General features: G+C 40.7%; 2 protein-coding genes across 2 annotated transcripts; one reads left to right on the top strand and one right to left on the bottom strand.

The window, feature by feature from the left end:
* The first annotated feature begins 25,043 nt into the window (after nt 1-25,043).
* Nucleotides 25,044-62,221, top strand: LOC135200255 (isocitrate dehydrogenase [NADP] cytoplasmic-like). Its single transcript, XM_064228727.1, has 8 exons — nt 25,044-25,296; nt 40,842-41,002; nt 48,249-48,400; nt 48,629-48,757; nt 48,874-49,031; nt 49,596-49,730; nt 50,019-50,181; nt 61,665-62,221. The coding sequence occupies exons 1-8, from the start codon at nt 25,095-25,097 to the stop codon at nt 61,744-61,746; spliced, it is 1,182 nt and encodes a 393-aa protein (XP_064084797.1). The 5' UTR covers nt 25,044-25,094; the 3' UTR covers nt 61,747-62,221.
* An 83-nt stretch (nt 62,222-62,304) lies between these two features.
* On the bottom strand, nt 62,305-105,964 carry LOC135200256 (uncharacterized). The gene is given in 12 exon segments (XM_064228728.1): nt 62,305-62,692; nt 71,175-71,365; nt 71,530-71,648; nt 79,830-79,959; nt 86,211-87,577; nt 94,286-94,468; nt 94,470-95,891; nt 96,153-96,354; nt 96,493-96,768; nt 102,879-103,090; nt 104,699-104,992; nt 105,799-105,964. Coding segments are annotated over 12 exon segments (4,605 nt in total). The 5' UTR covers nt 105,877-105,964; the 3' UTR covers nt 62,305-62,561.
* Between the last annotated feature and the right edge of the window lie 12,748 nt (nt 105,965-118,712).

The raw sequence follows: 118,712 nt of genomic DNA, 5'->3' as shown, positions 1-118,712 counted from the left end.
CTTGGGCCACTGGTACTGTCCCAGGTTGCTTGTCTAGCCAGGCTATTGGTACCTACCAAAGTCCCTCACTAGCACCTCTGCTCTTGCTGTTGCCAAGTGCATGGGTGTAACTGTTGCCTGGGGTACTGTGGTGGCCTGCCTGCCTGGGCCACTGGTACCAGCCATGGTAGTCTCCCTACTCAGGCCAGCAAGGGTCCCAGTGAGAGATTTTAACGTCCATTGTGGGATTCTTTCTGCAATGAAGCAGATTCATGTGGTAACAAAATTGAACATATGATTAATAATCGTAATCTTTACATTTTAAGTGATGGAGATGTTAGCACTTACTTTTAAAAATCCCATGGTTGTATTTCATCCAACGACTTAAGTGTTTGTTCATCTAACAAAGTTGACAGGTTCAATTGGAATATTTTAGACGATACTTATACCAGCGATCATTTCTAATTTTAATATCCTGTTTGGGACATATACACCAACACTAATTATCCCATAATATAATGTAAATAAGGCTGACTGGGACCAGCATAGAATTAAAAATAGCCAGATTCCTCCATTTATGCAATTGCAAAGTCATGATGAGAGACTAGACTTCTTCACAAACTTTAATTACTGATGCCGGCAAATCTATCCCTTAGTCTACTACTGCTCCTAAGAAACATTCAGTACTCTTGTGGTCTGACATACCATCCCACCTGGTACAAGAAAAGCATGGCATAGGAAGAAGTTTAAAAACCCTGCATAATAGATTTAATGATTAACCCTTAAACGCCGAAGCGGTAAAAAAAAAAATGTCTCCCGTGTGCCGGAGGTGTTTCAGAGTGAGCGCGGAAGCGGAAAAAATATTTTTTTCAAAAAATCACAGCGCGCTTAGTTTTCAAGATTAAGAGTTCATTTTTGCCTCCTTTTTTTTGTCATTGGCTGAAGTTTAATATGCAACCATCAAAAATGAAAAAAATTATCATTATCATATATAAATAATGCGATATATGATAGCGCAAAAACGAAATTTCATATATAATTGTATTCAAATCGCGCTGTGCGCAAAACGGTTAAAGGTAACAAGATACTTTTTTTTCGTTGTAATGTACACTAAATTGCGATCATTTTGGTATATAACACATTGTAAAACGATAAAAGCAACACAGAGAAAATATTATCACCAAATAATGCATGAATTCGTAACGCGCGGACGTAAACAAATATTTTTTTCAAAAATTCACCATAAATCTAAATATTGTCCTAGAGACTTCCAATTTCTTTCAAAATGAAGACAAATGATTGAATATTACTATACTGTAAGAGTATTAGCTTACAAATGCAGTTTTCGACCACATCTGACGAGTTAAAGTTGACCGAATGTCGATTTTTTTATATATATATTTTTTATATGCAATTATTTCGGAAATAAGATAAGCTACAACCTTCAAATATTTTTCGTTTTCTACATGAAATTGTGCACATTTTCATATATAAAACTCTATGAAATGCCTAATATGAAACGGAGCAAATGTTCCGAGAATGGGACGTACGCATTTCGGAGATTTGTGGCGGAGAATCTGCGCGCGGAGGGAAGGAAAGTTTTTTTTTTTAAATTCACCATAAATCTAAATATTGTGCTAGAGACTTCGAATTTGTTTCAAGATGAAGATAAATGACTGAATATTACTAGACTGTAAGAGTTTTAGCTTACAATTGCCTTTTTCGACCATTTCGGTAGAGTCAAAGTTGACCGAACGTGGTTTTTTTTCTATTTATCGTGATTTATATGCAAATATTTCATAAATGAGAAAAGCTACAACCTTCAATTATTTTTTGTTGTATTCTACATGAAATTGCGCACATTTTCATATATAAAACTTTATGTAACGGCTAATTTAAAATGGTGCAAACATTACCACAATCGCACGTATGATTTTTTTTCGGATTTTCGTTACCGCACGGAACCGCGGTACGTAAAGAAAATGTTATTTTTTTCATAAATTCACCATAAATCAAAATATTGTGCTAGAGACTTCCAATTTGTTGCAAAATGAAGGTAAATGCTCTAATATTACTAGAATATAAGCGTTTTAGCTTACAATTGCATTTTTCGACCATTTCGGTAGAGTCAAATTTGGCCGAAGGTTGAAAATTTGTCACTTATCATTTTTTATATGAAAATATTTCTAAATGGATAAAAGCTACAACCATGGCTTGTTTTTAGTTGTATTGTGCATGAAATTGCGCACATTTCCATATATAAAACTTTATGTAACGGCTAATTTTTAAATGGTGCCAAACATTACCACAATCGCATGTATGATTTTTTCGGAAGAGAGTTACCGTGCGGACGTAAGGAAAAAGTTTTTTTCATAAATTCACCATAAATCGAAATATTGTGCTAGAAACTTTCAATTAGTTGCAAAATTAAGGTAAATGATTGAATATTACTAAAATATAAGAGTTTTAGCTTACAATTGCGTTTTTTTACCATTTCGGTAGAGTCAAAGTTGACCGAAGGTTGAAATTTTGGCACTTATCGTTATTTATATAGAAATATCTCAAAACTGATAAAAGCTACAATTATGAGTATTTTTTTGTTGTATTCTACATAAAAATGCGCACATTTTCATATATAATACTCCATGTAACGGCTAATTTAAAATGGTACAAAAATTATGTCAATGTGACGAAATAATTTCCGAGATGTGTCACAGATACTTTTTAGTGCGGCAAGAAAGAAAATTCGCGCCTGCGTAATGATTGTAAACAAAACAAAACACCTTGATCCGTGAACTCCCAGCATCCCCCAAGGCGCTGATTCAAAAGTTTTTAGGCTGGTAGGCCTATAAGTATTTTTCCGCGAATTTGTAAAAAAAAAAAATTTCTGGGCTCAGCTCGTGTCGCTGCGCGAAATATCCTTTAATCTATTATTTCTAGGGTAAATGTACTAACACATACCAGAGAATAAATAAAATAGTAAAAAGAAAAAGGTCAGTATAACTGACTCGCTCACCCTCCAAGAGGGTGTCGGTATGAACACTAGGCGAGTGAGACCACTACCACGAGCCAAATACCAATAGAAATCTCCCACAACAAAAACCCTCCATGAGGAGAGCCGACCCACAGAGTGAGCAGCTCGTACTACTACTACTCCATCCCATGCTGCCGACTGCTGCGCCTCTGGTGGCCATCCTTTTAAGTTAGCGCACACGAGTCACTTGTGCTATTTTTCTCTCTGTGTTTTTTGTGCCCTTTCGTTGATTTTTACTATAATGGAGCGTGCAGCTATCGCAGCAGCTAAGTTAAGTACTCAGTATTTACGGTTAGTTGGTGTTTTCCGTCCCTGAGACAGTATTTGCCGTTTTTTTAGGTATAAATACGTTCTCGGGGTCGGAAGCATGGCAGCATGGTTCTGCCGCGTGATGGGTTTCGTTCTTGGTCCTCCCATACCTAGAACATCCCTTATTTATGTACGCTCTATTTGATTATCCGCTTTGTTTAGATTAAGGTCTACTCAGGTTGTCATGCATGCATGTATTTCACCTTATGTGCTTTTTCTATCCAGACCCTAGTCCAGGTTCTTAGTATCGGCCTCTGACTAGCTTTGAGTGTAGACTTGCCTTCGGGTTAGTCGTACACTCCTGGATTTTTTCTCCTGCTATATTACTTTCTCTCTTTCATTTTATTTTATTTATTATATGTATTTTGTCATCGTTAGGTTAGTTAGGCGTCTGGCTTAGCCTAGGTCCTGGCTCATAGAGCCTTATACTACCGCTGATCAGTTCGGTTGCTTCCCTATAGCATCTCTCTGATCAGTTGTTTTAGCCCTGTGGGCCTGTATGCTACCGCTTTTCAGTTCAAGTTGCTTCCCGATAGCTTCTCTCTGATCAGTTGGTTGGCCTAGGTTTGGTTATCGTATCTCAGTTTACGCCTCGTGGTCACTTCGTGATCACGGGACAGCCAGACGACCTGCCCAGTCACCCTTCCCCCCCTCCCGCTCTTCCATAGAGTCGGGCGGGGGTGGGTCGGTCTGCCCATGCTCGCTCCGCATACCCGAGCCTGCCTCCCTCTCTCCCCTCAGGCGGAGGGGCTAGGGAGTCGGGACAGACCCAGACTGGTCTCGACCTCTCCGGCTTCTCGGTCCGGCCGGGTGGTACGTTGTGGGGGCCCTGGCCTTCCCCCCCTCTGTACTACCTTGTCGCTCCGGGCTAGCTCGAGCATGTATGTCCTCTCGCCCTCCCTCCTTACTAGAGCTCCTCCCTGATCGGAGTCCTGGTATCCAGCGGAAGGGGCTAGTCCACCCAGCAGAGTGGACCGGAACATACAGTAGGTCACTACTAACCTTACCGTATTGCTGAGTTACTACACTCCGCTTCACACTGGACCTAGTCCGGTTCGCTTGTGTTTAGGTTTAAGTTATCTATAAGTTTATCTTAAGTACCTTAAACCATCCCCCCTCCCTTTGCATATCTTACCGGATCTCTCCGGGATTATAGCCTATTCAGGCAATGGCAGGGAGGGGTTATGCCCAAATTTTTTCCGAGCTCCGGCATGTAACGGAGTTCTTTTGTCCTTAGTCTGTAAGTGATACCTTTTAAGATACTCATGTGTCTTCCCACTTACAGGCCACCAACTGTGAGCATCCGGGATGTTCCGCTACACTTCAGGACCCCTGTGGACACGAAGTTTGCCGGTCCCATGCTCCATGCGCGACTCCGCACGGGGACATCCAGGTCTGGTACCATGAGACGTGTACCATATGTTACGATCTGGTGAGCCAGCTTTTGGAAGGGGTAAGTATTCCATCTCCAGTAGCTGCTCCGCTTCTTTTTTAGTGCTTAAGTTTTCATCATTTACTTTAACTTAAGGCATCTAGTTTAAGTTATACTCTAAGTTTTAGTTTTAAGTGATTCTTAAATCTAAAATACGCCCTCTCTTACAGGCTCCGGCAGTAAAGGGATACCGCACTGGCTACCCCTGCGGGCCTGGGGTCGGAGGTTTTGGCAAGAACGCCGCCAAGGGTCAGCCCTACATCCTCGAGAAGCGGTTAGCACTATTAATCTTCCCCGGAGGCAAGGCGACAGGTTTACGTCGACCCAGTAGAGGCGGACCCGACTATCGCCTTCATCCAACAACAGCTGGCGGCCTCCTTAACTGAACAAGACCAGGATATCTCCACGGATGTCGCAACCCGGATATTAATGTTGAACCGATGGTAGGTATAGACGACCTGTTGGTCGAGGTAAGTAAGGTGGGCACCCAAGGGTCGCCCTTGGGTGTGACTGTTTCTTCTACCCCTGCAACCTCTCCATCCTTCCAAGGCTTTACGGGTGATGAATTATATACTCCTCCTGAGGCTTCGGTTAGACCTAAGGTCAAGGCTAAAGTGATGACCTTGACTAAGACGTCATCGTCGTCTAAGAAGACGTCCTCGTCTTCTTCCTCACGTAAGTCTCCGGCTCACAATCCCGGCCCAGACAGGTCTAAAGCTTCTAGCTCCGGCTCTAAGTCTCAAAAAGTAAATCCAAGGAGAGATCTCGCACTCCGGCAGAATCACCAGTTCCGCTACCATTGGTTCCAATTCAGAGCCTCCCCTCCACCTCCGCAGCAGCTCCGGCTTTGGACTCCAATGCTGGCCTGTTGCAACAGGTGGGCGACCTAGTTGGGTCCCTAAAGAGTAGTATGGAACAAATGATCTCTCGCCTGTCGGATAGGATCACTTCCCAAGATAACTATTATAGCCGGGGCTAAGAGAAGCTACCTCTAGCCTCTCCCTCACTTTCCAACACAAGTGGAACTCAGCTTCCTCCGTATGACTCACTTCCTGCTTTCTCTATGAACAACCCATGGAGAGTAGCGTCATACGCCCCCTTCCATGGACGGTCTCATCTCCATAACCGGAGTTTGGAACTCGAAGAATAGAGGACTTCGAGTTCTAACCCGGAAGGCCTACAGCCTCCTTTCATAGGCTACGCAAGGCTCACGCCTTCGGCTATGGTTCGGGACGATAGGGTACCAAAGGAGACAGTCCTCTATTTCACGAGACCAGGCTCAGAGAGAATGGCTCAGATGTTTGAGGACATGGATTGTTCTAACACCAAGATACAACCATTTAAAGTCCTTTACCATTTTCACAATGGATGAGAGTACCCCGCTCCCGTTCCTAACCAAGATAGCAAGGTCGACCCATCTCAGCGGCCCAGAAGGGGGAACCCATGCCTCAGTTGAAAGAAGCAGATCCCACATCTCCGTTCTTTACTCCCTTCAATTGGAGAATTGTGGAAGACTTGCCGAATACATTCTCAGCTGGCAAACTCAAACCGGACTGTGCTATGGAGCAGTTTGGTGAAAAGCTACCCAGGCTCCCAGATAGTCTTATTCAGGCTGAATTTGACGCAAAATCACGACTAGCCAGATCAATCAACTCTATGGCTATGTCTGAGGTAGCAACCATGGCCTATGGATCAGAACCAATTTTTAAGCTTATGACCAAAGCCCTGACTCAAACGGTGCAGTCATATGTTTTCGAGTTTGCCACTGCTAGAACGAATTGTAGGAAGCATGTCATGCTAGAGGCAACCATTCGACATGAGCCGAATAGGTTACTCTCCTCTAACATCTGGGGCGCAGATCTCTTCCCAGAGGCTATGGTTAAGGAAGTCCAGGCAGAGGCTACGAGGTTGAACCAGAGCCTTAAGGACCGTTGGGGCCTTACGGCTAGGAGGAGGCAAGACCTGACACCTAAAGGTAAGGGGGACAGAGGAAACCCAGGCGTTTCCAACCTTACCAGAAGAAGCAACCACGCTTTCCTCAACAAGTTCCAGCAGTGCCGTTAGTGCAGACAGCCCAACCTTCCACTTCTAAGGGTCAATCACAGCCAATTTATGTGATATCCCCTCAGCCTCAACCCTCTACCTCATACGCCATCTCTCCAGCTTACAATCAAGCCTTCGAGAGTCAAGCTTCTCAGAAGTATGACCGCTCGGGTAGGGAGGCAGAGGTAAGCGGTCCCTTTCGTGGGAGAGGAGATCGGAGGCCCCTTTAATAGGGGAAAGAAAGCACTTCAGAGGAGGCCGAGGCGGTTACCAGAACCAATGAAGAACTTCAGGTAGGAGGGAGGCTGTTTCACTTTCGCCACGGTGGAACTTCAGCCAGTGGGCTCAGAGCATAGTGTCAAAAGGGTCTGGGGTTGGAGCTGGTTGACGAACCCACCTCCAGCCAGACCTTTCCGTCAACTTCCTTCCAAAGAATTGACAGAGTACGCAGAGGACCTCCTTCAGAAAGGAGCTATAGCGAGAGTCAGAGATTAAAATTTCAAGGTCGCTTGTTCAGCGTGCCAAAGAAAGGCTCACAAAAAAGAAGGGTAATCTTAGACTTGTCCCGCTTAAACTTAGCCATCCGCTGCGACAAGTTCAAGATGCTCACGATCTCACAGGTGCGGACCTTACTTCCCCGTGGGGCCGTCACCACCTCTATCGATCTTACAGACGCCTACTATCATATCCCTATTGCAAGACACTTCCGTCCGTATCTGGGATTCAAGATAGGAGACCAGACATTCTCCTTCAAGGTAGTTCCATTCGGACTCAACGTGGCACCCAGGGTGTTCACGAAGCTAGCGGAAGTGGTAGTGCAACAACTCAGATCGCAAGGGATTATGGTAGTGGCGTATCTCGACGATTGGTTGATCTGGGCCCCATCAGTCCGAGGAATGCAACAAGGCTTACACTGAAATGTGATTCCAAGTTCCTAGAATATCTAGGATTCAAGATAAACAAGTCCAAGTCAAGACTCACTCCAGAGTCAAACTTTCAGTGGCTAGGCATTCAATGGAATCTATCCTCCCACACTCTGTCGATTCCATCTACCAAAAGGAAAGAAATAGCGAAGTCAGTCAAGCAATTTCTAAGTCACAAACTAGCATCAAGGAGAGCTCAGGAAAGGATCCTCGGCTCTCTTCCAGTTTGCATCAGTAACGAACGTCTTAATGAAGCCAAACTGAAAGACCTAACCAGGATCTGGCGCTCGCGAGCAAATGTCAGGTCCAGGGACAAGCTATCCTCAGTGCCTCTGGATTCTAAAGAATCGGCTTCGGCCGTGGGCCAAAAGTCAAGAATCTATCAGTGTCAGTTACCCCTTCAGTTCCCTCCACCAGGGATCACCCATCCCACACAGACGCGTCCTTAAGCGGCTGGGGTGGGGAGGGTATTCCCAGGTCAAAAAAGTTTCAAGGGATTTGGTCACTCCAGTTCCGTCAGTTCCATATAAACGTACTGGAGGCAATGGCAGTGTTCTTGACTCTAAAAAGGTTACACCCACCAAAGTACTCCCACATAAAGCTAGTCCTGGACAGCGCAGTGGTAGTACATTGTATAAACAGAGGAGGCTCCAAGTCACGTCATCTAAATCACGTCATGGTAGCCATCTTCTCCCTGGCAGACAAGTTCAGTTGGCATCTTTCCTCCACTCACATAGCTGAGTGAGAAACGTCATAGCAGACGCCCTATCCCGATCAGTACCCCTAGATCGGAATGGTCACTAGACAACGTTCGTTCCAATGGATCCTTCAAAGAGTCCCCAGGGCTACAGGTGGATCTCTTCGCATCCCAAGCGAACCACAAACTACCGTGTTATGTAGCCCCCAACCTGGACCCTCTGGCTTACGCCACGGACGCCCTGGCTCTGGACTGGAACAACTGGGAGAAGATTTACGTCTTCCCTCCATTGAATCTCCTTATGAAAGTATTGAACAAACTCAGGACATTCAAGGGTCAAGTGGCTCTAGTAGCCCCAGACTGGCCGAAGAGCAATTGGTATCCCCTAATTCTGGAACTGGGCCTTCGTCCTCTTCGGATCCCCAGTCCCAAGCTCTCCCAGTCAGTACAAACGAAGACTGTGTTCGCTTCCTCAGGGATCTCAAAACCCTAACTTTATGGATTTCATGAAGTTTGCGGCAAAAAGAGATGCGAATTTATTGACCCTCAGAATATTCTCTTCTTGGAATCGATAATAAAAGGGATTCAACTTTGAGGCAGTATGATGCTGCTGTCAAAAAGTTAGCAACCTTCCTGAGAGAGTCAGATATCAGAATCATGACAGTTAATTCAGCTATATCCTTCTTCAGATCCTTATTTGAAAAAGGTTTAGCAGCTAGCACGATTACGACAAACAAGTCAGCCTTGAAAAAGATATTTCAATTTGGATTTAACATAGACTTGACGGATACCTACTTCTCGTCTATTCCTAAGGCATGTGCTAGACTTAGGCCTTCTGTGAGGCCTACGTCAGTTTCATGGTTCTTAAACGATGTTCTAAAACTGGCTTCCGAAACCGATAATGACACTGCTCGTTTATGATGCTCCTAAGGAAACCCTATTTTTATTAAGCCTGGCTTCAGGAGCAAGAATTTCAGAACTGTCGGCTTATCCAGAGATCCGGATCATATTCAATTCCTTCCCACAGGGGAAGTCCTACTTTCTCCGGAACGTAGCTTTTTGGCAAAGAATGAAGATCCTTTGATGAGGTGGGAACCTTGGAAAGTACTACCTCTTCCACAAGATGTATCCCTTTGTCCAGTTTCAACCTTACGAGCCTTTCTATCCAGGACCTCCTCATCCTCATCGGGGCCCTCTTTAAGAGGGAAAAAGGTGGAACTTTATCCATTAAAGGCATCACGGCAACAACAAATCCTGTACTTTATTAAACAAGCCAATCCTGACTTTCCCAAAAGCACATGATGTCAGAGCAGTAGCCACCTCAATTAATTATTTCCAACACATGAACTTCGATGAGTTGAAAAAGTATACCGGATGGAAATCGCCGACAGTGTTCAAACGTCATTACCTTAAGTCCTTGGAAGCTCTGAAATTTTCAGCAGTAGCAGCGGGAAACATAGTTTCCCCTGACTCTAGTTAATTTGTAGTAGACGATTCAGTCCTCCTTTCTACTGCTTCACCCAACAGTTCGTCTATTCCTACCGTGTTCATTTACATTCACCTTGTGCCTTAGCTGCTTTTATGATGATGTAGTGGGTGCCCTTATTTTTTTTTGATTTTTTTTTTTTTTTTGCTAGGGACACTCACAGATGATTATGGATATTGAATCTCATGGATGTTACCCCCTTATTTTTATGCTAGGGGATACATCTCATTTATAATGGTTACGGGTTTTGTATATTAAGTCATATACATTCCTTATATATTATCATTGTTGATTAATTTGTTCATTTGATTGTTTTAATTGCTATTATATTTTTGATACATGCCTTTACACAGATACCATTTTGTTACATGTAAGCCAATTTACCTCTGTACATATGTAAATTACCTTATGTAAGAAACCATGTTTAGAATTAAGGGTAATTTAAGCATATTTTTATTTTGTATCAACTGTGTATTTGTATCTTTTTAGCAATTATATTCTTTTTATATTTACTTTATTTTTTATTTGAGACCTATTCTGATTTATTTTATTACTTTTGTTTACAATCTTGTGCTATTTCTCTGGTACGATTTCGCGCAGCGACACGAGCTGAGCCCAGAAAAGGGATTTTGACGTAAGGAAAATCTATTTCTGGGCGATTGGCTCGTGTCGCCAGCGAAATCCCACCCTACCCATCCCTTCGCCCAAGATTGTCTGCTAACTTTCAGGATGGCCACCAGAGGCGCAGCAGTCGGCAGCATGGGATGGAGTAGTAGTAGTACGAGCTGCTCACTCTGTGGGTCGCTCTCCTCATGGAGGGTTTTTGTTGTGGGAGATTTCTATTGGTATTTGGGCTCGTGGTAGTGGTCTCACTCGCCTAGTGTTCATACCGACACCCTCTTGGAGGGTTGAGCGACCGAAGGTCAGTTATACTGACCTTTTTCTTTATTTTATTTATTCTCTGGATGTGTTAGTACATTTACCCTAGAAATAATAGATTAAAGGATATTTCGCGCAGCGACACGAGCTGAGCCCAGAAATAGATTTTTCCTTACGTCAAAACATCCCTTTTTTGAGTCGACGTATGGTACGTCCATTCGGCATACGGGAGACATTTTGACTCGACGTTTAATACGTCCATTCGGCATTTAAGGGTTAAGTAAAAGACCTCTAAGTTTTGAGATAAACTGCCAATCCACTTGACAACATACATTACAACCGAATCTTGGCAAGATTCAGAAGGGAAGCCATTAAAGGAAAAGCCATATCATGGAATAAGTTAAGTATGTATCTAGCATATCCGATACAACCTCAATAAGTAAAGTTTCGGAAACATTTAGGAAAGTTAATGGATCTCATATTAGATCTCTGAGACATGCACAGTTACATAATGGCCAACTGGTACATGATGCTCTGTACTGTAATTTGGAATTTGTTCCAACATAGTATACAAACCATCAGTCCTTTAAATTGGGAATTACCTTCAGCTGAGGGGGAAAATGGCTGTTGAACTTCCAGACAAAGCAGTTAACTATCATCCAGTAGACGGGAGGCCCACCTGCCCAGATATAAAAATTTCAATTTGCTTTTGGCTCTCATGTGATGGAGACGTGTGTTGTTGTGATCTCTGCCCGACTGTCGCTTGAGCTGTTTTACCTAGTGGGATCATTTTTTTTTTCTTTCTTTTTGTGATATATATGCTTGTATTTTCTCAAATAATGCAAATCCAAGAATCTACTGACCCTCGTAAGGCCGCCTTCCCCCAGTGTGTGTCCTGGGGTTGGAGGGAAGAAATGTGGTCATTTCTGGTCTTACATTGAAGTTGATCCTCAAGCTCTCTTTACACATTGCAGAGGGTGTGACTGCAATTGTGAATCTACTCATGCTGAGTGTTGATCCTTGTTGCCTGAGTAGTAGACGAAGTTTGATGGGAGGACACTATACAAGAGGAAGGTATCCAAGGTGTCGTCCAAGGGTAACACCCCCGACTACGCCCATGATTGCCGACCCTTCCTTGTTTCTTTCTCCCGCCAAGTTCCCCTTTTTGCTCTCTCTCCTTTGTTAGAGAGTTCTTCCATGCCACTTTCATCCGATTCGTCGGGCGAAGGAGAGGGTGATGGGGGAATTAAAAATGAACTATCCTTAGGGGCTTCTCTTCCTCTGAGGAGATTTATCCCCTCAAAGGGGGGGGGGGGGGGGGTGGGGGGGGGGGGTCTTCCACCACTAACCTGACTGTTGTTCAGGTGTGGTGGTAGAGTATCCTCAGACTTGGAAGCAGCTTGACACTCTTTGAACCTGGTTGGACTACATCTCTCTATGGCCTCTTAGCACATCTGGTGAGGCCTATGATAACACATGCTGCTACCGCTTCTACTATAATCATGGTGACAGCTCATAGATTCACTTGTGTCCCTACAATGGTTTCTTCCCATCACCCCACTAATGTGACTCCTGCTAATTCATGAGGTTTAATGCAGATAGACTGATAATTGAGTACAATAAGAAATTTAATGATGCAAACAAGAATCGGACGTACTGTAAAGGGTAATCACAAAGATTCGATCCGTCCGACTCGTTCAGTTATCAGCATAATTGAATAGTTTTATACATGCAACTTACCCAGCAGATATATACTTAGCTAATGTCTCTGACGTCCGACAGAATTCAAAACTCGCGGCACACGCTACAGTTAGGTCAGGTGATCGACCCCCTACCGCCGCTGGGTGGCGGTAATAGGAACCATTCCCGTTTTTCGACAGATTTTCTCTGTCACCGGTGCTAGTAACAACTTTGTTGGTAGCTCCTGCATGGAATTTCTTGCTTGCTTCGCTGAAGATATTTGGGAAGTATTTGATCTTTGGCTATTGGCATACGCTGTTTTTGGTTTGATTTGGAAGTGATTGTAACTTGTTTAGAATGTCTGATATAACACCTGGAACTCTGTTTAGAGTGTGTATAAATGAAGGATGTACGGTGAGGTTGCCGAAGGCTACTTTGGACCCTCACACTATTTGTGTAAAATGTAGGGGAAGGGAATGTTCAGTTGAGAATACGTGTGATGTATGTGAGAATCTAACTGAAATTCAATGGAAGGATTTATCTGCATATGTTAGAAAGTTAGAGAAAGATAGAATAAGGAAAGCCTCGGCTAGAAGTTCTAGTAGATCCTGCTGTGCGGAACAGGATAGTATCTCTAACCCTGTAGTACCTTTGCCATCTTCTTATGTGGTTTCAGCTCCTTCCCCCAGCAGCGAACTCATAGATGCGTCTTCCGAGAGAGCCGCTGTGGAAACGTCAATACGCAATTTGCAACAGCATTTGTGACTTGGATAAAGGTAAGAGTGAAGTGTGCAGTGTCCCCAGTGCAGTGGAGGGGGCGTCTGACCTCTTTCAGACCTCTTTCAGACTCCCATGCCCAAGGGAGGAGGAATGTCGAAAGCCGCAAGGGGGATGTAGAGTATCCCCAACAGTCAGGCGTCCCTTCAGCAGATCCTGTAGACCCATCCCAGGCTGCTTTGGATAGCTATAGGAAAAGCATCCTTAGGAAGTGCTTTTCCGATTCGGACTCTTCTTCACCTAAGCGTGGATGGAGCTCCACTTCCAGGTCGCGCCCTCTCAAGAGAGCCTGGAAGCCCTCGGAAGGAGGCGCTCTAGACTCCAGCCCGGAGCCTTTTCCGGAGTATTCTCCCGCACCAAAGAGAGCGATGAGGTCGCCGGAGTCTTCACCAGAAGGGATTCGCTCTTCTACCAAGAAGTTCTTGTTGGGCCTTCAAGCGAATCTTTCATCCTTGGTTGGCTCTCTTTCGACAAGCAGGCCCAAGGAGCCCTCTCGCAGGAAGGACACCTCCCTTCCAGTAAAGAGCTCTTTTAGGAGGCCATCTCCTAGTAAGAGGTTGGACTCTAGTAGGCGCCTTTTCTCCGAGAAGACCCCCTTCTCCTCCCAGAGTTTACGAAGGTGATTCGTGTTATGCTTCTTCTCAACATGGAAGATTATCTTCGCCTCACACAGAACCTATGATTCGAGAAAGTCACAACGTTTCTAGACGCCAAAAGACAGGCTCAGATCCTCTCCTTCTAGAGACGAACACTCTCCTAGGATAGAATCTCCTCGCCAAGCAGGGGAAAGGAGCGAGAACGCTCTTCCATAGAGAGAGAGGTGAGAAGTCCTCTCCTCCAGGAGTTATGATGGCTCTCCTAAAACGCGCCAGCTTACTTGTAAGACGCCAGGATGGAAGTCCCTTACCTTCTTCAAGACCTGGGGCTCGGGATAGGCTCTCCGCAAGGGAGTCAAGCGCCTCTCCTTACAGGTGCCAAGAACTTAGAAAGAGTTTGTCTAGGGATTCGTGCCCTAAGCCTGGAAGAGGCTCAAGAGTAGGCGCATACTCCTCTCCTACCAGGCGCCAAGAGCCTGAAAGGAGCCTAATCTTGGATTCGCGCCCTGCTCCTGGAAGCCGAGCAAGAGTAGACGCAAGTGCCTCTCCTTACAGGCAACAAGAGCCTAAGAAGAGCCTGAATATGGATCCACGCTCTACTCCTGGAGGAGGCTCAAGAGTAGGCGCAAACGCCTCTTCTCGCAGGCGCCAAGAGCCTGAAAGGAGCCTAATTTTAGATTCTCGCCCTACTCCTGAGAGAAGCTCAAGAGTAGGCGCAAGCGCCTCTCCTTATAGGAGCCTAAACCTGGAATCGCGCCCTACTCCTGGTAGACGCTCGAGAGTAGGCGCATACACCTCGCCGATCAGGTGCCAAGAGCCTGGTAAGGTAGGCTCTAGAGCCTCTCCGCTCAGGTATCAAGAACCGGTAGAGCGGCAGGAAGCAAAGGGTTCTTATATCCCGAGGACAGGGAGTAAGCTTATCCCGGATAATGAACCTGCTTCTTCCTTTGGCGTACGCTTGAAGGAAAAGAGTATCGTACCCTCTAGGAGTTCTTCTCCTAAGAAGTCTCCCTCTCCGAATGTAACCTTGGAGGAAGTCTCGGAAGAGGAGGAACCTAAAGAGGTGGGAGTCTCAGATTATAAGAGACTTTCTTCTCTTCTGCTTCAGGAGTTCGGGGACTCGCTTAGTTCGGCTGATCCTCCTTCTCCAGGCTCTCTTCTTTCGAGCACGAGACTGGCGAAGTCCACCTCTTTTGTTAAGATGAGACCTACGCTCTCAATGAGAAAGGCGATTAAGAGTCTTGAGAACTGGCTCCTGGTTAAGAAGGAGGCAGGTAAGACGGTCTTTATGTACCCGCCGTCTAGACTGGCAGGGAAGCCGGGTGTTTGGTACGACACTAAAGAGCCGATGGGGTTAGGCCTTCCTTCATCGGCAGACGCGGATTTCTCAGCTTTAGTGGACTTCTCGAGGAGGCGCTCTTTACTTTCGGCGAAAGCGTCGTGGGGAATGTGCAAGATGGATCATTTGCTCAAGGGTCTGTTTCGCACATTAGAAGTCTTCAACTTTATGGACTGGGCCATAGGAGCCCTAGCAAAAAGAGCGCAGGATCCGGAGTTCGTAACTATGGAGGTATTGACCAGTGTCCTTTCGTACCTAGACAAGGCGGTCATGGATGGATCCACGGAAGTGGCCTCTCTATTTGGATCAGGAGTACTCAAGAAAAGGTCCGTCTACAGCTCTTTTCTAGCCAAGTCAGTTTCTCCTTTGCAGAGATCCTCGTTACTATTTTCCCCTCTCTCAGGATACCTGTTTCCACAGGAAACAGTTAGGGATATTTCAAGATCCCTTTCGGAGAAGGCGACGCAAGATCTTCTTGCTCAGTCCGCCAAGAGGCTGAAACCAGCGGTGCCTATGGCTAGAAGAGAGGTGGGGATGCATAAGGCGTCATTCCAACAGCCCTTTCGAGGACGAGCAACCTCTAGACCCACTCTCAAGAGTAGGAGATCGTTCAAGAGAGGACGATCTTCTCAAAGACCTTTTTTGAAACCGCAGTGAGACAGGAGTCCTCCAGACTCCAGTAGGAGCCAGACTCTTGAAGTTTGCAAGAGTCTGGGCTCAGAGAGGGGCGGACAACTGGTCCCTCTCGATCCTCGAGATAGGATATCTTATCCACTTCAGGGAAAAACCTCCCTTAACCACGACGCCAAGGGAGTTGGCGGTGAGATACAGGGATCCTTTAAAAAACCAAGCCCTCCTGCATTTGGTGCAACAAATGTTCGAAAAGGAGGCAATAGAAAAGGTTCAAGACCTTCAGTCCCCAGGCTTTTACAATTGCCTCTTCCTGGTACCAAAAGCCTCAGGGGAGTGGTGACCAGTGCTGGACGTAAGCGCCCTAAATCACTTTGTGATCAAAACAAAGTTTACAATAGAGACGACTTCATCTGTTCTCGCAGCGCTAAGGCAGGAGGATTGGATGGTGTCCCTGGACCTTCAAGATGCCTACTTTCATGTACCCATTCATCTCTCGTCCAGAAAGTACCTAAGGTTTATGGTACAGGGCCAAGTGTATCAGTTCGTGCCCCTGTGTTTCGGTCTTGCCACAGCTCCCCAAGTTTTCATGGGGCTGATGAAAAATGTAGCTCATTGGCTACATTTGAAAGGAATAAGAATATCTCTGTATCTCAAGGATTGGTTGATTCGTTCTCAATCAAGGAATCAATGTCTGGAGGACCTAAAGTCGACTTTGGATCTAGCTCGTCCTTGGGACTGTTAATACACCCCGGGAAGTCCCAGATGGATCCAACAAACAAAGCATTGTCTATCTGGGGATTCTGATGGATTCTCGGGGTTTTCAAGTATATCCATCCTTGGAAAGACAGGATCGAGGTTTACAGAAAGTGAAGACCTTCCTAGAGAAAGAACGATGTTCCGCGAGGGAATGGATGAGTCTTCTGGGGACCCTTTCCTCGCTGGAACAGTTCGTTTCTTTAGGGAGGCTTCACATAAGACCCCTTCAATTCTTCTTGAAGGAGAATTGGGATCAGAGGAATCAGGATCTTTTGGATCCTCTCCTCTCTCCAGAACAATAAAGAAAGAGCTCAACTGGTGGTTAAAACCAGGAAGACTCAACGAGGGACTATCACTGCTGTTACCGAACCCCTCCCTAGTGTTGTTTACAGACGCTTCGGAAGTGGGATGGGGGGCGACTCTGGGCTCAAGAGAAGTGTCAGGCACCTGGAGTGGGGAACAGGTGTCCTGGCACATCAACGAGAAAGAGCTAGTGGCAGTGCATCTAGCTCTCATGCAGTTAGAATCCCAAGTCTCAAATTCAGTGTTGCAAGTGAACTCGGACAACATGACAGCTCTAGCCTACATAAGGAAGCGGGGGGGACTCACTCTCTCTCCCTTTACGAGAAGGCAAAGGAGCTTCTCCTGTGGGCAAAGGAACGGAACATCTCGCTATTAACGAGGTTTATACAAGGCGAAAAGAATGTGAGAGCAGACTTGCTAAGCAGGAGGGATCAAGTCATTCCCACAGAGTGGACTCTGCACTCGGAGGTCTGCAACCAACTTTGGAACCTCTGGGGGAGATCCAACATAGACCTCTTTGCAACGCATTGGAATGCGAGGCTGGAGAACTACTGCTCTCCGATTTCGGATCCGAGAGCAGTAGCAATAGACGGTCTCCTTCTAGATTGGAAGGGAATAGACGGTTACGCCTTTCCTCCTTTCAAGATCATAGGAGAAGTCATAAGAAAGTTTGTCTCAGCGAAGGGAGCAAAGCTGACCCTCATCGCCCCATTCTGGCCAGCCCAAGATTGGTTCACAGAGGTACTGGAATGGATGAATGATTTTCCAAGGTTCACGAGGTACTGGAATGGATGATAGATTTTCCAAGGTCCCTTCCCTTACGGAAAGATCTTCTCAGACAGCCCCACTTCAACAGATACCACAAAAACCTCCCCGCTCTCAGTCTGACTGCCTTCAGACTGTCGAAGGACTCGTCAGAGCGAGGGGGTTTTCACGCGCAGCTGCAAAGGCAATTGCAAGAGCCAGAAGACCCTCAACTATACGCGTGTACCAGTCGAAGTGGGAGGTCTTCCGAAGGTGGGCCAGGAATCAGAATGTATCCTCTTCCAGTACCTCTGTGACGGAGATAGCGGATTTTCTGCTGTATTTGAGGCAGAAATGTAAACTAGCAGTCTCTACCATAAAAGGTTATAAGAGCATGCTTTCATTAGTTTTTAGACATACAGGACTAAACATCACAGACAATAAAGATCTGCATGATTTAATTAGGTCCTTCGAGACTTCGAAGTCCAAAACATCTAGACCACCTAGCTGGAATTTGGATGTGGTGTTGAAATTCCTTATGTCAGAGAAGTTTGAACCTCCTAATAGTTCTTCATTTAGAGATCTAACTAGAAAATCTCTCTTCCTGTTTGCATTAGCCTCAGCTAAGAGAATAAGCAAAATTCAGGCTTTAGAGGGCACAGTGGGTTTTAAGAAGGACTCTGCAGTATGCTCCTTTAATCCCCTATTTTTAGCCAAAAATGAGAATCCTTCTAAGCCTTGGCCAGGGAGGTAGAGAGGACTTTTATGTCCAGTCAGGATCCTCAAGTTCTATCTAGAAAGGAAGAAGCGAATGGGAGGAAACTCGCAGAGCCTTTGGTGCTCAGTAAGGAATCTGAGTAGGACCATGTCAAAGAATGCCCAAGCCGCCTTTATTAGAGACATTATTAAAGAAGCCCATTCATCATGTGAAGAGGAACATTTCAGACAACTGAGAGTGAAAGCGCATGAGGTCAGAGCTGTGGCTACCTCCTTAGCTTTTCATAAAAATATGTCTTTACAAGCTTTAGTCGAATCCACATACTGGAGATGTAATTAAGTACTCGCATCTAACTATTTGAGAGATGTACGTGTCATTTATGAAAAGTGCTTCTCTCTCGGACCTTACGTATCTGCGGATTCGGTGCTGGGACAGGGGGCTGAAACCGATCTTAATTAGATTAGATAGATTAGAAAATTTTAATTTTGTGGTGTTGTTTTTATGGTTGATTGAAAGTGGTAGTGGAAATGTACCACTTTCAAATCGTAGTTTCTAACAATATTAGTGTGATCAGGTGGTCGAGATTGGTTTTCATGCTCCTTGTAATGGTTTGACCTAGGCTTTGTCTTGTAAGAGGGTTAGTCCCCGTTGATGTGACAAAGGTGAAGGCTCTACCATGTAAGTGGGATAGCCCCATTGGTACGATCCGAGACAAGGCTCTGTCGAGTAAGTGGGCTAGCCCCCATTGATAAGATCCAGAATAGTTCTCAGTGGCAGGTCTCATCCTCACTGAAACTCTTGAGGCAAGCAGACTCATAGACAGTATTCATGAAGTCTTCTGCCCAATAAGGTAGGAACCAAGGTTTTAAGAATATTTTATAGTACCTACAACAAGACGACGTTTCCTTGTTTTTTGAATTGCTATTTATATTGAGTAAGTATCTCTTACCCTCCACCAAGGGTGCCAATCAGCTAAGTATATATCTGCCGGGTAAGTTGCATGTATAAAAATGAAATTGTTAAGATACAATAAAGTTCTATACATACTTACCTGGCAGATATATACGTTTAACCCTCCTACGCCGACTGGACGTATTTTACGTCAAACATTTTTTGACTCCCGTGTGCGATCTGGTACGTATTTTACGTCGACTTACAAAAGTTTTTTTTTAAATTCGCGGAAAAATACTTATAGGCCTACCAGCCTAAAACTTTTGAATCACGCGCCTTGGGGGATGCTGGGAGTTCACGGATCAAGGTGTTGTTTTGTTTACAATCGTTACGCAGGCGCGCAAGCGCGAATTTCTTTCTTGCCGCACTAAAAAGTATCTGTGACACATCTCGGAAATTATTTCGTCACTGACATAATTTTTGTACCATTGTAAATTAGCCGTTACATGAAGTATTATATATGAAAATGTGTGCATTTTTATGTAGAATACAACAATAAAATACTCATGATTGTAGCTTTTATCAGTTTTGAGATATTTTCATATAAATAACGATAATTGCCAAAATTTCAACCTTCGGTCAACTTTGACTCTACCGAAATGGTCGAAAAACGCAATTGTAAGCTAAAACTCTTATATTTTAGTAATATTCAATCATTTACCTTAATTTTGCAACTAATTGGAAGTCTCTAGCACAATATTTCAATTTGTAGTGAATTTATGAAAAAACTTTTTCCTTACGTCCGTACGGTAACTCTTCCGAAAGTTTTATATATGGAAATGTGTGCAATTTCATGCACAATACAACTAAAAACAACCCATGGTTGTAGCTTTTATCAGTTTTGAGATATTTTCATATAAATAACAATATATTCTAGTAATATTCAAGCATTTACTTTCATTTTGCAACAAATTGGAAGTTTCTAGCACAATATTTTGATTTATGGTGAATTTATGAAAAAAATAACATTTTCTTTACGTCCGCAAGCGGTAACTCTTCCGAAAAAATCATACGTGCGATTGTGGTAATGTTTGCACCATTTTAAATTAGCCGTTACATAAAGTTTTATATATGAAAAAGTGTGAAATTTCATGTAGAATACAACAAAAAATAATTGAAGGTTGTAGCTTTTCTCATTTTTGAAATATTTGCATATAAATCACGATAAATAGAAAAAAACCACGTTCGGTCAACTTTGACTCTACCGAAATGGTTGAAAAAGGCAATTGTAAGCTAAAACTCTTACAGTCAGGTAATATTCAGTCATTTATCTTCATCTTGAAACAAATTCGAAGTCTTTAGCAAAATATTTATATTTATGGTGAATTTAAAAAAAATCTTTCCTTCTCTCCACGCGCGGATTCTCCGCCACAAATCTCCGAAATGCGTACGTCCCATTCTCGGAATATTTGCTCCATTTCATATTAGGCATTTCATAGAGTTTTATATGAAAATGTGCACAATTTTATGTAGAATAAAACGAAAAATATTTGAAGGTTGTAGTAGCTTTTCTTATTTCCGAAATAATTGCATATAAAAAATATATATATGAAAAAATTCGACATTCGGTCAACTTTAACTTGTCAGATATGGTCGAAAACTGCAATTGTAAGCTAATACTCTTACAGTATAGTAATATTCAATCATTTGTCTTCTTATTTTGAAAGAATTGGAAGTCTCTAGGACATATTTAGATTTATGGTGAATTTTTGAAAAAAATATTTGATTATGTCCGCGCGTTACGAATTCATGCATTATTTGGTGATAATATTTTCTCTGTGTTGCTTTTATCATTTTACAATGTGTTAAATACCAAAATGATTGCAATTTAGTGTACATTACAACGGAAAAAAAAAGTAACTTGTTACCTTTAACTGTTTTGCGCACAGCGCGATTTGAATACAATTATATATGAAATTTTGTTTTTGCGCTATCATATATCGCATTATTTATATATGATAATGATAATTTTTTTCATTTCTGATGGTTGCATACTAAACTTCAGCCAATGACAAAAAAAGGAGGCAAAAATGAACTCTTAATCTTGAAAACTAAGCGCGCTGTGATTTTTTGAATAAAATATTTTTCCGCTTCCGCGCTCACTCTGAAACACTTCCGGCACACGGGAGACAATTTTTTTTTACCGCTTCGGCGTTAGAGGGTTAATGGCCCACCCAGCCTCCCCTCAGGAGATAGTAGGAAGAGAAAATCTGTCGGAAAACGGGAATGGTTCCTATTACCGCCACCCAGCGGCGGTAGGGGGTCGATCACCTGACCTACCTGTAGCGTGTGCTGCGAGTTTTGAATTCTGTCGGACGTCAGAGACATTAGCTAAGTATAGTAATCTGCCCAGGTAAGTATGTATAAAATTTTATTGTATCTTAACAATTTCATTTTCAGGCTGTTGATGGCTATGTACGTATAACTAAATTGGAAGAGGTGGGGATGATAAAGAAATATATATATATATATATAATATATATATATATATATATATATATATATAATATCTATATATATATATATATATATATATATATATCTATATATATATAGTAGTATATATAATATACACATATATATATGTATATATTTGTCCTTATTTATGTATCTCTCCTCTCTCTTCTCTCTCTCTCTCTCTCTCTCTCTCTCTCTCTCTCTCCTCTCTCTCATATATATATATATATATATATATATATATATATATATATATATATATATATATATGTATATATGTATATATATATATATATATACAGTAACCTCCCCGTTAACACGAGTTCTGTTAACACGATTCGATCTTACACGAGTTCAAAATCATACAGAAAAATTCTGCTAAACACGTAATATTCGATGTTACACGATTTTAATTTTCCGCTGAGAGCAAGAGCGCGGGAGGTGGGGCGAGTCTGACTCACCCCACCTTTCCCGCGCTCTCTCTCTCTTGCCTGCTGGCTCAGTGTGAAGCCAGCCCTCGCAGTGAGAAGAGCCAATACATTCTAGCATTGGTTAACATAATAGAGCGTACTTTACTACAGGTAGTCGTCTACTTACGACGGCATTAGGTTCTGGCAGAGCTGTCGTAAATTATCTTTCAGCATATTGAGTAAATTGAATCATGTTTGTGCTGTCTTTTTATCCTTTTTACCATATTCAAACACATGCGTGTACATGTACATATTTGTTCGTTTGCATTTTCATTGACAACTTACTAGCCTACATATACATTTTATATCATCCCAAAAATGTGCATGTATAGTACCTATTATTACGATTAGCATATGAAATCTTATCATGCTCGAACTCCTTGATTAATACTTACTTTTATTACTGTATTTAACATTTTTATTGCAGGCATTCAGACCATCTGTCTGGTCTGTTTACATTTTCTTATCCGCCATTTGCATTGACAATCGGCTACACGTATTATATACATACTTTTATTTATTTATAGGTTTGAATTAAATGCATATTTTGTTATTATATTTGATTTATTTGCAAAACAGAAATACAAAATGAATTACTAAAATACGAATCTTACCATTTTCGAACAAAATTTTACTTCTGAAAATATAAAACAAAACATCGTCTGCTGTTTTCTCTAGCGACCGTTTGTACTGTTGCCAACACGTCTATGTACGTACGTAGTAATACACAAAGTTTTATTTAACAGTATGTAAATTATTTTTTCTTTATAAATTTAAAGGCAAACTACAGTAATGCATAGATAGAATTGATTTACAGTACAGAAAAAACATGAACATACAGAAAAAATAAAAATTACGAAACATTTGAAATTTGAAAAAAAAAAAAGAAATTATTTGTCTGCTGGTGGATGGCTGGGGATCGTCCGGGTCATCCGATTCCGTGGTAGTACTACTGGTAGTGGGGACGGGTAGACTGAGATGTTGGTTTAAACATAAACATGCTTAGTTTTGTTTGAATGGTCCGTTTTTTCTTCTCTTCATAAATTTCTCGGAGATGAGCGCGCTGACGGTAGCGGGAAAAACTATCGTACGCGCGCTCGACGTATTTTAGCCAAATATAAAATTAAATATTATTGTATATTATTATCTTGTAGCTGTCATAAGTCGGTCTGTCATAAGTTGCATAGTTCGTAAGTAGACGACTACCTGTATATAAAAATATATAAATAAAGTGTTTTTTTTTTTCTGGCAAAATCCCAAAATAGATTAAGTTTCCCATTGCCCTGGAACGTTAACCCCCTTATTTCCATTATTTCTTATGGAGAAATACTTCCCTGTTAACACGAATTCGGCTAACACGACATCTCCAGGAACGTAACCCTCGTGTTAACGGGGAGGTTACTGTATATATATATAATATATATATATATATATATATATATATATATATATATATATATGTATATATATATATATATATATATATATATATATAGATTATATATATATGTATATATATATAATTATATATATATATTATATATATGTATATATATATGTTATATATATGTTATATATATATATAGTTATATATATGTTTATATACTATATCTGTATATCTATCTTATATATATATACAATCTATATATTATATCTATCTATATATATATATATATATATATATAAATATATATATATATATATATATATATATATATATATATATAATATCCTATATATACACCACATACATACATACATACAACATACTACATACATACACACACACACACACACACACACATATATATATATATATATATATATATATATATATATATATATATATATATATATATATATATATATGTGTGTGTGTGTGTGTGTGTATGTAATGTATGTATGTGTGTATGTAGGTATGTATTGGGGTATATATTATATATAATATATAATATAATGCATATATATAATATAACATATCTCATCTCATAACCATCTATATACATATATATATATATTACCTATTATATACATATATATACATATAATATAAAACTATCTATTATATAGTATTATATATACTATATTATCTACATATTATATTATTCTATATCTATATATATATAGATATATAGATATATATATATATATATCTATATATAATAATATATATATATATATAACTATTTATATTATATATATATCTATATATACTATATCTCTAGATATATCATATATATATACATACATATATATATACATACCATCTAGTATATACATATATTACTTTATATATCTATATATATATATATATATTATAATATATGTGTGTGGTGTGTGTGTGTTGTGTGTGTGTGTGTGTGTGTGTGTGTGTGTGTGCCACTAGACAAGCCCCACCCATAAAATCGGATCTCCGAAAACTAACACTGCCGATAACTGGGGACTGCCTGTACTGTGAAAATAGTTAGTGATGTAAAGGTTTATTTTTATAAATCCTGGAATATAGTTAAACTTGAAAAAACCTTTGGTATTGTTTGGTGACATGTATTGAATAGTTCTGGATTGGCATCTGAATATTGTAGAAAGTATAAGCACGACATGAAAATGATTTTTGTTGTAAATACAGTAATTCTGCAATAGTGTAGTCTAATGATGAATGCAATTGTCATCCAGGCCTAACAGATAATAGCCTATCCAGTGCGTCAGTAAAGGCCATTTGTCTTTCTGCAGTGAGAGGTAATCATCAAATGATGTTACTGCCCTTTAGCCCTTAAAGTATAGGTACACTACTGTATACTGTCACTTTACTATGGTATTTGAAGTGGTTTTAATGCTGTTTTATTTTCTTGCTCTTAGGTGGTCCCGTTGTGGAGGTTCTTGGGGATGAGATGACCAGGATCATCTGGGATTTGATCAAGCAGAAACTTGTGCTCCCCTTCCTTCATATTGAACTTCACACCTTTGATCTTGGGATCGAGAACCGTGATGCCACAGATGACCAGGTCACCCTAGACTGTGCTCATGCCATCAAAAAGTACAATGTTGGCATCAAGTGTGCCACCATTACCCCAGATGAGAAAAGAGTGGAAGGTAAAACTTCATTGTTATATAACCATATAATAGTGCATGTTTTTGCATAAGTGACTTACCAAACAATTACAAAGCTGTAAGCTCTCTTACCTGGCAGTCAAAAATTCAAATTATTAGGCGGTGGCCGCGCTGCCATTGATAGTGTAGATGATAAGTGACCCGCCCACTTTCAGGAATACCCGGTACTGTTGAGCTGTTGTCAATTCATTTTCTGTTGGCCACGGAGTAACATCGGTGGTTCTTGCTGTCTACTTTTCATTGCCTTTGAGGTTTTTTCATCCTATTTGCTGGTGGTTTTTCTTGGTTAGTTTCTTTTTAGCTTTCAATTAGCTTTATAGAATTGAGCTTCAGCATGTCACACTAGTTTGTCATTAGTCGCCTGCAAAACGAGAATGGCTAAGCGTTTTTGTTCATGTTTCGCACTCTTAAGTGCGTGAAGCGTAGGGGCCAGGTATGTCCAAAGAGATAGTTAACTTGCATTAAGTGTCACGACTTGAATCAGCAAGGTTGGAAGAACGTTAGGTCTCATTTAGAGAACATGGAAAAGGATAGGAAGAGGAAGGCAGCCCTTTGGGCTGAGATGCGGCCCTTCGGGCTGAGAGTAAGACTAGTATTGAAGCAACTCCTTTGCCTCAAGAAGTCAACTTTTTCTTCCCCTCTGTTATTTAATCTCTCTCCTATCGATAGTCCTACTTCATTGCCACTTAACTCCAGTCCAGGTAGCCCATGCTTTCAATTCCAACACCATTGCCAGCTTGGAGTCCAAAATGGACAGGAAATTTGAGATCTTGGCCAAATCTGTTATGGATTTGGGTTTGTCTTTTCATGCCTTTGTTGAAAAATCAAATGCTAGTGAAAAGATTAGATGTGCCAAGTGTCAGTGTAGTGTCTGAGGTGGCTGTCCGTCCCGCTAGTTCTCATAGACAAAGGTCCCTGTCCTGCTCCCCCGCACCTGGGAGAAGACAAACCGGAGGTCAAAGGGAGACTGGGGTGGGTTTTCCCAAGGGTATTCACTGACTCCGTCGAGCCTGTTCACTCACAATTATCAACTAAGCGCCATTGAAACAGCACTGATGTTAGTAACATGCAGTGTTCTTCCGTTTCGGATGTGCCATCGCCTGAAAGGAAGTGACAAATGTGTCATGCTGTGGTTTTGTGTCCTGTGTAAAGGCATGCCTTGTTCATGGACTGTTCGACTCTGCCAGTGAGAAGTCGAAGGAGCACTGGAGTCCTCAGTCATCCTGCACTTTTGCACCGATTTAGGTCATTCAGGGTTCACGTCAGTTGTCTCCAGAGAGTCAAGTTCCATCTGACGACAGTCGCATTCCCGTGCCAAACAATCTGAACAGCATTCCGCGCTCTCAACGCTATCGACTCCCCTCGTCGTAGCTCGTCGAAAGAAGTTTCGTCTTGTTTTGTTTTCCTCCTGAGGCTCGTAGTACCTTGCCTGCAAGTCGCTCGTCTTCTAAGAAGAGCCGTTCAACTGCCACTGCTTCAACTTCCAAGACAAGTGCAATGTTAGACGAGTCATCTTTTGGTCCGTTTAAACAGCAACTTCAAGAGCTTGTGGCTTTCCCGAAGAAAGCAACGGCACCTAAAGGGGAGAACGATGGTTTGTCGCCCGTTTCATCGGAAGAGGAGGAAGAGGATCAGGAATTGAAATAGTCTTCAGCTTTCTCAAGTCTCTTGAAGTTTTTGCTCGCCACCTATGTGGGCTTCTTCAAGCCAGCCTCAACTTTGTCGCCGCCTTCTATTTTCGTGATGGAGAGGAAGGTAGTAGTGTCAGGTTTGCTGAAGTTGGTTCCTTTCCCAGTCCACCAAGAAAGTTGTTGAAGGAGTCAAAATGTGTGGTTGATGAAGAAGCAGGAGTTTGGTAAAGCTTCTTGGCCTATGCTCCATTCCAAGCTAGAAAGCAAGCAGGTATCGTTTTTATGCGACTGGAGAAGTTCCTTCCTTGGGAGTCTCTGCCTCCTCTCTAGGAGAATTCTCTGCAAGTCGTGTTGCTCTTTTTACGATGGGAGTGCTTAAAAAGTGGGAGTTGTGGTGTTTGTTTGCATATCGAAAGCGATTACTAATCAGAAGTCGGCATTAATGTTTTTTCCCCTAAGTAAGTCCCACCTGTTCCCAGAGGAGACTGTTCATCAGGTATTGTTTAGAAGAAGTCCACAATGAACTTCTGACACAATCAACGAGGCATCCAAAGGATCCTCCCTTTACAGGAGCTAAATCTTCTGATTCTTCTCCCATCCAAAAGCATCCTTTTTGAGGGGGAAAGCAGACCAAGGACTAATTTGCGAGCTCCAGCTAAGTTGACCAAGAAAGCCTGTTTTAAGTTGACTTCCAAGTAGTCAGAAAGTCCACACGCCCATAGAAGTGAGACTCCATTGCTTCTGGGGAGGAATGGAAAATCAGAGAGGAGAGAGCCTTGGGTAATGCAAGTCCTTCAAGAAGGCTATTTGATACCTATTTCTTCAAGATTTTCCGCTGTCCAATGCTCCTATCTCATTGACAGCATACTCAAAGGGATCAGAGAGAATTTCAGCATTGGCCAAGGAAGTAGAGGTGCTTGTCAGCAAGCAGGCCATAGAAGTTGTAGACAAAAACTCCCCAGGGTTTTACAACAGGTTATTTGTAGTCCCCAAGGCATTGGGGGGACTGGAGGCCCGTACTAGATGTCAGCGCCTTTAATCTCTATGTGCAGAAGACAGTTTCAGATGGAGACCAGTCAGTCTGTGATATCTGCCCTTCAGCCAGGGGACTGGATGGTGACCCTCGACGTGGAAGACGCATACTTTCATATCCCCATTCATCAAGAGTTGAAGAGGTTTCTGAGGTTTTATCTTCAAAGGAAGAGTTTTTTTCAATTCAGGCCCCTCTACTTCGGACTGAAGACAGCTCCCCAAATATTTACTTGTATCCTTGCTCTTTTGGTGAAATGGCTACATCTGATAGGGATCAATGCAGGTTTTTATTGGGATGACTGACTTCTGAGATCCGTCGAGTTGTCAGTGTGTGAAGGACCTGGAAAAATTAGGAATCAGTATAAATGACAAGAAATCCCAGTTGTCTCAGACTCAGAAGATTCCCTATGGGATGATTCTAGACTAGCTTTTCAGGTTTTTCTCTCCCTGAAGAGAATACAGTGGTCCCTCCATGAATACCACCCCACCCCCACCCCCACAAATATTTAGAGAGAGAGAGAGAGAGAGAGAACAAAATACATATGAACATTAAAAAAAATTTTCCCGATTAAAAGATGATGATGACGAATTAGCCATCCAGTCCAATGAATGATGATGAAGATATGACTGCACAGCTAAGCAGAGGAGGCACTTTGGGAAGCACTGACTCAAATGATTTGGGAGGCACTACTTCAGACAATTGTAGGGGCACTACTTCAGGCGATTCGGGAGGCTTTGAAGGGTCCTTCTTCATCATTCGTGTGATGAACATTGTGATTGGCAGCTGCTGCTGTTGCTTCTTCAGTGGTGAGGGCTTGATTATAGGGCTCCAATGCTGCATCAAGAATGTTGGAAAACCTCAAGGAGCGTTCCATGTAAGCATCCCATGTTGCAACAAACTCCTGGAGGTCGTTTATCATTCTTTTAACTTGAGACAGGTGTTCCAAAGTCAGGCCACTCTCCTCCTACTTCTGGTTCTCTCCTGAACCTGGAGCATCATCTTCCTTGCTGGCAGACTGTCAGCTCCTCCAAGTCCTGGTCTGTGGCAGAGGGTCAAGAGTGGGCGGGCATCGTGAGGGTGCTGACTCAACCTCATTGATATCGTCAAAGCCCTCACCACCAAGAATTTTCACCAACTGGACTGCCTTAGTTATGGCCGAATGCTGGATATCTGAGGAGAAAAAGCCGTTTATGTAATTATGGACACAGTCCGGCCACAGCTTACTCCATCAGGCATTCAGGGGTTCTCCTTCTTCATGTCCTTCAGCGACCGGTCAATGACAGACAGACACGTGGCAATCGTGAATTTATGCCAATAAGCTTTTAGTGTAAATTCACTGTCACGGTACATTGCATCAACAAGGTGCTGGAGGGAGTTCCTGGTGTAGAGTGCCTTAAAGGCACGGATGATGCCCTGATCCATAGGCTGGAGGAGAGAGGTGGTGTTGGGAGGGAGGAACTCAAGCTGGACTCCTTTGTACTAAAGATGGAGAGGTGGTCACCAGCATTGTCCATTATGAGCAAGACCTTGAAGTTGATGTCTAAATCGACCAGCTATTGCCTAACTTGAGGAATGATGCTCTGGTAGAACCAGTACTCTGTAAGGACTTTGGTAATCCAGGCCTTGGGATTATGCATCCAGAAGACGGGCAGTAACGCCTTGTTCTTATTCATGAGTGCCCTGGGATTTGCAGCCTTGTAATTGAGGCCTGGTTTCAGCATAAAGCCAACCGCTTTCCCACACATCAGGAGGGTCAACCTATCCTTTTGTGCCTTGAATTCAAGGCTTTCAGCTTAATCCTTCACAAGGTATGTCTGGGATGGCATCTTCTTCCAGATCCATATTGAACACTTGTTCTGGGCAGTATCCTTTTTCTGGATTATTTCTTGAAGGCCTTTGGATATTTTGGCTGGCCGTCGCTTGTTGGCAGATGCAGCTTCTGGAACCAGTGGAAACCCTCCTTTGCTCGCCTGAAAACCTTGGGGAGCTGAGGACGGTCCCGGTTGTGGCTCCTCTTCTTCCTCTTCCTCTTCAGGAGCTGGTTCATCAAAGCCCAAGAATTCCAGTTCCCTCTTCTTCATTGCCTTCCTGTGCCTCTACATCTCGGTCGCTGGGCCTTGGTGCCCAGCTGTTGATCCAACTAAATAAGTCAGCTCTTTTCTTTTCTACTAAAACTTTTCATCCTTCTGCTTCCTCCCCCTATAAGATACAGATTTTATGTTGATGACTTTTGGATTGGTTTTGGACATGATTTGGACTTACTCATTGGATTTGGTGGAGGGTGAGGATGGTTGGCATGCCACCTCACCCGTAGAACTCGAGTACCTAACGTGGTCGAGCGAGGGGAAAGTTTATATGTCAAACCCTGCTCTTAGTGCTGGGTCTGATCTCGACGGACATCATGACGCCTTAAGCACTGAGGGTGGGGTGTATATCTGGGTGGTACCCCTAGGGCAGCCCTGTATGGGATAACACTGTCCTCTAAATGTGGCTCCATGGTGGGTGGGGGCTACCTGGACGAATCATAAATCCTTCGTCTTATGCGACATTACTTAGATCTTTGGTTGAACGGACTTAGGCAAGGATAAGGACAAGGAAAAACCTGGTAATTCCTCCATTGTAACTTTGGAGCCTTTTTCAAATGAGCTCCTTGTTACAAACATTCTGCATGTGAAACCAGTCCCTTTAGACTGGAATTATGACACGATATATAATGAATTTTGTAAATTTGGGAACATCAAAGAATTAAGAAATAAACTTGGCAATAATTATGGTTTTTTTGAATTCTGGATAGTTTTCAACTCTGAATCGGAAGCTCACAGAGCCTTTAGAAGAATTTAGGTCAGTGATTTTCTATGAGTGTTGGAGTTTGTAGAGGCAGAAGACCGGTCCCATAGAAATCTTGACATTTATAAATCACCAAATGAAATAAAAGATCCTAATAGAATAAGTAGAATCTCCAGATCTCCAGACCCAGCTAAGTGGTTAATTATCTCAACGCATGGTGAGAGAGGCAACCTCTTCAAGGTGAAAAGGTTGGTAAGCCAGAAGATCGGCAATGTTGGGAGCCCAGAAGTAACTCGCTTTGGGCGTAATAGTTTTTTAGTTCATACCAAGACCAATGTTCAGTCTGTAATGCTACTAAATTTGAAGCTTGATCCTGAGGGTATGGTAAAATAAAAGAGGTAAAACCTCACTATAATTTTAGTTACGCGAAGGGTGTTATCTTTAATGAAGATTTACATGAAATGGATGATGAGGAAATTTTGGATAGTGTCCAGACGTGGTTTGGAAGGTTTTTAAAGTGCCCCGCTCATCGATGCTTATTTTAACATTTATAAATCTTTCCTGCCATCTGAAATTATTCTTGACAGTGAAATCTTGAAAGTTCGTCCTTATAGACCGAGAGTGCTCCAGTGCTTTAAATGTTTTGGTTTTGGACACCCTCTAATGTTTGTACCAGAAATAAACTCTGTGAATCGCGTGGCCAGGCCTGAGCACGAGGAATGTTCTGGACCGGTAATGTGCATAAACTGTAAGGGTGAACATCGAGCCCGTGATAAGAAATGTAGTGAATTAAAAAAAAGAACAAGAGGCATTACTAAAATCTATTGCTGAACATATCAGTGTGGGACAAGCCAAAAAGCTGTTGGGCAGGAAATCCTATTCGGATGCCTTGAACGGCACAACAATTGAGTTACTGCTTCTTCTAGTGCCCCTTCTGGTGGGGCTCCCCGGTGCCTCGCTGGTGGGGTTTTTTTTCCACACCCCCTATAAGTGGGGACACCCCGTGCCCCCTCTGTTGGGGCTTCCCGTGCCCCACCTGGTGGGACCTCCATGCCCCCCTGGTGGGCCTGGCCGCTTGTGGCCCCCAGGTGGGGCTTCCTGTGCCCCTCCTGGTGGGGTTTCCCATGTTGCAGAGACTCTGGTTAAGCCAGGGGACCCTGTTGATTCTAGGGTTCAAACCAGATCTCAGGATGACGACGACTTCTCTGTGTCAGGGACATTGCCTGGACATTGAAGGACCCTTACCTGATCCTGACGTTACAGTGCACCGTGGAGATGACGGTGAGGAGATTGAGGCCCTCCTTATTCGTCAGAAGAGGTCCCTTTCTCCCTCTTCGCCTCATTCACGGTCATTCAGATATCAAAGGAAAAACAAAAGCAAAACTGAAAGGGCAAGTGAAGGCCCTTCATCAAAAAAGATCTGTAAACACCTAGATCTGAATCTAGTAGTACTGGTAAACAGCTGAAATAAGATATCTCTCACCAGGACACAGATTCCTAAATTAGTAGAGAATTTTAAGATCCCTTCCTCTAAATAATGGCTCTCATGCAGTGGAACATCGTGGCTTTATATCAAATAGAGAGCAAGTTCGGGTTCTGTTTAAGGAACATGATTTATCTGCGATGTGTCTACAAGAGACAAAGTTGGGAGAGCACACACCCAATGTGGGTTTTAATTATTCCTTTCACAGGTTTTTCTTCACCCCTGATAGGTGTACGGTGCTCAGGGACGGCACAAGGCATCATAGTCCGCAAGTCTGTTAATCACTGGGTTGTTCAATTGAACACTGTGCTTGCAGGCTTGTGCAGTCCAAATTTTTAATTATAAATGGAATCACAATTTGCTCTCTCTACCTTGATCCATCATTAGAAAATAGATTACAGGATGCTCAGGGTAATCCCCGCCAGCTAGAATTAAACGACCTACAGACACTGATAGACCAGCTTCCTAAACCTTCATTCTGATGGGGGATTTTAATGCCAAGCACACCTCTGGGGGAGAGCCAAACTGCGACCGCTGGGGTTTAATAATAGAACAGCTGCTTGACTTGGAATGACAGTCACTTTAATGAATGATGGCTTCCCCTACAAGACATGATGTTTTTCATAATACTGATTCAGCCATTGACCCTCACTATCTGCTCTTCGTCTTTGAGGTTAGATTACCAGTGGGTAGTAGACCAGAATGATCATGGCAGTGATCATTGGCCCATTCACTTAAAGTATATGAAAAATATTCCATTATCCATGTTTACCAAAATGGAAGGTAGGGGAGGCTGACTGGGATTATTCAAAAAATCTACTGAAATTGATCAAGAGATAAATGATTTTCAGAGCCCAACATCTGCTTATGAGTATTTAATCAGTATATTGTTGTGTGGTGCCATGCTGTCTATTCCTCGAACTTCTGGTAAACCTCGGCGTCCTTTAGTACCTTGGTGGAGTGATGCATGCGCATTGAGCCGAAAGATAACTAGAACTTGCTACAAGAGATATCGTAGATACCCTTGCTTGGTAAATAAAATTATCTATAAAAGAGCTCTTGCTAAGCAAAAGAAAACATTTAAGCAAGCAAAGAGGGAATCGTTTATCAGATATATAAGTGAATTAAAATATGATTCGCCGATGTCATTAGTCTGGAACAGAATCCGAAAAGCTGCTAGGGAAATTTCTCCACCTCCCTTGCCTATATTGAAAATTGATGGCTTCCTCATAATCTGATTCTGGAGAAGTTGCAGAAACCTTTGGTAGGCATTTCTCCAGTATATCTAGTGCCCTACATTACTCTCCTGCATTCAGTGCCAGTATATCTAGTGCCCTACATTACTCTCCTGCTGTTAGTTTAAATTCAGAGTCGTATAATCTTCCTTTCACCATGAAAGAGTTAGATCATGCAATCTCGTTATCTTCCCCAACATCTCCTGGTGAAGATGATATACTCTACTCAATGATTTTTAATTTGCCTAGAAGTACAAAACAATTTCTTTTAGACATTTTAAAAGTTTTTGGCTTTCAGGAACTTCACCAGAGTCATGGAAGATATCGATTATGTACCGGTTTTTAAAACCTCTTTAAAGATTCCTTCCTTCCTAAGAACTATAGGCCAATTGCTTCAACCAGTTGTGTTAGCAAGATTTATGAGAGGATGGTCAATGCTCGACTTGTGTGGTATTTGGATTCAAAGAATCTTTTATCTAATCGGCAGTTTGGCTTTAGGAAAAATAGAAGTACTTCTGATCCTTTGATGTTCCTTACTCGGGAGATACAGAATGCTTTTGCTGTGCAAAACCAGACTGTTGCAGTGTTCTTTGACCTAGAGAAAAGCCTACGACACTACTGGCGAGGGGGTATCCTTATGCAACTTGTTGAGTGGGGTGTTGTGGGTAATTTATTCTATTGTCTTAAAGATTTTTTGACAGAACGTTACCTGAAAGTAAGAGTGGGCTCTTACATTTCTTCTGCCTACCCTCAAGAAGAAGGGTTACCTCAGGGAAGCGTCCTTAGTCCAACACTCTTTAATGTAGCTGTCAACGGCCTACTAGAACAAGTTCCTGTTGGGGTGCATGGTCTGGCCTTTGCTGATGATTATGCAATAATCTGTAGTAAGTCTACAGCTGTCGAAGCTTGTCAAAATGATTCAGACTGCTATTAATGCTTCAACATCATGGGCCAGTACTAAAGGGTTCAAATTTTCAGCATTAAAGAAAAACCAAAGCTATAAGCATTTTGTCGATTAAGAAGAATGGAAGAGATCCCTACACTGTTTTTTGAAATGATTCGATTTTTACCTTATGAAGATAGCATTAAGTATCTAGGTGTTACATTTGATAAAAAAGGGATTTTGACGAAGGAAAAAAATCTATTTCTGGGTGATTGGCTCGTTTAGTGTCGCCCTATGAAAGGATCCTTAATATCATTCTTTCTAGGTAAAATTGATCTAAAATTATCCAGAGAAAACAAAATTAAGAAAATGTCAGTAAAACTGACTCGCTCACTCTTAAAAAGAAAAACAGTGTCGGTATGGTAATAGGGGCGAGTGGGGAACACTACCACGAGACAATCACCAATTAGAACTTCCAATCAGAATCCCCTTAAGAGAGAGCTGATACCAACGGGCGATGCAGCCGCTACTACTACTACTAGAGGACGCCACGGACAGCACGCCCTAGCGGACATCCTTAATTTTTAGCGCTAGCGTCAAGACGCATTATTTTCTGTGCTGTGTTAGAATTCCGGGATTTATCTTGTTCACCAACATGGAACGCTCTGCTATTGCAACGGCTAAGTTAAGTAACTCATAAGTAATGTTTTACCACATTTTTATCTTCCGGGTACCAGTATTTTCCTCTTAAATAGGTCATATACGGTTTCCCGGTTGTCTCGTGGTGGCGCCATGCTGCCTCGTTAAGAATTCCCGGTCCTCCATACTGGGACTCTTATACTTATGGGCTTACTTGTTACGTTCATTGTTTTTTACATCGAGTTTTTAGCTAGTTTAGCCCTCCTACTAACAAGGTTTTTACCATTTTTACTGACTCTTTGAGTGTTTTATCTTCTCTCAAAAGCCTAGTCTCTTGCCACCCTTTAGTGCAAGAAGTACAAGATTGGTTTTATCTTTTAATTAATAGAAGAGGATTTTCTGTTAGGTTTTGTTGGGCTCCGTCCCATGTTGGAATTGTTGGAATGAGCGAGCCGACGCTGCTGCTAAGGCTGCAACTAGGCTTAGGCACATTCCAACATGGGCGTCCCTGTTTCCGATTTTAAAAGTACCATTCGATTTTATTGTAGAGACCAGTGGCAGGCCCACTGGTCTACTTTAGATAATCTTAAATTAAAGTCGATTAGGCCTTCTGTTCATCTTGGCCTCATAGCCGGATGGATAGAAGGTCTGAGATAGTTTTAGCTAGATTACCTATTGGCCACACTAAAAATACTCACGGGTATCTAATGATGAGTGGAGCGGATAGGCAGGTTCCTCGCTGTTCCACCTGTCATGTGGATTTGACTGTGGTGCATATTTTGGTGGAGTGCCCTCATTTGAAACCAAACGTAGACGCTTGTTTGCTGGCAAATAAGTCTCTTGGCGATATTTTAGGTGAAGGTGCTCAGGCAGAGCAAATTATGAGATTTTTAAAAAATATTGGTCTTTTTTATGAATTTTAAAAAAATTTTAATTTTTCTCTTAATTGTTTTAGGCTTCTTGTTTGGTTTTTATGAATGAATGATTTGTATGTCAATCGGTGTGTATGTTTGTTTGTACGACAGTGACTTTTATTCTTAAAGATATATATGCGCTGAATGGCCCCTCGGCTCCGGCGCTTGGCTATGTGCCAAAAATTTTATAATCTAATCTAATCTAATCTCTACATACATCTTCGGCTTCCTCTTCCTCGCTACCTTGTGTAGCAGTTGACAGCTGCTGGTAGAGCTTTCGTGCTTTTTGGCGTATGATCTTGGAGTCAAGGTGCACATTCTTCTTCCTGCAGTCCTTGATCCAGAATGCGAGTGCAGATTCCATTTCCACAATTGTTTTGTCTCTCAGTGGACACGCCTTTGCTGTACCATAGTATGTCATGCTAACACACTTACTTATTTCATTTTCTTTTTTCTCTATATATCTCACAGTGCTCACGTTCACTTTGAATTGGCGGGTGACTGGCATAACTTTTGCCCTCCTTCAAGCTTCATTACAGTCTTCTTTCTTTTAGCTACTTTGCCAGAAGCTTTAGAAGGAGTAGGGCACTTTTTTAAGGGCCATTTTTGGCATGATGCACACAGATGTTTGCTGATACATACAAAACTGCTTCATGTTTGCGTTCACATATGTCAGTAACTTTCTACAAAGTGAGGCTGATGAAGTAGATGTGCGATGTACCCACAATTCAATCTTTGTGAGATGGGGTCAGGTTTCAACCAGTCAACGCCAAGTGTACAACTAATGAGTAACAAGGATAATGAATGCTGCTCCTGGGTTGACTGCTGTGCAGACAACAGCCAATAGTGTGTCGAATATCATTTCGTTTGGATACTGCTCTAAGAAGTGTCATGGCGTCATAAGATTTGTTTATCTGTGGAAAATTGGCTTGGGTGAGGCATCTTTTAAAAAAAACCCAATTTTGTTACTGAAATTTTTCTGTGTTTACATTAAAGTATGTATTACAGAACTGTCATATTTGAAAATTAATAAATCTTTTTTCATCATAAAAATGTATTTAGTCACGAAAATACTAAGTACATATGCACAAAAAATACATACATTGTGTGCCGCAGACAGAAAGAAACATACCTACCCAGCTATATTCCCGTTGTCTTTCATATTTTAGATATGGTCTGCGTACTTTTAGTATCATCCTCAAAACACTTTATTGTGCATACATATCACATTTAGAAATCATCTTAAAACATTTAATAAATGTACAGTCCGCACAATGCGTACCCAATTGACCAAATATGTACATACGTAAGTTCAATGGTCTCTTATTTGTGCGTTTTTTTTTGCCTTTGTGGTATTCACTACTATGGACTAAGATTTATTCTTTAAAATGTCCTCGAACATTCTGGTTCTAGGGCTTCTGGCAAGAGCCTAAGCTATAGAGGCCCGGCCCTTACAGTTAATAAGTGCTGAGGAGAAAATAGACGTGATAGTCATGTTAAGAGATGGTAGAAGTCATGGAGAAGTAGCAGCCCATTACTGCTTGACTGAAAGTGCAGTCGCCTGCATTGAGATCAAATATGAGCAGGGCAAAATACTTAGGGAGGCCATTCTCGGAAAAGAACTCTCCTCTCTCTTTAGTAATGGTATCCCATCAACGGACTAGGCCTTTGAGAAATTTTGTGGTCTCTACAATGTGATCAGGGATGTCAGCGAGATACAGACAACAGTCAAGGCATGGGATAGAAATAAGGAAAGGGCCACAACTTTCATCAATACTATGAATGAAATAGTGAAGCTCTATCTTAATTTGTTTGTACAAATGTACAGTTACCTCAAGATGATGGTGCCTCCTGAAGAAGGTGACAAGTCACCCTCAGTGGATCTGCAACTCCTCTACTTTGCCGTGCAGTCTATCTTAATCGTCATTCATCAGGCTGCACGGCTATATCATCATCATCTATAATCAACATTGATCACAAGTAAGTGCTGTATGATTTCATATTATGTACACATATTATACAGTAAATAACATGAAAATACAAAATATTTCTGTACAAAAAAAATATGCTCACAAATAACGGGGAGGGACCACGAATAATTTTAGACATTTACCACACATAACCCTACGTGTGGGCGAGTCCACAAATCCAGAGAACACGAATACGGGTGGCCCACTGTAGAGTTGTGTATAAGGACAGTGCAAGAATTTCTAATTTGCCCATCTTGCTCAGGTCTAGACTGGATGAGTATCCTTGAAAACCCTTGTGTCGGTGGAGAGCTTTGTAACTTTTGGTCCGTCTCCACTTGAGGTCTCCTCCCTTATCTTTTCCCCTTGACAGGAAATAAAGACAAAGCTTCATTGGTGGCTTTTGAAGGAGAGACTTCAAGAAGGGATTACTTTAGTCATTATGAACCCCAACCTAGAGTTCTTCTCAGATGCATTGGACAGAGGGTGGGAAGCTCTCTTGGGAGGCAAGTGTGTCTCAGGTTTATGGATGGAACAAGAGAAGACCCTCCACATAAATGTGAAGGAGTTGAGGGCAATTTTTCTGGGTCTGCAAGCCTTTGCTCCTCTAGTTGCTGGAAGAAAAGTAGTGATTTATGCAGACAACACCATGGCACTTTCGTATGTCCGCAAACAAGGAGGAACACACTTCTTTCTCTTAACGAAGTGGCGGAAGACCTCCATTGGGCAAATGAGCACAAGATAACTTTTTATAATGTTCATTCATGGAAAAATTAATGTCTTGGGAGATGAGCTGAGTCGCTCAAACCAAATCCTTCTAATGGAGAGGACTGAATGAGATTGTTTGCCAAGATTTGTGGAGACTATGGGGAAAACCTGCTATAGATCTCTTTGCCAATTTTTTGTTGTCTGGTTCCAGACCAGGAAGTGTGGAGGACAGATGCGATGACACTCGTGACCCCATTGTGGCCCAGGAAAGAATGGTTCCAGACCTCTTCAAGCTCCTGGACTTTCCCAGACTTCTGCCACTAGGTCGACGTCTTCTCAAACAACCCCACTTCAACAGGCACCACCAAAGGTTGTCTGCTTTGGCATTGACAGGATTCAGACTGTCAGGAGCCTTGTCAGAGTGAAAGGTTTTGCTCAAAGAGCAGCAGAGGCTATTGCTAAATGTAGAAAAAGTTCTTCATATAAACTCTATTAATTAATGTGGAGGATATTTAGAATGTGGTGCAGACGACGTCACATCTCTTCTGCGGCGACTGTAGCAGAAATAGCAGGTGTTTTGTTATTTCTGAGAGATACAAGAAAGCAGTCCACCTCTATAATTAAGGGTTTTAGATCTATGCTTTCTTCTGTTTTTAAGTGTAGAGGTCTCAACATTTTGCATAATCAAGACATCAACAACCTCATTAAATCTTTTGTGACTTCAAAAGTCGGGAAGCCTGGGGAAGAGGATTGGAACTTAGACATTGTTGTTTAAGGTGGATTTCCAATCCGCAGTTCAAGCCTTTAAGTTCTTCTCTGAAGGATTTAACGAAGAAGACTATTTTAGTCGCCTTAGCTACGGTTGGTATAGTGAGTGAAAATCAGGCCATTAGTAAGGAGGTTAGGTTCTCTCAGAACAATGCAGAGTATTCCTATGTTGGAGATTTTCTGGTGAAGAACAAGGACCTTAACCAAATTAAAGAACCCTAATCTAATTCTTTTTTCTTAAACGACAATCCTCTCATATTGATATACGTACTATCTAAAGAACCCCTTCTGATACTAAAGTTTTCCCAACTTTGGTCTTCCAGACTTCTCAGATTGGAAATCAGCATACTTGGCATCAGTTTCTTGTTTAGTTGTCTAAATCTTTCCTCCTTACTTAAGAGATTAACCGGTATTTTCTTAATCTTTTAACTGCTGTCGTACTTTATTTGCAGCATGTATATCGAGATCAGCACCTTTTAGGTGTTTAGTATCATATATGGAGGAATTGGGAGAAGGATGTCATGAAAGAGAGTTGTTTCTGTAATCTAGCGTCTTCACTTCCTCTAATTTCTTATCTCCTCTCTCTCACTCTTACTCCATATTCAACTACAGGCAGTCCCCCGGGTTACGACAGGTTCGGCTTACGACGTTCCAAGATTAAGGCGCTTTTCAATTATATTCATCAGAAAATTATTTCCAGGGTTACAATGCATGTCCAGGGTTACGACACCTACTACAACGCTGATCTGGCAGAAGTAATATGACACCAGAAATGCAAAATAATCTATATTTGAAGGTTTTATTGATGAAAAAAGCAATAAGAATGCAGTTTAAATAGTTTTGAATGCACCCAAAGCATGAAAAGTAAGGTTTTCTTAGGATTTTTGATGATGTTCTGGCTCATGACGGTTTTCGGGTTACAACACGTCTCAAGAACGGAACCCCCGTTGTAATCCGGGGACTGCCTGTACTCTTCTTCTTTGTCTTTCTTTGGTTCCTTTATTTTATCAGGTCAGGTAGAGAGGAGCAATGCAGCAACTTCAAGAAAAAGAAAATAAAAATTAATTACTATATACTCCTCATTGACAAAATCATACGAAAGTCACAACATGAAAACGAAACAATTAGTTCACGCAAACCTATTTTTCTTTTATAAACCGGGCCACATTGTGAGTCAGTTTCTTGATGCAGACACCGTTTTAGCTTTAGTGTCGAGTATCAAGAAAAGGACAAGTGCCCAAGACAATTTTTTTGTTTATATCCAAATGGGTGTTCCGGAGTATCAAATTTTATGAGTTCCAAAGCCAACGAGTACCAAGGTATTATTGTACTTGTGTGATTTTGAAGTTGTACACATATTAGCATTTTATATGTTAGATTAAGTACTCTATTGTATATACATGTTAGTTTTTATTCATTTATCTATTCTGACTGCCAGGCTTTTGAAAATTTTAGTCTTACAAATTAATTTGGTTTCAGAATTCAAGCTCAAAAAGATGTGGAAGTCTCCCAACGGCACGATCCGTAACATTCTTGGAGGCACTGTCTTTAGGGAAGCTATCATATGTCAGAACATTCCACGTCTTGTCCCTGGCTGGCAGAAGCCCATTGTGATTGGACGTCATGCACATGCTGACCAGGTGAGCTATAAACAAAAGTACTAGTCATCCATTTTGGTATTTGCAAATGATCAGAACATGTCCCAATGCTTAAGGAGATTTCCTTGAAATTTTTTTGTTTTAAAGTTCTTTGGAGTGCTAAGGTATTATTTGTCCCTACACAAGTACAAACCCTTGTTCTTTACATTAGGATTTAGCTTGTGAACATGAGATGCAAAATCCATTTCAACGTACTGATCAAGTTAACTATCATCAGATAGGGAGAAGCCCCAACCATCTGGCTGTCTGGACTCCAGTTGGCTTTCATTCACCATTGAGTATAGACATCTGTCAGGGCTCTGTTCAACTTTTGCTATTCAAACTTTTGATGATTAAATTTGAGTTTCCCTTTAATTATTGGGGTGGAGGGGGTGTTTGAATGTTGATTTTTGTTGTTTGATTCAAACTCATAAGTCAAATAAACCCTCTTCCAAGGAAGTGGAATTAGTTTTCCTTGCCTGTGTGAGTACTTGCCGTCATCAAACTTGTAGTAGCTTCTGGTAGTGTTTACATAGCTTTATTGTGCCTGACATGTACTATGTCTTTACCTTTCAAAGTACAGAAAGTGTTTACTTGGCTTTTGTGCGAGTTTGGTTTCCTTGATGGAATGTAATCCTACTACCACCCCTCCTCTGATCACTGTGGCTTATTTATTGTCACTATCTTGACAACCTTGTAGATGAGGTGAGTTTCAAAAGTGTTGGAAGGAGTATAGCAGGCATTCTCCTTCCCTTCTTCTTGCTTGTTGTTCCTGGATCTCGTCTGCACTCTGATTGCAGCTCCGAGTGTAGTTGGGAAGTCTGCCCAGGAGTAGAAGACTTTTTAAGCTTCTTTCTGTGCACCTCTCTTCAGAGTAGGGCAAGGAATCTTGATTGCTGACAGTGATTGATTTGCTGGGCAAGGATAGCGCTTGAGTTCCATTCCCAAGACTTGAGGTTCTCTTCGTAAGGCCCATAGTGGGATAGTGCCATCAGTGTACCTCACTTGGTGCACTGTAACCATTACAGTGCTACCCCGGTTTTACGCGTTTCACATTTCCGCTGTCCTTTGGGTTTGTTGTGGATTTTTGTGGAACACATTCACTTTTCCACAGGGAACTTTTACTAATTTGCTGAATTTTTTAAGGATATCTCTAAAATTATTACTGATTCGGTTTTTTCGTAGAACAACACTATTCTCAATTACTGTTTTGTTCATGAAACTTACCTGTCAGATATATATATATACAGTGGGGCCTCGTTATCCACGGGTGATAGGGCCCAGAACCCCCCGTGATAAGTAAATACCCGTGTTATCCTGATACCCCCCTCAAAAATTGCTTAAAACTGCCTACTTTAATAGTTAAACCCACCCAAGACCACTATTCCAATGTTTATAACTGCCTACTTTAGTTCAAACACCAAATATGTTTTCAACTATCACCTAAAACTAAATTCAAGACAGTTTTAAAGTTATTGTACAAAATAAGCCTTAAAAAATAAATGTAGTATATGTACTACTGTACATATGTAGCCTACTAGCCTAGGGATTACAGCTAGAAGCCTACATACGCATGGTGGGGCCTCTCTTTTTTTTTTACAAGGAAAGAGAGGATGAGTGGTAAGGAAGAACTATCAAAATTGATGTAAATCATATGGGTGGACTCACCAACAATCTATGTTGATAAAAGATGGCGAGATTTTGCAGTGCAATCCAGTAATATAATACGATAATGCTCCAGCAGTATGCAGCGAAACATCTCTTCCCATTCGTCACAACACGTTAATATATTCCACGTAAAAAACCTTCATCTGACCTTTAGGCGTCTTTCCCATAAGAGTAAAAGAATCAGGGCTTTTGGATGCACATAATTAACTCGTTTATATGGGGTACAATTTAAAGAACGCGCCGCACACCACATTTCATAACAACAACAGACTAAACTTGGACAAACGTGAGTAGGCCAGTGTTGCCAACTGGGGAATGGCAATTTCTTGCTAGATTTTGTTTGTTCCATAAAAGGCTAAAAAAAATCACATACCGTATATACTTGAATAACGTGCAATCTCCCATATCGTGCGACCCCCACAATTTTCACCAATAAACAGTGGTTTTGTCATGTATCTCATGTATCATGCAAGTTCATAAGGTTGGTGGTTTAGCCTGCTAATGGCCGAGTCATTCAGATGTGTTGCTGATGCTAGTCAAGTTACAGTAATTTTCTTATTAATCTCGAGAATTAAATAGAAAATCTCAAGATTAAAAAAAAAAATCCCAAGATAATAAAACAATAATTGTAAAAATAACACGCCTTGGAGTCCTTAATCATTCTCTCTCTCTCTCTCTCTCTCTCTCTCTCTCTCTCCTCTCCTCTCTCTCCTCTCTCTCGCTCTCTCTCTCTCTTCCTCTCTCTCTCTCTCTTCCAGGAATAAATACGTACGTACTGTAATTTGAGTCTTTCACCAACGGGTATCAGTAAATGTGTAGACATTGTGTGCGGTTTAAAAAAAATGTGCAGTACACACACATTCCGATGTTTCGGTTTTTGGAATTTTACAGATTTCGGAAATGTGAGGTCAGATGCATAATCAAAACAAACACCACTACTGCAGCAAAAACATTTTTCCCTTTATGTTTTTCATTATTGTTATTTATTAATTACAGTATTTTAAATTTAAATAAATTATTATAATACTGTTAAATGAATGTGAGATAATTAAGATCACCTTATAATAAAATAGGTGGACAATTAATACCATATGTTCACTAATAGGTATTATTTTCAAAACACATTCCGTAAAACACAAAAAAATATATGTACATAACAATCAAAATATAACAATGTTTTGCAGTTCAACTTGTGAATTTTAACAATAAGTATGACTATATAATATATTTCACCATATCGATCTTGAAGTGAAGATTCGTAAAATTCTGAGGATGGTCCAGGAAAAGGATTTGTACTTTGTGATTACGTATCGCTACAACACCATGTGGTATTTTCATTCCACTATATTGATGACGCATCGCTACGACACACTGGTGTTTTTCATACCACTATACGTTAAAGTTAAAATGATCATATTATATTATTGTTTTCACGAAGGAATAATTATATAAAGAAAATTATTGAGTAATTTTTGCCGTCAGCAGTCAGAAAATCACGAACATGGTAACGTTCAAACCTAGTGCCATCCATGGCATATGTCTATAAATAGAACAGAAGCAGAGGGCAGTCATTGGATAACAGATCTCCATGGCTACCAACCAACCAATCAGGTGTTAGTTATACTACTCTGTAATTTCTTAGAATGAACGTTTACACACACGAAGCTAACGATGATGCATGTGTTTTGTTGCATACAGTACGTAGTTTTGGTTTAGTTTTTATTAGTGTCAAGTATTTTACTGATTTCATGAGGAATATAATGATTCCTTCTCATTACTTTGAATGCAAAATGGCTTGAAGATTCTTCCGCAAAAAGAAGAGAGAAAAAAAATTTCCTTAGAAGATGATACCTATTTACTAACGCGGTTGACATACCTTCAAAACTAAATTCAGCTCTTTAATCTCTGGAAAATGTTAATCTATCCCGGCGACTAACAACAACAAAATTTTTGTTTGTTTTATCTTCCAAGTAGTACGTACGTAGTCCAGTGCACAGCTGTCGTCTGATCACTACTCATATGATTAACTTTGTATATAAAAGTATGTTTATATAACTGTTAACTTTGTATATAAAAGTATGTGTATATAACTGTATGTAGTATTTGTATACGATGTAAATATGTATAGCCTAGTATTTATGCATTATATTATTAAAGTGTTTGAATGATGCTAAAGTATTTCAACATCCGAGGAAACAGTAGTAAATTTCCCCACAATGAGTTTGGGTACATATGTATATCTAAGATGACTTAAATTATAAAAGCCTTTTATGTATAAGCTAGCTTTCGCAACAACACATATCTTACGAAAAATTAACTTATGTGAAGATGGTTTTAGTATCGGTTTATTGTATCGTTAAAAATATCAAAGTGAACGAAGTCGCAAAGTCGATTCTATGTCATGTTTTTCCTAAACGCGTGACTTAAAGGAGAACGTTATTTTGGTTGTTTTATCACTGCCACAAACCCATAACAATGCAGTGTATGTATGATAATTCTAAATAAACTATTATTCACTACCAAATAACGATGATATTTTGTATTAAAAATTATGTTACATATATTCCGAAAGATAATCTTGCTGTGACGCTACCATAATTGATTTTTCATATACGTACGTACATTTTGTCAGCTGGCTGGCCTCGCATAGATAAAATTGATTTCACTGATATGGAATTACTCCACCAATAGCCTTTTTATTATGAAGATATGACGACTTAAAGGAGAACGTTATTTTTGGTTGTTTTGTCACTGCCACAAACCCATAACAATGCAGTGTATGTATGATAATTCTAAAAACTATTATTCACTACCAAAAAAATAACAATGATATTTTGTATTGAAAATTAATGTTACGTATATTCCAAACATTATTACTAACGTAGCATGAATAGTAAACTATAAAAATTTCTTTCGAAAGATAATCTTGCTGTGAATGCTACCATAATTTGATTTTCATATACTTACGTACATTTGTCAGCTGGCTGGCCTCGCATAGTAAAATTGATTTCACTGATATGGAATTAACTCCACCAATAGCCTTTTTATTATGAAGATATGACGACTTAAAGGAGAACGTTATTTTGGTTGTTTTATCACTGCCACAAACCCATAACAATGCAGTGTATGTATGATAATTTCTAAACTATTATTCACTACCAAAATAAACAATGATATTTTGTATTGAAAATTAATGCTTACTATATTCCAAACATTATTCTACGTATTAGCATGAATAGTACTATAAAAATTTCGAAAGATAATCTTGCTGTGAACGCTACCATAATTTGATTTTCATATACGTACGTACATTTTGCAGCTGGCTGGCCTCGCATAGATAAAATTGATTCACTGATATGGAATTACTCCACGAATATCTTCTTTTTATTATGAAGATATGACAATAATATATAAGGTAAAAAATGCTTTGATGTATTTCGTTTACGCTTCGTCGCCAATAACAAACAGCAATACTTACGATAATCTATGACAAATAGCGTTTGTATGACTTCATTGTTCAGAGAAGTTATATACGAATACTGCCAAAATAATAATGAAGTTCGAATTAATTTAGCCTTAATGTTATTACTACTGTAATTAACACACTACCACTACTATTAAAATTTCTAAAAGTTTATCAAACAAAAAATGTCGCTTTGAACGCAACCGTATACATAAACCATTTTATTTTCGTACGTAAAGGTATATGCTTACATTTTGTGGCTGGCCACTCCGATGATAAGTTGAGTGCAATGATGTGGAATTATTCTTTGAATAGGCTATTTATTATGAAGATATGACTATAATATATATGGTAAGAATGGTTTTATTACCTTTATTGTCAGTTAATATCATAATGTGAATCTGTTTGTGTACGTTGGTGGTTATCGCACTGCAACTACGCTTAGCCTACCAATGAAGGTCGTACATAAACCTTGAATAGGCTATATATTTCGAAGATAGGACAATAATATATTAGGTGAGAATGGTTTTATTACCTTTATTGTCTTAATATCATTATATGAGTCTTTAAATGAATGTTGGTAGTTATCGGACCACGGCTGACGGTTAGCCTACCGAAAAAACATCGCATACGCAACAACAACGTGATGCAGCGATTCATACCAGTGATGTAACATGAGAAGCGGTCCAAGAAAAAACCCGTGATTAACTGGATCCGTGAATAACTGATCCGTGAATAAGCGATGCCCACTGTAGCTGTATTTTCTGAAGTCCGACAGAATTCAAAAACAAAACTTCCGGCACACCCAGTGGTCGGCCAGGTGGTTAGTACCCATTCCCGCCGCTGTATAAAACCTTATTATATCTTTACATACTCTAGACACCCAAAGGATTAAAGCTAGGCTTTTTTTCACTTTGCAGTAATTATAATACTATAATGTACTGTTCAGTAAATTCTATAGGACTATACTGCATAAATATAGTTTTACTTGTTGTGCCATTGCGGGATTACGGCGCTGTTTGACTGGTCTAGGGCGCTATTAACTAGGCCAGTATTCCTAAAGAAGGTGTGCAGCGGCTGTAGGCTTTAAAATCGCTTAGCATCGGCGGCCAGGAACGGACCCTGCCACTAACTGAGGGCCACCTGTAACGGCATCAAAATCTAAATACTATAATTCATTAATTTTCTCCAATGGAACTGTCATGGATTAAGAGCTAAATGGGAAGTACTAAGGCTGCTCATATCAGAAGTGTCCTGTAGGTATAATTTTGTGGGAGACTATGATTGTTAATAATGCATTCTCCATTCTCTGAGACTATGCATCATTCTCCTTATAACAAACATACAGGAAGCCATGGGGTTTTAGTTTTATACGGTCCAACCTCGGTTTTCGTACGTTTTGTTTTCATACATTTTTCTACAAAATTTTATGTCTGTTATTGTATGTTTCCTCAGTTTTTGTACTCTCATAAACATTCCATTTGTGGCTCAGTGCGTGACTGGGCTCCGTATCAGGCGCCCAAACGAAGCTACCCGTCTTCTCTCGTGACCCATTCTGTCTTTGTTTCTCATTGAATGAGCATCACCACGCTCGCTATCCGCATCACTGCACGTGTTTGTTGTGTTTTGTTCTATTTTGCCGTTAAAACTCATTGCAAAGAAGCCTGGACTGAAAGGCAAAGTGGAAAGCGAGCGACAAGTTAGCAGGGTTTCCCTCCCTATCGTCGATAGTTAACAACCTTTTCTGAAAGTGAAACAGCGGTTCCAGCTTGCATTCAGGGTTGTATGTTTGGAAAAATACAAATCACTCTAAACATTTGTATTTCAGGGGAAAAGATGAATGGCAGTGAGGCAGTGAACCAACTTATTTTGATAGTATAAGTGATTGAAAATTATCAGTCTTTTGCCATATATTTGCTGTGATTTGAGAAGCTTTTCTTTTCCTTTGCTGCATTGGCCCTTGTAGTGTACTTCAAGCAAAAGGCATACAATAGAATCTTGCATTGTTTCAGTGTTTTTCATATCTACATTGCATATAATCCTCTCTTGTAAATTTTCATGCTAAGTCTAACCTTGTTTTTGTTACCACCATATAGCTAATCTTGATAATCCCAACAGTACAAAGCTGTAGATTTTGTTGTCCCTGGAGTTGGAAAGCTTGAAATCTCCTGGACGCCAGCTGATGGTGGCGAGCCCATCAGAGAAATCATCCACAATTTCCAAGGAAAAGGCTGTGCCTTAGGCATGTTTAACACTGAAGAATCAATTAGGTTTGTATTGCACCATTAAGGTAATTCCTACTTCATTTTGCATGTGCTAGTGAACCACTATATGCTGTAGTATTAGGGATTTTAACCTGTCCCTTTAGTCAGTCATGTTTTTAAATTATGACCTCAATGCTTAGTAGATTATTAAACCTTAATGCTTATTAGATTGTTAAAGAGGTAGGTTTTTCATTTTTTGTATGGTTGATTTTACTTTTTTCTTTCTCTTTTCAGAGGATTTGCCCATGCCTCTATGGTCTATGCCTTGGACAGAAAGATGCCTCTCTACATGTCTACTAAAAACACTATTTTGAAAAAATATGATGGTCTCTTCAAGGATATATTCCAGGAAGTCTATGATAAGTGAGTTCCCACAGCATTGTTGTTGGCATGAGTATTATGAAAGTGTGCTATCCACATTCAGGGATTTAGAAACAATATCTATAAACTGTTTTCTTTTCTTTTTCTTTATTTCAAAGAGAGTACAAAACTAAATTTGAAGCTGCTGGAATTTGGTATGAACATCGTTTAATTGATGACATGGTTGCACAGGCTATGAAGAGTGAAGGAGGATTTGTTTGGGCTTGTAAAAATTATGATGGAGACGTCCAGTCTGATTCTGTTGCTCAAGGGTTCGGTAAGCAGATTAATAATTATGTTTTAATTTAGGATGTCTCCGATATTTAAGATAATTTCACTTGTTATACTCAAGTCAATTATAAACATTTTTTTTAAGGATCAGTTTTTGATTTATGGCTGTACCTTTAAAGTTTGTATATATATGTATGTATACTGAATTGATAACTAAGAAAAATATTCACATTATATTATTGAGTAGAATGTAATTATAATTTTAAAATTTCCCTATTTTCTTTAGAACCAGTAATGTGGCTTCACTTGAATAATAACCAGGTTCCATATGTCTTGCATATTTTATATTTTGTATTTAAGTATATAGTACGTATTACTAGTATTTAGAGATATTCTTCACCTGTAAGTAGATGGATAGACTTGGGTTTTTATTTTATTCTTTTAAAGTAAAGACAAAAGTTAAGTCAATTTTGGAAAATACTGATGCTACACAAATAGGAAATGTCATTCATATTTGCTGTAGATAGAGTGCTTGTTTCATTTGCTGTGAATTGTCCCAGAAGAAAGTTCTTTTGAAGGGGGATTTAAAACTGAAATTTGCATATTCCAGGTTCTCTGGGTATGATGACATCTGTGCTCGTGTGCCCTGATGGCAAAACATTGGAATCTGAAGCTGCTCATGGCACTGTTACCCGCCATTATCGTCAGCATCAACAAGGGAAAGAAACCTCTACTAATCCCATTGGTAAGATGGAGTCTGTTTATAATGTTCGCATCACTTTACAAATGTCAGCTTGTGAACTGTTTTTAGAAATAAGTGAATTTAATTCAAAAATAATAAATAATGACTTTAGTATAGAAATTTCATGGAAAAAAGTTATTTTAAAAAGTGGTGACCAGTGTTTGACACTGGTCACCACTTTTTAAAATAACTTTATCCTTTGACCAGGTTTATTATGCAGTTGACACTGTCAATTTTATTGCAAACATTTTTATACAGTAATTTGATGTTTTAACATTTCGACATGAACAGCATCTGTATTCGCCTGGACTCGTGGCCTTTCTCACCGAGCCAAGTTAGACAACAATGAGGCCTTGGCTAGATTTGCTGTTACTCTAGAGAAGGTTTGCGTTGATACCATTGAATCAGGTGCTATGACCAAAGATTTGGCAATCTGCATAAAGGGAATGGCAAAGTAAGTCCTTTGTGTTTTTATTGTTAAAGATATAGAATTAGATCTGTAATGTTGATATATTTGCTGTTTACCACAACCCAAATATTGACAATTCTCTTATGATTTGGAGAGGGTTTGTATGGCTTAGTCACAGAATTTGAAATGCTTCATTTGTTATTTGTGGAGGTGGCAGCGCAAAGCACAGTGAGTGCCTTAATTTAAATTCCATAGATATACATGGCTGGTCAGCTCTGCTCTTGAGTTTTGTCTCCTCTGATTTTGTTAAGCTAATTATGGAATCAACACATATTTCTGGTAATAGATTAAGACTTGGTGTTCATAGCTGTTCCAGCTGTCGTCAAATCTTAAGATCTGGGTGTATCCATATACTGTGGCCTTCTCTTACCATTGTGCTATTGAGATGGAACATACCTATCAATCAGTATATTTCTATTGCCTATATTGGAAAAACAGTGGTTGAAATCTAGAGCCAATTGGGATCATATTGATGCTTGTCAAGCATGTAATAATAATATTGCAGGTACTTAATCAGATCCAGATCCCATGAAGAAGTTAAGTTAAATGCTGATGCTATTTTAGTAAGTTATGTCCTTAAAAAGGTCATCAAATTTTGGTGTAATGATATAAGTAGACAAAAGCTTACATGACTTAACAGTTCAGCACATAGAAGCAAAATAACTCACATGAATATTACACCATTTTTGTTTAATCTTGCCATGTTGTGGATAGGATTAAATACATAGCTAAGAGAAATGACATTAATTCCTGAAAGAGAAAACTTGAAGGAATTATTCTGCTTCGTAGGTGTTTGACCAAATTGACATCATCTATCTTTGGGTCATATGTGTCTTCCATTCCACCAGATGATGGTAGATTGGGTTACTGGCACTAAGGAAAAGGTTGAACTGCTTCATCGAGCTTTTAAAGTAGGCGATCAGCTGAGGATGTCCCTCTTCCCGAAACTTGTCATCCTGAACTTATTCTTAGATAATTGGCATTTGTTCTAGGGAAGTTGAATTGAATATAGAATTCAGGCCAAATGCCAAGCACTGTGACCTTTGAGGTCATTCGGTGCTGAAATGGAAATTGACAGTAAAAGGTTTGAAAGGGGTAACAGGAGGAAGACCTTTTAGTTGAACTATGAATCAATTGTTAGAATTGGGTCGAAAGTAAGGTGAAAGAAAGAGAATATGAATGTAGGTACAGTAAAACGAATGAAATTGGTTGCACCTAGGGGTCAAAGGCACACTGCAAAGAACCTTGAGTAATGCCTGCATTGCACAGCATGAGGTGCACTGACAGGGCTGCCACCTACAGGGTTCTAGGGATGTGAATCTTTGTTGTCGGGGTCATCGTTTTCCCAGTTGTAGATCTTAGTCAGATCTCCAAGAATTTCTAAGGATAGTCTATGATTCTGAAGAGTGAGGAGGTTTAGTCTGCAGTTGAAGGGGATTTTGTAAAACCAGGGGTAGTCAGCAGTCTTGGGCTGATTTCAGTTCTCAAGGTTGCAAGTATTCACAGGATCTAGCTATTCGCCAGGGAGGGTGTCTGGAACGCTTCCCCCACGAATACAGGGGCTGACTATATACAGTCCACGGAAAATTTTGTGAATAAGCGATTCGGCAAATAGCGCAGGTCAACTGTAATAATATAATTTTAAAATCATCTTGCACATTTTACCGTAAAAAATATATGAATGTGCTGTATGGGTTACAGCTACATGTGAAAATTAGACAGTCCCCCTACATATTTAGCCATGCACATTTTCTTTCATACAGTTACCATTCAAGCCATCCCTTTTTCTGTTATAGGGGAAACAGTGGTATGTATTTAGTTCACAAGAGTGAAAGGGAGAGAGAGAACAAAAATATATGTTATTTTAAAAAATTTAGTGCTATGTACATATTAAGATTACTACATATAGTATTCGTCAAAATGTGCACCCTTCAGCACTGCGCAGGCGCAAATTATGTCCAAAAAAAAAAAAGAAGTTCCTCTTGTGGTCAAATGAAAAACACCTTTTTGTTCTCCCGTTGCTGTGACATCACGGGATCATCCCTTGACACAGAAGCGAGGCGACCATATACCTCAGTAACCTTGTAGCTTTTGTAGGGGTAGGTTTGTTGCTTGTTGCGCTCCGGGAGGAGGACGAGTTTGTGACGTGATAATTTCTATATTTTTGTTTTTCAGGGTAAATATGTCCACTGGAAAGCATTTAACCATGGAACCATTAGCCAGGTCATTGTCCTTAAGACTACAGGGCATGAGAATTATGTCCAAATAAAAGAAGTTCCTCTTGTGTCAAATGAAAAACACCTTTTTGTTCTCCCGTTGCTGTGACATCACGGGATCATCCCTTGACACAGAAGCGAGGCGACCATATACCTCAGTAACCTTGTAGCTTTTTGTAGGGTAGGTTTTGTTGCTTGTTGCGCTCCGGGGAGGAGGACGAGGTTTGTGACGTGATAATTTCTCTATTTTTGTTTTTTCAGGGTAAATATGCCACTGGAAAAGCATTTAACCATGGAAACCATTAGCCAGGTCATTGTCCTTAAGACTACAGGGCATGAGACTTAAGAAATAAGTGAATTGCTTTGTGTTGATAGGACAACAGTGCAGCAGTGGGTTCAAAGGCAGCGTGTTGAGAACAGTGGTTTGCCATCATTACCAAAAAAAGTTCTGACCTCCCCAGAAAAACATCCAGGTGGGCTTATAAAGTTAAAACGATCACTGGAAGGTAACCCATGTATTACCGCTCTCAAAGGTAAAGAAAATAACCCTAGTGTCTATGGGGATGTGTCTGTGAGAAAAGTTTCACGTGTTCAGGAGCTTGGGTACAAGAGCCATAAGCCAGTGCATAAGCCCCTCCTTACGAAGCTCCAACGTGAACATAGGGTAACATTCTCTAAAAAAATCTTAATTTTACTGTTGATGACTGGTTAGATGTCCTTTGGTCTGACAAAGCAGTGTTCACTCTGACATGTAGCCGAGGAGCACGTGTACCGCTGTAAGGGTAGTGATCCTCTAGACCAGGGGTTCCCAACGTTTTTGCACTCTCGATCCCTTACCCAAAAGCTTGAAACCCAAGCGACCCCTTACTATCAGCAGCTTGATTTACATTTTTAATTTTCTGTGAAGGAGAGGGAAAGAAATATCTAACAAAAAAAATATTCAAGAATCCTGTAATTATATATTAGCAACCTCGCAAACTATCACAACATTGGTCCAACTTTAATTCACAAAAAGAACACAATTATTCTTAAATAGTATCAGCATAGGTTTCAACAACTATCCAGCCCTGCTAGTGGGATGGCTGATCCTGCATTTAAGCAGCAAGCTTTGAAATTTGTGGCAGAGCGTGTGTTAGAGCCAGTCTCATGTCATCTTCCAGCATCCAGTCTGTTCCTATTTTTCGTATTTATATTGAGTTGAAAATTCCGTCTCACACAAGTACATAGAAGCAAATGGAATAAGGACATGTAAGGCTATCATGCTGACTATGGAGTATGACTGATACATAGGACACCAGAACTCGGTCACCAATTTCACCTAGAAGAGATCATGAGCTGGAGAGTCGTTCCTTAGATCCAGAAATTCATCTTGGATCTCATCCGGGATGCTGAATACATCAAGTGCATTAAAAATGGGCTCCTTACCAGGGCCTCCTGTTCCTCTGATAGCTCAGGGAAGTATCACTCGAATTCCGTGTCTAGAGACTGAAGATGTTCAGTAGTCCCATCCTTGAGGAACTGATCCAGTTGGACCTGGGACTCATCCATCACTCCACAAGGTTTTTCGAACAAAGCTATGTTTCCAAGATTGGTTATCGGATGCCAGTTCTGCAGTTTGGATACAAGGCCCAGACTATCTTGAAAAAGGAGAATATGTGTTTCCCTTCCTTGAAGCTTCAAATTTAGCTTCTTCAGCTGGTCGAATATGTTGGCGATCTTTCTTTTCTTGAAATTCCAGGAATAGCTTTATTTCATCTTTCATCTCAAAGACACGATAAACAACGTTCCCTTCCAATAACCAATGTACTACTGTGTAGAAAAGGACTTCGTGGTCAGCATTCATGTCTTTGCATAGTGTTGAGTGGTGCAGTCTTCACATAATTTACAATTTTGATTACACAATCAAGCTCTTCCTGCAGAGAGGCAGGGAGAGTCTTGCTGGTGAGAGCATATCGGTGGATCATGCAGTGGATGCCCTTGGCTTGAGGTACTAGCTTCTTCACTCTTGTCTGGAATCCTGACCTTGATCGCAGCATAGCGGGTGCTCCATATGTGCAAACCCCACACTTTCCCATTGAAGGCCTTCCTCATGGTAAAATTTTGAAACTTTTCCATGACATCATCAGATTTTGTAGTGGTTTCGAGTGCAGTGCAGAACTCTCATAAAGACAAGCAACTGAGAACATGAACTTACATCTGTTGACTCATCGAGCTGAAAGGAGAACAACGGAGAAGCCTTGATTTCGGTCAGAACCTGCTCCTTCACATCCATAAACATTTTAGAAATACACCTCTGTATAGTATTATTTGACAGGGCTACTTGCTGCATCTTCTTTGCACTGGCTTCTCCAAGAATAAGATTTACTGCTTTCAACATGCAGGGTTTTAGAAGTGTTTCTGCTATCGTGTGAGGCTTTTTTTTGTTTAGCACTTTCCAATGCAATCTCATATGAGACACCGCTCATGCCGTTTGAAGAAATCCACACTGTGGTTTATCAATGCCGTCGTTGGTGAGCACAGTGGTGAAGCCAATGTTGAGGTAGCATTCTGAGTATCTGTGCCGTTTAGCCATGGATTCAAATCTGTGAATAGAATAAACCATGTTAAGGATGCAGTTCATTTATTCAGTAATGAATATGACATTTCTGGTCCCCTAACCTTAGTTTTCAATCTAGAAAAATTCTTTTTTAACACAGTGTGCATGGATAGGTGCTGCTTCTGTCATATAAATTTAATGAAAATATCTCCTTAAATGTTGAAGAAAATAAGTCATCGTCTGGTGATTTTAGTCTTTTAAAATTGTGTAAATGGCATTAAAACTATGGGGAGATTATCAATTTCCTTTGGCCCACTGATAGTTGAGATCCAGAAGTACCTACATCGGATAAATTTTTAAGATAAATCCTCGTCGTGTTTTACAAACACACACAGCTTTACGAGTAACTGAACATACATGCTTAAGCACAGCTAAACAGACACTCAAGCATATGCACATGCGCATACACTCACATACTAGTACAGACACATACATACACTTGCAGAGACATACACATTCACACACGCAATCACTCACAGGCACACATCCAGACACCCATAATGTCATCTGATGACATTGAACTGCTTTAACACACTTTTTTTTTTTTTTTTTTTTTTTTTTTTTTTTTTTTTTTGCAGTGAAACAAAAACAAAAAAATATGTAAGAGCATAAAATATTTAATTCATGTTTTGAAATTAATATTATCCCAAGCCACTTCTACTAAGGTTATGTGAACCCCTGCCAAGGCTTTGCAACCCACTGGTTGGGAACCCCTGTTCTAGACCCTAGATACATTGAACATACGAAAAAACACCCTGATTCTATGATGGTGTGGGCCACCTTTTCAGGCAGAGGTATTGGGAAGCTTGTGGTTTTACCAAAGCATGTGAAACTTAGCGTATATTTCTGCGTATAAGATGAACTTTAGATAAGACGAGGCCAAAAATCAGGCAAATTTTCATGAATTTATCTCATATCTGTAGTATAGGATGACTTCTAAATTACAAATCGAAATTTTTTTAGAGAAAAGTGATTATTTGCAAAGCAAAAATTAAACAGTACAACTATATTAATAATGATGACTTAAATAAAGGTTGTTTTGCTTGTTGTATCCAATAACAGTATTACTACTATCATATCGTTACTGTATTACAGAATATAAACATTGTCTTGTACATCATTTACATTTGATGTTTTGATATGTACATTCTCAAAATCTTGGCGGATTTGAGTATTATTGATATATCTTCATTGCCATAATTTGTTAGAAGAGATATAATTCGGAGATACCTTTTATCATAAATTAATGAAATTTGGTTGAAAACGTGCTCATATTACTTTACATACTTCATTGTATAAGCATTAAGTAGGTGTGATTTCTTCAGTTCCGAATATCACTGCTGCCTGGCCATTGTTAGTTTCATTCAGCCTCAGCTATAACCTGCACCTTTAATTTACTAGTATGTATTCTTTCTTGAGATCTCCATTGCATGAGAGATGAACAAAAATGCATTTTAACGGAGCTCTTAATAAACGCTCGATAGTTACGGTAAATGACGTCAGCAATCAGCTGTTTATCAATTTGGTTGTTTATGCCAATACATGTTTACAATAATCGCTCCATCCAGAATTCTAAAAGCTGGAATTTAGAGAGAGAGAGAGAGAGAATAACCTCGGTCAGGTTGTTACACTGCAGATATCCACTTGCAAAAGTCGAATAATATTTGTATTGAGAATAATGAGATTTTAAATAAAACATGTTTTACTGTAATCATATTGCATGTATTATTGTATTACATTATAAGAACGAAGCGATGATGCGCCATTTACATTCTAGGTTAGATTACGTCTCAGCTGATCGCATTTTACTGATATCATCACTGTCTTTAGTTGCTGAATGGAACTTAATTCAGAGATACATACATTCCCTTCGTAAATGATCAAAGTTGGGTTTAACAAAGCCAAGTCTATATGTTTTTCATACAGAAGGTTGCAGTAAAGGGATACAACCATTGTTTTGTTTAAGTTTCATCGCCATTCTCAAACAACCGCTAATTATAAAACAATAATGAATGATAATTACACAATTATTGTTCATATGAATGAATTGTTCGAAAACTTATAAACAGCTTTACGTGCTGCCTCACTTGATGTTCGCTGTGTTTTGTTATATAAGCTTGGGGGAACATGAAGATAGAAAGTGTCATAAAATCATTTAAAAATGATGATTTGTATGATATCAATGACGAAGCCGAAGTCAACTGGAATGCCTGTGATGGTGGCACATGTGACCAATTTTGTGATATGTATAAGAAACTTAACCCTTAAACGCCGAAGCGGTAAAAAAAAAATTGTCTCCCGTGTGCCGGAGGTGTTTCGGAGTGAGCGTGGAAGCGGAAAAAATATTTTTTTCAAAAAATCACAGCGCGCTTAGTTTTCAAGATTAAGATTTCATTTTTGCCTCCTTTTTTTTACTTGGCTGAAGTTTAGTATGCAACCATCAGAAATGAAAAAAATTATCTTTATCATATAAATAATGCGATATATGATAGCACAAAAACGAAATTTCATATATAATTGTATTCAAATCGCGCTGAGCGCAATACAGTTAAAGGTAACAAGTTACATTTTTTTTGTAATGTACACTAAATTGCAATCATTTTGGTATATAACACATTGTAAAAAGATAAAAGCAACACAGAGAAAAAAAAAAAATTTAATTTTTTTTATCAAAAAAAACAAAAAAATGCATGAATTCGTAACGGGCGGAAACATAAACAAATATTTTTTTCAAAATTCACCCATAAATCTAAATATTGTCCTAGAAGACTTACCAATTTCTTTCAAAATGAAGACAAATGATTGAATATTACTATACTGTAAGAGTATTAGCTTACAATTGCAGTTTTCGACCATATCTGACGAGTTAAAGTTGACCGAATGTCGAATTTTTTTATATATTTTTTTCTATATGCAATTATTTCGGAAATTAGAAAAGCTACAACCTTCAAATATTTTTTGTTTTTATTCTACATGAAATTGCGCACATTTTCATATATAAAACTCTATGAAGTGCCTAATATGAAACAGAGCAAATATTCCGAGAATGGGACGTACGCATTTCGGAGATTTGTGGCGGAGAATCCGCGCTCGGAGGGAAGGAAAGTTTTTTTTTAAATTCACCATAAATCTAAATATTGTGCTAGAGACTTCGAATGTATTTCAAGATGAAGATAAATGACTGAATATTACTAGACTGTAAGATTTTTAGCTTACAATTGCGTTTTTCGACCATTTCGGTAGAGTCAAAGTTGACCGAACGTGGTTTTTTTTCTATTTATCGTGATTTATGTGCAAATATTTCAAAATGAGAAAAGCTACAACCTTCAATTATTTTTTGTTGTATTCTACATGAAATTGCGCATATTTTCATATATAAAACTTTATGTAACGGCTAATTTAAAATGGTGCAAACATTACCACAATCGCAAGTATGATTTTTTTGGAAGAGTTACCGCGCGGACGTAAAGTAAATGTTATTTTTTTCATAAATTCACCATAAATCGAAATATTGTGCTAGAGACTTCCAATTTGTTGCAAAATGAAGGTAAATGCTCTAATATTACTAGAATATAAGCGTTTTAGCTTACAATTACATTTTTTGACCATTTCGGTAGTCAAAGTTGACCGAAGGTTGAAAATTTGTCACTTATTTTTTATATGAAAATATTTCAAAATTGATAAAAGCTACAACCATGGGTTGTTTTTAGTTGTATTTTGCATGAAATTGCGCACATTTCCATATATAAAACTTTATGTACGGCTAATTTTAAAATGGTGCAAACATTACCACAATCGCATGTATGATTTTTTTCGGAAGAGTTACCGCGCGGACGTAAGGAAAATGTTTTTTCATAAATTCGCCATAAATCGATATATTGTGCTAGAGACTTCCAATTAGTTGCAAAATGAAGGTAAATGATTGAATATTACTAAAATATAAGAGTTTTAGCTTAAAATTGCGTTTTTCGACCATTTCGGTAGAGTCAAAGTTGACCGAAGGTTGAAATTTTTGCACTTATCGTTATTTATATGAAAATATCTCAAAAGTGATAAAAGCTACAATCATGAGTATTTTTTTGTTGTATTCTACATAAAAATGCGCATATTTTCATATATAATACTCCATGTAACGGCTAATTTAAAATGGTACAAAAATTATGTCAAAGTGACGAAATAATTTCCGAGATGTGTCACAGATACTTTTTAGTGCGGCAAGAAAGAAATTCGCGCTTGCGCGCCTGCGTAACAATTGTAAACAAACAACACCTTGATCCGTGAACTCCAGCATCCCCCAAGCGCATGATTCAAGAGTTTTCGGCTGGTAGGCCTAAAAGTATTTTTCCGCGAATTTTTAAAAAAAACTTCTGTAAAATATGTCCAGTCGGCACCCGAGAGACAAAAAATGTCGACGTAAAATTCGTCCAGTCGGCGTTTAAGGGTTAATGAAAAATGAATACGTATTATGTTATCCTAAATGTTATTACTACTGTAATTACACTACCATTGAAATTTCTAAAAGGTTACCAAAAGATGAAGGTTACTGTGAATCAACCATAACTCGATGTTTACCTTTTCTCAGCTGGAATCGCATTTTATTGATTTTGAATTATTCCTCAAATAGGCTATTTGTCATGAAGATATGCCAATAATATATAAGGTAAAAATGGTTTTATTACCTTTATTATCACTTTATTTCATAAAGTGAATCTTCATGTATGTTGGTGGTTAGGCTATATCACCGAGACCAAGGCTAGCCTACAATACACATCTTGGAATTTAAGTAAGGTTTGATCTTTAGTATTGCATTATAAGACAACCCCCAATATTTAGAGGTGAATTTTAGGATTTAAAAGTCATCTTATATGTGGAAATATACGGTAGGGGAAATTAATAAATATAATTACTATACTGTATATGTTATAAAGTATACAGAGTAGTGTAAGCTAGGGTACCCTATATGTAAAGATAGTACCGATTACCCTAGTGTAGGCTAGGGTATATTTGAGATACGATTTTTCCAACAAACATTGGGATTTTTTGGAACCTAACCCCATTGTAAGTAGAATACCTGTATTGGTGCCATTAACCGAAACTCGGCACATAAGCACCATAAATTGCCGAGTTTCTGTTAATGGTGTTTTTCTCTTATCAGCACCTTGCTGAGCATGGAACCTCCACCAATAACCAGGACTGCCTATATTGCTCTAGGAAAAAACTACAACTCCACGAATAGTCCCATTCTATGAATAATTTTTAGAAAGGTTCCACAAAAAGCCTGCGAATGGGTGAGTTTTCCCATGATTAATTTTCAGATAGGCTCCACAGAAAATCTCGCGAATTCCTGAGTCCACGAGCCCAGTGTGTTGATTGTACATACTAGAAACCAGGTTACAAACAATTCAAGGTATGAATGGCCTTTCAGAACTTATATTGTTCATAAGTAGAGTGGTGTCTGTAGTATTTTTCCTAGCTATACTTAGCTCGGACCGCTTGGAAACTAGGCTCGCCCTACCATCCCCACTTTCTTTAGTGTAGGAGACCGGACCTTTTTGGGCATACGAGGAAAGACTAGCGAGAGAGGTCAGAGGTTGGGTGAGCTTCGACCCTTTGGGCATAGACCTGGCGGGGTAGGGCGTATAAATGGATTTTTCTGGTCGGTACCGGATTTGACAATCCGGGAATCTCCTATACAAGCAGTTCGAGTTGAGTATAGCTAGGAAAAATACAAATTACGTACTAAGATTTTGTTATTTTGGTTTCTGTCACAGTAGAACTTCACATATGAAAGTCTATGGTTTGTATACCAAGGAAAAATATGACTACTATTAGATTTTGCCATTTCAGGCCTAGAGTCAATCCTGGTTTTAGCAGACAAGAAGAATAGCTTATAAGATTTTCTTCTTGTCTGCTGTTACCAGTAAAAATTCTTCCTGCCCAACTTTGTATTCAGGTTTGTGTAAAAGTAACTGTAAGTTTGGAAATAAATTGCTTTTACAGAGTACTCTCACAGAGCCCTGCTTTTGTTACAGCAGGTTTAGGTAACACACTGAGTGAGTCAGTTTATTTCAGTTCCTGACAAACCTTATAAGTGCCCTAGCGCTTTCAGTTAGTGCACTTCATATGGCACACTGTAGGCATTACTAAAAGGGTGTATGCAATGTCCTTCACCCTATTTGCACCTAGTTTTTTGGTCATTACTTTTACCTTACTTTTACCTCCTTTTACTTCCTTTTGTGCTCCCTTTCTTCCTTCATGAAGTCCAACCTTTAATATTCTTCCTTCATGAAGTCCAACCTTTAATATTCTGCAGCTGCAAGATTTTCTGTCAATTTTGCCATTTGTCTCTGCACTGAATCTTTTATTTTCAGGATCTTTATTGTTCTAGCTAACCACTCCAACTTTTATTTTTCCAGCAAGATTTAGGTGACAGTCAGTGAGTCAGTTTGCTGTGATCTCTGCAACTAGTGACACATGCAGTTATTTTGGGAGGGTTTTTGTATTTTGATAAAAGTGTATGGAATTTTGCTTGACGTATAGATAGCCAGTGTAAAAAGAAATATATAGAAAAAGTTCCCAAACATACTTAAATTTTTTATTTCATACCTGGTGCTTGGCTTTCTGTTTTTGTATTAATTCTTTCTGTTTCTTTTCAGTGTCACTCGTCAAGACTACCTCAATACATTTGAATTTCTGGATAAACTTGCAGAAAATTTACAAAAGAATATGAATGCATGACTGGATAGTTCTTTGGCAAACACATCAAGATTATGACCTCCAGAAGCATTCTATGATAAAAACATCCAGATTAAAACCTCCAGAAACATTCCCTGTATTCATTAGTTCAGTGTATTCATTCCTTAGGAGTGTAGTAGTGCATTTTATTCTATTTTAGGGAACTGAATGTGCTTTTTCTTTTGCATTTATTTTTTAATTAAAACAGTTTTATTTTTCAGGAATTCCAGTACATTTACTGTTTTGATTTTTGCATTTATAAAGTTTCATATTTAAGAATCACATGTACTGTAGTTTGAGTTTTTAAGGACATTTTTTCTTGTACTGGTGCTTATAGAATTTATATTGATTTAACTGAAGAACATACCAAATGCTAAATTTTTGGCAGACATACAGTGTAACTAACATTACAGTATTAGAAATTATTTTTACTCAACAGTTTGTATACTGAAGGACCATAAATTGAAATTTAAGAAAACTGTATATTTTATTTAATATCCCTTACAAGTAAGTAGTAGCAGTTTATCTTGGTTTATAACAACTGTTACCTGCATGCTTCCCTACCAGTTTAGAAGGAAGTGATTCCATTCCAATTTAAGTAGAATGGTATCATAATGTATATTGTTATTATATTAAATTTAACTCTCCTTAATGCATATGGCTAACAAGACCTAAGAACTTGGCACAATTACTACTACCTTAATATTTGTACTTTTTACATACCCTTTATAATGAAAGATGGTCTTTCTACTCGCGTAGCAGAAAATTCTAGATAAAACGTGCAAAACTTTGACTGGCCATGCTTACAGCTGAAGTAATTATGCTTCAGACTGTTCATCTAAAAGTATTCGGGTTCTGGTCATGATATGATGATCCCTCTCAAGGATTACATCATGAAGCAAATGTAGGCATCCTGGGTGAAACCTATTCTCAGGAACCTGACAGTTCACTGCAAAAGAAAAATATGGAATATAGTAGAACTATAAAACAGGACTAGTTTTCTGTAATGTATAACTAATTAGTTTAAAGATGTCAAAAGCAATAGCATTATTTAGGATAAATCTGCCATACTCTAAAAGTTAGCTTATATTTTTGCACTGTTAGGTGCAATTAGTAATCAAAATAAAACAAAATAATGCTTGGCTAACCCTGTAGGACTGTCTTCGTAATCACGTTTCCCATCATGTTTGAGTTCTTGATAAAATTTTTCATGCTCTGTCCTTGTGCATAGGTTGGGAACGGGTGGTAATAATTTTAACTATTTCTAGCTGATTTTCTACTGTATGTACAGTATTGTGCTTGTTTTTCTGTTTTTGCATTGTCATCTTAAGCAAGTAGAGATAGAAGCATGAGGCTATATGCAAATGAGTTTTGTGTAAACCAAATGTTTCAGTGTGAGAGGGGCCAATAGGTTATACAGACAACTCTAGGGTCAGCCATAAGCCGCCTCAATCTTTTCCTAATGCTGTTGCTTCTCCTCCTCCTCCATTGCCTGGTAGGTTGATTTCTCTCTGACTCCCTTTGCTCGGCCTTCTTATTGGAAGGTGTTAGTGATATGTGTGAACTGGTGGAGTTATCTAGGTATTACAAGCATAGTACGTGTAATACATTTGCTTCATTAGTTTCTGAGCCACACATCTAAACTTCTGTTATTATTCATTTACACCCTGTATTGTATGTATTTCATTTCTTACGTTACCTTCCCCCACTTGCTCAGTTTCCCCTTTATTGCCTTGTATTTGTGACCTTTTGACAAATGCTCCAATTTGTTTTAGCAGTCTCCTCTTCTAAGTGTTGTCCTTGAACTGTGGCGATGTCATGTGAAAACCCTCTACCTATCCCCATCCAGCCATCTGGTTCTTAATGACCAGCATCCCGCTATGTTATTACTGACATTCCCTGGCATGTCTCCTTCTCTGGTGTTTATCACCTCACCATCTTCATCCATGGATTTGCGGTTTTATACATACCGTCTATTCTTTCTTTAGACAAATGGATGTAAACCCTGATTTTGTAGAATCTCCAGTTTTTAAGCAATTCATAGTTCATGTTGTTCCACTTTCACTCCCCTTTTGCCAAAGATAAATTTGTTAAAACTGATTTTGGTAAGGTGCATTTTAAAGAAAAGTCAGTGCCATTTTGAAAAAAGATTAACAGTCAACACAGAAAAGCTAGTAAAATTCTAAAATTTTAGAGTTATATAGCCTTGCACCTGACAAACAGTATAGTGTGCTGGCAATTGTTTTTAGCGCCTCAGTGGGGTGGTTGGTATGGTAATGGCGTCCCACCTCGGTGGTCGCGGGTTCGATTCTCGGCCATTAACACTGTGTAAGGACATAGATGAGTTATCTGTTTTCACCTTTGCCACAACATGTAAGTTTCCAGTTCTTGCACCATGGAAGCAAAGATTTCTCTAATTGGTAAGGTACTTTGGCCTAATTATAAGTTGTAAGTACTTTTGAAATCATTACAGTATATAGTGGACCCAGTGTATATCATGGTTCAGCATGTATGGCTTCGCTTAGTCACAGATTTTTCTGTGGAACATAAATCCAAATAAGTCTTGGAAAATTCACTTATTAGCCAATTTTTTTTTAAGAGCAATATTCACTAATTAAGGCAGTCCCCGGGTTACGACGGGTTCGGCTTACGATGTTCCAAGGTTTAAGGCGCTTTTCAATTATATTCATCAGAAATTATTTCCAGGGTTACAAAACCTACAACGCTGATCTGTTGGAAGAAATATGACACCAAAAATGCAAAATAACGGCAGTTCTGGCTTATGGCGTTCCAAGCCAACAACGCTTTTCAAACATATGCATCATAAATGATTTCCTAGTTTACGACACGTTGCGGGGTCATGGCGCTTATGACACCAATCTGATAGAAGAAATGAGACTCCAAAAGTGCAAAATAATACATTTTTTTTTTTTTTATAAAAAATGCAGTTTACTTAGTTTTCAATACATTGAAAGCATTAAAAGTAAGGTTTTCTTAGGATTTTTAACAATGTTTCAGTTTATGACAATTTTCAGTTTCCAACCCAGCGCAAGAATGGAGCCCCATCGCAAACCTGGGACCGCCTGTATTTTCATGACAATACATTTTTTATGATAAAAAAGGATTTACTAATTTTCCAATAATATTAATGTAAACAGCAAAATATCAATAAAATGCATATTTTTCAATGCATATTTAAATATTTAGGTACAGTCCGTGGTTAATGGTGGGGACTCCGTTCCTGGCCGAGTACCAATGAACAAAAATTGTCGATAACTGGAAGATCGCAGTAATTATGGTAATAAATGGCATTTATGATGCTGTAAGCACCAATAAACTCTACAGACGTAGATAAAGCACTTACCAGCACCGAAAATTGCTTACTGGTTCCAATAAACGGCCTACCGATGCCAATAAACCACGTACCAATGCCAATAAGCCACTTACTGGCACTAAAATTTGCTTAGCAGCAGTCCTGAAAATCAGCCAAGCGCAATGAAACTGAAATGCTGTTACCTACTTTCCACCAATACATGGGGACTTGCCTGTACAGTACTTTACTTGTGAACTTCCAACGTTTCCCCTCTCTACTCTAACAAGAAAATGGGACAGCTTGAATACTGTATGAGAGAAATTGGGTGTCCCTGAATTTAGGGGGAACTTGACTAGTTTTCACATGTAGTTGTAAGCCATATATTTTTAAGGGTAATATTGTAAGATGATTTTAAAATTATATTTAAAGTGCTTTAGGATGATAGTTGAGCATATCTAAAATATTTGATGATTATTTTCATGTTATTTTTGTGGCTAAATGCATTTTATTGATAAATAAATTGTTTTTCAGTTAATATGATGTATGAGGTGTGTGCAGAAAATATCCGACCTTCATTCATAAAAATTACTTTTATTCAGATACAACAAACTTACACTAATCTCCTACAGAGTAGTCCCCTTGGGCTGCCACACACTTCTCCCAACGGTTTTGCCACGGTCGGAAGCTATGCTGGAATGCCTCTTTTGAGATTTGCACGGCTTATTTGACTTGTTAAATTACTTCAGAATGTGTGTAAATGTTTTTCCCTCTCGATGGGCGATTGACAGCTCCATCATGATAACTCATCTGGCCATATTTCACATTTGATGCCACAATTTTTTAAAGTAAATCGTATTTTTCCTAACTATACAAACCTGAGGACCTTTATATTAGGAATCACCTTCAGTAAAGCTGGTAACGGCCGCCTGACTTTTATAGCAAGGTAGTTTGGTAGTCGAATTACCACTTGGGAGGGGGAATCTCCGCTCTCCCAAGCATATGTATTAACTTTGCTTTTGGTCCAGGAATAACAGAATGAGGGGTAGCATGAGGTGGGCCTAAAGTATAAAGGACCTCACATTTGTATAGTTAGGAAAAATACGATTTACTTGAAAAAATTGTGATATCAAATGTGAAGAATGGGCAGATGAGTCATCATGATGGAGCTGTCAAAAAATTGTGATTTGTTCCTACACGATATGTAAATCATTGGTCCTTTACATTAGGAAGACTTATACTTGGTGGGAGGATTCTGATATGAGTCGGGAGAGCTGACTGGAGCTCGCTCACCTCGATTTGTTCCCTGGTCGTAAGAATGATGGTTTGAATAGCACCTCTGACGAATAGATCGGAGCATAGGAACTGCAAGACCAATCATCATGCATCTCATACAACTGAACAGAACACTTGAGGTTTTCTGTTATGCTGTAAGGCAAACAAGGCTATGTTTGGTCACCCCCACAGATCGAACCTTCTTCCAGCCCCTTCCTGGTGTTGGGACCACATTGTCCCTCTCACCTGATCTGGCAGCTGAACATGTCTACCACTGCATTCGCATCAACAAGAATGCATCTGGCTGACAAAAAGTGAGTGAGCCACTGCTCACTCGCGCACGTTCATTGTCAACTGATAAGAGCTGGGAAGGCGCTAAGCCTCCCTGCCTGTTGACATATACCACTGCCGTGGTGTTGCCGCTCATCAGTACCACAGAGAAGCGCTTACCAGTGTGTTCTAAAGTTCTGAAGGGATGAAAATGCTTCAATGAGCTCTAGGGCATAAAGTGGAGGTGTCTGACGTGTCGGGGTCACCCACCCGAGGTTACTAAATCCTCCAGGTGTGTGCCCCAACCCTCGATCAATGCATCCAAATATGGAAGCATGTCGGAGGAGGAGTATGCAGAGGATCACAAGAGGAGACGTCCGCAAAGGACTTATAAAGGTCCTCTGTATCTCGGAAATGTCCACATCTTGTGGCAAAGGACCATGAGTCCTTCCAATGTATGGTCTTCCCAGTCTACCCTCCCCTCTGGGCAGGGGAGAACCTCTCTAGACACCTGAAGGTCCCACCTCTATTGCTCCAGCATATGTCCTGCTTAGTCCAGGGGCTGAGCCAGGAACATAAGCTGGAGAAGCAGGACTCTTTGAAACACTTCAACGGAGTCCTCCCTTTTCAAGCCGCGCATCCCAGTAAATTACCAGGAGGTTGAGGGAGCAGGTGAGGAAACCCAGCAATCTCACCTGTCCTATCCGTCAAACTATCAAGAGAGGCAAGCCGCATTTTCTCACCAACCCATAGTAATGATTGCAATAGGGGCATAGGGAAGAAAATACCTCCTAGAGAGGGGTTATCCTGAAAAGAGCAAAGCAATTCTTGTGTGACAAAATGAGGGCTTGGTTCAGCATCGCTGAGCAGAGACCCTGGCTCAAGACAAGCCCCTGACTCAGTCAAGTAGACCCTCTCGCTCGTATGTGACAGAGAGGACTGAAAGGAATCGAAGGAATAGGCTGCCAACGAGACCATTCATTATTCTCACGACGTGTTGCAGACTCCTTCAAGGACAAGGTCCCTGTTGGAAGAGTCTGCCCTGAGGACTTTCTCCTTAATCACCAGGTATTTGGTGAGACACTGAGCACTATTAGTGCCCCAGGCAGAGTACCAGATGAGGTACTGGTAGGAAGAGTTGAGGTGCTTGTGTGTCATCTTTTTTGCTTGCTCTGTGCCCATACTGGTACGAAGAGAAGAACCTCCGCCTTCAGATCGGGATGCGAGAGTCTCTGCAGAGGCTTGGACATTCAGAGTGTTTCGGTCAGACCAAGAACCTGACAGAGTAGTAATCCTTGCGGCAATCTTCTAAGAATTAGTATGGTAAGTGGGTAACGAGGTACCCGCTCCCTTAGCTCCCGATTCCGAAGGCCCCATGCATGCCCGGGAACTGGTACTTCCACCGACAGATGAGAAAGAGCCAGCGAGAGAACCCCTCCTCTCTCCAAAGAGAGGGGCAGGACGAGAGAAAATCCTTTCTTCTTCTCCTCTTTGCCACCTTTACCTTCCTTCTCTTGGAAGAAGAGGTCAAAAGGGATAATGTTAAGCAAAAGAGAAAGAAGAACAATTTCTTCCTGAGTGCCCTCTGAAGTTTGGGTTTTCTTAGGGCTTGAGGAAGCTAGCTTGACCTGAAAGTTGGGGTGCAGTGATACACGAAGGCCTCCAGACCTTGTCACTGCCTGGCGGACAAGGCGGTGATTATCTTTGACTCTACACTTGTCCATTGCAGTATCTAGCATTTCTCTAGTGAAGGGAGAGGAGGAACCCATCCACGGCCCATTCCTTATGGTTGCAGAGAGCTCGGGATCCAAGGTCCTGGTCAGGTGAGTCAAGTCTGTGTGTCTCTCCTTAAGGACCAGATTGGCTACAGGTTGCGATCTGGTGAACTAGGTAGGAAATTGTCTTACCTTCTGACTGAAACTGCCTACACAAAGCCGAGCCCCTCTCTCAAAACTATGGCCTCTGAGGGAGCCATTAAGTTCGGCCACTGTAAAGGACTACAGATCTAGGCAGGAAACACCTCAGAAAACAGCCAGAGCAGCAGCCACCAAGATTTATGTCTCTTGTTGCAAGAGGGAAATTGTCTCTGCAGGCAGTTGTTGCAGCGAGGGACTGGGGTCTCAGTGAAATAAACCTGGGTCCACCTGTTTTAGCTGACAATGACCTCTTTTAAGATTAGTAATAACCTTTTCTGGTGAGGCAGAAGACAAGGAAGCAACTTGAATTGTGCTGTACCATCTGTGGCGTAGGGTAAGGGACGTACACTTGGGAGTCGGCTCTCCCTTGTGCCATTAGTGAAAGAATAAATTCCATGAAAGGCTGATGATATTATTTTAAGGTTTTCAGGTTCACTTAATTTTTTCTATGATATTTGATCATTATGATTACATAGTAGCAATAAAGAATTGAGTACCCCTGGACCCTCTGATGATATCTTCTCTGTGCACCCTCCTCTGACAACCAGTGTTTGGAGAAGGCCAGGACACCTTCTAGTGTAATTACACTGGAACCTTATGCACCAGCACGGAGCAAAGGGGAAATAACCAGAACTGTATTAGAAATAGGACATGGTATATTGAAACCTCTAATGATAAGTATTTGACTTTTTATCTGGAAGATTCTAATCAGGATTTTCTAATATTACAGAGACATTGTGAATTGCTGTGGCTGAGAGCCTAAGATGTCATCTGAAGGTCGAACAGTGAAATCAGCCTCAGCAAAGAAATTGAAAAATTAAAAGCATTATCACATCTCGGAAAAGTTAAAGTAGACTGCTCAGCAGATACTTTCTGGAATCACACCAACACACAAAAAGAATGATATTTGCACCTTAACTGATGGCATACTCAGAGGAGAAGCTTGTGGAGGAATTAAAAGATCAAGGTATAAGAGTTGAAAGAATGAAGATGATGATCAGTGGAGCCTTAGTTCCACTTACAAATTTGATTATATTTGATTCGACCTGCTGCTTACCCAATGTAATAAAAGCAGCATGATTACGTTGTAAGGTGAAGCAATATATCCTAAGACCGAGATGTTTTTATTACCAAGAATATGGACATATGTTAGGGTTTAGTAGGCAGAAGCTACAGCGCAAACTTACCACATGTGTTGAATGTAGTGAATCAGAGCATGATGTATGTAATAAAGAAGCAAGATGTTTACATTGTTGAGAGAATCATCCATCATCTTCAGAGATGTGATGTGTACATCATGGAAAAGGAGATACAGACATTAAGGGAAACTAAATGCATAACATTTAGAGAAGGCAAAAGAGAAAGTATTAGATCAGTATGTTAGCCCTGCAATATCCTTTTACAGTATTGCTGCCAACAGAAAAGAATTATAAATGCTACCAGAGGTGCTTCCCTTAGCAGAGTAATAAAGGGAAGATCAGCGGTGACCTGTACTCCGGCCTCTTTTGGGGGCTGCGCCAGTGGTTTCTGACCTCCTGTTTCTTCGAGGCTGCACCAGTAGTTTCTAGCACTCCTGCCTCTTCAAAGGTAGCAACAGGGATTTCTGGTGTGCCTGCCCCTTCGGAGGTAGCGCCAGTGATTTCTGGTGCTCCTGCCTCTTTAGAGGCAGTGCCAGATGTACCTGGTACTCCCACCTCTCTGGAGTGTCAGCTACTTTGGAGGTTGTGCCAGCTTTGGCTGACATTCCTGCCTTGTTGGAGGCTGTATTATCAGTGTCTGGTGCTTGTGTCTCCCTGGAGCCTGCACCACATGTAACTGGTGCTCCTGGCACTTTGTAGGATGCACCAATTTTGTCTGACCTTCACACCCATCTTCAGGTAGTGCCAGCTTTCTCTGGTGTTCCTGAGATTGGTAACCCTCTAAAAAGGAAGGTAGCCATAAATAATCAGTTTTTTCCTCAAAAAAGCCATAGCAAGGCAATAAGATAAAAGCACTTAAAAGAGGCTCCAGTTTAACAGCCTCAAAAGCAAAGTAGAAATCATTCATTGCAAGTGATAGGTGTGCAGATCCATTTGCAAAGAAAATGTACAGCATGTTCACTCTGTCTACCACCTAGTGAAGTCTTCCCCAATTGATGAATTTAAATCCCTCATTCAAGAGCTACCATGTCCCTTTGTTATTCTGGGAGATATGAATACTGGTCGAAGTCCTCTTTGGGGTGGCAAAATGTTGGAATGCGAAGCATGGGAGAGTCTACACATTTTCTCGTTCAAACAGGTACATTATCAGCAGTTGATTTATCTATATTGATTTTAAATGGAGAGTGATAAATGATAGATTTTCCAGCGACCATTTTTCAATAGTAATGAATGTAGCTTCAGATCCATCTTCAAAGCTACATTTATGGAACATTGGTAAAGGTGATTGGGCAGCTTTCTAGTAATACAGCTCAATAGATGACTTGGCTGATGACGTTCCCTGTGTAGACAATGCTCTTGACTTCTCGAACATAATTTATGTTCACAGCTTGTTTTCAATCTATATCTAGGACTTCAGGAATTTTCTGTGGATGAATTACAACAAAACAGCTAGGCTGTGCATGAATTTAATCAGCACTGCAGAATTTTTAGTACTCTATAGTAATAAGATATTATTCTTACCTGGTAAACAAGGACCTTGACAGAGCCTTACTGTGACTGGCTTTTGCTTTTGACAATGTTCATGATGTAGATAAAGAGCTGCAGCAAGGGCAGAGCCTGAATCCAACACTGGAACTGCACAGTCGACTTGACGATGTTGTACGCCAGTGTCACACCACTCTGAACAGTGACCCCATGATTTAACAATCCATCTGTAACACACCCATAATTTTAATTCTTTCTTTGATACTTCTAACAATTCTTCACTTTCATTCAAACTGAGATAGTTAAAAAGCACAGTATTACAAACTGTTGTAACTATGACAAACTTAAAGATTTATAAAATAGCCAAAAAGGAATACTGTACATCTCTTACTCGGGAGTGTGACAGGGGAAAGTGTTACATGATTCAGTGTAAGGAGGAATGCTGTTTGGTAATCCATCACAGAAGCTTGATGGAACTTCTTTATCAGGTTCGCTACCTGAAACACATATCTGAAAGAAGAAAGCAATAGTGTGAAAGGCTTTATTTATAAGACAGTCTTTGATTTGATTTGAAAATGTTATAAAATAATTTTGTCCTTCTTTTGCAAGACCTTTACAATATTTTGGTTATCAAGTTCCCATTTGCATGCGAATTTATATTACACATTCAACATGGCTATCAAATTTATTCTTATTTCCTTGCAAACAGTATTTTTAAAATTTTAATGTGGTTTACTTGGATTAATAATAAACAATTATGTTTTTTGTCAATTTCATGTTTATGAATCAAGATATAGAAGTTCTTTATACTCTCTTCTGTCCTTAGCATTGAATAGAAAATGAGAATAGATGCAGCACTTGCTCTAAGAAAATCAATAACAACTGGTTGTCACTTTGCACACTGCAGGAACCTGTCAGTACTCTCCAAAACAATATCACAAACGTGTAATTGTTCTTACAAATCTACAGATCTTCGTTCTTTGCATATATATTCAGCTTGCGAACGTGAACTGGAACAGCTGTTAACTTTCAGACAAGGTTGTTAACTACCAACAGCACTGGGAAAGGCCCACCCATTCGTCAATTTGGACTCCACTTTGCTTTCAGCCACCGTGTGTGAAGATGTCTCTGCCTGACAGCCATTTACTTTTTTTTTCTTTCTTTTTTTTGCTTGAAATATATTTATGTGACTGTAGATTGTGTTTATATATGTAAACCCCTCAATCACTTAAGCCTTTTTTGGAGAGGAGACCATAGGGTTTAGGTGCTGTCCAGGGAAGGACAGTCCATATAATTGGTTTCTCTCCTCTTTTGAGTTAAGTCTCACTCATTATTGTGTGTCATGCTGTAAACATGAGTGTAATCAAAGCAACCTAAGCAGATTTCTATTTCAGCTGCTGTGGAGGCTGAGGGACTTACAGAATTATGACCTTGGGAGCTGAGTGTCTCTGAACTTATTGGTTACTTGTAGGCTACAAGGAGCCATCCAGTATCTCCTTTGATCATGACCATAATGCCTTTACTAGTCTATATCTTCCAACTGTAAGTCTGCTACTACTTCCTTGGTAATCCTGCATGCAGCATCAGTGATGAGTCCCCAGGTACTACCATATATGTCATCTCTGGGTAATGCCTCCCTCCACACGCTGTTGTCAAAGTGTGTGCTTTGACAACATCAAGGAGATGAGAGGGAAGTCGTCATCATCATCTTTGACGCCTCCTCCCAAAGAGAAAAATGAAGGTTGCCTCACCCTCCCAAAGGCAGTCTCATAGGGCTTCCAGTGGCCAGCCCTCTGCAGAGAGGGCTGCCTACCACACACGTGCAACTGCTACCTGGGATTCTCCAGATTCCCAGGGTATCAGTACTGGCCCCAGTAGCATGCCTACCTGGGCCACCAGTACTGGCCCCAGTAGCTACCTGGGCCACCAGTACTGGCCCCAGTAGCATGCCTACCTGGGCCACCAGTACTGGCCCCAGTAGCTACCTGGGCCACCAGTACTGGCCCCAGTAGCCCACCTACCCAGGATACCAGTTCCAGCCCATCTATCACTCGCTGCTACTCCCATCCTTGAGCTCACAGGGGCAACTGCCACTGGGGTTTCTCTGGACAACCCGTGTCTCAGTACCAGACCCAGTGGCCCGCCTGCCCAGGCCACTACCCAAGCCGGCAAGGGTCCCTGATCTACAGACCTTATCCCAGCTGCTTGCACAGCCCAGCAAGAGAAGGTAAGCAGAGAGCTTGCAGGTGCTTCCTCATCCCATCTCCCCCTCTTTGAAGAGAGTGGCTCAGGGGTACTGGGGTAGTGGCCTTGCTGACCAGCTGGTCACCCAGGATAGACAAGAGGAGATCCTGCTCTCAGTCTTCTCAATTGATAGAAGCTCCAGCTTATAAGAAGGCAGAAGCACACTCACTGGACAGCGCTGTACAGCTCTCCCTGACCTGTGCAGACGTCGTTACTGCAGGGAGACAATCAACCACAGCCTTGCTCTCCCATCAAGGCTTCTGCCATTGACAGGCTGGACAATGGAGTTCATGATCCTTCACCTGTCTCCTCCCCCTCCTCTCCTCCTCCTCCTCCTCCTCCTCAAAGGTTTTTACGGAAGACAGGAGTTGGAGAGGTCTGGGACTTCGGATTGCCATTCTTGCTCCCATCCCAGCCCATATACAGAAGCCTACGGTCCTGGTTGGGTCCTCAGACCAAAAGGTAAAGAGAGTGCCAGGTGGGTCTCCTGAGTGTCCATCTACTATGGAGGGAGAAACAGACCGACCTGGTCTTGGAGGGACCTGAGTGTCCTAGACCCCAGGACATGGACACTGCAGAGTTACAGAGGCATTTTGTGGAGATCATTAGAAGAATGATGCATCAACCTCATTTGCCAGACTTGGTTTTAGCTGGAAATAGTCTGTTCAGTTCTCGGTTCCATCAGAGGGCAGCTTCTTGCTGTTGGTTGATTTGAGGGATGGGTATTTTCAATATCTATCCACAGATAATCCCGCAAGTGCCTCTGCTTTATCCTCACGAGGGATGGTGTTCCAGCTCAGGGCACTTTGTTCCAGACTCTCAACTTACTCTCAAAGTGTGCACTCAAGTGTTCATGTTGATCTCAGCTCTGACTCATTTGCAAGGGTGTGTCTGCAGTAGTACCTGGGTGACTGGCTGGTTATGGTGAGGTCATTGCTGCAGTTGTTTTAGGACAGAGATCCGCTTCTTGAGTGCTTGTCATGACCTGGATGTAGTGATCAACTTCGAGAAGTCAGATCTCATGTCCAATCAGAGGGTAAAGTATCTGGACATGCTGATGGACATGGCAGTAGTGAGGGTCTTCCCATTGTACTCTCATATTGGCAGGTTTAGAGAGACAGCACAGAAGTTCCTGTCTTAACAAGACCAACCTGCTTGGATTGTTCAGCCACTGGGCAACTAGACATCGACATGGAGCAGAGACCTGGGTAGTATAGTGGATGCCCATCAGGTTGGGTATCTACAACCCCTCAAATCTTCTCCATTTCTTAATCGATTTGGTCTGGCTCCAAGTGTCCATTCCCTTCTCACAGAACGACCTCACCCTGTGGGAAGAGGTGAACGCAGGGCTCCAGAAAGATGCTGTGAAAGTCTGGAGAAACCAGTTGCCAAGGTTGTTACAGCAACTCGATCCTCCATAAGTATCTCCGCTTTACCCTTGTGGGGGAGTGTTCCAGTTCAGGACACTTTGTGTCAGACTCGCAACTGCTCCCCAAGTGTTCACTCGAGTGTTCATGTTGATCTCGGACCTTGTTCATTCACAAGGGTATGTTTGTGGAAGTACCTGGGGAATTGGGTGGTTTTGGTGAGCTCGTTGCTGTAGTTACTTCAGGACAAAGATCAGCTTCTTGAATATCTGTCACAATCTGGATGTAATGATCAACTTTGAGAAGTCAAATCTCATGCCCAAGCAGAGGCTAAAGTATGGGCATGCTGATAGGCATGGCAGTAGTGAGGGTCTTCCCACTGGGAGTTCTCATATCTGAAGGAACAACGTGCATGGCAGTGACATGTCATTCTGGGTCACCTGTGTCACTGGAGAAGATGGTCTCTCATAGGCGGCTTCACTTCTGTTCCCTTTAGTGGAGGATGAAGGTGTATTGGTCCCCGGCAAGGGCCCCTTCTTTCTCTCCTGTTCCTTTGTCAGAGGAAGTGAGGAGAGATCTAGCTTGGTAGTTAGAGGCCAGGAGGGGTGCAGTTGGGCACTCCTCCTACTGGGGTGCTTCTTTTGTTAGACATTGACTGAGGGATGTGGCTCACATCTGCAAGAGATGGTTGTAGGTGTGTGTCCTGAAACTCAAGGCAACTCTTTTTGCCCTGCAAGAGTTTTGGGACCAAGCCATGGTGCTATGGAGGAGTGATAATGGTGGTTACACTTGACAATGTCTTTGAGGGTTGTGAGAGAGTAAGTGAAAGCGTCGTTGGGTTGAGAGTTTAAATGTTTTCATATGTTTGATATGTCGTGTTTGGTGTTGCTGTATGACAGTATGTAAGTGCATACGTGTTTTTCTGAAGAGTGTGAGTGAGTGAGTGATAGAGAGAGAGAGAGAGAGAAAGATAGTAATTGGGAGATGGATAGTAAGGAGTGGTTTGATGGTGGGAGTAAGTGTTTCAGTTGTCTGTTGGAGCGGTCACAGATGAGTCTGTTATGGAGAGTCGTGATGGTCAGTTGATAGTCGGGAGCAGAGTTGTTATTTGAGTTCTTGTTGGTATTGTGTGTTGGAAGGTTGTTGTGCTGGCGCTTGAAGGTTGTTGTGCTTGTATAGTTGGAAGGTTGTCGAGCTTGTGAGTTGTTGAGTGTTGTTTGTGAGCTGTTGTGATTTCTTGGTGTCCTTAGTGAGTGGTTGTATGTGAACTTGTCAGGTTGTTTTGATGTTGGTGTTTGTGTGCGCAGTGATTTGTTGTGTTGTTGAGTTGTTGTATGGTTGTAGTATTTGGGTGGTTGTTTTGAGTTGTGGTTCTTGGTGGTGGTTGTGTATTAACAACCTAATTCAGCAGACAGCACAGCTGCTTGCCTTGAAGACAGTCATAAATGATAAGTAGGAGAGTGTGAAGCTGTTGTCTGTAGTTTTCATTGAACCAATTGTCCTGTCAAATAAAGTAACTCAGAGGGGAAAGTGTGACTGAGGGTCTTTTTGAGAGTCGGTACAATTAATTTAACTGTGGGGAGCCTTGATTGCTTGTGATCCTGCCACAGTGCTGATGAGCAACAACACTATGGTAGTGGCATGCATCAACAAGCAAGGGGGTCTGGTGTCCCAGGTGCACAGACTGGTGGTGCAGGTGCACAAATGGGCAGTAGTACCTGGTAGAGCAGTCATCCAACTACATTCCAGATTCTTGGAATGTGGTGGCAGACAAGCTCAGTTGGCAGAGCCAGGTGATAGGGACAGAGTGGTTCCTATGCCAAGACATTGTGGAGACCCTTTGAGTTATGGGAAGTCCCAACCATAGATCTGTTTGTGGGGCCAGTACAACAGAACGTTACTAGTGTTCTGCTTGATTGTTCTAGACCCATGGGTTATGATGAAGGACACATTCCAGCACCAAGGGGACAACTTAGAGGCACTTTCCCTCCATTTTTTTCTGATTAGTTGGATGAACAAAAAGGTTCTCATCATTCCAAAATTCAGATCAACTCCCAAGTAGCCACACACGAGCAGTTCCTAGACCAGCTAGTTCTGTTATTCTAATCCTGAGAGAGATTCCCTCGTGGCTCAACTTTCTGTGCTAGCCACACATCAAGAGAAGGGGTTGTCTGGGTACCGGCAGAAACCCTTAGTGGCTGTGTACCAGTGGAAATGCACCAACTTCTGTGGCTGATGTAGTCAACAGGATATCTCTCCAGTCAGAGCTTCTCTTCAGCAGGTAGTGGATTTCCTCGTCTTTCTTCGCTGAGACTGAAGAGAAGCTTCTCTTCATTTTGGCCACTAAGGGCCAGTTGAAGGGAATTGATCTCCCATCCTCATGGTAGATCTTTATGCATCTGAGAAGTTTCAAACAGTCTTGCCCACCCAGGGATCTCAGTGCCCCCCTAAATGGGAGGTAACACTCATCTTAAGGAGCCTAGCTTGTTTGCCTATGAGCTGTTGAGTCGTCAGACAGAGATCTGACTTTAATACACTGTTGTCTTGCTTGTCTGGCCTTGTGAAGAGAGTAGGCAAGCTTCTTGGCCTTCAATGGTAAGTACTCAAGGGGATGGAGATTGTTACGTTCAAGTTCATCCCATAATTAGTAATGAAGACTCAGAATCAGTTTGTTCCTGACATCAAATTCCACTCCTTTTCGATCCCTTCACTAAAGGACTTTGTAGGTAATGATTGGACGAGATGCCACTTTGTCCTGTTAGAATCAGCTCGACCAAGGAAAAGGTGTCCAAAAGCAAAATTTTTTCAAGCTTTGTGAGACATTGAAACAATCTTACTCTTCATCTGATGAGGTAGACAGGAGTTCAGTCTGGGCAAGAGGTCTGAAAGTTAGGGGCATTGTCCCATTCTTTTACATTCTGGAAGAACTTGTCAGTTCAGCAGGTACTGGAAGCAAGTGTATTCATGCTAGACCACATCTACCTCGTACCTTTGGGAAGTTGCCCACAAATCCTTAGACACGTTTTTCCTTGGGTCTTATGGTGGCTACCCAGCAAGTTGTGTAGCTCATCCAGCTCTTCTAAAGTGGGATGTAGCATCTCATCTAGGGTGCTTGGTAAACAAGAGAGAATGTATATGTGTGAGTGATTGGCCTCTTCCCTTCCTTTTCTGTTTTACTTGTCTCTCTCATAGGACAGAGGCACATGGTGCGTGCTGGATGGATGAGGTTTGCAGGTGACTATGTAACATGATGGGGGCATCCTGTCCCTCATCTTTTTGTAGATGGATTGGATGCATGTCCCCCTTCTCTCTAGACAAGGGTAGAGAAGGTTAGACAGTGAAACAAACCCATTGGTTTCATTAGTGAGTTTTCTTGTCTCCAACAATTTAGGGTTCCTCCTAGCCTACATCAAAAGTAATGAAGCAAAGTCGTTACTTTACACCTAGAAGTTTAGTAGTTGCAACATCCTATATGTCCAGCAAACTAGAGGTGAGGGATTCCTCCCTTAGCCATTCCAGATCAGGAAGGTATTCCAGGGTTGTTAGAACCTACCAGTCGGTTCAGACATTTGGCCCGACTCCCCCAACAACAAACAGCAAATTGTTAAAGTAAGTTGTATTTTTCTTGCATAAAAACCTGAAGTTCTTTACATTCACATCCCACCTCATCCATCATATCCCACCTCATCCATCACATCTCACCTCATCCACCCTCCTTCCGGTACCTGGGCCAAAAGGCAAAGTGAAGGGCAGACTAACGAGTGGGCGGGGCTTCCCTTCTAGTTTTGGTATTAACGACCTTGTCTGATAGTTAAACGGCTGTTCCAGCTAGCATTTGCAAGGTAAATCCTATGTAAAGAACTTATATTTACAGAGATTAAATACCAGTTACACTCTTTATATAGCAAAGATATGAGGAGGAATGTTATTAGCAGGATTATTTATTTGTATGTTCTATTTAAAGGACGTTACAATATTCATTGCTAATAAACCAGGACTATTCATATGTTAAAATGTAAAATGCTAAAGGTACTGAGGGTAGAGTAAAGTATTGTAGTGAAAAATAACACCACTGAAAATATAACTTTTTGAAATACAATATGTAAATAGTAAATCATATTGTAAAGAAATCTTCAAAACACCTCTTGCATATTTTAGGGAAGAGATACACTTGTAATCCATACAAAGATGGGAGAAAAATTCTATAAATATAAAATATTATGCTAAAAAGATGTTAAAAATAGTAATGCCACCTCGAGTTCTCCCCTATATATGCAGTGTCAAGGAAACCACCTGTTCATAGTTAAATAAGCAAAATAAAGATAAAATTATCTGTATTTATGGTTACTGAATGTAAACAAAATATTTCATAGAGAAAATGGGCAAAGAAGTACCACACATTCAGAAATAAAGTATGTTACATTATGGAGTGCCCTACCTTTTAATGTTAACAGACAAACAGGTGAAAATTAACCTATTTTTGTACTGTGTCTGTGAAAATGTTGGTCACTGGCAGAGGATATTATGTTCTTTGATTGCAGCCTGAAAGGATGATAAGACAGGATGTTACATGGACACCTGAAGTCTCTTGAAGAACAGGAAAGCCAAGACTTACATGGATAAGAACCATGAATAAGGAATTTGGGATTAAATGGAATGATTAGAGGAATCTGGTAGAAGCCCTTTGAGTAACGTGGCATTAAGTTAGATATGAAAATGCTACAGTTTGCACAGAGGAACGAAACGGGAACCAATGAATAATCACAATAGTAGTTAGAAAACACTCAATCCACACATCTGGATCTGGAGTTACATTTAGATATATTTCTAAATTTAGTAAATGCTTCCTTGGCCTGTAGCCCCTCTGTCCACAAAATATAATTGAAACCTATTACTCTAGTAAACTTCTGAAATATAAGAGGTTAAGGATTTACATACGTATCACTCTAAAATTCTTTTTTAAAACATACTCTGCCTACACAAGTTCAGTGAAGGAGGTATGATATTCCTTTCCTTTATGTAAGTAGTTTATAATACAAGATATGATTTCGCAGATATGAAAAGAATAGTGATTTCTCACCTGACTTGTAATCCTGGTTCCACTTCCACAAGACCTGCTGCAAGGAGTGACCTTCACAACCCGGAGATAAGATGGTGCTGTAACAGCCATTATAGGATCTTGGAGCGGTGAGGATCTCAAAAACACTATCCTGCAGAATGTGATATCCATTAGGATTCTGGGTTTTACACCACTTAATTGATTGGGTTTTACTACTACTTTAGGAAAAAATATTCTGAGTAACGCTGTTATTGCTAATTTGCTGAATACACAAGTTCCTCTGACACTTCCTTGAGTGTGACTTTACAATATTAAAAGTATAATTTACACAATAAAACAAAAGATTCTACACTTGACAAAACATAGAATGTAGTAAGTTGGGCAAATACCATTATCTTTGTGATGGTTATGGCGTCGAAATTAAACTGAAAAGGAACTACAGGTTGTGATGAGCACAAATGTAAATGGTGTGGATTAATGCATATGCATTCCATGTATTTACTAAATAAATATTGTCTGTTGTAAATGCATCTGCATGTGCTATGCCGTCCGCACTCTGCACATGCACATGTGTACTCTTCCTGCTGCTCTTGGCGCGAATTGCACACTTTGCAGAGCCTCTCTGTAGCCTAAATATTTGACTGTTGCTGTATGGAATAAAGAAAACTATGGCTCGGTATATCATTTCTCCAATCTTGCAATCTTCTGTCTTCTAATACAAAGACACCACCTCCTATCACCATGGCACAGTGACGAACACCCGAATTGGCATTCAAATCCAGCCACCATTACCCCTCGATCGCCTTTGGATCTTGTAGTGTTGATGCACTGTTTGTGCTATGTTCATGCAGTGCTTGTCGTAATGTTAGTGCTTTGATTTTAGAGGGTTGCATTTATCTTGTGCCCCTCCTCAGCTAGACAGGGACCCCAATTACCCTACCCAGCTACGAAGCCTGAGGCACACTTATCATTTGCCATATCCTGCTGACTCATTACTTAACAGACAAGTGGTCGCCTCTTCCTTTAAACTGTATATAGCACTGCAGAAAATTGTTCATAAAGGCTTCTGCCTCATATCATGATGAGCCTGGGGATATGCAACACGAACAGGACACTGAGGACCACCAGTTGCCTTCACGCCCAGTCTCACCAAGAGACTGTCGAACCCTTCCAGGTTTTGTAACGCTGGAAACCCCACCTTTGCTCTCACCACACCTGACTATACCACCTCCCACAGCTCCAGATATGGTGCTAAGGCTCCTCATCCAATGCCTAGAGGAATCTTGACAGGCCGCGTTGGCTACATGTCAGAGAGAGGAGGAACAATTGCATCATGAAGAGGAACATCATCACTAGGAGGATCTACACTGCCAAGAGGACTACTTAAGAGAAGAGGAAGCCCAACATTTCACTGTATTGTTGCAGCTACTTACAGTCAACTCTGCCCAGCAGCAAACAACACCAGCAGACCCGCAATAACTTCCCACACAACAATCCTCAGTGCCATTACCTACCCAGCCACCAACCCTACAGAAGGCCATTGCCCAGACCCTTCCGCCCTTATGTCCTGACGCCACATACCAAGTTTTCAGGGAGTGGCGTAAATGCTGGGATGACTATAGTGTGATGGTGGACCTAGGAATATTGCCTAGGAAAGCAGATGATACAACTTTGCATGTGCCTCAGCCTGGAGACCCAAAGAATACTTGAGCACACTCTCAACATACCACCAGAATGGATCGAAGTGTGGACGAGGTCTTGAATATTCTCCAGGAACACATCAAGAGCCTGCAAAATGAAGCTGAACGACACAAGGACCTGCTTTCCTGCGAACCAAGGGAAAGGGAAGCTTCAATGATTTCTACATTTGACTGAACTGTGTAGCGAAGCATGTAGCAGAGGAAATAGACATCCGTCCTGGCCATTCTGCTGTGTGCGAAGAGACTAAGCTAAAGATGATCATCATCATGGGATTCAGGGACAAGGAGCTCACTCAGAAACTCATTGACCTGGACGCTGCAGCTTCATTGGCCACCATGGTCAATGAATGTTGCTCCTATGAGGCCACACAGACAGTCACCACTGCCATACGTGCCCCTCCTAAATTGTGTGCTATCTCCACCTATAAAAAAACCAAAGGACATAGCAACATGGGTGCTACCTCGCACCCCACCCTTAACAAGGACACTTTATGCCCTTCCTGCACAAGGAAGCATGGCTCGGCTGAAAAGAGCCCAGCCACTGGCAGTGTATGTGGAAAATGGCTGCAAGGGACACTGGTGTAGGACTCCAAAGTGCCCTGCCAACAAGGCCACATGCAGAAACTGTTGCCGAGTGGGCCACTATGACAAGTACTGCCGACAGCAGATGAATGCCAAGCAGGGTGGTCCGCCCAATGCCACACTCCCTTCTAGCAAGTCCTCCAGTTGTTGCAAAGTCAAGACTTTCTTCTACAACTTCCTCCTCACCGTCACCCATATCCTCACCTACAAGGGTGAGACATCCAAGATTATGATGCTGCCTGACACAGGAGCTGGTGTATCAGTGATGGACCCACAGCACTTGGAACTTCTTCACATTCCCAGGATTGAGCCGCAACCTCCTGCCACATCAGTGACCATCACGACAGATGGGTCAAAGATGACACTGGCTTTATGTACCTTTAAGGCCACCCTGTCCTTGGCCAAGTGGTCCTGCCTCATCACAATTCAAGTACACGAAGGAGCCCAGATGCCACTCCTGTCCTATGCACTCTGCAAGGAGTTGGCCATCATCTGCCAGGCTTTCCTCGGCCCATTCTACAGGTCACCCACATTATCTGGTGTAAGGAGCTACCCCTCCATGGTTACATGACCTCTGCTGAGGCCCAAGAATATTTCTTACAAACCTTCCAGGACGTGCTCATGTCTAAGGAAGACCTTAAAGCAGCTCCACTGAGGCCAATGGCAGGCCTTTCCATGAAAATTCGCCTTAAGGAGGACGAGGTCCCATTCGCCATCCACACACTACAGCAGATCCCCTACACTTTCCACGAACCTGTCAAGAATGAACTAGACTCCATGGTTCAGCAGGGAATCATTAAGCCTCGTGCAGATGAGCTATCGGAACAGTGCCACCCGCTAGTAGTCGTCCCTTTGACCAAAGGAGTTCGCATCATGGTGGATCTCACCAAGTTGAACATACAAGTCTCCCATCCAGCCCACCCTTTGCCCACACCTTTAGCTGCTGTCCTCACTATCGACTCCACCACCAAGTTCTTCACCACTGCGGACACTCTACACAGCTACTGTCAGATGGAGCTAGCAGAGGAGGACTGCTGCCTCACCACTTTTATTACGCCTTACGGGTGCTTCCAGCATTGCCTAGGTATAGGCTTTGCTGCCACTGGAAATGCTTATTTTTATTGTGGTGACATAGCTCTCCAAGGCACGAAGAAGTACATCAAGGTTGTCGATGATATTCTCATCTTCGACGACGATAGCAGCACAGGCTGACCCCACCTACGTTTGCCTTTGTGGTTACATCAGTTCCAGGTTCCCCACAAATTGGTATGACCTACACGCATCCTTATTACTGTACTGGAAGTTGCAAGAAGCCCTCTCTACTGACAGCATCCTCGTGCTTTACAGGACAAGAATACTGGTTCCTACAGCTATACATTGCCACACACTCGCCAAACTCCATGACAGTCACAGAGGTGTCACGGTTACCAAACATCAGGCGTGACAAACTGTTGTCTGGCCAGGGATAGACTCAGACATCACCAACACCATCACTGCCTGCAAGCCGTGCCAGTTCCTACATCCCAGCCAACAAAAAGGAGCCTCTCTGCAGCGATGATCATCCATCGAGGCTCTTCGAGTCGGTATCGGCGGACTTCTTCCAGGTAGCTAGGAAGTCCTTTCTTCTAGTGCCTGACCACCTCTCTGGCTGGCCTGTGGTTGTCCCTTGCAAGGGCGACACTGCTGCCTCCTCGACCATGAGGCACTTCTGTCGCTACTTCAGAGAGGTGGGTGCTTCATTGAGCCTACGCACCAATGGAGGACCTCAGTTTACCTGCAAAGAATTCACTGACTTCACAGAGCGTTGAGGTATAAGTACACTGCATACGCGCGTCGCCACACTACCCATAGTCTAATGGACATGCCAAGGCCACTGGCAAGGCTGTCAAGCACCTAATGCTCAAAACGGGCCCCACAGGAAACATACGTGTGCCCACCCATCCTCAGTCGTTCATGGAAGATTGGCAAGAAAAGGCCCATGACTATGACCGCCAAGCTGCGGCCAGAACTGCTCAGGTGCAGCGCAACTATGATGCCCACACCTGGCCCCTGCCCAGGCTGAAAGTGGGCCAACATGGGACAAAGTTGGGATTGTCATAGGTGTAATATGATCACGCAAGTATGAGATATGCCTTCCAAATGGTGGAGTGCTACGTCAGAACCGTCACTTCCTATATCCAGTGCCCGGCTCCGCCCAAGTACCCAACTCTAATCTCCCTGTGACCCCTAGCCCAGACATGGAAAAGTCGTCAATTCCCTCCCAAGCCCCTTGCAGGTCTCCAAGATTAAACAGGCCTACATAATGTACAAAGCCCATATGTGCCACTTACGCAACTTGCTTCGTACATTCATACTTGAGAAACCCATCGTATGTAAGTTGCTTAGTACATTCAAAATACCTCTTTGAATGGAAAATGGGGAGGGGAGGTATGGATTAATGCATATGCATTCCATGTATTACTGAATATTGTCTGTTGTAAAAGAACTCACATGTGTCGCACTGTCTGCACTCTGCACATGCGCATGTGCACTCTTCCTGCTGCTCTTTGCCAGAGTTGCACGCCCTGCCAAGCCTGTAAATATTTACCCAGCTGTATTGAATAAGAAAACTTCGACTCGGGATATAATTTCTCCCATGCTGCAATCGTCTGTTTTCATCTGCAAGACATCACCACCTATCTCCAAATGGTGATAAAGATGTTTTCATTGTTTTCTGCATTTTGCATCATATTTTACAAAAAGATAACTGTATCCAAGCAAGTATTTCATAGTTAGTTTCTAACAAACATTCTGTATGGCTCCTGTAATATAGCGTTGTGTGTTCACAAGCAAATTTAAACAGTACTCTTAAATTAGTTAGATTCCAGTGGCATTTTCACAGCTAAAACAAGTAGGAAAAATATGCATGTGTTTGAAATTTAACTCATTACCTTATTAAGAATTCAAAATACTATCTGTTTGTCTCTGCAAAAACGACATTGACTTTTTAGGACAAAATGTGTATCATTATCTTAGAGAGATAGGCACAGGCTTTGAATTCTATATTACAGAAAATGCAGTACTCTAAGCTGACACCGAATTCAGTCAACATTGTTATTGGGCTCCAGGAATGAGAGTGAAGTGGATAAAAAGAAGATTGAAAATAAAACTAAGCTAAACTTAGATTTGGGAAACTAAAATGAAAGCATTTTGAGAGGAGAGTGTCCATGTAGATCTACAGGACAACGTTGAGTTCAATATGTATGTCAAATTTAACAGATGGTATCCAAGCTGGCAATAAGGATTGCTAAATTAAAAATAATATTTAAGAAGAGACAAATTAACCGGATGCTATGTCTAAGGGCTTAGAGAGGCTAAAATACTGTTACAGCTAAATTGGGTTGTGAAGAACTTATAGAGGCCAGTGAGGAAAAGAATGGGAACATTCAGGATAAGCTAGAAAAATGTTGCTGACTCCTTATAAATGCAGATATCTTAATCAAAACATTTTAAAAAAAACTATGATTTGCAGTTAGGATCTATGGCTTTCTACACTGAACCAATATACCCACTTAGAAATAAAATGGAAGAGATTCTGACAAGTCTCAATAAAATGTCAAGATTCATTAGTTGAGGGAGATTTTGGAAAAGATAATATGGATGAATAATTAGCCAGAAAGTGTGGTGTTCAGAGACATGAAACTACCTGGGTTCTCAAAGAAATAACTGAAAAGAAGTCAGTCAGAAGTAGCAGGACCTCATCCAGTTGGAAGGCCAGACAGAAAGTGTGAAGAGAACTCTATAGATGTTTAAGCACGAGAGAAGAAAACCTAAGTCATGACAATGACATCGGCGATGAATAAATACGAATCAGAAAATTCATAAAAAGACAATGGGCGAAATATGCCTTTCTGTCAAAAATCAGGAAAAAATAGTACAGCATGTACCTAGGTCCTACAGTTGCCTAGCTTTGATCTATTTTGAATTACGATGGATCCTTGAAACTCTAAGCTAACACCAGCAGGGAAGAGTCTATACACCTGCATGGGCCACTGACATGAAGATTACAAGTTCTGTTTGGGAAAACATATTTTTTTCACCTTTTCCGATTTCTGGGAAATTTATCTGTAACTGAACTTACCTTCCACTATCTGTGGCATTGTTCCACGAGGCAGTGTTATTCACATTTTGGTTTGCTGTCTCATTAGCCGTAGACCCATCAGTATTCATTTCCATTAATTCTTCAGTTGGGGGATTTCTATGTAACTGAAGAGGATAAAGGTTTGGGTGTTTAAACTGTAGGTCAGAGCTATCTTTCATGGAGAAAATAGCGCCGTCATCCAAAATGTTTTCTACAAGACTTGTGTTTGGAGAAGTGATAAAATCTTTGTTTAGCCTTGGAAAACTAGGGCTAAGCCTTCTTCTGAGAACATTCTGATCCATGATCTGGTTCATGTCACGATAAGTCTGTGTAAAATTCAAAGTCTTATTCAATAAATTTGTTTCATGAAGGTTTGCCCTTAAAAGCTCTATCATCCTGTTAGCAATCATGGTTTGGCTGGCTTTATCTTTGGAAGTTTGAGTCTGGTTTGTTACAGTATCACTAAAGCCCAAGTTGTACAAAAATCTTTGTAGATCATTTAGCAACTGGTTATCATTACTAAGTGTTCCATTACCAGTCGTAGTGTGTTGAGAAATGCCTGAAAACTCATCATTAATACTAGTATTTGTAAATGGTGTCTGTATGTTGTTTCCCTTAGCAGTTGTTTGATCAGGAATCTGTATTTGCTTTCTTATCAACAATGAAGTTGCATTTCTTTCACTAACTTCATCTTTTTCTGATCTCACTTCAATGTCGTTTTCATTATTCAATGGAAGATATTCAATACCAGCCTCCTCCTGTGGTGTGTGGTACTTGGTCATCTCTGGTCTGCTTCTGTTCTGAGAAGAATGACTGATTATACCAGTTGTGTTTAAGTGACCTTTGTGATCGTCATCTTCCCGTGAGAGTGGAGTCTGAATATCTTCAGAAGAAACCATGTTCGGTAAATCCTTCAAGTAATTCAAAGCCTTGTCAGAACTTGAAGCTTGCAAGTGATCATCATGATACCAAACATTAGACTTTTCATGAGTGACCTGTTGCGAAGGCTTTGCATTCCCTGATGGGTTTTCTCCGGTATCACGCACTGGGTGTTTCTGGTGTTCGGTATCGGTGGGTGTCCACAATCCTGATGACTCGAATGTGCTTCCCTTGATCATATTCTCATAGGCCTTACTTGAAATCATCCCAGCCACACTATCTGATCCTTTTTCTGAAACATTTGATATAGCGCTTGTTAAATTAGGCACAGGTGTGGAAAACAGGTAGGCTTGGTTCAGGGCTTGTGCTTCATAAACTGCCTGTAGCATCAAGTAATTAAATCCATTATTTGTTCTTGGACAGCCAAAGAATGGATGAAGGAACAAGGGTAAAAAGACGCAGCGTAATCCGGGAGGAATTTGTGTTATCTGAAAGAGATAACAAGAATTTCAGTTTTTTACCTATGATTTTAATTGGACTGGTCATCATCTTAAACTACAAAATAATGCTGGTTCTATTGCCATTCTAGTTAACATTCCCACTAATGTGTAATTAAAATATTCAAACTATCCAAAACTGAAATAAAAATATATACCCAAACAAAGATAAGCTCCACCAAAATATATAAGTTGACTAAAACTTACCGGTGTCTGCCACATGGGACAAATTAAACAACTTTTGAATTACTGAGGAAAGCAAACCATTCCAAATATTTAAAATGAATATGGATCAATCATTAAACCATTAGACATTAGATATAGACTTCGGTTAATCAGATGTGGAATCCTTTGTATGGACACATGGTTTAGATAGATGGATACTTGCAAACATACACATAAGATAAATGTGCTTGAAGGTGTTTTAATATTTTTCTTTGAAAGAATGGCAGATGTCTGGTACCATATTCTAAGGAAAACCCCCAATATACAAAGATGTAAAAAGTATGAGGAAAAAAAAAGATGAAATTTTCCTTTGCACGCAACACACAACGAAAATTACATTACGATTAACTAGTGTGGATAGGAACTAACTCAGAATCGTTAATTAGGTTTCGTAGTTGAGCACCTTAATAATGATAATAATATTTGGAAGAAGACCCTCCTTCAAACAAATTCTGTTGAATAAAATGGCAGAATTCATAAAATTAATCCTATATATTACCTTTTCTATTTTTCTTATTACTCGCTTCTCTGGCTCAGCTGTACTTCTTAATAGATTGGCCAATATTCATATTGTGAGAAATCTAAATAATGCTGAATGTGATCTTTTATTTAGAACAGGATTTTGCTGTCAATACTGGTATTATCAGTATATTGGTATACAGAAATGACGGATCTCAGGTCCAGGTCAAGCAAGGGTTGTTATTATAGTGTTGGTATTATTCCATAAGTGAGGTCAGTGTCAGGGTGGGGTCGTCCCTGGTGTTCAGCTGGTATTGTTGGTGTAGCTGGCTTCTCGCGACGTTTCGACCTTCTCATAGGTCATCTTCTTGGCTGGTCAGCAGTAGAAGTGAAGAGATAGTGGCTAGTCTTGGGCGAAGCCAGGATCTCACGTTTATGGTTGCAGGGATTCAGCTATGCAAGTGCTCAAGTAGTGTGTCTGAGAATGAATGTCTGGATGCCTGCCTATGGCAGAAGTCCTATCATCCTGCTGGTGCTCCTGATTATCTGGCAGTGTTGGGGGCTCGTTTGCTGCTGATCTTCGGGTGGTGGTATGGAGGAGAAACATTTCTTGAGTAATATTCAAGTTAGGTTTCTCCGTTTCCAGGAGTCGCAGACGTTGAAGATCAGTAGTTTGGTTGATAATTTTGATATTAGGTATAATATCACTCCTTTTTATTCTTGTGTTATGGGCAGTCCTGGCATGATTATAAATGGCCCCTCTTGGGCCACATTTGCTTGGAGAATCGGATGCCGATGTATTTGCTGAGGCATCCTCAGATGGGGCATGTGTATTGGTAGACCACATTTGACTTCTTCAAGGGATACTGCAGGGGGCCCACTGGGGTTTTCCTTATCACCAGGCTGCTCATTTTATAAAATATGATGAAATTAATTTTCTTATCCCAACTTTTAGGGGTAACATTTCCCTTGATGATGGTCTTGAGGGCTTGCTCGTCCTCCTTATACCTCTGGTGGAAGTGCCTTGTGTATAAAGCTTGATGGGCTCTGGGATGTCAGGCCAGGGTTTCTGGAATTACCAATCTTCGACATTCTTCACTATCACAGCATCAACAGCATGATTAGTGTGTACGTTGGCGACGAGGACCTGGGCTGTATGTTCTAATTCATTGTGCATGTCGTACCAGGAAGAGCAGTGCGAAAGGGCACTCCTGACAAAGGTGCTGATGGTAGAGCATTTATACCTCTCAGGGCACTCGCTCTCTCCTTTGATGTACATTCCCAGATTCATTGGCTTCGTGTACACCTTTGCAGAATCAGGTGTCTTGCAGCTCGACAAAGACATAGAGGAAAGGGAGGCGGCAGTCTTGGCAGTGTTCTATTTTAAAGGAAAAGCAGCTGTGGTTATGGAATCCTCTTCGCCAATTTTTACATGGGCACCATTGAAGATAGAGTCTTCCAGAATTCCAGTAAACCAAGGATGTATGTGTGATACATTGATGACATCTTCATCGGCACCAACTCCCAGAATGAGACAGAGCAGCTGCAACGTGCATTCCATGATCACAGCTTCCTTTCCTTTACAATAGAATACTGCCAAGACCGCCACCTCTCCTTCCTCGATGTCTTTGTCGAGCAACAAGACACCTGATTCTGTATGAAGGTGCACTGAAGATGATCAACCTGTGTATGTGCATGAACAGAGAGAGTGAGTTCCTTGAGATGTATAAGAGCTCCACCATCAGTGCCTTTGTCAGGAGGGCCCTTTCAAACTGCTCTTTCTGTTATGACACGCATAGCGAATTAGAACGTGTGGCCTAGGTCCTTGTTGACAAAGGACACAAAGGACATCGTGCTGTTGATGTTGTGATAGCGAAGAATGTTAAAGATTGGTACCTCCAGAAGCCCCGACCTGATGTCCAAGAGCCCATCAAGCTTTTTACAAAGGGCACTTCCTCCTAAGGTATAAGGAGGAGGAGGAAGCCCTCAAGACCATCATCGAGAGAGATGTCATGCACCACCAATCAGGATAAGAAAATTAATTTGATCATATATTCTAAAATGAAGAAGACGATTAGCTTGGTGATAAGGAACACTGCAGTGGGCCCCCTGCAGGATCCCTTGAAGAATCTAAACGTGGCCTACTGATGCACGTGCCCCGTCCAAGGATGCCTCGGAAAATACATTGGCATGACCACCATGTGATTCTCCAAATAAATCTCCTGCCACGCCCAAGGAGCCATTTATAATCATGCCAAGACTGCCCATAACACAAGTATAAAGAAGGAGCGATATTATACCTAATATCGAGGTTATCAACCAAGGTACTGACCCCCAATGTCTGCACCTCCTGTAAGTCCTCCATATAGGAAAGGAGAAACCTAACTTGAATATTACTCAAGAAACTTTTCTCCTCCTTACAGCCACTCAAAGGTCAGCACTGAACGACCCCCTGACAATGCCAGGCAGGAATCCAGACATTCATTCCCAGACACACTACCTGAGCACTCACACGGCTGCATCCCTGCGACCATCAACACGAGATCCCAACTTCGCCCAAGACCAGCTCAACCGATCAGAAATCAACTCTAGAATTCGAGCTGCTATAAATACCGGCATGTAGACACCATCTCTTCACTTCTACAGAACAGACAAGATGACCTATGGGAAGGCTGAAACATTGTGATAAGCCAGCTACACTAGCAATAATACCAGATGAACACCAGAGACGACACTGTCCTGACACTGACCTCACTTATGGAATAATACCAACACTGGCGACAGTCCCTACTTGACCTGGACCTGAAATCCGCCATTCCTGTATACCAACATGCTGATAATACCAATATTGACTGTAAAATCCTGTTCTAAAAAAAGATCACATTCAGCATTATTTAGATTTCTCCCAATATGAATATTGGCCAATTATTCACAAGTATCGCTTAGACTGAGATGCAAGTAAGAAAAGGTAATATATAAGTTTAATTAGCTGAATATTGTCATTTTATTCAACAGAATAATAATGATATTTTGGAAGAGCCTCTTTTAAAAAAAATTCTGTTCAAGAAAAAGGCAGAATTAAGCGAATTGATATTATATATTATCTTTTCTATTTTTCTTATTTACTCTCTTATCTGGGTCAGTAATACTTTTTAATAACTAACCAATATTCACATTGGGGAAATGTAAATAATACTGAATGTGACGTATTTTATCTAAAACAGGATTTTGCTGTCATAACCTGGTATACTGGTATACCGATATTAACAGGTGTTATTGGTGGTGTAGCTGGCTTATTGTGACGTTTCGACCTTCTCATAGGTCATCTTCTTGGCTGGTCAGCAGTAGAAGTGAAGAGGTGATGTCTCCATGCCAGTATTTATAGCAGCTCAGACCTAGAACTGAATTCTGATAAGTCGAGTCAGTCTTGGGTGAAGTAGGGGATCCTAAGCTGATGATCACAGGAATACAGCTGTGTAGGATTCAAGTAGTGTGCCTGGGAATGTATGTCTGGAGTCCTGCCTGTAGCAGGAGTCCTATTGTCCTGTGGGCACCCCTGAATATGTGGCATTGTGGGGGGCCATTCGCTTCTGATCTCCGGGCGGTGGTAGGAAGGAGAATAGTTTCTCCTTTTCTATATGGAGGGCTTCCCGGAGGCACAGACATCGGGGATCAGTTGTCTGGTCAACAATCACGACATTGAGTGTGATATTGCTCCTTTTTATTCTTGTGATGTGAGCAGTGCTGGCATGATTATAACTGGCTCCTTCTTGGCCATGGTAGGAGATTCACTTGTAGAACCGCATGATGGTCAGCCGATGTATTTGCTGAGGCATCCTCAAACAAGGCACGTGTATTGGTAGATCACTTTCGTCTCATTGAAGGGATCCTGCAGGGGGGTGCTGGATTGTTCCTCATCACCAAGCTGCTTGTTTTCGATATTCTATAATAGATGACCAAATTGATTTTCTGGTCTTACTAGTGGGAGTGATATTTCCCTCAATAATGGTCTTGAGAGCTTTGTTGTCCTCCTTGTACCTCTGGTGGAAGTGCCCTTTGTAGAAAAGCTTGATGGGGTCTTGACGTTCTTTGTTGTCACAGCATCGACAACACAATTAGTGTATCCGTTGTTGACAAGGACCTGAGCAGAGCATTCTAATTCACTGCAGATGTCATACCAGGAGGAGCAGTGTGAAAGGGACCTCTGGACAAAGGTGCTGATGGTGGAGCACTTATACCTCTCAGGGAACTTGCTCTCTCCATTCATGCACATACCCAGGTTCGTCGGCTTCGCATACACCATGCAGAATCAGGTGTCTTGCTGTTTGACAAGAATGTCGAGGAAAGGGAGGCGGTGGTCTCTGCAGAGTTCTGTTATAAAGGAAAGGCAGCTGTGATCATGGAATTCAAGTCACAACTGCCATATCTCGTCCTGGTAGTCAGTGCCGACGCCCAGAACGAGACAAACCAGCTGCAACTTGCGTCCCACGATCACAGCTGCCTTCCCTTGACAATAGAACACTGACAAGACTACTGCCTCCCCTTCCTCAATGTCCTTGTCAAACAGCAAGACACCCAATGCTGCGCGAAGGTGTACATGCAGCTGACGAACCTAGGTATGTGCATGAACGGAGAGAGCGAGTGCCCTGAGAAGTCTAAGTGCTCTACCAGAGGGTCCTTGCATTCTGCTCCTCCTGGTAAAACATGCATAGCAAACCAGAAAGTGTGGCTCAGGTCCTTGTCAATAATGGACTCACTAATTGTACTGTCGATGCTGTGATAGTAAAGAACATCAAAGATTGGTACCTCCAGGAACCCCGCCCTGACGTCCCAGAGCCCACCAAGCTTCTCTATGAAGAGCACTTCCACCAGAGGTATAAGGAGGAGGAAGGAACCTTCAAGAGCATCATCGAGGGAAATGTCACTCCCACAATCAAGACAAGAAAATTAATTTCGTCATCTATTATAAAGCAAAGAAGATTGGTTTCTTGGTGATGAGGAACAGCCCAGCAGCCCCTCTACAGTATTCTTTGAAGACAATGTAGTTTACCAATGCATGTGCTCCGTCTGAGGATACCTCAGCAACACATCGGCATGACCAATATTCTATTCTCCAAGTGAATCTCCTGCCATGCCAAAGAAAGAGCTATTTATAATCACGCTAGGACTGCTCATAACACAAGAACAAAAAGGAGCGAAATTATACCTAATATCGATTATCGACTAAACTTCTGATCCCTAACGTTTGTGCCTCATGGAAGCCCTCCATATAGGAAAGGAGAGACCTAACATGAATATTACTCAAGAAACATTACTCCTCCCTACTGCCACCCAGAGATCAGTAGCGAACAACCCCCCAACAGTGCCAGATATTCAGGAGTGCCCGCAGGATGATAGGACTCCTTCCACAGGCAGGTTTCCAGACTTTCATTCCCGGGCACACTAATCGAGCACTTGCATGACTGAATCCCTGTGATTATCAGCATGGGACCCATGACTTTGCTCAAGACCGACTCGACCTATCATAATTCAGCTATAAATACACTGGCATGCAGAAACCACCTCTTCACTTCTAATGCTGACCAGTCAAGAAGATGACCTACAAGAAGGTCGAAACGTCATGATAAGTCAGCTACACTAGCAATAACACCAGCTGAACACCAGAGACGACCCCGGCCTGACATTGACCTCGCTTATGGAATACTACCACTGACAACAACCCCTGCTTGACCTTGACCTGAGATCTGACACCCCTGTATTCCAATATACTGTTGATACCAGTATATACCAGTATACCAGTTTATGACAGAAAAATCCTGTTTTAAATAAAAAACATCCCATCCGGCATTATTTAGATTTCTTTGAATATGAATATTGGCCAGTTATTAAGAAGTATTGCTGAGCTGATAAGAGAGTAATCTGAAAAATATAAAAGATAATTATATAAGATCAATTTCCTTAATTCTGCCATTTTATTCAACATAATAATAATGATAATAATCATCAATTACTTACTAAGTTCAAGAGGAAAGAACCTGAGAAGAGATCACTGAAAGCAGCCAGATTTGCTTCGGGTGTTGCAACTGGCACATTAGTTCCTGGATGAGGACTACTATTGGCACCAGTACTTGACTGAGTGGATGGCCATACGGCATTACTTTTGGGACCACTGAGGTAAGGTGGAATAGGATGGCCAAGAGATGGAGTTGAATAGACCTGGAAATATATTTGGAGGGAAAAGTGATGGTATGTTACTTCCAGGTGGGGAGGGTAAATTTATAGGTGGAAATGGCCAGGGTATAATTGATGGTGGAGATGGTGAACCACCGGGAGGGGATGGTAAGTTTGTTGGAGGCCATGGAAGATTTGTGGGTGGTGGTGGCCGAGTTTCAGGAGGTGATGGTACATTTGCAGGTGGCCATGGTATATTAGTTGGCGGCGATGGTATAGTACCAGGTGGTATTGGTATATTTGCAGGTGGCCATGGTATAGAACCAGGAGGTGACGGTACAGTACCAGGAGGTGATGGCACATTTGTAGGTGGCCATGGTATAGAACCAGGAGGTGATGGCACATGTGTAGGTGGCCATGGTACAGAACCAGGAGGTGATGGTACATTTGTAGGTGGCCATGGTATAGAACCAGGAGGTGATGGCACATGTGTAGGTGGCCATGGTACAGAACCAGGAGGTGATGGTACAGAACCAGGAGGCGATGGTACATTTGTAGGTGGCCATGGTATAGAACCAGGAGGTGATGGTACAGAACCAGGAGGCGATGGTACATTTGTAGGTGGCCATGGTATAGAACCAGGAGGTGATGGTACAGAACCAGGAGGCGATGGTACATTTGTAGGTGGCCATGGTATAGAACCAGGAGGTGATGGCACATGTGTAGGTGGCCATGGTATAGAACCAGGAGGTGATGGCACATTTGTAGGTGGCCATGGTGTAGAACCAGGAGGTGATGGCACATTTGTAGGTGGCCATGGTACAGAACCAGGAGGTGATGGCACATTTGTAGGTGGCCATGGTGTAGAACCAGGAGGTGATGGCACATTTGTAGGTGGCCATGGTACAGAACCAGGAGGTGATGGCACATTTGTAGGTGGCCATGGTATAGAACCAGGAGGTGATGGCACATTTGTAGGTGGCCAGGGCACAGAGCCAGGAGGTGATGGTACATTTGTAGGTGGCCATGGTATAGATCCAGGAGGTGATGGTACATTTGTAGGTGGCCATGGAACAGAACCAGGAGGCGATGGTACATTTGTAGGTGGCCATGGTACAGAACCAGGAGGCGATGGTACATTTGTAGGTGGCCATGGTACAGAACCAGGAGGCGATGGTACATTTGTAGGTGGCCATGGGACAGAACCAGGAGGTGATGGTACATTAGGAGGGGGAGAAGGTATGTTTGTAGGAGGAGATGGTAACCCAGTAGGTGGCCATGGGGAAATAGTTGGCGGTACTTCAGGAGCTGGGGGTGCAGTAGGAGTTAACATACCAGAACAACTACCACCGCTGCAAACTAGATTCTCCCCACATGAAGTTCCTGGAAGAGCAGGGTGTGCCCCTTGGGTGATCACACCATTTGAACATGTCAGATAATGGCACACATTCTGTAAAAGAAATGAATAGCCAATGACTCATATTATATAGTCCCAAAGGTGGACATTTAAAAAATTACACACATACATGTTCTTTTCAGAGTACTTATAAATGTTTAAGTAATTATTTACTAATACACACTCTACATGGAACATTTACCTACTAAAAATCATAACTCTTGTACCGTTTATTTCTATCTTTAGTTACAATGCTGAGTTTTTCAAAAGTTTATAAAAAAAAATAAGGCATAGTGTGTAGTAAATCAAACTTACTGTTTTTGATGGAATGGCTTTGTAATCTTGGCCAAATGCTAGCTGGCACTGTGCATCAGCTGGATATCGTTGACCTGGGAGTCCCCCAAGGTTATGGTCCAGCTCAGGAAACCTAGCAGGCTCAGTCTGCATTCCATCAGCCATACGATTTACAGAAATGGTACCGATTCCCTGGTCATTAGTCTCCAAACACTGGTGCTCTCTGTAAAGTAAGTAATGGATTCATCCCCTAACTCCAAATTTCCTCCTATTTGTTCAAAATATTTTTTTCAGTTGTTCTTCCAAATGTTTATGGCACTTTTCCAGACAACAAACTGCAGAGTATAGACACAATACTCACAATAAAATTTGTCTGAATGCTCTCCTTGAGCAGTTAGACCATGTCAGACTCTCTTCAGTGATAGCCTCTCCCATAATATAACCAGATGAAGGACAACTCACGGCTCCCTCTCTCCCATCATGAGGAACACCCAAGGAATGAGCAATTTCATGGGCAGCTATATGAACTGCCTGGAAGGAATGTGCTTCCACCAAGGAGCAAGCCTTTCCAGGAAAACAGGCACCGCCCAAGAATGTTGTGCCTATGGTCTCTGCTGTTATGCTGAAAACTTCTTTCCTGCAAACAGAATGGAAACTTGTTTAGGAACATTTCTTTTTTCTTATTTCATGTATTAATCTATCACATAAAAACTCACATACAGATAACTTCCCTTATCAGATACACTCTCTCACCCTTACTTTCAGAAACAGGGCTTTTTCGTGTCCTAAGAAATATTTTTAATTCAATCAGAACTTATCATTACACACTCATTTCTATTACATAGCCTATTCATGCATTCAAGAATTTCTAGACCCTCCAATTATAGAATAAGTAGAAAGATCTGCTACTCGTGGTTCCCAATGGTCCCTGAATGAATGAATAACATCTTAGGCAAGAGGGAGCTGCTACGATCGAAACACAGAAAAGGGACCTTTAAAACCAAGGTTAAAAATAATCAGGACAAGAAATCCATCAGGGCGCCGGGCTATAATCCTACTTTACAGTCTAAACTCTAAAGGAAAGGAATGCCCAGTTGTTTTTACCAAGGCTTGGTCTTTTCATTGAGAACTGGTTAGTTCTGGGATGATTTTTGCCTCTTCATTTATGATAAATGGAAACTGAAAGTTTCTCATAAACCCTCCCATTGTCTCCTGGAAGCAGGTTTCTCGCAAAGTTTGAAAGTTCCATCTTAAAGTGCATGTCTTGTCCGCAGGTACACAGAAAAGTTCATTATTAGATCCAGTCCAGGTCTCTAAAAGGAGACCTTCACACTTCAGAGAACTTTCTCACTTTTTCAGTCAGATCTGGCTTATACCCTAACAAACCAACTACTATACCTAAATATGTCAGGAATAAACACCCTTCAGTATAATTTTTGCCACAATCACCTTTATGAGCTACAAGGTTGAATTATGTTAAACCTGGGTCTGTAACATCCTAGTTGAAATCCCACAGATTTCCAAAAGTATTATATGTCAGGAAATATTCCAGTGTCCTGGTGGTTTGCGCAAAAAATAATCTAGCACACCTAGAGAAGGTATGGATGGATATTCCTGTTGAATATTTGTCATCTTCAGAGAGGAGAGAATGCCATGATTCCTGTTGAAAGTTTTTCTTCAGAACAATGAGGAAACTGTATAATTATTGTTTGAAACTGTTAATTACTGTTTGGGTTTAATTGGACAGTTTATGTATAAAGGTATTTCTGTTGTTGTGGGTTATTAAGGAAGAGGTGTAAATGACCATTTATGACTAATTGAGTTTGTATATTACTTGTTGTTGATTGTCAATGATTATTTAAGATGTTCTCTTGGAGAGTGGGGAGTATGTGTGGTTAGTTGAAGTCAAGCCCTGTAGGAGATTATTACCTCTCCACCAAAGGATCGTTGTGTGTCTGTATCCATTATATATATATATATCATTTTTTAAGTAAAGAAGAAAAAAACAAGTCTGTGTTTCTTTACTGCCACAAGCTATCTAGGCAGTATGGAGAGTAACTTCGACTTGAAACTGATCCCTGAGTATGATGGCAGAAACACACAGTCTGTTATGGAGTGGCTGGAGAAGTTGGAGCTGGTTTGCAAGCTTCGGAAAGTTGATGATGTGGCCAGTGTGATTCCTCTGCGGCTTACAGGTGGTGCCTTTGCAGTGTACTTACAGTTACCCACAGCAGATAGGAAGAAGGTTGACAAGGTGAAAGAAGCATTGTTAGCTGCGTTTGCTGTTGATCCCTATGTAGCCTATGAACAGTTTGTCAGTAGGAAGTTCCACAGTGGAGAGGTGCACCAGGATGTCTACTTAGCTGAGCTACGTCGACTCGGATCCCTGTTTGGAGGAATTTCTGAAAAAGCTCTTGCATGTGCTTTTGTAGCTGGACTACCAGAGAGAGTTCGTCAGCTGTTGAGAGCCGGGTCTCGCATGGAGGCCCTCGATCTGGAACAGATTTTGGCTCGGGCACGGGCGGTTCTGAAAGATGACCTTCCTTCTGTTTCAGTGGAAACATGTTTTGGCACCACAGGAAGCTTGGGTTCTGTGCCGGTAGAAACAACAGTTCAGAAATGTCATGTATGCCTTGGACCAAATCACTTTGCCAGGGACTGTCTTGCTTGCAACCGAGTAAATGGTCGATTTCGGAGAAGGGTAAAGTGCTATCGGTGTGGTGGAATGGGGCACATTGCGTCAGCTTGTCCGGGAAACGAGCAAGGAGAGGAGGCATCAGCGCCAGCCTCCTCTCCCCAAACCCACTGAGTAAGGTGCTGCCAAGTACTGTTTTGAGTGTAGAGGGTCTTCAGTGTTGCGTGTTAGTAGACACTGGGTGTTCTCAAAGCATCGCTCATGTCTCATGCTGTAAGGCATGGAACAAGTGCGCAGTTAGCATGATAACTGTGAGTGGGCAAGAATGGGTGTGTGAAGGAATAGGGCGTCGTGCACTTGCAGCTCAGTAATGGAGCTAACTGCCAGCATTTCTGTATGTGTAACTACTCTAATGCCCCTCGGTTTTAAATTTCTTCTCGGCATGGATGGTGTGAGGGCTCTAGGAGGAGTCACTGTCGATACCCAGGGTGGTGTACGTTTTGGAATGGAAGACACTCTTTTTTTTCTGCAGCTGCTGATGTGAAGGTGGGGGTGGATGAGCGTGATTTTAGTGCAATTTATGATCCTGTGATTAAATGTTGGACAGCTACATGGAAATGGTCTGAGGGCAAGGAGCCTGGCGTCCTGGAGAATGGAGTAAAGGCATATTCTGTACCTCAGGAGGCAAAGGACCTGTATGAATCAGAGCTACAAAGATGGGTGAATGATGGCTGGCTGCTTCCTTATGATGAGAATAAATATGGACCAGCTAAGGGGATTATTCCCCTCATGGCTGTTGTACAGCAAAATAAAAAGAAGGTGCGGCCTGTACTGGACTTCAGAGAACTGAATACATACATTGATGCATTTACAGCAGACTCGGATGTGTGCTCAGACAAACTACGTGAGTGGCGCAGGCAAGGAGTGAATGTATCTGTAGTAGACTTGGCTAAAGCTTACCTGCAAATAAGAATCCATGAGTCTCTGTGGCCATACCAGACTGTATATTTCAAAGGCCAGAGGTATTGCCTGACTCGACTGGGGTTTGGCTTGAATATTGCTCCGATGGTAATGAAATCTGTTTTAAACTGCGTTCTCCTTCAGGACCCAATTGTAAGAAAAGGAACATCAGCTTATATTGATGACATCTTGGTGAATGAAGATATTGTTAAGGCCAGCCGTGTAGAGGAGCATCTTAGAAATTTTGGGCTAGTAAGTAAGCCACACCAAAGACTTGCTGAAGGGGCTTGAGCATTGGGCCTGAGAGTTTGGAGGGAGCAGGAGAGTCTTTTTTGGAAAAGGGACAATGACCTGGGCGATGCACCAAGACAATTGACTCGGCGAGCAGTGTTCTCATACTGTGGTGGACTGTTAGGCCATTACCCTGTTTGTGGATGGCTGCGAGTGGCGGTAGCATTCATCAAGAGAAGAGTCAATAAAGTCACTGAAGGATGGGACGACGTCATTAATGATGATTACATCAAAATATGTTTGCAGGAACTTCTGAGAAGGTTAAGAAGGATGACCCTGTGAGAGGACAGTGGAATGTCACCAGTGACAAATTCAAGATCTGGGTGGATGCTAGTTCTCTTGCGCTTGGTGTTGCAGTGGAAGTAAATGGTTCCAGGGTTGTGGAAGATGCCAGCTGGCTGCGGAAAGACGACTCTTGCCATCATATGGCTGAGCTAGATGCAGTCATTAAAGGATTGAATCTTGCACTGGCTTGGAAGATACAAAAGGTGGAATTAATGACTGACTCATCTACTGTGCATAGATGGATTTCAGATGGACTTTTAGGAAAAAGCAGATTGAAGACTAAGGCCGCAAGTGAAATGCTCATCAGAAGAAGACTAGGAATAGTCTTGTCATTGATAGAAGAGTGTGACCTCCAGCTGTCTATTACACTTGTGTCTTCTGCCAATAATAAAGCTGACAGTTTGACACGTGTACCTCAGCGCTGGCTGAGGGACCTTGGTTCATGTCACCAAGATGCAAAACTTGTGTGTGCTTCTGTTGTCTCTACCATTAGTGATGGCATTAAGGAGATCCATCATGCTGCTGATCACCCAGGTGTGAGAAGAACTCTCTATTTTGTGAAGAAAGTCCATCCAGGAGTTACCAGGCGGCAAGTACAGGCTGTTGTCAAATGCTGTGAGGCATGCCAGTCAATAGACCCGGCCCCAGTGAAGTGGCAGAAGGGTAGTCTGGAAGTGGATAGTGTGTGGCAGAGAGTTGGCATGGATATTACTCACTATGATGGACGGCCGTATCTTACTCTCATTGATTGTGGACCATCTCGATTTGCCATCTGGCGTCGGCTCCATTTTCAGACCAGTGAGAGCATCATCAGGCAACTTGAGACAGTGTTCTATGAACGAGTAGCGCCGGAGGAACTGTTAACTGACAATGACCCTGCTTTTCGCAGCAAACTATTTGCTGACTTTGCAAAAAAGTGGTGCGTGCATCTTAATTTTAGATGTGCTTATGTTCCATCAGGAAATGGTATAGCTGAGAGATGCCATCGAACTGTTGAAGTCATTGCTGCAAGGAAAGGCTGCAGCATTGCAGAGGCTGTATATCTGTATAATTTGATGCCTCGTGATGACTGCGACTCAACGACTGCCCCTGTCAGTATGCTGTATTCTTACCCTGTGAGGGTCCGAGGAGTGGATCCATGCTCAATGAACAAAGTGGCAGTGAGTGGCCCCTACAAAGCAGGTGATGAGGTGTGGGTAAAACCATCCAACATGCGATGCAATATGCAATTTGAAAGAGGCAAGGTTACGAGAGTTTTGTCAGAACAAGCTGTTGAAGTCAATGGAGTTCCACGCCATGTTAGAGATCTTCGTTCGTGTTCTTCACAAGGATTGATATTGAGTGAGGAAACTACTGATGCTGAGGATGAGGAGCTTCTTATACAGCTTCCTGTTCATGAAGATGAGGGGGAAGAGGAAGATTCAGGCACTGTTGCTGAGTGCAACGCGATTCCAAGACATTCAACAAGAGTTAGAAGAGCTAGAGTTTGTAATATATGTGAATGTAATTCAGGGGGAGTGTATAATTATTGTTTGAAACTGTTAATTACTGTTTGGGTTTAATTGGACAGTTTATGTATAAAGGTATTTCGTTGTTGTGTGGGTTATTAAGGAAGAGGTGTAAATGACCGTTTATGACTAGTTGAGTTTGTATATTACTTGTTGTTGATTGTCAATGATTATTTAAGATGTTCTCTTGGAGAGTGGGGAGTATGTGTGGTTAGTTGAAGTCAAGCCCTGTAGGAGATTATTACCTCTCCACCAAAGGATCGTTGTGTGTCTGTATCCATTATATATATATATATATATATATATATATATATATATATATATATATATATATATATCATTTTTTAAGTAAAGAAGAAAAAACCAAGTCTGTGTTTCTTTACTGCCACAGAAACTCTAGAAGACTACAAAATCGTTTATCCTGAGTACTGGCAAAGGCCATTCTTGAGCCTGGAAATGGGAGGCCTGTGGAGCAAGAACCAGTCTAAAGCTCCTGAGACATGAATCGATAGGGGACTCCTTTCTCTGACCAGTACAAAGTATGGTACATTTTTTACTACAAATGATGCCTGGACTAGTAATTTTTTTCTGCAGCACCTTCTGCTGCCAGTCTAAGGCCCAAGTTGGTAGTTTTCTTTGACATACCTCTAGTTACATGTCTTAGTCTGGTCACCAGAGCTGGACTGGTCCTGTCTTGAGAAAGAGAAAGGTCTCATGGTTACGGGAGAATCCTTAGTACTATAGTAAGACTCATGCCCCAAAGAAGCCCGAAATCACAACTAGTTTTAACGAGTGATGAGGCATAGACCTACACTCACTGTACTGAAATGCTCTATTATATACTTACTTCCTTGCCAGGAATGCAGTTTTAATTTTCTACTTATTTATTATCTTAGTATAAAAGCTATGAGCTCTTGGTGGTAAATACAGAGGTTGAAATTTTGAATATATGACCATTAATAAAATGAACTATGCATAACTTATGTAACAACTAACTACAGCACTGTATCTAGATATAAACTTAGCACACATTCCAAAAGCTTTAAACATCCTCAAATAATATCCTACCTTGTCAGCAGCATGGCATGATGCCAATACCCAGCAGTATCCCTGGCAGAATTAGCTCTGGATGCCCAATTACAAAAATTTAGGAGAGTGCCGCCTGCATTTGCATCTTTCCGAAGAGGCTGCTCTGCTAGTTCCGACCACACCCCGATATGAACTAACGAAATCTCTATGGTTAAGTCACTGTCCGTTGCTTCTTGCAACAGAGACTCGATCTGCAATCGAGAGAAAAATAAAGTTGAAATCATAAACCGTCTGTAGACAAAAGTGTGTCAGATGTCCTTCTTCAGATTTCATTACCTTTCAGCGGTATTTTTCTTGTTATTAGGAATCTATAGCAGTTGACGACGGACTGCAAAAGATGGTTCAGCAAATAAACTTGTGTTTGTTCATTATAAAAATGGACCATTAAATACAATTTGATACTACTTCTAACATTAGCATAAAAATATGGTAATGCGTAATATGCGCTCTTGCAAAATGTAAATTATTTGATTTTCGTTTTGAAAACAATTACTTTCCAACACTGATAAAAAGTATTTGCAAACAAAAACTTACAACCAGAATTGTTTTTCAAAAGTTCCATTCAAATAAAGATTACAGAAAATATTGCTTTTTTTCTACCAAAAATTCCTTGTATTCTCGAGCCATTTTTTTTCTTTTCCTTAAAGTTCGGCGTTATCATCCTAATATGTCACAGTTATATCAATCAGCAACCTTATCATAGATGTTAAAATGATGGTACACAGAATATTCCATTTTAGCCAAGTTATTCTATAGACACGAAACTGAAAATGAAAGAACCAATATACTTCGAGTACAAACATAATTTGACAATTGGTAATATTGAAAGCTTCTGTTATGGCAGCAGTGGTGATACCAGAAGTTTCTTCGTTTTATAATCAGACATTTCATAACATATCTACTTTCTGAACTTATTTTCTCTTTCCAAAACTCGACAAGGCGCTTTCCATTCCTTTTAAATTAAGGTTAGACTTTTTCCTTTTTTTCTCTCTCTCTCTCGGACCACATGAAGGGAGGGTCCGGCGGGCGAGGGGGAATGCCCGTCTCAAAGGCCTTTTAACGCTGGCTAGAAGAGTCCTTAGGGTCACATAGGGTCTCCTACTTCTATTCATACCTCACCACACTTACGAGCAGCCTCTGAGGTCAGGGCCCAAACCGGCGCAAGGCTGGAATAATCTAAACCAACTACCATTCAGTAAGATAAATGAACATAGGGTCATTTTAAGTATATTTTCAAATGGCTTCTTTTCCAATTCTATCTATGTTGACAGTTAGAAGCATGGCGTTAGCTTGGTAATATTTATCTGCATCCTGCTCTATTAACGGAAATACAATTTGTAATGAAATTCAGTCTTCAAAAGCCTTGGAAATGAACAACAGTCTGCCATGATGTATAATGATCTTACTTTAAGCCTTTTCTTTCCCAAACTAATTATAAAAGAAAAAAAAAACAGAAAACATAAAACCAAAAGTAACAGTCTCCAAAAATTTTACTTCAATATTCAGATTCATTATAGGTACGTGCCCCATCAATAAAAGAGAGGTTTAGGGTGCGGGGGAGGGAATAAAATAACAAGAATAAAACACATATCAATAATTTTGTTCATTACGAAACTAAAATATATCTTAAAATTCATCAAATACTCTGAAGCTGTTTGCAGTAGCAAATTAGTCAAATAAATGACAATATTTGCATCCCTCTGTGTTCTATAATATCAAACCCTAACATTTCACGAAAACATTTATGAACATTTAAGTAAAAACGAGTTCTAGTATACTGGAGACACAGGCCTACTCACCGCAGAAACACCCGTGATAATATAGTCGTAGGTCCCAGCGAGGGGGTTTTCAGGATTCATTATAGAAATGTGGTTCACTAAGGACATGTCAGCGAAAACTGCCAGGCGCAAAATTCTTTTTCTTGTCTTTTCATTCGATGCTGCCAAGATGATGTCCATGTCACGGCTTGGAATCTGAATCTGGTGGGAAGACTTCCTTCTCCTCTTGGGAAAAATTTGCGAAGGTAATTCCGAAGTGAAGCGATCTGAAATGCCATTATCTGTGCCGTTGGAAATTGTGCTCTGTCGCTCGCCCTGAAATGTAGTAGGCCTATAAGTTAATTCTGACATATTCGTGGCAAAAGTTGATTGTTGAGCAAGCTAAATTATTCTCTTGAATTAAAGACTATAATCTAAAGTCAAATTTAGATCTTAGATCCCTTAATACCAGTGTAAAGAAAGGGTGTACTAAAATGATCCAGTCAAACAACTTGTTTATTACACCACTAAATAAATAACCATTTAACTTTATAATCATGTTTGTTGCGAAAATTTTCTTAGTGTTGATTTTACACATTCATATCTTCTCTTCAACCACGAAAGGTTAAAGTCTCTGTTATCAAAAGCTTAGCTTTGATCGTCAAAGCCAAGAAGTGTTCTCCCTGACAATTCGATGATGAAAGCATCTTCAAACTGGAATTTTTCACTGAAAATACCAATACGCTTCAGTTTTCAGACCTGACACTTGAAAGAAAAGATGTTGCCCTTATAACGGCACTCATAATGCAAGGTTATGCATGACTAAACACATTCAAACGATGATCCCATTTAAGACCCAGTAATACGATCGCAACTTTGCAAAGATTAACGATACTATTATTTCTAAATGTTGGGGTTTTTTGGACGTAGTTTTCGTGTCGTCACTAGATAACAAATGGTTCCCAGTGCAGTCGCGTTTTGTTTTCCCAAAGTTAAAAGCTACGACGCAAACTCAAAACTTCATAAATTAAAGACAAAATTGACAGATTCGCCATGCAGTGTCCGGCGTATGAAGAGTCTGACATTTATTGTATAATAATACATATCTTGAGTAACACAGATAAATACAAAATCCCATTTACCTCACTTGTGGAAAGACCGTTCGTGACGAGCAGCAAAGCAAGTATGACAATAAGATTCATCCATTTTGAACCGACCATGTTGACGGCATCTGCGACGTTCCGGTAATCTTCCAGCCCTTGACGAGAATCAAATTCACGGGTCACGCATCTGACACTTCTGAGCATTACAGACGACTGCCACAAAGAAAAAAATAATGCCGCAGCTTTCTTTTATAACACTGGGTGGACACTGTACAGACTTGAGTTGCCACATTATCTTTGGGTCAAAATGGATAATTCGTGTTTATTGCTCTCAGAAAAAGCTTTTCTGTTTATGAAATCCTAAACTTTCGATTATTCGAGGTTTATTGAAAAGTTATTATTTTAATTTTCAAGCATACGGAGAGAGAGAGAGAGAGAGAGAGAGAGAGAGAGAGAGAGAGAGAGAGAGAGAGAGAGAGAGAGAGAGAGTTGGGGGAGGTGCCAAAGGGTGACCGGAACATTTACGAAAACCTTTTTTTTAAAACCCTCTTATCGTTATCACTATCCTTCGGAATGAACGTCTGGGAAAAGCCACAGTCTGTCGACTGACTATTAAGAACATGGTTTGCTACTTAAGCAAACAGAGGCAAAGTGTATTTCTCGAGAAATGAGCCTTGGATGTTTCACTCCTACTGGGATCGATCTCAGGATTTCCCAGGTCGACAATCGCATGACTTCAGGGACAGCAAAGAGAGTAATATACAGATCAACACGAAACAAATAAAGGTAAAGAAATAAGCGAAAGTCAATTGAGGCCTTCACAATACGAAGGGTCTATCGCTATTTTTCTAAAAATCCAAATAACGCCAGAAACCGCGTTTAAAAATTCGCAATTTTCCACAAGCAGCATCTCAGTCATTTTCTAAGATATTTCCGTGATTTTTGTTTTACTACAACAAAATATGATATAACGCGTTAACTGAAAGTGACTTTTTCTTCTAACTGAATAGACATTGATTACAACATTTTTTGGAAGTTACTTTTCAAGATGAAAAGTATTGTTAATATTAATGAAAATGAGTGATTCTGAAAGAGGAGGAAAAGTTCTTCACGATTATACCTTTGAAATTAAAATTGAACGTATTCTGCAGTAGCTAACGGCGACTGTTTTTGTTTGTGCTTTTTTGGTTTTTTACACGTTTTTTCGGTATATCTATCTTTTCTTATATTCCTTGGCCCAATAAATATTTCTCAAAATTTCGTTTTGCATGTTGTTTGACAATGTTTTGGCTCTCCAAAAATATGCTTGTGAGCATTGTCTCTTTACAATCAACTGTGCTGGGAATATTTATGTTAACGCATGTATGGTAATGAAAGCATGTAAGTGTACCTGAAGCATATTCATTTCAGTGTATAATGCTTTTTCTGTATTTATATCTATTTTCAATCTTTATCATAATAAATAATGGAAAATATAGTCATATTAATACCCTATATTTAGTGGTTCCCAAACTGGGATCTGCGGACCCCTGGGGATCCAGGAGAAGGCCCTAGGGGGTCCGCGACACAATGAAAAACTTGATATTTTTTCAAATCCAGAAAAAATATATATAATAAAAATATGCATCACTGATTCTCTGTCATCCTAGTGTTGGTGTTATCGATACTTCGGTGTGTAAGCAGCTAGCTTGCACATCTTTATTACATCATTATTTATATCGTAAGCTTAATTTAAAGAAATTAAAAAACATTAAAAATATTTTATATATTTACTTCTACTTTGTGCAGGAATACACAAATATTAAATGTACCACGTTGAACTGGGTATGCCACTGTGGTAATGATTGGCTGGGGTCCCCGGCTGGGGATCATCATATCTGGGGGTCCTTGGTATGGTCAAGTTTGGGAACCACTGTCCCTCTAATACCTGACATGCAATAATAATTAGCCAAACCCTGCATTTACCTTATTGATGTAAACATTCGCTGATTGGCTGACACATACTCTCGTTCTGCGCGGAGTTTGGCTGAGCTGCCCAGCTATCTGAGATAGATGCATAGGGGGTATATACCTGGAGTTGCTATCTCTATGCCAGTATACTATGTAGTTCGGTGGTCTTCCAACAGGGTGGCACTGCAAAGCCTTTAGGCCATCTTTAGAGGTCTGGTAACCCTCAAATTGAATAGGGGATTAGAGCGATTGTGAATCTTTTTTTTATAGTGAATGCTTAATAAGTAAGTGTTTAGCAAATGTTTCGAGTTTAGAGAGGGGTGGCTTAAAGGTGAATGTGAATAAAATAGAGGTTTTGTTGAGCAGTAGAGACAGAATAGTAACACAAGAAAGAAGAGGCTCGATTATAAAACAGGCAGAAAAGTATAAATACTTGGGATCTACTTTAAGCCAAGAGGCAGGATGTGAGGCTGAAGTTGACAGTGGGATAAAAGCGGCATATGTGACATGGAGAGATGTAGCTGGAGTAGTATGTGATAAAAAAAATTCCAATCAAGCTAAAAGTCAATATCTATAACACAGTGATAAGACCGATGTTAATGTATGGAGCAGAAACATGGGCTCTAAAAAGAAAAGCGAAGGTAAAGCTTGGGAGAACAGAGATGAGAATGCTGAGGTGGTTTATGGGAATATTGCTGCATGAGAAATTGGAAAAAATGAAGTAAGAAGAGCAGCAGATTTAGTGAAGATAACAGAGGTGATAAGAACGTCATGATTGCAGTGGTATGGATGACGAGGGGGGAGTGAAGAGGGCTTGGGAGGAACCTGTTAGAGGAAGAAGATCGAGAGGGAGATAGAGACTTAGACGGCGAGATAAAGTGAAGGAAGATATGGATAGAAGAGGTTTGGTGGAGGATACCTTTGATAGAAGGCAGTGGAGAAGGCACATCAGGCAACCAACCCCTTAATGCAGGGATAACAATGGGAAAGAAGAAGACTGTAGTATATTTCAATGGAATAAACAATATTCATAGAAATGTGTAAAACAAACATATGATGAAACCAAATTTGATCTTAATCCTTATTCAAACAGTTTCAGCATTCTACAGATTACATTGATAGAAAATACTGGAAAAAATACTAATTACTGCAAAACTAAATACATATTTTACTATTAATACAATTGTTCATGCAATTAACATCACAAATAAAAGAAATAATAGGCACCATCTGGCAACCTGCTTGTGCCTCCCTTAGAAGCTTCTGGCACCCCTCTAGGGGTGCGTGCCCCCAGTTTAAGAATTACTAGGTTAGGGAGTTGAATCCCCATTACAAACAAAGGGGCACCATTAATGTTTTAAGTGGCTAACAGTGCTGGATAAGCCCAATGATTCTTGCTTCACATCCAGTACATGCGAGGGCCATTGCCTGGTCTCCATGTATCTACCCTCCTAGCTCCAGACCGATAGACCCTTCGTATTGTGAAAGCCTCAGTTCTATTCTGTACTTACAGACAGCTGTTGAGGAAAAGCGAGTTAGCAAAAGCTAAGTTAACAGGAGAAAATTAAAGCCAGGAAGATGGAGAACGGGATATTCTAAGTAGAAAATTGAGCGCGAATGACTGCAGGGGAAGGTGGAAGCTGCTGAATGAATTTTGTGAGAGATAAATGCAGAGAAAGACTGACGGGTGAGTCAGACTGAGAGGAAAAGATGGCGACAGAAAAAGCATTGCCTAGATGAAGTAGATGAACTGCTGGAGGGAAGGAAGGGCCTTCATTTTCAAGAAGCATAAGATTACACACAATGTAGCTGTGAGTGACACACTGTGCACAGAGACCCCAAAATGCTACAGGACCTTAAGGCTCAGCGGTTGAAAGGACCAATATTCTCATTTAGGGGAACGCTCAGCCTTTTTCCTTCTAACTAACACCTCCTCACACCCTGTGATACACCATTCTCTTCACGTGAACAAACCACCTCTCTTCATCTATCACACTAGTCATTTCTTGTTCTCAGTTTTGGCCAGCATCAGCCGATGCTCGCGAGTAAAAGTGTTGTATCATCACGCTAGGACCTCGTGGTTTCAAGGAGCAGTAGGAAAAAGTAAACAAAACTGACAGCTGATATCATCATGGCGCCCAGAAATTGTCGGACTGTTGCAAGATGTGCTGCAGTGATGTATTTTCTCGGAATCTTACTTGAATGCAAGAGTAACAAAAAACGTTTGTGGGCTCAAGAGTGCCTCAGGAGAAGAGCAGCCAAAGGTCTGAGAGTATGTCCTATCAGCAGCAGCCATCTTGTTTGTTTACACTGCGCAGTCTCTCACAGTTCGTGCTCGCTGCTTCCCATCCAGTCGGGAAGCCAAAATCTCGAGCTAAAAGCTCCCGGTTTTCCATTTTCGGCAGCAACGGCTCGCTGCTGGAGAAAAAAAGGCCAAGTGTGAGGCCACCTTTATGCTATGCAAACGCTTCATCTCAACAGCTCCCAACTTCCATATTTAAATTAATATAATAATAATAATAATAATAATAATAATAATAATAATAATAATAATAATAATAATAATAATAATAATAATAATAAACTTAGGCCGTCTGTAAAAACAAACAAAAGTGGTAAAGCTCGTCAATCTAATACATCGTTGACGTCTATGTAAGAAAATTTTGGACACAGCATGATATTTTCTTCAAGACAGTTAATAATAACAATGAATATCATAAAATCCACGTAAGAAGGCGAGTGACAACCGGGAAGTGGAACGAGTACTTTCGTAGTTTATTCTAAATTTTCAAGTTCACACAAAATGCTGCCCGAATCAAGAAACTGTAATTCCGCCTACCACTACTCAATTGTGAACTTGAAAATGTACAATAAACTATGAAAGTACTTGTTTCAGTCCCGGTTTTCACTCGCTTCCTTACATGGATTTTTATGATACATACATTACATACAGACATATTAGACATATAAGTATATATATATATATATATATATATATATATATATAATTATATATATATACTGTATATACATATATATAATATGTATATATTATATATATATATATATATTATAATTATATATATATGTGTGTGTGTGTGTATGTATATACATACATACATAATATATATATATCATATATATATATATATATATATATATATATATATATATATATATATATATATATATATAATAGTGCAGCATGCATAATTCTTAGCACAAGGTGTCTTATGCACTTAATTTGGAAACAAATATTACGAAAACACACACTCAAAGAAAAGCGCCATTGAAATATAACCATTACCCAAACAGACACTGTTCCAAGCAACACGCAATATTATTGTACGTATTATTACACGCAATCATGCATCTGGCAGCAGCCACCGGTGACGCCGCTGACATGGGCTAGAGCTCGGCAGTGGGACTATTTCAGGTGGGTGGCGTCCCTTTATGTTCAGGTCACATACATTCATTCGATCATTCAAGGAAAACGTGTCGCATGTGGACAACCTTCATTTTGGGGAGACTTTTGCCGGTGATATTTGGAAACTCGTTCTCTGAGAGTGACTTGTCTAAAGAACACTTCATCTCGATTTCTCTCATTCGCTTGTTTTTCATTTACTCTCGTCTGTCCAGCTCCATCATACCGTTTCCCTATTTCATTTTTAAATTATGAAATTCATTTTAGTCTGACGAACGAATGATGGAGAACCGTCTGTGTATCCTGAATAATAATAATAATAATAATAATAATAATAATAATAATAATAATAATAATAATAATAATAATAATAATAATAATAATAATAATAATAATAATAATTTTCTTCTCGAGATTGTCAATCAACGTCAAGAAGAAAGTATCACTCATTACGTCGCACCACCAATGGACACCAGAGTAGATGAGAAAGAAAGAGAAAGAATTGGTAGGTATCAATCAAGACTTGACAATAGAAATAAGAAGGATATGGGATATGCCAATTGTACCAATAATCATCGGAACACTTGGCACAATCCGAAGATCCCTGTAAAGGAACCTGGAAAAACCTCACACTATAAAAACCACCCGGTCGAAAAGGATGACTGTAATAGACCAATATAATAATAATAATAATAATAATAATAATAATAATAATAATAATAATAATAATAATAATAATAATAACATCTTCATTGTTATTATTATTAAGCTGTAAAGCTAATAAAACTATAGTGCGTGTGTTTGAAAGATTGGAGTCAATTAATGATTCCTTTTAAGGAGGGGTTTTCAAGTCAGAGAGTGTGATAACATTTTATTACCCATCACACTTACTAGCTCGCTAACCCTCTCTGTATCACGAATAATAACAATAATAATAATAGATTAAGCAGTATTCCGAATTATATTAAGTTGATCCACAAAACTGAAGTAAAAAGATGGAATCATTGTATCTCACTTGTCCCAAGATATGGTGATTGCTGTTCTCACTGTTAAATAGAAGTAAATCGTTTCTGAATTTAGAGTAGCCTCGAAACCAAGATGGTACTATAAACGTAAGAGACCGGCACCAAAATCAGAAAGTAGGTCTTCAAATCCGTCTAGATCCTACCATGTTTTATCTCCTTTTATCAGCATCATCGCTTCGCTCTACTCACATTCCTAACAGTACGAGAGAAATCTACTGGATCGGCGTTACAGTAGTGAACCATTCATATATTAAAAGAATATAAATAAGTAGAATATTTGAAATGCGTCGAAGTAGCAATGGCGTAATAAAAAGCTATACACAAAAGACATTCTCCGAACGAATCAAAATCTACATCACATGCCATTCCACTCTGACTGTTTGACACTAAACTTTCTTTTCCCTCAGGCAGAGTCTAGCATTTGGGGCTACGCCCTGTTAATCCCCACACCTGAGTTATCTGTCCCATTTATCTTCCTGTGTATCTCGCCGAGACAAAATCAACAGGAATCCTACAAAAATAGACGCACTTAAAAGGCCGCAGAAAATAACCCGCAAGAAGTATCATATATTTTGTTTTACTCTGGATATCTCATGGAAGACTTAATAGTCAAACTATTGATGTCAAATGCAGATTTTTTTTTTTTCTCTAGTCGAAATAACAGATTCAATAGCATCAAAACAATATTTGGGTTAGCATGTGATAATGTAACTGCAATAGCCAAACTGGCCTCTTAATTAATTTCTCGATGTCCTCCCACTTCTTAGGTTGGGACCTGTGCCAAATACTCTACGCATCAACAAAGGATATATATGGTCTATTTCAGCTCCTCATCCACATAGTAGGTAGTATATCTCCCGAATTCGGATAAATCTTGTTAGAGCTGGAACAGACTAATCCTCACCATCGTCGTATATTTTAGTTATATATATATATATAGATATATATATATATATATATATATATATATCTTCTATATATATATATATAATATTCAAAATTATAATCACTTTACACGTGATTCATTTATCACACATATCCACAGGTGAAAAATAAGACACCGGTGTAGGTCCTGACCGGTTTCGACTTTATCTCCAAGCCATACATAATATTAGGAGTCACAAATATATACTAACGAATATACACACAACCGTTTGAGACTACAGATCCACCTAAAGGCGGGTGTCAAGGTAGGAGTGGCTTTCAAAAACTCATTTGGCTAAAATTTACAATATACCTACTCTTAAGGGACACTACCGATAAACATACCCACTGGAGGAGACTACGAATTCACACCTGACAGGTGTCAGGGAGGCTGCAGGGTTGAAAATCTCATTAACACTGCTGCACCCTTACTGTGTTTACAAATATATGATAGTCCTATTTCCATACATCTCTATTTCCTACCATAGAATTTAAACAATTTACAATTTTCTTTTGATATTAAAGGATCAAATTTATACATCCCTTGACTGATGTTCATATTATGGTTGTAACTTTCTTCCATACAGTTAGATTCAATGACATTCCTTTCCAGTATGTTATTAGAATACACAATCCTTTTTGCCCCTTCCCAGTTAATGGCATGATTGTTTTCACTAACATGTACAAAAATACCACTGTTTCCCTGTGCATATCTCACGCATTTTGTTTATGTTGTTCTATTCTCTTTTCCAGTGCTTTGCCCGTTTGGCCAATGTAAAAGTTGTCACAAGACTTACAATTATTAGAAAACACACAGCTGGATATCCCATTTTCTAAAAGCACGTTAATTGAACTGATTGAATTAAGTGTGAAAGAATGCAAATTTGAATTTAATGGAAAATTTTGCTCACAAAATTTTGGTATGGCACTGGGAAACCCTCTGTCCCCAGTGCTAGGTAACTTATATATGGAATTTTTTAAAAAGAAAATTTTAAGCAACATAATTCTATGCAATGTAGTTTGGTTCAGCTATGTTGACGACATAATTTGTGTGTGGCCAGGGAACGAAGATGTAAAAAAGGTTTTTGTCCACGTGTGAATTTAAGAGGAATTGTGAAAAAAGATAGCAAATTACATCTGTTTACTGACACGTCGAGCAAAGCTTACGGCACTGTAGTCTATGTCAGACAGGGATCCGAACATGTAAGTCTCTTAACTTCTAAAATGAGAGTCACGTCTTGCAAGGAAGCAAAACTAACTATTCCAAAACTAGAGTTACTAGCTTTGTTGTTAGACTTTAGATTGGGAAAACATCTTTGTAAGTTGCTTAGCATTACAACAATAGTGTTCTGGACTTATAGCAAAGTAGCTATTGCCTGGGTAGGAAGCCGCACAGAAAATAAAAACATGTTCATTTCTAACAGAGTGGGGGGGACTGTTTCCATCCAACAGGAGTGTGGCATCGAGTTGAAGTACGTCCCCACTAAGCAGAATCCAGCTGACATCTTGACACAAGGCTCAACATTGCACGACTTGAAAGCCAACTGCCTCTGGCATGAAGGACCCTCTTCCTGCACAGTGAGGGGATCCCTAAACCATATGTCAAAGAAGGAGAATCTCCAATCTGACAAAGTGTGATCATGGCTGCCCTGAAAGAGCTCAGGGAAGAAGGAACTCTGACTCTGCCCGCTGAACTATGGAAGTTGCAGGGGAGTATTCCATTTCTCCCTTCTCTAACAAACATCCTTTTGTCCTGCCTAGCATGCACATGTTTCCCTTGTGACTTGTCCAAGATCAGCGAAGATCTTCATTAAGCTATTCAACTTAAACTTAGAGTTCTCCCTTATTATCAGCATTGTGTTTGATTTAAGGATAAATTCCCTCCATAGTGCATTAGCCATAAATGTTGTGAGAGAAGTCTTTGTTTTTGTTGTTTGTAACCTGGAATCCCATTCCAGATTCTGGTTGTCCTGAATTCCCTGCATTCCTGCATCCTTGCTAAGCACCCAACTTACCGTAGAAGAGATTATCATCAATAATCGGCAACCAGCCTTGCATAGATCGTGAATGAATTGCCATTATAAATGAGAGAATAATTTATCACCGTATTTTGTGCCCTCTCCACGGGCTTATCTGCCGTTCGGTTTGTCTTTAGGCTGTTCAATTGTGTGTAAATAAACTTGATTTAAATCTAAATGGCTGGTTTCCTGGCGACCTTAACTAATTAAACAGTTTTCTAACTCAAGGTAAGTCAAAAGTGCTTCTTTCTTCCTCTGTAACCTTACATGTGTGGGTTGTGGTGGCATTTACAGCAAATTATAAGATTTTATTAATATGCCTTCATCCAAAACAACCCCCACACGTAAATATATATATATATATATGTGTGTGTGTGTGCATATACACATATCTTTTAAGATTACATATGCCCTTATGGTAGTTCTTGGTGAAGTACTAACTTATAAGGTCAAAATTGCTGGCAGATAGGGCTCTGCCCAAGCAAAGCATACAGGGGAAGTAGATGCCTTAAGGCAATAATGAAGATGAAAGGAAACTAGAAAAGAGAAGGTAAACAAAGCACAAAATAGAAAAAGTTACAAAAGGATAAGGAGGAAGTAAAAGTAGTAGAACAAGGCACCTTTCTATTAGAAGGTGGTACTGTGCCAGGCACTAGTGTGGAGAGAGACTGTTGACTCTTTCAGGGTTTCTGAAAACCTTGACGCCCTTTTCCCTTCTTCCTTTGACCTCTCGGAGATTGGTTTGACAATGCCATAGGGGGGCTTGAAAGACTCAAGTCCATTGAAGATGCCTGAGCGGCACCTGCTCCAGCTGCTGAGAAAACAGGGGCCCTGTGCACTCATCCCTGTGCCTAACACTGCTTGTCTCAGTTCTTTGAGTTCTTCGGCAAATAGGACTCAGCAGAGTCCTTACTCCGGGACTGGTTAGCTGCTGACAGAGGAGAAGTGGAGGAGGTAACGGTGTTCATGATGGGATCACAAGTTGGGTTGACAGACTCCGGGGAGGTTTGTGAGGCTGCAACGTTGGTAGAGTGTCCACTACAGTCATGGGTGTCCTGGAGGATTCTTATTAAAATTGGCCCTTCCTCGACTGCCGACATTGGTAGTGGGGCCAGCCAGAGGAGGAAAAGTGACCTGGACTGAGAGCTCAAGGAGGCAGACACGAGTCTTGCTTTGGCACTGGCACTGATACCGTTCCTGGCATAGTAAGAGGATTTGAACATGGTTCAACATCCATGAAGGACGAAATAGGGCACTGCCTGGTACCTTTAAGTGGCACTGGCTGTGCAGAAGTAGTTCTTGAAGGACTGTAGAATTGGTCTGGAGGGCTGGGCCCCTGAAACTTTAAAAAGGTAGGAGGAAACTTAAAATCTTGTCCTAGCAGGACGTCATAACCCCCGGGATATAGGTTGCTACTGCCATAGTACATATCTTAGAATGGTGAGGTTGTGTGACTCTCAACTGGACAGTTAGCAAGAACATTTTAATATGGTTGAGGCTCTCCATCTTAACAAATTAGTGCCTATCAACACGATCTCCATAAGGATTTTTCCATTGCAATGGCAGTAACTGCAGTTTCTTGGGGCATCCCGATCAGGAAGTGGTGTGCCCATGCATTTGGCATGAGTCACAGAAACTCTTGCTGAAATCAGGCTTGTCCTGTTGTTTCAGTTCCAATGACCATTATTTGTATTGTGCTTGGGAGTCCCATTCTGAGGAGTAGCAGGAGCTTGCTGAGGAGGATCCACTTTAGAGAGGCACTTCTCCATGGAGTGCCCTTGTTTATTGCAATGCCCACGCACAGGCTTCTGTGGAGGGTTATTAGGGCTTATCTACAGCACCCAAAAATAGTTTTGGGAGCCTTGTCCACCATGTGGGTGACAAGATCAGTGGGAGCATAAGACCTTCTGAACGGATGTTGCGTTGGAGGCTTTCGTCCACCTCTGGAGTTCTGGTGCCTTCTTGGCTACCCACTCTGTCCATGTTTGGCTAGCGGAGGTTTGGGCAAGGGGTTGGGGGATCAGGTTCACACGTGACCATAAATCAGACAGTGGTGACTACAGAGAAAATAAAAACAAACACACATGCCTATATATATATATTTTTTTTTTGTAACTGCCCTTTGTTTTGAAAAGTAATAAACTATTCACCTGATCTTTTTATTTCTCTTGTTGCCATTCCAATAATTCAATAAATTTAGTCTAACATTAGTTATTGTTTAATTTTTTTTTCTATAAAAGGGGACAATTTGATAGGATTCGATTAGAGACACGTGGCCGGGATTTCTCCTGGAACAATCCTTATACTACAAGGATTTTATCTCTCCTTATCCTGCCTAAACACGCTGGTTTTACCACGGGAGAGAGAAGGACTGGGGGGGGGGGGGAGAATGCGCTTTAGACAACAATGACACTCACTGATTCTCTTTAAACTCCTCATTAACAAAATCTCTTTACAAGAGATTCGAAGAGTTACACTGACAAATCATGAAATATGGCACAAGTTTCGCTTTGTATTCATAGCACTCCCTAAATACCTAAGTGCTTCAAGCAATGTACATAAGAAAAATACTAACGTTAAATGCTCTCTCTCTCTAGGCTATCGGCATGCACATATTCTAAGAATCTTCCTATCGCTATTCTTGATGGCAGTCAGATTTTGTTCACCCCTAACTAGAATACCTAGTCCAATACAAATAATGAAAAAAAAATTACTCTACCTGTTATGGAGATTTGGAAGCCCTTGTCTTGCGCATGCTCAGAAAAAAATAAAAGGAACTCAGATTGGTTTCTCTTCTCATGACACCAGTTTAGCAATTACTGACTGGAAAAATGAAAAAAGGATTTCCACATGATTCTAGAAAAAGGTCCCAATTTATTGTAAATCTCTCGTTCTCGGATTCTGAAAAGTGTGGAAGTGACTTTCTGACACTCCTAAAAGGCCTTGCAAGAGAATAGGACCATAACAAACAATCTACAGCTGAAGGTTGGTACCAATGGAAGGAAACATTCATATAAAACTCTAGAGATTTAATTTAACTGAACTATATTTACATTTAAATTACGTGAGTAGCAATTTACACCTTCAGAGTGACAGAGACTTGAATAGGTCCAGAAATTAATGGAAGGTGGTTGATTGCAGGTCAACCAGAACATGTGGCTAGGAAATGATCCAGGCACAGAGATAAAATTTGTATACAGCAATTTGCTGAATAATCCTGGTGCCACTTCCAAGGGATCCCAAATTTCCTCTCACAACTAGACAAGATATTTGCATCTGCAAAGAGATTGCATCCTAGGATCAGTACTAAGGCAATGGACATGTGGGGAACTTTAAACACAATTTTCTCTTGTCATTTTATATCAAAGTTCACTCACAGGGGCATAGAATAACTGGGAGCTTATACAGAAAGGGAACTGTTTACTTAACTAGGGGATGTTCAGCATAAAACAACAATGTTACTTCCCAATGTAGCAGACACTAGTCTAAGTGGGAATATCACAGTTAGATTTAATATTACTACTAGCATGACAAGGGGAATTATTTACAAGAATTATTTACACCATCGATAGAAGCGATGGAAACTGCGTTAATGTAAACAAAATAGGGAAT

The sequence above is a fragment of the Macrobrachium nipponense genome, chromosome 26 (assembly GCF_015104395.2).
Source record: "Macrobrachium nipponense isolate FS-2020 chromosome 26, ASM1510439v2, whole genome shotgun sequence".
In the NCBI taxonomy this organism is placed as follows: Eukaryota; Metazoa; Arthropoda; class Malacostraca; order Decapoda; family Palaemonidae; genus Macrobrachium; species Macrobrachium nipponense.
This window is presented reverse-complemented; position numbering and strand designations above follow the sequence as displayed.

What these genes read in the sequence shown, in the direction of transcription:
- LOC135200255 (XM_064228727.1), top strand. Translation starts at nt 25,095, where the DNA reads ATGACCAGGATCATCTGGGATTTGATCAAGCAGAAACTTGTGCTCCCC. An exon ending in AGATGAGAAAAGAGTGGAAG is followed by an intron (nt 25,297 to 40,841) that starts GTAAAACTTCAT and finishes ATTTGGTTTCAG; the next exon opens with AATTCAAGCTCAAAAAGATG. An exon ending in TGCATAAAGGGAATGGCAAA is followed by an intron (nt 50,182 to 61,664) that starts GTAAGTCCTTTG and finishes GTTTCTTTTCAG; the next exon opens with TGTCACTCGTCAAGACTACC.